The following is a 142,989-nucleotide window of genomic DNA, read 5'->3' as shown; positions in this document are numbered from 1 at the left end:
TGGCCCAGCTAAACTCCTTGGAAAGTTTAGGAGTGGTATTATTATTTTTTTAATATTGCATCATTCTACCAGAAACCCATTTGCGAGGTAAGATGTGGTATTAGAAGGTTTGGCTTGCAGTCTCTGGTCTGTTTCATCCCAAAGCTGCTCTGTTGGGTTGAGGTCAGGAAACTTTGCAGATTTTTCACACCATACTCGCTCTCCCGTGTCTTTGAGAACTTTGCTGTGTGTGCTGATGTGTAGTCATATTATAACATGACTAGAAACTGCAGTTGTGGGACATTTTTACTCTTATGTGAAGGCTCCATGACTAAAAAAAACTATAAAACATGTTTACTTTTGTTTTCAGTAATCAAAACAATAACAAAGAGTGTTGTTTTTTTTTCTCAGATTTACTTTAATGGGATGTTCATACAGTCTTCAGTAACATTCAAGCATCAAGCCACGTAGAATGCTTCCTTCCATAAAATAAACCTGGTTTCAACATCATTTGAGGTCAAAGGCAACGGGCGGAAAAACTGAATGAGAGTTTGAACAAGACAAAAAGGAGCAAGTCAATAACCAATCAGCTCACAGGTTTCAAATGTAAACATGTTCATTCACTAAATGTTTCAAATTTCATATTTTTCCGGTGTTCAGGTTTGGTCGGTGACTTGCTCCAATTTAGCATCAAGCAGATCAGGCACACAGATCGCAAAAGCGTCATAGTTCAGATGTTCAAACTATCTCTCTTTTACTCCTCCACATTAGCCTTTGTTTTTCTTTTTTTGTTTTTATAAGATGTCAGTGCAGAAAGAAAAAGAAAACATTGTAATGTTAACTGACCTGAGCCTTCAGAAACTTCTGTTATATGTTGTTGAACAGGACAGACAAATGTTACCAGTTTTAAGAGTTGCTGATTATTTTTGGGATGCTCAGATAGTTTCTTGAACACATGTGACAGCATTGCTTAGCACCATGAGAGGGCGTTGATTTAGTACAGATTTAAAAAAGTTTCTGAAGTGCAAGGGAGTGGCTCTCCTTTTAAAAGGCTTCAATAGTATCTTTTGGAACTGCTTTGCTGTGTGACAGACTTGGTGATGGTACCACCATAACCACCAGACATGCCACCAAAGCCAAACCCAGAGTTGCTGCTGGACAGTCCTGTGGTAGAAAACAAAAAGGAAAGGTTAACCTTTCTTTAACTTTGCTATTACACTGGTTTACTTGTGATAATAATAAATTACGCTGGACACCTACCACCGCTGGAGGTGGTTTGCTGCACATGGATGGTGGCGCTGGATCCTCCACTGGTCAGTCTTTGAGAGAAACAACGGCATGTTAGTGCTTAAAGTGGTGGCTAAGCTTACAATTCTGCCTTGAAACATAAACATTTAAGTTTTTCCCACCTGCTCTCTTCTCCTTCCAGGAGCTTCCTGTAGGTGGCAATCTCAATGTCCAAGGCGAGCTTGATGTTCAACAGGTCACTGTATTCGCGCACCTGCTTGGCCATCTCTGACTTGGCCTTATTCAGAGCTTCCTCCAGATCCTTGATGCGAGCCCTGGCATCCTTTACTGCCAACTCACCACGTTCCTCAGCCTCGCTGATCTGTGCCTCAAGGCTGTTTTTCTGTGGGAAATGATGTCACAAATGTCTGAACGTCTAAACGAGACTCTAAACAATAATGCTTGACAGACGAGAGGTCACTGAAGTGTACCTGTGCTTTGACGGCCTCAATCTCATTCTGAAGACGTGCGATCATGCGCTTCAGCTCAGCGATGTCAGCCTTTGTTGAGCGCAGGTCTGTTTCACACTGTCCTGCAGAGGACTGCATCTCATCGTACTGTCAGTAAAAAATAAAAACAGAACATCAAAAACCAAAAGGAAGGAAGGTTAAAGGCTCACACTTGCAGCAGAATAAGGGAAAGAACATCAACTTTAATGTTGCTTACCTTCTGCTTGTACCACATCTCTGCTTCGGCCTTGCTGCGGTTTGCAATGTCCTCATACTGAGCACGGACTTCAGCCACAATGGCATCCATATCAAGGTTACGGCTGTTGTCCATCTCCACAATAACTGAGGTGTCCTTAATCTGTCCCTGCAGCTCACGAAGCTCCTACACAAAGAAGTTGCCGAATTAGCTCATTTGTGCAGGAGAATTATGACTAAATTAGTAGTCATAATTCTGTATCAAGTAGCTCGATTTCAACCGTAAAAGTTATACGCACAGCTTCATACACGGCCCTGAGGAAGTTGATCTCATCCTGAAGTGCGTCAACTTTAGCCTCCAGCTCCACCTTGCTCATGTAGGCAGCATCGACATCCTGGAAATACAAGAAACAAACATTCGTGAGACTTTTTCCACACTAGAAATAGTTGACACAATTCAAAGAGCCATTTTCATGTCATCTCACCTTCTTCAAGAGCACAAACTCATTCTCAGCAGCTGCACGCTTGTTGATTTCATCCTCGTACCTGGTGAAACACGAAGCAAATCATGAGCATACCACGCTTTCAACATCTGCAAAGTGAAAGAAACTCTTTGCATATATGCTGTGTTTTTTTTCTAAATACTAACTTATGCTTGAAGTCCTCAACAAGGTTTTGCATGTTCTTCAGCTCTCCCTCCAGCTTCATCTTCTCATTGCCAAGCCCATCAAGCTGTCTGCGCATGTTGGCAATGTAGGCCTCAAACATGCTGTCAATGTTGGAGCGGGTTGTGGTTTGTTCCTGCAGGAGGCTCCATTTGGTTTCCAGCATCTTGTTCTGCTGTTCCAGGAAACGGACCTATGGAAAAAAAAGAAAAAGAAACCCCATTATGTTTTTATTTTTTGAGTTAGTGCTCTTCATATATTTGAAATGATATAGAACGATGTTTGGTAGTTCAAAATATTTTAAGCTGAAAGATAAAAGCAAAAGGAATTAAAACTGAGAGGACTTGTGCAAAACAAAGATTTAAAGGGTGTGTCACTTCAGGGATAATGCTTAAGAATGTCTACACTGTGCGACTGATTACACGCACACCTACCTAAACTGCCACACCTTTGCTGAAACAGTTGCAACTCATCGTCGCCTCAGTTTGAGTGCATACTCTTTAAGAATTTGTTTTACGTTGACATAAATAGCTTTAATTTGGCACAACATGATGCCGATGACACCAAAAAGTTCATAAAACCAGGAGCGTCTGAGAAAATGTTTCTATTGTTGGGCTGTGACTCAACCTCCAGCCTTTATTGAGTTATCATAACCACAATGTTTCTCTAGCCATAAAAAAACTAGGTGTGGCACTTTAGGCATAGAAGACAAAGCAGTAGTGTGTCATGAAATGGTTATTTTCTGAAGTGTTTGCAGGAAACTGCAGAGCACCAAAAAGACATCTCTAACTTCAAGGTGAAATTTGTGGTTTTAAGATAGAATCAGGTGAAAGTGGATTTACAGCCATGTAGTTAACATTCATGTTGCCCCTAACAACCAGGTGATAGGTGTGCAATGTGCAAATGGCAGACTTTGGACTCCGTGGAAGCAGTGCATATATGTCCCTGTTCTTTATTCCGGTTGACCAGCTGAGAAGTGAGCATCGATATCACTGATGCTATGTTTACTTAGTGGGCAGAGTTAGCTGCCATGGACTCAGACAGGCCATCCAAGCAAACGCAGTCTTTTTTTTTTTCGGAATAAAAGGATGAAGAGGCAAACTGTCGCATGACAGTCTGACTTAATATTTTTATGGGCTCCTCTGGTTCTAGACACCACAGGTCAGAGCTGACTGTGCTACAAGGATAAGATCCACAGCTTCCCTGCTCTGCAGTTTCTTTATCTCTCAGCCTACATAAATCCTAAACACTGAATTTGAGTTCAACTTTCTCCTCATTTACTTTCACGTACCGGTTAAAGATGGCAGAATTAGCTGCAATTATCTAAGGCAAATCAAGCTTACAGTAAATGAACTGGGGCAGAGAGGTAGACACCAACCTTGTCGATGAAGGAGGCAAAGCGATTGTTGAGGGTCTTGATCTGCTCCTTCTCCTGGGTACGGATAACCTCGACAGATTTGTCGAAGGTGTTAGGAATTGGTGCCAGCAGACTCTCGTTGACCTGGACAGCTGTGATATGTGGCACGAAACCCTGCTGGCCAAAACTCTGCTGGCCAAAGCTCTGCTGGCCAAAGCCACCATAGCCTCCTGACCTTGTCAAAGACATGCTGCTGAAACCACCAGAGTAGCTGGGTGCAGCGCCATAACTGGAACCGTAGCTGGTCTTGGAGACACTGCTGACTGGTGTGGCGTAGGATCTTCGGACGCTGGTGGAGCTTGTGGTTGACATTGCCTTCCTCATCTTGGCAGAGTTAAAGGTTGTCCGCTGGCTGAGCAAAGGAAAGCTGGAGATGTGCAAGCTTCAAAAGGAGAGCCAAGTCCCTCTGAGTGTCTAACTGCTGATGCTTTCTCCTTTTATGCTCCGAGGAAGGGGCGGGAAGCCTCTTTTTCAGCCACCTGAACCTGTTCTCTCACTTTTTGCTGTAAAGCCGCCGCTCTCCACACCTATGCTGAATAACAGGAGTGGCTAATCCTGTTGAGCAGGTAGGAAGGGATCGCCAAGAGATAAGCCGTGACACACCCTGTCATGGGATAGACTCCAGCGAGAAAAAAGGAGACAAGGGTAGGAGTAAAGTACTACAGGGAACCTCCTTTATGTGCTGTTACTTGGTTTATCTTGGATCAGTTTTACTATGTTTTGTGAATTTACATGGGCAACAGGGAAAATAATAGTGAAAATAAACAGTTGAATGAAATACATTGCTCAACTAAAAGATAATGTATGTACAATTACACATGTCAGCCAAGACATAGTTTGCTGAAGATGCACAAATAGATTTCTGAGCAAGACAGAGAACTTTATAGCAGGACATTATATTCTAATTGTGTGCATTAGGTAGTTTTGCAAAGTGATGTAGTCTATGAAGGGCTTGCTCCTTTTACAATCTCAGTTGTCAGATTTACTTTTAAAGGATCAATTTATGTCAAAAGACAAAGTGTATAAGATTTTCTTTCTGCCGAATCTCTTCCCAAAAAGCAAACAATAGGATAAACATGGGAACTCAACTCCAAATCTAAAACTTTATTACAGTTTATCTTTCTGCCTGAGTTATCTAATGAAATTCTTGCAACAATACAAGTTTTTGCCAAGAAGCCTGTAAAAAGAAAAAGACCCTTAAGGGCAGGGGTGTCGAACTCCAGTCCTCAGTCCTGCAACTTTTAGATGTGCCTCTGCTGCACCACACCTGAATAGAATAATTAGGTCATTAGCAAGGCTCTGGAGAACTGATCTACACAAGGAGGAGGTAATTAAGCCGTTTCATTCCAGTGTTTTGTACCTGTGGCACATCTTAACACTGCAGGATGGCGGCCCTTGAGGACTGGAGTTTGACACCTGTGCTTTAGGGTCTTTCAGTCTTATCATGCTTTTTCTTGAAATTATCCCCTGAGGTTGATCAGTGATGTGTATTGAACAATTGGAAGTTGTTTTTCTAGCTGATGCAGTTCGCTAAGCCCACTCACTGCATTCTCAAACACATTCACTGCGTCGTTTCTCTCGCTGCAACTTTTTTTTTTTTTGGAAGAGAGGCCTGCATTTCTTTTCATCCTTCTCCATCTTTTCACATGCACATGCCTTTAGTTTCTAACAAACGTGTCAAATATTAAGCTAAAGCTCAAATAAATTCTTGCTCTGCACTTTCTCTTGTGAGAAAATAATTTTTTCCCATGATATTTTATCTATCGACAACCATAAAAATCATGCATATATTTGCATTTGTCCTCTCCGTCTTTTAAGCTGTGCTGCACATTTTGACAGCATTAGTCAGAGTACATTCTTGTCCAATACAGCTGCCAATAAATCAGACCAGCGATTGAAGCTGGGTGAAGAAACAGCTCTTAGCCAAACCCACAACAAAGGCAGAGCTCTTGACCAAGTCTGGTTACAGATTTAAGAATAAAGCCCTTTTTGCACTGCAGGGTCCGGCCTGGTCCAGCCAGGCTCTGTTCGACCTGGTGTTCTATCAGTGCTACCTCATCAGATTTCCTACCGTAGTACGGATAGATAGCTAAGGCTATCTGTCAGTGCTACTCGTCCAAAACTGCTACCGTCATGTTTACAAACAGAAAACTATGGCGGGTTGTGTTCATGTTAAATGCATTGGATAACATTATTTGAGTGGCGGGACTGAAGTGGAAGCTTAGGAGATATGCTTAGCTTAGCATTGGAACAATTAATATACACGACGAAACCACAAGAAGATCACTTCCTTCATCTGAATATCCTACCTGTTTAAAATGAAAAGCTATAGATGTATGCGCACTAATCCGTTTACTAGAATATGCTACCTGTTAAAAAAATATTTTAAATACAAAGGTGTTTGTAAGAATAAAACAGTATCAGACAGGGGAAACACGTTTTTATTGGAATTAAAGACAGACAACAGATCACAGCAACTCTTTTTTTGCGCATTAATACCTTGTATGTCTGTAATGAGATGCAGCGCATCCACAACGTGTCCACCGAACTGCGCATGTCACTGAACTGATAGGATATGCAAACGCTAATATTACGCCGCTATTGCACAGCTTCAATCTCACATAGTATGGCTACCAACATCTATTTAGCAAAGTTTAATAATAAAAAAAACCTGTAATTAAAGTAAAATATTTTAAAATATAGGGACAAAATAGCCAACAAAACAACGTATTTTGTCCTGATTAACCGCCAAACAATTACTTGTTTACAGTAGTAACGACTTTGCAGACGGCAAAACTAAAGCCATTTATAAATATATTTGCAAGCTGCCTGTCATGTAAACTAAAAACATTAATCTATACAGCAGCTTCATGAAGGCCAGATATAAAATAAATTAAATAAATCTTCGATAAAATAAAACCCATGAAAGACACTTCCACAGGTGGGACGTATTTATAAGAAATCTGCTGAGTAAGCAGTATGTGACGTAGCATCGATGCGCGCATGCGCATTACCACAAGGTAGGACGGATTTACGGGTAGCACAGATAAATAGAACGCCTTTCCTATTGGTCCTATAGCCCTGGTCGTTTTGCATTAACCCTCGTGTGACCTTAACATTTTGTTTACCCTCCTTGTCCTACGGGTCAAAAATAACCCGCCCTAACAAAAGCCCCCAAATTAAGCAGCTTACTTGAATTTGTAATCCAAAATCTATTTTGCATGATGAAATAATCTGTTATTTATCAATTCAATTCAATTTAATTCATTTTTATTGTGTTTTTTTTGTTACACAATACAAAAAGACGATCAACAGTATTACACTTTTCTTTTTACGACAAACCAACTGTCATAAGTTTTCTTTTTTACACAGTAAAGGTTTATTATTATAATTATATACATGTGAAGTAATTACTGCTGAATTAACTATACTGAAAGGGAAAAAAGTCAACAATCGGTAACTTTTTTGTCAACAGTTCATTCTTTTATACTGTTTAGGACGTCAATTATGAAAATATTGCTCTCATACAACAACATCCTTCAACATGAAATGTTGACCATGAGATGTTCAAAATCTTGTTTAGCATCCTGCAAAATTATATAAGATGTTCAACGTCTTGTGTCGGACAGTATGTGTGAACATACAACCTATGACCTGTTGGACAGTGAAACATCCACTAACAACTTCAGCAAGGAATCAACTAAGTGTATTTTGATTTAGAGCACCTTTATATCCTCTATACTAACTTTGTTTTTATTATGTCTGAGATTCTTTTTTGTTGTGTTTGGGAGCTTGTGTGATGTGAGGGGTTAACTGCAGGTGCAGGTCAAATACAAGTTCAATTCATACATCAATCCAGTTTATTTGATGTGTGTGTGAGGGTGCACATACAGGTGCACAAGTGTGTGTGTGTGTGTGTGTGTGTGTGTGTGCGTGCGTGTGTGTGTGTGTGTGTGTGTGTGTGCGTGTGTGGGTGTGTGTGTGTGTGTGTGTGTATTAGAGAAAGTTTGAACTGACAACTCCTCTGAAGGTCGGACTTCTTAATGCGCATGCGCAGGCATGCGTACTCACTGCATGTATGCTATTCTGACAGCGTATGATGATCTGATAGAACATCGGCCCGATTGGAACCGCAGCTCTCTGGGTTTCAGGGAGCCGAGTGATACCGGGCTGGAAGTGCTAATGCAAAAACTGTCAGCCCTGCTTTTTTTTTGCAGTGCAAAAGGGGCTTAAGGGAAAAAAAATATTGGAGCCTTTTCTGTTTTTGTTAAAATTGCCATTACTGATTATGACTGTAAGTTATTAAAGTTGGTCAAGTCAGGGTAACATGGAGCACTTACGCATGTTCGACCTCAAAGAAATTTGCTAAAGATGTCTGAGATAGCACAACATATAATTTTACAGAGAATGCACCTTGTGTCAGTCGTTAGAGTTGGTTAAACGTTTTTACTTCAGGCAGTGTGTGGCAGCGCTGCTTGCAATATGTTGCTGCATATGTCACTGCGCTTGAAGAAAAGGGAGAGCAAGTAGAAAATAAATCAGTGAAACTATAAGGAAGTGAAACTGTTGATGTTAAGTCATAAAAATCAATCCATGTTGCTTTCATGTTACAATCTCTCTTTCTTGTAATTTCATTGTGAATAAACAAAAGCAAAGAGGCAACATAGTTTAGGTTCCACAAAATCTCATTTCTTTTATCTCAGCTCATAGTAAAGGAGTAGGGAAGAGTTAGCTCTTCGTTTGTACCTAAGAGATTTTATAGTTTTTGATGTCACAAGGCCTATCCACTTTAACTTCCTCGTTGCTGTCTTGCATGTGCAATTAAATAACAAATAAAATCTTAAACTACGATTTTTGATTCATGGGTATACTTGCCTTGTAGATCAATTTAAACTGAGACACATAATGAAACTTTATAGAATTTGCTTTGTACCGTAGTATGTGTAAACTGGGTGTGGACACCTAACAATGTCTGAGGTGTGGTTTGACAGGCTGTCCTTCTTTACACCACACACTTTAATAAGTGGACATGTACAAAAGTGGACTGTTTAATCCATTCACAACATTTGCAATAATGAATCAATCTGTGTGAGGTGTAAAATCCACGTGAGGTGTTGAATACCCGCAGAGCAGGGCCTCACACTTTTGGTTATGTGTGATGCTAAGGATCGCACTGGTGGTATTCCTTTGTGAGTTACAGCATAGAAACCAAAGTTTCATTCAGCTTTGCAAGGTTTAACGTAGAAAGTCGGGTCAGGTCATGGAGGAGTGGCAGTTACTCCTGACTCACAAAATGTCCATTTCTGTGAAATAAACGGTTGCTTTTTTGGCTTAATCTTGAGTACAGCGTTTTGAAAAAGGAATTCATTCATCGCAAGGCTTTTCCACATTAAAACTTAAAACTTTTACATATTTTTTTCAGAATGTTTCATGATTTATCAACAAAAACTAGATTAGAATTATTAAAAGGAAGGATACTTTAATTTATTTTCTTTTTTATAAATCGGAACCCGAAAAGCATGGTATGTGTATGTTTGCAGGGCATCTGAGTCGATGCTTTGGAGAAATAACTTTCACTCCTATTACACCTGGAAAAACACTCTACCTGCTTCAATCGTGTATGTTTGTCTACGGTTGCTTCCGGCAGGAAGGGGATCCTCACTGCTTAAGTAAAAGCATTTTGGTTCTTTGCCATAGAAACAAGCTTCCACAATAAAGCCATCACAATCTTTATTTTTAAAACTCAAATTAAATAACACAGCAGAAATGACAAAACTGCAATTATGTTTGACAGGCGCTCCGCCCCGGTGTTTCGAAGCAAACCTGGCAGTAAAAGTGGGGAAAGGAAGTATTCTGCTTTAAAGCTGGCAGCGTCTTCACAGCCCGAGGCAAATGGAGGACTAAACTTGAATTCCACCTGTCAACAACTAAATTCCTGAGTCTGTTTGTTTCTGCGGCTCTGATTCCTTTTTTAAATCTTTCCCTTGGTAGCAGAAACCTGTTGGACAGCTTCTGCCTCCAAATGTTGTTGGCGATGGGCTTTGTTTCTTATGTTTCTCAGCGCAACTTATTTCTTATGTACTTAACACGGTTATCCTGCTCAGATCACAGGATCTCAGATTAAATTGTTAATGTTATAAATGCAGCTGTCTGGCTACAAGAGATTGGCCAGTGATGATAGCCCACTTTCCTCACCAACAAATACTTCTCTTTTTCTGTTCAGTGAAACGTCACTCAGGTGCAAAATGTACGTAAAACAATACACATAATCACACATGCCCTTGAAACAGCAAGAATTAACCAAATTAATGGGAAACATCGGACTTTGAATATTGTTGGCTTTTAATCATTGGACACATTGTGTGCAGGGGAAACATGTTTAGGCAAAAATAAATAATTCCTAACGTTGGTCTCTGATTGAAATGGGAAAGTCAGTGCTTTATTTCGTTAGGCGTGGAATGACCCAAATCACGCTTGAGTCAGCAGCTTGACAGTTTATCATATGTTGCATTCTTCAATGTGACACTTTTGCAAATACAAGTTTCCAGAGAAAGAAGATTTTGCTAATCTCGGATCACTGAGGTTTATATCTGATTTAAATGATTTTTGGGTGTAGCACTACGACAAAGCAAAGAAACTATGAAAATCGGTTATGTCAGAAACCTACAAACATTTTGAGTCAGTCGGTTTTGTTCCTGTGATTGTCTTTCTCGCTGACAACAAGACTGGACCAAAGCCTCTGAGGCAATGGGGCCACATATAGACCAAAGTTAAACTCAGTTGCAGGGTAATAGTGGTGGCAGAACTCATAAGTGGTAGGTCAATTGTTTTAGGGTTTATCATGAAGCTACACCTGAGCAGAAGAACTGTCTATGTTTCAGATTTTTAGTTTGCAAAAGGTTCTGAAAACCAATCTCCTTTTCTTTTCATTTCACAATTATTCACTAGTCTATATTGGTCTATCACACACAATTCCAATAAAATATGTAGAATTTGAATGTTGCTGTAACATAAGAAATCTGGAGAAGCAATGAATACATTTGCAAAGCATTGCATATCACTGACTATGAAAAATAAAAATAAGAAAGAAACCATATAGTTAAAGTCAACAATAGCATGATGGTACCACATAGCAAATAAAATGTAGTTCTCCTCCTGATTTCCCATCCAGATCTACTGGTTTGAAGGATTTTGTTGCAATTAATTGATGCATGGTGAAGGCTTATGACGCCAAAGATTTAATGCACCAATAAATCAAATATTTTTATAACCACACCTTAACCATAACTCAGCAGGGCAAAAGATTATTAGATTAGTTTATTTCCTGATTTGTAAATTGCAGTGTGGTTAGAGATGTCTGCTTCTTTTTAAGCATACATGGGAATTTTCTATCAAAGAAAAGAACAAAACCAAAGACAGTCAAATGCATTTAGGTATTTTAAGTAGTAAGAAGGCGGTTTCAAGTATGACCAGCGTGGTTAAAAAACTTAGGTACTCATTATCTTTTCAGAGGTGACTTGATGATTTTGATAATTGTCCTGTTGTGTGACCCAAATACACTTGAATTGTGCACTAATTAGTCGTGCTAAGAACACTACATTATTATTGAACCTCGGCAGAGTGGACTGAAAAACCAGTGAATGCAGAAACAAGAGCAATCAACAAGAATATTCCCTATGATTTACATTAAAAACAAGACAAAAATGCAAACAACACAGGACTTATTGATGCTCCAAAGGATTAGAAGTTAACTAAACTAGATAAAGACACTGTTCTTTATTTTATGCAAATCTGCTTCGTTTCAATAGCAAAGATAAATGTTTAACAACGTTTCTTAAATTTGTAAGAGGATAACCAAGCTGTTCACTAATGATAAAAGGAATTATTAATAACCCACACAATCTTGGACTTGTGGATGTGTGAACACACCCTACTACACGTCCCTCGCCTTTCTTCAAGGCTCTGGGTGTGTTCACCATGATGGAGTGGTGTCTAATGGTGTTTGAACATGGACCTCCTAATTTCATCACCTGCAAAAAGGAACACGCCCTTACAACACAGTGAGCACAGCCCAAGCACAGAAATGTCTGGTGAAGGCCAGCACAACAGAATGCGGTTAATCTGCAGTGGCGAATATGTAAAAGTTAGTTGGCTGAACAATGAGCTCCCTATCTGACGAAACCCTCCCAGTGACTAACACGTTTAGCTGCATTGCAGAGTCACTGTCGCAAGCTAATTTCACACGGTAGCAGGACTATTTGCATGCAGACTGTTGGCAGGTTAGAAACTTCTCAAATGACTACGCATTTATTAATAAACCATAATTACCATGCAGTAATGGACTTTACCATCTTGTTTATCGCCCAAGCACTAACGCATACACACTCAAACTTGTAGAGCTATTTTCCCAAATTTGGACCTTTCATTGGCTTCCACTGAATATGGATGATCTAAGTCTCATTTTAGGCTGACTTTAGTTCATAGACTGAAAAACAGCAAACAGATCACATCAAAATTCTCCACACACCTCAGCACAGTTACTGTCTAAGCATGGGAACCCCGGCAATGCTGCAATCTGACATGATGACTCACTCTTTGTCAGACAAGCAAGATCAGGAAAGTTGTCTGGCCAAATAAAAACCTAGCAACCGGCCTATTTGTGTGTGTGTGTGCATGTGGGGGCGTGTGCGTGTGTGTGTGTGTGTGTGTGTGTGTGTGTGTGTGTGTGTGTGATGCTTTACAGTATTTGCTTATGTATGATGTCACATATCTTACCTGTCTCACACATTGTTTTTCTGTTACTGGTTCTGTTTTAACAGTTATGCTACAGTGCTCATCAACTCCGTCTGCAATAAGTGACTAAGGATTAATAAATATCAAATAGTCTAAGAGTGAGTCTGAGAAAAGCTTCACTCTACCCTGAAAAGAATGGCTTTGGAAATTGTCTGTGTGTCTCACAGGTACTGATGTGTAAGCCATAAAGCAACCTCATTTTGCATTTCATACAATACCTCTGGCAATCCTATGTTAAGGCTAGCATGCTTGAAAGTTAATCTTGTGACATAATACCTTTAATCTTAAGTTTTGTTACTGCTGCAAGGTAGTATAAATACATTAAATCAGTACACAATATTAAAAAAATGTTAGTGTGCTTAAATGGATAATCTGGAAAGTGACTGTTCAGTTTATCATCATTGTTTGTCTTTGCAACAAACCCAATAACCATATACCTTAGGTACGTTGATGAAAGGTAGTAAAAAGAAAACCAAGCTGTAAAAAATGACTTTTCTGGAAGCATTATATGATTTTCAATATTTAACAATGTCTAGAAAATGAGACAAGTAAGTGGGCTTTGTGAAGTTAAAGGAATCTTCAGGAAACAAAGGTCAGCTGTAACCACTAAAGCTGCAGTCACACTATGTCCTGTGTTGTCTTCCATCCATCCATCCATTTTCTAACACCCTTGTCCTTAATGGGGTCAGGAGGGGTGCTGGTTCCTATCTCCAGCTAATGATCCTGGCGAGAGGCGGGGTTCACCCTGGACAGGTCGCCAGTCTGTCGCAGGGCAACACAGAAACAGACAGGACAAATAACCATGCACACTCACACTCACTCCTAGGGAGAATTTAATTAACCTGACAGTCATGTTTTTGGACTGTGGGAGGAAACCGGAGTACCCGGAGAGAACCCACGCATGCACAGGGAGAACATGCAAACACAAGGGACTGCATTATCATTGACTTCCAATGAGTAGATACTGTTTGTATAACCCATGACCTTATATCAACCTGCACATCCGTCACTTTCAGAGGTTTACAAACTTTACTACTACTACTACTACTACTTCACATTGACTGCAACAGACAATGTTTTACAATCAAACAAATGGAAAAGAAAAGTCACAAAGGGTGTGGTTATGTAGTAGCTGGTTAGTCAACACAGTGGCTGATGTTGAAACTGAACTTTTTAATCCTGAGGTCTCAAAAACGTCAGTACTTACTGTCTATCACAGAATCTGAGTGAAACTTACTTGTAAGCATTCAGCTGTATCATTTAAAACTCTACCCACATTCTGAAGTCATAAAGTAAATAACACCTGACTGTGTGTACTGTTACTACAAAATAGTTCACACTGACACAGGGAACATCCCTTTCACACATTTGTTGGTGTTGTTGCGATGCCTAGCAACCACCAGTATGTCTGCGGAGTCATAATCTCCGTAATTCCTTTATTGTGGTTTATGGTGGGTTTGTGTGTGTGAATGTGTGCTTTTGTACATCTACAACAAGAGTGGACACTAATTTATTGGGGCATTTCTTTTTACAGTTGCAGCCAAATTGTGGAACCTGTAAATGTTTGACTTAACTTACATACAGTATGTTTAGGTTTGAGTAAGAGTAAAAGATAATCATTTGATTGTGAAAGTTTAAGAAATTGGAGAGCATTTTTGTCAACTTGTTAAATAGAGTTAGATGTCTACGTGTGCTTTGAAAACATGTGAAAAGAATGGTCTAAGATTTATTCTTTATCAAGTGAAAACATCAGAAAAGGATTAAAAAGAAACAGAAGTGTTGCAGCTAAAAGCACACTATTTGGCACATGCCTACTACCTTGCTGTTTGAACAGGTAGAAGGAAAGTTAGAATGTGTCATGGAGCCACACCACCACTCTAAGCCTCATACTTTCAAGATGCTAGCTTTGATAGTAGGAAATTATTAACCTTACCTCCTACTCTTCAGACTGCCAACAGGATGCTAGAGGTTTGCTGCTTATCAGCATTCATTTTGCCATTTTGCTAAAACCTACCCTCACTCTCACAACTCAAACAGGGAACACTTCTCTGGGCATTTAAGCTAAGATCATTTAAACCTTTTGCAAAAGTTGCAAAATTTCAACAACAGCGTAAGTTCTGATGTAGGTTAACAGTTTCTTCTGCTAACAGGGCAGGACAGATGAAGTGTGATAATGTTAGCAGTTATTGACATCTCATGCTTTTCTGTGAAGGTAACTCACCCACTAGGTAGGTCTTTCACTGCCTTCACTTTGATGAAACATAGATTAGTTGTCCAGCTAATGCATAGTGAGACTGGGGGCAAGCAAAAAAATGGACTTCTGCAAGATGAAAACAATCTTTTTTTTATTTTTTATGTCTTGGCAGCAAAATTCTCTCCAATCTCCAGATTGAAGGCTAGATTTGTGGAGTGTACAACTCAAAGTTGTCATGATGACCTGAGCTGTGGGTCTTTGCTGCTCCTCCAGAGTTATGATGGACCTTTTGATTGCTTCTCTTATTAATTCTCTCCTCTCTTGTCCTTTTTATTTAGTTGAATGACCACGCAGAGATAGGCCTGCAATTATGCAATGCTTTTTATATTTTGCCTTTACTACTAAAGGCAAAATCAGCCGATCGCTTTCAATTGCCCCATATGGTTTAGGACTAACGTCCTGCAGCGGTGAACAGGTGCACAACTCATCAAACCCTGCCAATCACACGTTTCTTGGCATTGATATCAAGTGGCATAATCTAATAGCTCCATAGCACCCAATTCTCAAACTGTAAAAATTAAATATATCCTCCAGGTTCGAATGAGTGGCAGTGATGAATAGAAAAAGGAAGCTCAGGAACATGTTGGTTCATGATGTTTCTCCTGTGGTTATATGATTTAGTCTCGTAAGCTGTCAGGTTTAATGGTTTAGATGCACCAAACCTTCACCAGAGGCAATACAGTAAATCCCTACACCAATTTGTCTCACTTAGAAATTGTTTTTTTTTTTTTTTTTGGATTTGAGGTGATCCCTGCAAGATTGGCAAATGTTTTCACACCAACATTAGTGAAGAAAAAGTAGTAAAAGAAAAAAAAAAGGTTCTGTCACTCATCTTGAATAATGGATTGGGATTCCTCTGCAGGTTCAAGTTGGAGACAACTGAGACATGGAAGATTAGAGTCTGAACAACGACGGGCTATTCAGTTTTTGCACATGCTTGGTGCAGGTGTGTCACTTTTCCTCCAAATGCATGCGATGAAAAAAATGCATTGCATTTGTTGAACTCTTGAAGTTGCACTTTGGGGAACAGCATTTTTATTGCACTTAAAAGTTCACAGTGTACCAACTTGAAAACAGGTTGCACAAGTGAATTAAATGTAGCTCAAATTTAAAACATTTTGAGACAATAATCACACCTAAAGCAAAACTAAAGAAAGCTGTGATGCATATGTACATAAAGCAAGTTAAAATGTGAGCCAAGTAGGTCATTAATTGAAAAAATTGTTTGCACATTTTCAGCTAAGATCATTTTTACTCGACTGAAATTAATTATTTTTTGTCTTTGCAAACCATTTTGAAGGGGCGTCAAGATGTCGTCTTAGCAATAGTTTAGCTTAAGCCTCGATGTACTGCATGTTATAAGTAAAACATCTTCACTGATTAATTATTTGAGAGTGAAAATATTTTTGCATTCTCTCAGAGTTTTTGCAAAACAAGCAAAACTTTGAAAAGTCCAGAAATGAAATCCAAGGCGATATTTGTGGATTTCACAGATGCATTCAATGTCCAGGCTAGTGTAAGTTCTGCTCAATCACCATCCTGCATGTGATAATGTCCAAATAAAAACAGGGAAATAATCAGTCCAGAACAGACTGATACATGACAGGTACATGGTGAGAAGTGAACATGAATAGACACAATGAAAGTTCAATAGCCAGAATGCCACATTTTATTACTTACACCTGGTTGCACCTCTTTAAACCATTCAAATTATTTGGTCTTTGGTTTCTGACAAACATGAAATGCTCGCTTGTTTAGCAATGCTGACAGAACACAACAAAGCTCTGGTTGTTATCAGTCACTTTCCACCTGCGCTGAATGACAAGTTGTTTGCCCTCTGCAGGCAGGAGGGGGAGGTCCTGCCAGTCAAACCTCATCTGACAGCTGGACCAACATGCCAACTGGATTATTGAAGTTTGTTATCTTTTCTATAATCTAACAGGGTGTGCCTCTAAATAGTAGATGTTCACAGACCTTTACGCTACAGATGAAATACGGTGATAAGTTTGTTCAAAAGTTTTAAAAAGTACCAAGCTATCTTTTGTAGCAGTACAATCCCCTGCTGACAACAAGATTTAAACCTCAGCTGACAACAATGTGTGTTTGCATTTTTGCTTTTCAGTTTTAGGATTTGGAAATAGATCAGTTGAGATACAAGCTCCTTATTAGGATCAGCTCATCCGTGGGCACGGGTCCAGGTTGTGTTCTTGTTTGTTGATCCGATCCCTGAGACGCTGAGCCAACTTCTATCATAAACTTCAAGCTCTCGCAGGAATGCATGCAGTATCACTGGACATCTACTTTTCTCATGCATAACTTTTCACCGCAACAATGAGGTGTGTCAAGATAAAATTCTCCAGTCCTTGCATGACCTAATATATAAGGAAAGGTAAGACGGATGTAGTGTTGTTATTCTATTCCTTTTCAGCCCGAGCCTATCCGTGGGTCATTCTGTTGATCCGGGGTTTTGGCTATGTGAACACACTTAAAAACCCTCTCCTCCACATCTTGTTTTCACCTCGATATCATCTGATTTCAGCAATAAACCAAGTGGATTAATGAAAGAAAGTATTTAATCCCAAAGCTCTGAATGATTTTGAAACCATGCTTAATAAACTATACCCGAAAGCCATTAAAACACAGGTTTTTAATCACTCAATTCAACATTTTTCTCTGTTTTCTTTCATTTTTAATTGAATCAGAATTGGTTAATTGACTGACAGTTGTGAACTGGCGCAACATGAATAAACTGGATTGAATTAAGACAGAATGGCTCTCAGCTTTGTTCAGTCACTCAAATCTAAATACAGTAAGTCTTCAACTGGCGGAAACAGTGGGTTTCTGTGAAGATGCTGTGTTTGTGCTCGGTTTTCTGAGCTGCCAATTTTAATCAGCTTTCACACAAAACATTCAGATTGAAATGTGATCTGGGAAGCCTTAATGACTCAGTGCAGTGTTACAACTCTCCAACCTTTCTGACCTCTAAGCAAAACAGACAGAAAGGCGTTCACTTTTCCTTCCCATTCATGTGTGAACATATTTACTCTGCTGAGGATTCCAGCTGACACCACAGCTCCACAGAGGCATACCGTGCAGACTGCACACCCTGGCAGTAAAACTGATAACTTCAAGGCTTGAAGACATTCAGAATGACCCCACCTATCCATTAATAAAACTACTGAGCTCAGAATTCGTTCATATTTTCCTGTGTACTTTACCTGCTTTACCCATTTTGTCTTCATATTCTCACCTGCCAAATATTTTTCTTTAAAAACTCCTGTCTCTCAACTCGAACAGTCCACAATTGTGATCATAGTAAGGAGAGCAACTGTCGCTGACCGTTTTCAATGACTAAGACCAATACTGCTAAGTTCAGCATTGTTGCGGCAAGGTGGAGCATGCACAGTGTTAGTTTAGCATGTCATCTGCTGAGTTTGTGTAAAGTAGACCCATTCCTCCCATTGGCTAAACACACAAGAGATAAATGAGCTGTTGAGTGAATACATGTGTTTATATGTCAGAGAATAAAAGGTGTGATTCAGTGTTTAGAAGGTGACCAAGACTCTGAATGTAGAACTTGATTTATCAATGGGCGTATGAAGCCACTTGTGTAGCTAGCAGGTAAGCTGTGTCTGAGTGTCACTCAACTCAGACACATTTGGATGGCAGATTCTAAATAAACTTGGAAAAGTTCAATACATGTTCATATTGAGAACATTAATCGCGCCAAACATCCAAAATACAAAGAGAAAATACACATTTGTGCTTTTCCAGACATGTTCTGTACATTTTGCTTTCCATGTTTGTATGCCTCAGTTCACTTCAACTCTTGCTTGAATGCTTTAATTCACTTTCTGATTGTCTGACCGACAGCACAACTTTTTTTTATTTTCTCAGCAATTCCAGGAAATCTGTTGATGTGCATGTCTATGTTTGTTTTTCATGGCAGATTTTGATTTATTTCTGAAACTTAGTTACTTACTACTAAGTTTTCTTAACTGATTTTGACTTCAGTTTGTTCCTCCTTATTGCTTTACAACATGATATATTGATACATTACTATTATTTAACAGCAGGGCGCTATCATCTGCATATTTGCATATCAGGTCATTCTAGCATGGGTATATTTCTCTCATGAAAGGAGCAGAAAAGGTCATGCTCTGGCGCAACAACAGATAGATAAGTCGGTTGCCAGAACTACATATTCATGTTAGCAGCAAAAGTGAGGCAAAGCCTTTGAGTTGGACACAGGATAGGTGCTACCTCATGCATGATTTTTCACGCACAGTATATATCAAGCATACCTTAGCAAGTTGAAAGGTCTATTTAAGGTGCTAAGAATCCTGTTTCACTTTTCTTTTCATGTGCTGCAGGCTCCTGCCTGCTGCTGCTTGCAGCTACTACTGGGCTCTCTTCAGCTTCTGCAACACACCAACAACTTCCTCCGAGTTAAGAGACCCTCTGTACTTAATGGATAGAGCCCATCACCACAAGAAATTTTGACCAGTGTACCTACAGAATAATGAGATAGGGGCCTAGAAGACAAACGTCTAATATTGCAAAATATTACGTCGTAATATTGCATTTTGTTCCACTGACACATTTTCCATTGCAGTTTTAATTTTCTGAAGTCCCCTAAAACAGATGGTGTACATTTGAATAGCTTATTAGCTCACAACATTCAAAAGATTTATCTACTTTTGAGCAATCTAACTATGAAATGGCATCTACAACACATAAGGCTACTACAGGAGTGCCAACAAAATCTTTACAGAGAATAACTTAAAAAATTAAAACTACCCCTTTACCTTCATGTTATTCTTTTTGGATGTATCAATAGAAAATCGACACATACTTGCATTAATATAAACCCGTCATGCCCATGTAGTCTATATTTACAACAAAAAAATTAATAAATGACAGCATACAACAAAATAACAAATACTACATAACCAACAAATAATCAGGCTTTCAAACAATAGACATCTTACTGTGTATTTTATTTTCATTATCTCTTTACATTCATGGCTCTTTTCCCACTTGTTCTCTGCTGTTCATCCTAATGAAAAGCAGTATTCATCAGAGAGTGTGGGTGTCTGTTTCTTTCTCTTCATGTTAGTAATTTGATCGACCGGTGACCCACGGGTGTGCCCCGCTCTATTCTAAGTGAAGTACATGTGTAAAAATGGCTTTCAGAGATTTTTTTTTGTACTGTCATTTTTCCCACCTGAGATGAACTGTTAGTGTCATTTCAGGTCAGATATAAATACTCCTGCAAACCCAATCTGTTTACAAACTGTGGGTCCTCTTTGGGGTGGCATTTTTACTCGGTTGGGTCATTATTTTTTCATGTCTGTACCAGTGTCTGTCAGCTCCACATTAACAAAAGCCAAACATTGGGTGGGATTTGGGCATTTGGCAAGTTTCCTGTTTCTGACTTCATGAGAGGTGGAGCACCTCCATCCATTATCCTTGTTCAAACCTGTTCCTCGATGGACTTGGATAGCTTCCCTTTTTTACTGAAAAAGAGAAAAGATTCTGCTACTGAATTATTCTTGGTCACATTTGGCCACATTTGCACAATCGCTGTCCCCCCAATTACCCCAGTTTTACTTGTATTTACCTGAATTTTTGATTACATTGCTTTATGAGAACTCTGGTTGGATATGTAACTGTGAAAAGGGTCTGACATCATTTAACAAGAAGCCATGATCAGCCATTGATTTGGTCAAATAGAAATTTCTTAAGCTGATGTGAGTCAGGACCCAGGCAGGCTGGTACTGGTCTGGTGTTTCTGAGAAAGAAACGATTGCATCCCTCGTATCCATTAGGTTTCTCTTTCTAACTCTGTTAATAGGTAAACTTGTCTGTGCATGTGCGTGTGTGTGATATGTACACGTATCACACACACACAAACCGTAATATGATCATACAAAAATACCACCATGATGCTTCAAATGTTTTCCTACTGCTGCTGAGTGAAGTGCAACGAACCTTTTATCAATGTTTTTAATGCAGTGACTCAGATCAGAACTGAATGCGTTTTATTATTTTTCCAGTTTAAACTGACTTTGTTGCCAACATATAGATATGACATCATGTATATTATGAAATATGTTAAATTTGCGTTTTCTTCCTTATCCTTGTGTTTTTTTTTTTAAATGATCACAGAAAGAATTGAATGTCCACATTACAGCTGTGCTTTATAGCACCGCCATCTGCTGGGTGAAAAGTGCCAGTGCGATTATCCCTGATAACTGTCAAAAACTGAATTTAAGATATAATACACTCTTTTTATTTTTTTCAACAAAGTTGCAGAAACAACACAAAAATCAAAAACAAAAAAACACAGAAAGGTAGAAAAATATATAGCTTTTTGCTCTGTGAGACAAGCTCGGCTGGAGTCTGCAGCTCCAAGGAAGAGCTTTGTGGAATTAGGTGACACTTTGTATGAGCAGGAGTTAAGGCCTCCCCACCCAGATATGGAAGATCTCCATACCAAAATGGCTGCCACAGGAGATTCAAGGGTTTCTCAAACATGCGGGAATGAGTGAAAGCAACACTCCAGGTTTGTGCTTAATGACGGAATAACATTATTACGTGACATAAAGCAAAACAAAACCAAAAAAAGATTTTGCATAATATGCCCCCTTTAAAAACTTCAGGGTTTGGAAATCAAGCTGCCTCATCCAGCAGTACTTTATTGGAGAGAAAATGTTTGTTTATAGCTCTTGCGTCAGAACATACTTTTAATCATTGAGTTTTAAACAAGTGATCAATAGGTTGGGAAGATCTGCTTTATTTTTAGTCACCAAGATCAAAATCAGGAACAAATCAAGACACCACTATTCAGCTTCATCCTCCACCTTCTCCTCCTCCTTCTTCTCTTCTTCCTCAGTTACTCCTTGAGTCTCCTCCTCCTTCTTCTCCTCAGTCTTGGTCACCACGGTTTCGGTCGTGGTCACCGTGGTGGTCTTCACAGCCCCGTCTTCGAGGGCAGAGGCCAAACCACTGCTTGACTTAATTGAATCAAGGGAAGAACTGGCGTAGGATGGGATACGGGAGGTCTCCAGGTTATAGGCGGCATTGTAGTTGAAGGCTATGTGGTAAGAAGAGAGAAAAGATTAAAAACCAAAGTGATGCTGTTTGTGTCAATGTGTAAGACACTGTTTATTTCCATGAAACCACAGCATAGACTTACAAGTCTGCTTAGAAATACTGGTCTTGATTCCTGTTGCTAGCCTGCAGAAGGAATAGAAACCAACTTTATTTTTCAAGTGGACGTAGTTCTCCTTATCACCGCCAGGTGGCGCATTAGCTACAAAGCAGCAACAGTTTACCTGATCTCCTCTCCTTCCAGTAGCTTTTTATAAGTGGCTATTTCAATATCCAGAGCCAGCTTCACATTCATCAGTTCTTGGTACTGGCGGACCTGCAGGGCCATGTCCTGTTTAGCTCTCTGGAGAGCTTCCTCCAGGTCTCTGATCCGTAGCTTGGCGTCCTTCACTGCCAGCTCACCCCGCTCCTCAGCCTCGGCTATCTGAGCCTCCAAGTTGTTTCTCTAAGATTGGGAGGACATAAACAGAGAGCATTGCAGAAAAAAAGAAAACTTATAGCCTTGATAAATTGAAACAAAGTAGTCTCTGAATCGTAGGCGTATAATACGAATTGATGAGTATTCAAAAATGTGAATCCAAAGTTATAATAAAGTAAAGAAAGCAGACCGTATAACGTTTAGGCTTGATTTCTCACCTGAGCTTTAACCATGTCAATTTCAGACTGGAGCCTCATTATTCTGCGGTTCATGTCTGCGATTTCAGCCCTGGTTGACTTTAGATCGTTATCATATTTCCCAGCTGAGTGTTGCATCTCTGCATACTGGAACACAAAAAATGTTTCATTAATTTCTCATTCTTTTCATTTTTACATCTGAAGTTTATTATGTTTTTCAGCTGCTTCTTCTGACTCTGTTTGCCTCTTAGAAGTACTGTACACAAATAGTAATTTCTTATGTTAATGGTCTGACCAGAGAGAGCAGAGCTTGCTGGAGGCAGATAACAACATGAAACCTGAAAGAACAACAAGCTCTCCGCCATCAGACTCACATCCTGCCTGGTTCCTCAGACTCCCCAGCATTTTCAGAATTGGTGCCTTGAATGCATACGTGCTCCTTGCTCCACACCAGAACCCGACTTGCCCCTCTAATACCTGCCTCAAGTCACAATAAACCACCAGTCTCCCTCCTTACCTACCTCAGTCTCATGAACCCCAACTAACCTACTCTCCCCTTCAAATGATACCAAATCCAGCCTTGTCCTGAGGGGGCTTGACTTTTGCACAATTATTATTGTTTGTAGATAAAAAGTCTTACCTTACACCTTGATAGTATGATTTTGCACATAGATCAGAAAATTGCTATTCAACATGACACTACCATTGCATTCATAAATGGCAATCAGCTTTGTTAATGTTGTGAAACTACCTAAAATACATGGAACTCATCACAACTTGTCCTTTTGCAACAACCATCCTACGAAAATTACTCTTAATGTACCAAATTCCTACAATTACCCCAATGAAATATCTGCACCCAGATATTGTCCTCACATCAGTATCTACCAGGGTAGCAGACATGGTAGAACTGATCCAACGGGAAGAACAGATGGAGGCCACATATGACCACCAGAGGGATAAGTATGTATATGTAACCTAGTATGTTTCCAAGCCAGAGATTTCACTTTCCAATGTGGAAGTTCAATGTGGAGAAGTAAGAGGGTAACAAGGTAAATTCAGCTGGTTAAAATTCTTGGAGCCTGTAGAGATAGGATTTGTGTCAGTGTCACATGAAACACTTCTGTTAGCTGGTGTTTGTAATAAACCATGTGGCACATGATGCATGTTTGAAAAACATATGTGAATTGTTCCTATTCTAGCCAGTTTCTGAAGATCATAAGACTAGTATTAAAAAAAAACAACCCAAGATTTTTCAATCGAGCTATACAATAATTATAAAAAATAAATAAACAAAACAATGCAGCTGCTCATCAGTTGGGTTTCATGTTAAGTCATCAGAAATTTTGTACCACCTTGTTCTGGTACCAGGATTCAGCCTCCGCTCTGCTCCTGTTGGCAATGTCCTCATATTGAGCTCGAACCTCAGCAATAATAGCGTCCATGTCAAGATCGCGGCTGTTGTCCATCTCCACTACAACAGATGTGTCCTTGATCTGACTTTGCAATTCATTAATTTCCTACAGAAAATGATAAGATATTGAAATAAGCTGTAAAAAACAGAACTTTTACTTTAGGGAGCCATTAATGTGGAATTGTGTGATTATAAAAGGTTTTTACTGCATCGAAGAGCTGTCTCAAGAACTCAATCTCATCTGAGAGCCCATCCAGCTTTGCCTCCAGCTCCACTTTGATCATGTAGGTTGCATCTGTGTCCTTCAGATGACGGAGTAATCATAGCATTTAATGGTGAATACCAGACAGTTTATAGTAATGACCCAATACATTATTTTTGTAGGTAAATTTGCTCAAACCTTCTTCATGAGGACAAAGTTATTCTCACACTCATTGCGCTTGTTGATCTCCTCTTCATACCTTAGAAAGCAGAAACAATGAGAACTTATGCTAACTTAATGTGTCATGTTACCAACACTGTCCTCAAACAAGAGTGATTGAGATCCAAATTAACAAGAGATATAAAAACAAAGAGTAAACATACTGTCTTTAGCATACTGCTTCAGTAAACTGCTCCACATGTGAGTTAAGGTGGGGTTGAGTTTAGTGAAGTATCAGACTTACATTCTGTATTGGCAGATACCTAATCTTAAATGACATGAACTGTCAATTGAGACAATTTCTTAATCATTTTTCCCCCCTGGTTTTAAAACTTCAGAGTGATTACTACAGGCCAATTAAAGCTGCACCAAAAGACCTTTGGGAAAGCTGGACTTTCCAGGACGTGAGTTTGAAAAAGAATCAAACCAGTTTTAGTGTTTTAGCCGCAGCTCCACATACTTGATTTTGTAGTCCTCCACCAGGCTAGTCGTCTGGTGCAGGTCGGATTCCAGTTTGAGTTTTTCATGACCCAGGTTGTCCAGCTGCTGACGAAGGTTGGCTATGTACGCCTCGAACATGGTGTCGATGTTGGACCGAGACGTGGTCTGCTCCTGCAGAAGCTTCCACTTCGTCTCAAGCATTTTATTTTGCTGTTCAAGGAAGCGTACCTGAAGACAAAGAGAGTCATTAATTAAATTTATGTTTATTCTCTCTCGTGTGGCTTTCTTCCCAGTGCAGCACAACCAGACTCAAAGTTATCTGTCCTTTCGACCTGAACAAGTCGTTCCTGAGTTATGAACATGTCCACTCAGCGCCCCACTGGCTGATGATGCAGAAATGGGAGTCTGCATTAAAGCTTCTGATTTGAAGCTAAACTTAATGGCTATTATAATGTTATAAAAGAGTGAGATTTTGCAACCTATATTCATTTGTAAAAACACATACATTCTTTTTCTTTCAATTGTCAAAGAACAAATGGATAATTAATTAATGTAAAGTCCAAGGATGACTCAAAAAACAATAAGTTTGACTGCTCAGAGACACTAAATGTTAGCTTAAAAATAATAAATTTTTCATAGAATGCTACAGTTAAGCACAATGTGGTGTTGTGTCCCAGGTTCCAACTGTGCAATGATTCTTTCTGCCATCCTGTCTTTAGGTGGAGTCAACATGATGACAAACGCACAGTTCTGTGTGTACTTTGCTGTCACACTGGTCCGGGAAGCAAAGGGAGAGTGAACTTTGGTTTGTGATCCAAGGAATTACTGCAGGCTTTATTTAAAACTCCCTTTCATTATTGAGTGCCTCCTTGAATAAAGAAAACTATTATACAGTGCTGAAAAATTGCAACTCACTGAAGAATCTAACAAGTCCGTTGCAGAAAACAAGCATTGCTCTGTAAAAAGAATTGTCATGTTTAATTTAGGAGGTACAACAATGATCCATTCTTCTTTCAGCATAAAAGCTTTCTTGGCCTCATAAAACAGGCATTGTTCAAGTTTCTTCTGCAAAGATTTACTGAACATCAACAAGAGGCTTGTCTCTTGCAGCTATTTCTCAGATTACTTCCACTCCTTTCCGTTTATGGTTGTACAACCTGTAAGTGCACTTTAAAAAAAAAAAAAAACACAGGGAATTTGTTTACTCTTAACCAGTAAGTAAAACAGACCCCTGAAACTTTCTCTTCTGTAAGTGATTCGGCATGGTATTTCTCAAAAACACTGCTGGATTGAGAGTGACTTTTCATCCTGAGCTCTTTGAGTGAACTTATTTAGGCTCTATGCAGAACAACTAATTTCCCCCAGATTTGTTCCACAAATATAATTTTAAAGAATGTTGTTCTGTAAGACAATGTCCCAAGGCTGATCACCTGCTTTGGTGTGCAGAGCACTCATTTCCTTTGCATTTCCTGAGTTTTTTATTATCTATCCCAAAAGTCAGTTCAACACAATGTGCGTTATTTCTTTTCTATTTCTGCTGTGGATATAAACTTTTACCCTCTCTAATGTGTCCTGTCCTGACAGCTTAGGCAGATTAATGGATCTAATTGCCTTACCATATTGTTGTAGATTAGCTCTATAACAGAGTGATAGATGGTTGCCCCCCCTGTTATATAGACACAAAGGTTTCTCCCTGAGGTTGTGCTGGTCCCTAAGATTTTGCTATATTAACCGCTTGAGTGACTGACCTTGTCAATGAATGAAGCAAAGCGATTGTTGAGGGTCTTGATCTGCTCCTTCTCCTGGATGCGGACGGCCTGGATGGTGGGGTCGATCTCCAGGTTAAGGGGAGCCAGCAGACTCTTGTTCACTGTCACGGCGGTGATGGGGGCCACCACTTCATTGGCAATACCCCCACCAAAGCCCACATGGCTGAAATCCCCTCCACCTCCTCTCAGTCCAAATCCCCCAGCAGCACCAACAGAAGCACCACTGCTGCCAACTCCTCCATAGGAGGAGCGGACGGCGTAGCTCTGCCTGGCACTCCCCACACCGCAGCCCCCATAGCCGGAGAATGAGCGGCTGCTGTAGCCCTGGGTGGGACCCCTGGAGGATGACACCGTGGAGAGGGTGGTGGTCTTTACAGCTCTGACAGACATGGTCACAGTGGGAGTCTGTAGCACCGAGGTGGTGAGAGAGGAGAAGAGTCGGGGCAGATGGAGCCTCTCTTGTCCTCCGTGGTATTTATCAGAGCAGGGGAGGGACCCCGCCGGGTTGCGATTGGCTGTAGTGAAGAGGAGAGAGTGAGAAGGGTAGAAGTGAGGCAATGTCAAGAAAGAAAATTACGTCATGTTACACATTTGTAGCAAATTAGAGACTCAAGTCACAAGAACAGTCAGAGCATTCTTTGTTTTACGGTTGTAATACAGAAAAATAGTCAAATTTGTTCCGATATTTGAAAAGGTGAATTTTCCATACTTTAAAAATAATTCAACTTCTAGCAGGTTTACGGTTGTTGACCAATGCTTGTCATGTTTTTTTTTATCTATAAAAATTCATACCTTGGAAATAATTAAGAATCTAATTTTACCACCATTTTATCCACTTCACAGCCTCTTATCATAGATGTGTCAGTGAAACTCGGCTGCTCAGTGTGATGTTGGTGCTGAGAAGTGACCATATGTCTCATAGTTGTGGAAGCAGCAGATCTACCTATTTACTAGGTTTTATTCAAGGATCATTGTCCAAAACAGTCACTAACCAAAAATATGAACCCATGTATAAAATAGCTAAGTGGGATTATGGATGCATTTACTATTGGCCCAAGGAAAAGACCTTATGGTTCAGCCATTTTTCTGAGCACTTTTATTATCCGTCTGGATTGATGTGTTTATGTACTCACCCACCAAGTGAATTCCTCCTACATCTGTGAGGTCAAAAACAAATGCGGTCAATCCTTCTTCCTATCACCAGACCCCACCTTAGTTTCAATACAACCCACCCACAGAGCAAATTATAAAAAGACTGAGAAAACATTTTCTCTCGCTCTCAATTTCAACTTAATGCTAAATGTCACCAAGACAAAAGATTTCTGCATGGATTTTAGAAATAAGCTGAGTTCAACACCTTACGTTCTCATGAAAGGGGAACCATGTAGAGCAGGGGTGTCAAGCTCCAGGCCTGCAAGGCCACAGTCCTGCAACTTTTAGATGTGCCTTTGCTGCACCACACCTGAATGAAATAATTAGGTCATTAGCAAGGCTCTGGAGAACTGATCTACACAAGAAGGAGGTAATAAAGTCATTTGATTCCAGTGTTTTGTGCATGCGGCACATCTAAAAACTGCAGGACATTGGCCATGAGGACTGAAGTTTGACACCTGTGATGTAGAGTCTGATCAGTTTTATAAGTACCTGCATGTTATTTTGGCACTGATGCTAATCATTTGATTTACTAAGATAGAGGAGCAAACAATTCTGTCTGGTGTTCCATAACACTTCACACATTTAATTCATATGTTTTTTTTAAACTGGAACACTTCAATTAAAACTCTATAATTACTTACAAAACCCCAATTTTCCTGTCAAAACATCCAACGCGCTATACAATCTGGTCTGATTCTGTTGGATTCAGGCAAGCATTCCTGTGTTCATCCTAAAACACTTATTGCATTTACACAGAGAAAGTATACAAATAAATTCGCCAACATTACATGAGATTGGTTGGGCAGACCAATAAAATTCCGATTATTAATTTCTTTATTTCTCTTCATGTCCCAACTTTTTATAATTAACTAAGTCCAGAAAAGAAAAAGAAAGATCACACTAGTCATGATCCACTTCTTTTTCCCATCTGGGTTTGACAACGTGGGAAAAAAATCTTCTGGAGTGACAAAGTGACAAATCCATACCTGTAGTTTATTTTTTCTCCTATCAAATTGGTGTATTTATTTCAAAGTTTTTGTTTTAACCACAGAAGGAAGCTACATTATGATCTATTTCAGTGTTAAAGGCACAAAAGTTTAGTCAATGTTTTGGAAATCATTGTGTGTAGGATTTTGCAAAGAGTGTGAAGATGTTAATGTGATTTTAGTTGTACAAATCTGGACTTTGCTAGTGCTTCGCTCCTTAACTGTTTGGTTTTGCTAATTGTGAGATAGTATCAATTTCATGTGTCAGCATAAAAAAAACTGTAATAATGGTTTGACAGGGGCGTGCTGTGTTGGAGTAGGGGATAGCGCAACCCACGTTTGGAGGCCTTGAGTCCTCGACGCGGCCGTCGCGGATACGATTCCCGGACCCGGCGATATTTGCCGCATGTCTTCCTCCTTCTCTCTTTCCTGTCAGCCTACTTTCATATAAGGGACACTAAAGCCCACAAAAGACCCCCTGGAGGGGAGGGAAAAATAATAATAATGGTTTGATGACTTGAAATATTTAAGAATGACAAACAAGTAGAAACAGAAAACTGAATGGATGGATGAAGGGGTGTGCGTGTGCATGTTGGTCCTGGGTGTGCATGTGTGTTTGTGTGCTTTTGTTGCCATGGCGCTGCATATCTCAAATCTAAACAGCTTTCTGGGAAGACCTCACCATTTTTTAAAAAAAGTTTCAAATCTTATTGTGTGGAAATCATGATGCATGTGTAGCTTGGCAGGATTGTGATTCATGTTGCTGCTGCCAACTTTAACCAGAGTGGTCTCCTTGCCACCCTAACTACCATTTTAACACTTTGAATTGTTAAAACATATCAGGAGGAGGCACATTTTAAAAATGTACAACAATTGAAGCTGTCCTGTTAAAAATACATGTTTTGCTTGGCTATTCTCAAGGAGTGACGTAATTCTTCACGAAGGAGTTCTTGTGCTGAACTTGGAGACGACCATATATGTACAAGTCAACCAACTTTTGTTTTCTCCCTTACACAAAGCTACAGCTCATTGGGTTGAATCTGAATAAGGTCGCTTTTCTTATCCTTGATACAATTCCTTATTTGATCAGGAAATCTGGGAACCCAGAGGGCAATTTGCAAACTTTATTCTCAAATCTCAGAAAAAGCCAAAGACGTTCTCTTGTGCAGAGCTGCTAAATGACACACCAAGGCAGGAATGTGCCGAGAGACACACGTATGTGCGACAAGTCAGACGGGAGCAAGGGTGAGAAGAGGAGCCGGTGGGGTATATGAGAAGACAATTAGCAAAGATAAGAAAGAAATCTGTTTCACAACCACTGGCTGACTCATGGGGATTGGCGGGGGAACTGGGTGGGATGCATGAAACTGCAAAGAAATGTCAACACATAAAATGGTTCTTGGCCTTAATGCTTTATTGCTCCTGTCATTTAATGCTCTCTTAAACATATATTTTACATACTATAGCTCTGAGCAACTTTGAACTTAAATGTGTAGATAGTATTGGGCAAACTACAAGGACAATAGAGTAAGTTCAATGTTTGATCAAAGTCTGCAAGAAGACTTTGTTTGATTTTTCTGTTTTATCTCAAGTTTGACTGTGCATTATGTGCTGTTAGAAGCATATGTTGCAAGAGTTTCTGCCTGCTTCACCCTAGACAAATAAAACACTCTGTCCCAAGTCAGGACAGAAATCTACACAATTTAATGCCATTACATTGAGTAAAACAAATAAAAAAAACCCACTGTTGGCTTTGTATCTGTTCAGCCCTTTGCCAGTTCCTCGATCTATCTCTTACCCACATGTTACTGCTTCATCCCTGCTTTATTCAAACTTATATCTGCAAACAGAATCAGTTTGCATCCAAGTGCTGAAATGCACAAATTCAGCTCCAGTTAGTGTTAGTATGGATCCCTGTTTGACCTCACCCATATAAATTATTTATTGGAGTCATATAACCAAATAACTTTAAAGCAGGTGATGAGTAGGTTATTAAGAAATATGCTAAATCCTTTGTTGTCAAAGCTCGGATGAAACAACCACTAAAATCCAAGTTTGGAAGGTGACTCTCAAAAGTTTACACATCCCTGTTAAAATCCCAGGTTTTGGTGATCAAAAGAAAAAAGATTTGTGATCATCTTTAAAAACCTATTTCAGTTTTACTGATATGTATCTCATGTAGAGGTATATCTCATCAAATTGGAATATATGTTCTGATGAAGCTCATTTACCATATTAAAAATTTAATTTTGAAAGTATTTACCTTTAAGCAGGTACTAAACATACTTTTAATTGATCCCACATGTCTGTATTACAAATATTTGTATCGACTTTAAAGTCAATCCTTTAAAGTCTTCCTGTGAAATGTCTTTGAGCTCAAAATGGACATGACAACCAACAGAGAAAATGTAATATTTTATAATATTTTATAATATTCTAAAATATTACAAAATATTACATATAAATATTACATCGAATTGTTTTCACAAACTCACACATTTTAATCAAATACAGTGAATTAGGTTGACCTGAAATAAAGTTTTGCTCATTTCTATTTTTTTAGCTGAAGTAACAATGTCAAAGAGATCAAAAGAAACTTGTTGCATAAAAGATATCCACACAATCTGGTCATTTTTGAGGGTTTAAGCATCACCAAATCTGTCTGGGGCCATGCTGAATGACTAAAAGAATACCGAATGAAAAAACTATTTAAAACATTTCAATAGAGCTTCAGCAAAAATTAGTTAAGAGTATACACACTTGTCCAATCAGATTATTGCATTTTTTAAATTTATTTTATTCTTGATTCTTCAATTTAGTTGTTTTTTAGTTGAATTATACAGATTTTATGTCACTTAGAAGTTGGAAGTGCTTCTAAATTATTTATTTTGGTGCTACTTTTTATTGCACTGAATCTGGTATTTTTACACAGACGTACGCAGTTTTTAGAGGCAATTAAAGACACTCTAGTGATAGACTGGGCCTCTATTTAAAAAGCGTAAAAATATCAACCCATTTAAAAGAGGAAATTGTTTAGTTGTTACTTACTGATTATGATCTATAGATTGTTGGCATAGCAGAACTTTTTTAGCTTTTTCTTACTTTAGCCCCAGCCTTTCCTTTTCATGTATTTTTGTCCATTCTAAAAATAATAATATTGACTGTATACTTTTTTGAGACCCAGTAAATGTGGAGATCCTTTTATCCTTCAACTACACCACCGTTTAAGTTGAGACTTTTGCCCTCTAGTGTTCAAATTGGTTGTTATCAACAGAGCAAACCCTCCTGGAGCTTGCACAGTGTTTCCACGTCAGCAGGAGAAATTATAACGTGATGCCGCCACCTGTGGGCCACTGCTATAACTTAACAGTTAAAATTATTTAACGTGAACAGATCCTTAACATGACTCGATTTTCCTCAAGAGAACATTTTTGTGTTTCAGTTTCCATTGTTCAGATAGACTGTTTTAAAACTCCATTACTTAAAATAACCTGATTAACAAAAAAAATAGCAAAATAGCAATAAAAATGGTTTCACTCTGTAGTGCTATGTTGAATTAAAATTTTTTATTCAACTACATTTGTTCAGTGGGAGGGAATATATTACTAAATGATCCTTTTTAAGAAAATCACAAGTGCCACACGTGGAAACTGTCTGACAATTTCTGTAAAATAAAAATCAGTTTCACATTTTTATATATCTTTAGACTCTTGAACAAAGGAGGCAGAACCATTCACTCACTGTGCATTTTCTTTGACATTTTTTCCACCATATTAAAAAAAATCCAAGTGTTCTTTAAAGAGTTTACGATCATAGCATGAATAACCAAACAAACATGTACTGTTTAGTTTGAGAAATTAATTTGGCTCTTTAGAATTTACACATAATGAACAGTCAATCCTTTAAAGTCTTCCTGTGAAATGTCTTTGAGCTCAAAATGGACATGACAACCAACAGAGAAAATGTTTCGGAGACGACACATTTCATTGAGCTGCGGTGTGATGTGTACCCCTTCACATTTTTTGTCAGTTGTCCTCCCCATAAAACTGGAAAAAGAATAAATAAATGTATCTGAATTTGTTCAATTTTTTTTGTCCTTTTTTTTTCCACTGGGTGGATTTTAATACTGTATCTTTAGTCAGCCAGGAAGAGAGGAGGATAAGGAGAAATGAGTAGAGAGGGGGAATGTCAGGAACTCTCTGAGTAAGAATGAGTCACCTTCACACATTTAGAAGCGGCCTCTCTTGCATCTATTATGCATCAAGATATGTGAAAACATGCATTTGTGTCTTAAATCTTTTTTATTTGACTGCATATATATATAGTCTGGCAATGCTTTCATATCTTTTGAGCTTTTCCACATTTTTCCATAAACAAAACCATGAACTGGATGGTTTTGATGAAATTCTATCTTATTAGAATTTCATGTTACAGACTCAATGTTGAGCACTGATAAGGGCAAGTTTATACCTCTCAGTTTTATATGATCAGTCATGTTTTGTATTGGATTGTCTGCTTTATATGACCAATGTAAAACCATAATATTTCCGATGCGAGATGATGAACTAAACAGTTCTCAGTGAAACAGTAACCACTTTTGTTTTATAACCTAATCCTGGTTTAAAGTTTTCCACAAAGTTTCTGCTGTATTGCTTGGTCTTCATGAGACTGTTTATTGATGCTAATAAATCCCTCCTTCACAGAATGGTTGGATTTATACTCAGATTAAACTACCAGTGTTGGGTAGGTTACTATTATGGCAACAGATCAAATCTCTGTGTCATTTGATAAGCACTCTTGTAAAGGATGCTTGCAAACCGTGAATAATACCTAGAAAGGTGCAAATACAAATAATGTTGATCCAAATTCAGTTATTAAAATTCTTTTTCTTTCTTTCCAAAAAATATGCAGTATACACTGTCAAAAGATGAATTGTTACACGCCTATGCAATCCTTCTGCCGTCTATATCATTTCGAATTTAACATAGGGCTCAACAGGATGTAAGCTTTTCAAATAAAACAAAATTTTACAATAAAGCTGACCTTCACCTTACTTACTAAAAATGACAAAAATTACAGATAAAAAGCATTGCACAAATCAAAATGATCATAAAATCTGAATATTTCTAATTTACGCCTCTAACAACTACTTTGAAAATGCAACTAGTTTCAATTAAAAGTTACTATTTGAAATAGAGTAACTTTTTAAATATTTGATCAATATTTATTCTGATCAAGTAGTGTGTCTAATTACATTGATTCACGTTTTAGTTACTTTTAGGCACCTTAGATATATCATAGCACTGCTAGTCTGTATGTCACCAGTAGAGGTAGGGATTAAGGCTTTTTGAAAAGAATCAGCTCTTCTCTATTTGTTCATGTCAAAAAGCTGTTCAAAAGACTAACTGATTTCTATTTCTTTATTTTTATGTACTCAGGATGATGCAAATTATTTGTTTATCTCGACATAAAAAAAGAAATACTTTTCAAGGAAAAAACCCACTTTGCCTTAATGAAGATATTCTTTTACACTACTTTGTGCTGGTTTATCACATAAAATCTCAGTAAAATACATGGACAGTTATTGCTGTAATGTGACAAAATATAAATGGGGCATTAGTACTTTCTGAGGCTTTTGTAAGTGTGAGAGAGCACTCAGTCTGCACTAACGCTGGATAAAGCAAAACAGGAAGGGAAGTGAGATTTATTCAAGGCCAGACCAGATGAGAACAGCAACATGAAGGCTGCGGTCCAACATTTGTGAAACACATAAACCCCTCCTAGTAGTTTCCAGATTTCTGCAGTCATTTGACTCACACACTAAAACTTGTTCCAGTTTTCCTATTCTTCATCCTTTCTGCCCTGTCTTTTAAAAACATTGTGCAGTTCTAGTTCTCAGACTGAAGCAGGGAACAACACTCCACAATTGAAGCCTATTTGTGTTTTTGTATTACAAGAAAGATACAAAAACAGATATTTTAATTACATTGTGGATAAAATCGCTGGTCAAGTAACATTTTGTGTTTGCCAGTTGCTAGTTTGGTTTCCCTGGGAGAATCAAACGTTGCCAACACACATTCAGACAGTCATGAGGTTCGAGTCACGCTACTTTCATTCATCCTTCCTGTAATTTGCAGTTAGATTATTGCAGTTCTCTGCAGTTTGAGCCTTTTTTTTGTTTGTTTGTTTGTTTTAAAAAGTTAGTCAGTATAATGTGAAGGGTGATATACAATGAAATATGATCAAAGATTTGTTAAGTTTGGAAAGAAAAGGGCATGAATGCAGTGGGATCTCGGGAGGGTGTGGTGTGTGTTTGGACTTTCCTCCCCTGAGAGGATAGTTTTGGTTTTATTCACTCTTAAGCCGCTACTTCAGAGTTTCCACAGGTTTTCCAATAGGTTTTTGGAACATGCTAAAGGATCATTGTCAAGTAACTTTTTCATTCTTATCTACATGAAGGTTATTTTTATGCTTTAGCATGTTAAAAACATGTTAATTTGGGAAACTGAAATGGATCTCTAATAAAAAAATAAAAAAAAAGAAAGAGAACGAGGCCGACCTGTAGTTCTCATGAAATCAACATAAATAAAGATCACTTTTCACACTCTTGTACTTAAAACTGGTTCTCATGTCCTATGGTTAAAGCTCTAATAATACTTGTTCAACATCCTCAGAGACAGTAATGAATGCCTACAGCATGACTGGTAAATGGGGACATCCATTCTTTCCTTTTGACTGTAGTCTTAGCGAGGTATCATCTAACTTTTGCTTCTCAGGCTTCTCATCTCCTACAGAGCTGGTGAAAACATCTTAAGCTTAGATATCATTTTGTTTGCATTAAAACACGCCTCGTCTCATAAAGCGACTTTTCCTTTTTTGTGACATTATACAGTTGTAAACTTCAGTGTGTTTTATTGGGATTTTAGTGACAGACCAACACAAAGTAGAGCATAGTTGTGGGGTAGAGGAAAAAATTGTGGTTTGCATAATGTTTTACAAAGAAAATCTGGAAAAAGTGGCAAAAGTGCTGTGAAAAGTGTTTCTCATTGCAGATGTCTTCAGTTTTTTGCTTTTTTGTCACACTTGTGACATTTTTATATAGGATAAAGATAACTTTAGTGAATACAAAATCATGTTTGCAAATGGTGGTTTTCAAAAGCTATCCAAACTAGCTTGGCACTATGTGGATTAGTAATTGCAAAAAAAACAACATTACCTTTGGGATCAATAAAATATTTAATTGAAATTGAATTGAACTGGCAAGGTGTCTTCAACATCACAACTGAATAATTTTGACAAACTCTCCTTTGCAGAGATATTTAAATTCATCTACTTTGGGGCGTTTGGGTTGAACAGTGAGTTTAAGATCATACAACAGTATCTTAATTGGATTAAAGTACAGACTTTGGATAGGTCACTCCAAAATTAAATTTTGAGTCATTCAGAAGTGGCTTTGCCACTGTGCTTCGGATTATTGTCCTTCTGCACAACTAAAGTGTGATTGGCTTAACGTCCTGTACTGGTGGCTGGAAATTCATTCATTATTCCATCAAGTATGGCAAGTCACCCAGGTCATTACAAAGCAAAGCAGCCCCAACCCTGACACAAGAATGCTTAATGGTCAATATGATGGTCTGTTTCTGAAACACTGTATAGTTGTGACGAATTGCCTTCAGAAGTTACTTAATCTGATGACAGAGTTCATCTGTATGCAATTTAATCTTAGAAAAAGTTGCAGAGAAATTTAAGACAGGATTAGATTATAAACAATGTAATATCACACAGATGTTTTGTCCACTATTTGAAAATGAAGAGGCAATAGCAGACCTACCGAGACATGGCCATCCACCAAAACTGAGAGGTCAGGCAAAAAACGGCCATTAATCAGAAACCCATGATATAACTAGGGAAGCTAAAGAGATTAAAGACTCTGGGTTCAGGATTATCTCTTGCTTGTTGAGAGATTCCCCTTGAAGAGAATAATTGATGTACTATTCATCTAACAGTTCATCCTTTAGCTATAGGATGAACACTCCATGAATCTGATCTTTATGAAATAGTGTATTCTGTTGTTGAAATAGTCAAAAGCCATGTAGGGTTACAACACAGCAAACATGTGGAAGAAGGTGTTTTGGTCAGATGAGTCCAAAAATCATGTGATTGTGATCATGTTGCGGCAAGCGCTTTTTTTTTTTTTTAGCAGGCACAGGGACAGTGGTCAGTCTTGATGGTATAATCAATGGAGATAAATAAGGAAAAATAGGAACAAAACTTGTTAGAAGTTGACAAAGATTACATACTAGAGCGCAGATTTTCTTTTAGGGCAAAACCCCTGAACATAGAGTTAGAGCTACGATGTAATGGTTTAGATCCAGTCATATGCATGTGTTAGAAAGGTCTGGTCTAATTCAAGAATTGATTCTACTTGAGAATCTGTTCACAAAAACAATCTGTTCAATATGAGTGAGCTTAAGATTCCTTTGCAAATTAGAATGAAAAACATTTTAATCTCTATATGTGCAAAGCTGATAGAGACATACCCCCAAAAGACTTGCAGGTGTCGCTGCAATGAGAGTTTGATAGTCAGAAACTATGCAGTATCTGATGCAACATCTCACAAATATACTTGTCATGAATGTTGAATGCCATCTATTATTGTACTACTTCTTTGCATTCATTTATCAAACAACCCCCTCAACCCCATGATACCCTCAGGGTCTAGTTGTCAGGTGGTAAAATGTGACGGAGTTCAGGGGGTGTGAATAGTTAGCAAATCAGCTCAGTGTAAAATTTAGTCCTTATTATAAATGTGTTCTTGAGCGTATCACCTCGGTCTTGCTTCCTATTTCTGCAGAGGTGTTATCTTGAGTTTAGCTTGGTGTAGATAAGAAGGCTTGTGACTTCTGATTATTCTAGGACTTGCTGACCACAAACACAGAAACTATGCAGTATCTGATTCCTTCTGCCTTTTATGGACAAACCGCAAGAATTTGTCTTGCATGGTTGGAGTCTAGAAGACATAGTTCAAGGGTTGTGAATAGTTATTAGTTTAGAGCAACTTTCTTATTGACATGCAGAGTCTTTACTGTTTAGGATCAGTTTTCTATTACCTTAAAAACAAAACTTTCTCTGAGCAGGGTGTATGTGTAACTTTGTTTTGTTTGCTTTAATGAATAATTTATGTTTGGGGTCTATTTTTGCTTTAACAACCTTCAAGCCTTTTTGCGGCCAAAAGTGTTTCAAGCATCACCATGGTGACAGAAAACACACTGTGGGCTAAAAAAAAAAAAAAAAAAATGGAACGTGTGAGCAGGCGACAGAAGGAGAGAAGTTGGTGAAGTGGGCAGGCCTAAGAGGCCAGCTGTTATTGGACGAGAGAGGCAGCAGTACAAGTTTCCCACTTCCCTCTGGCAGAGTCACTTTCTAACTCGGCCAGCAGTCAGCCTCGACAGCTCTGATTTCTCTTTGCACCTCTTCTTGCAATTCTTCAAAATGAGTTACAGAAGTTCCAACATGCAGATCCCTTCCTCCCGGATCTCCTTCACCCGCTCTGGTCCTCAGTACCGAGCTCACAGTATTTATGGTGGAGCCGGCGGACATGGTGCCCGCATCTCCTCTGCCTCTGCATCCTCCCTGCGCTCCGGTGCTCCCATGTCATCTTCCTCTGGCGGCTTCAAGCTCAGCAGCGCCCTGGGCGGCGGAGCAGGAGCGGGCGCAGGCTTTGGCGGGGCTGGTGCTGCTGCTGCATCTGGTGGCGGGGCCGGTGCCGGCATCCTCGGCAATGAGAAGGGGGCAATGCAGAACCTGAACGACCGTCTGGCCAACTACCTGGAGACGGTGAGGAACCTGGAGCAGGCCAACAAGAAGCTGGAGATTAACATCAGGGAGGCCCTGGAGAGGGGCGGTCAGGATGTGAGAGATTACAGCAAGTATGAACCCATCATAGAAGACCTGCGCAACCAGGTGAGAAGAAAACTTTGCAGTGCTTCAAAGTGGAAATCTGTGACTCTCTCGTTGTTTACGTCTTTAAACTATTGTTTAAACTATTGTTTAAAGACGTAAACAATGACAAAAAGTAGATTTTAAGTGTTAAAATGGCTCCCTAACGGTGTGCTCCAAACTGACAAGATAGTAAGTTTGGAGCACTAACTATCTTGTTAGTTGGGATTTTAAAAATAAGTTGCATTATCTTCAAAAGTTATCAGATTTCATTTATGAAAATGAAGGGTGTGGTTGCTAAGCTACAACCCTCCCTTTGCAGAGCTTCCTTTAGTGCTTCAAACGGGCCAGAACTTCCTGCAGTGAATCACTAACACGAGGTTTGAATCACAAGAGGCTCACTCAGAAGACCAGGGGAAAAAAAAGAAACCCTAAAGAATCTGCTTGTTAGATGGTGATTCTACAAGCACGCTCTGGTGTGGGAGAGCCTCAATGGGAAACAGATGTGTAGTAACCACATCCACACACACACTGAAAGATGTCTGCAGTGCAGTGGTTGTATAACAATCAGCTCCAGTCCCAGAGAGTCAAATGTCACATTCCTTTCCAGGGTCCAGTGCTTCAATATCATATAATGGCAATCTATGGTGACTATCTTGGCATAAAGGGGGCAAGAATTTAGGCTGTTTATTGTGGCAGGATGTACGACCACAGAAAAAAAAATGCTGAGAGTCAGTCAGAAAGAATTTCCAAGATCTGTGCACGCATACAACACCAGAGTGATACAAGCGACTGACAGCAACATGCAGCTGAAAGCTGGAGAGAAGAAACAGTTATTTGTGTGACTTCTTCAAACAGGAAACCGTTTATATAGCAACACTAAAACAAACTAGTTTTTGTTTTGCCACAGGAACATCCCCCTCTTCCTGTTCTGCAATTTATGGTTCCTTTTTTATTATGAGCAAATGTTGCTATGAATCAAACAATCCTACGCTCTTGATTCTTGGGTTTCTGCCGTTAAATATGGGGAAGTAAATGTGCCAAATCAGACTTTTACATCTATGGAGGAGCCCTCTCAAAAAGTAACTATATTTTGAGAGCACTATGTCCTTATTTTATATTTTGTTTGCATACACGTATGTATGTATTACACAAAAATAACTTTTTCTCATACAGATCTTTGACAAAATAGCCGAGAACGCTCGATTTGTGCTCCAGATTGACAACGCCCGTCTTGCTGCAGATGACTTCAAAGTGAAGTATGTGCTTTTTATGGTTCTCCACATCAATTCCTTTAACTCCATCATCCTATGGAATTTAACGTGTCATGGTGTTTGCATGTCTGACCTGCAACAGGTTTGAGAATGAGATGGCAATCCGGCAGTCTGTGGAGGGCGACATCGCTGGCCTGAAGAAAGTCATCGACGAAACCAACATGAGCAGGCTGAACATCGAAAGTGAGATGGACGCTGTGAAAGAAGAACTCCATTTCCTGAAAAAGAACCATGAAAATGTGAGTTTGCAGTGTCTCTTTATTTTTAGCACTTTACCCTTGGGGTAAAATTTATTTTGTTCTTAAATAGAATATGTCATATTCTTGCAGAACAAAATCCAACACAGTTGCAAAGTGGTTCTTGAAACCCAAAGGGATTGCTTGAAAATAGTTTACCATTTCAGTTTAAACACAGAGTAAAAAGGAGAAAAAAATATGTCCATTCTTTTTTACTATGGAAATAAATCTGTGTAGCAAAAATATGTTAGCGGGAGAGGGCAGGGAGGAGTTTTCTTTTATTTGTTGAGTTCCTAGGTATTTGAGAATGCTTTCAAGTTTCCCTGGATTTATCTGTGACCTTGCAGCTTTTAACACACATTAGTAACAGAGTCACAAGTTTCTTTTCACTGCTAAGATGAAGCGTCATCAACAAGCTGTGGATATCAGCTTTAACAGCTGTCTGTTCTTAATATGAAACAGGGTATCAAGACTCACTAACATTTTGCGTCTAAATAGAAACACTCGGTCAGTGTTTCCAGAGTGTTCTTAAAAACAATGCATTTTTTTCGCATGAAGTTATGGTTTCATGAAACCCAACTTTAATTTTAAATTCTAATCCAGGTTCAGTCAATCTATATATTTTGTTTCTCAAATGGTCTATTGTGGTTTAATGTCATTCACACAGTGAAAATGTTTCTTTATTCAGAAATAAAACCTGTAAACTATGTTTGCTGTACAATTATTTAGTAAAGGCCTAAGTATTTAAGATTTTAGACTATGGATGATTAAATTCAATAAAAACTCCCTAAAAACAGAAAAATTAACCTCTAACTTAAGATGAATTATGCAAATTACATACCGCTGAATTTCACATTTCATAGATATTTCTTAAAACGCTTAAAGCCACACGCTCCACAGGGAGGCGCCAATTCTCCCTTAATGTACATGTATTTATGTAAAAGCCAAAACTTTTTTTACATATTTCCTTTTAGCACCATATGAAAAATCCTATAGGCTTCACAACCATTCAGCAATTCAAATTCAACTCTCTTTAACTAAAAAAAAACAACATGTTTTTACATCCCTTTTTTGTCTCCCTAACCTTTTTACGTTCCTACAGGAGGTAATGGAGATAAGGAATCAGATTTCTCAGTCCGGCGTGCAAGTGGATGTTGACGCTCCCAAAGGTCAGGACCTCTCTCAGATTATGGAGGATATGAGAGCCAACTATGAGAAGATTGCCATGAAGAATGCAGAGGACCTTAAACGCTGGCATGAAAATCAGGTCAGGAATGCCAGAAAAACGAGGGAAATGAAAAGATAAAGTGGTAGGTTATCTTTTGTCAGGTCAACATGTCGTGTTTTTATTTTCCCCCTGTCAGATTGCAGATGTGCAAGTCCAGGTGTCACAGAATACAGAAGCACTCCAGGGGGCTCAGGCGGAAAAAAGCGATTCAAGCAGACAAATACAGACGCTCGAAATTGAACTCGCGTCTCAACAGAGCTTAGTAAGCCCTCAAAACACTTTCTACACATTTTTGCTTTATTCACAGATTGAAATGATCAAATCTGTAAAACTAGAGCTGCATATTATTTATTCAAGCATGTCTTTTTGTGGAACGGTTTTCACACGTTTTCTAACTTCTTCAACAGAAAGCCTCTTTAGAAGACACTTTACATAACACAGATTTACGCTACAACATGGAAATGGAAAAATACAACAACATCCTTGTACGCCTAGAAGAAGAACTCACCAACTTGCGGGCGAATATTAACCAGCAGACACAGGACTACGAGGCACTGCTCAACATGAAGATGAAGCTAGAGGCCGAGATCAGCACTTACAAGAGTCTGCTGGATGGTGGAGACTTTAAGTAAGAACTATGAGGGTGAAAATAAATATGTATATGGTTTCATCTCCTCCTTCATTTCAAAGTTTCAATTGGGCATCATAAAGACAAACAAAATCTATGCTGTGTTTTGCACAGGCTTCTGGATGCACTGGAGGAGTTCGATGACACAAGTTAATTCAATACAGAGATCCAGAAGAAGAACAATGAAAGCTTGCACAAACAACCAACAGCCAAGGGAAAACTGCATCTTGCTGGGTTTGCTTAGCCAAAGAAAGAAAATCTATATACAGCCAGCCAGCAACACAATGAAACCTAATTGCTTCAGAAACACACACTCCCTGCTGCGACCAATAAAAGAAGTTGTTTCCATGCTGCAGTGCTTTTGGCTATTTATTATTTTTGTAGAACTGTGTAATGTATTCTGCAGTTTATAGCTGTTCAATGTATAAAACGGGCATCAAACGTTTTTAGAAATTTTAAGGGCCAGTGATTGGGTCAAAGTTTGAAGATAAAGAAGAAAATGCAGTCTTAAGTTTGATCAAGCAGTTACGGCAGTCTAACTGCATGCACTTTCATGAGTAGAAAATGCATTCATATATGGATTTTAGGTAGATGTTCTGCATTTTAAATAAATGTGCATGTGATCAATAATTTTATGAATTTGAAACAGAATATTAGAGGCCTATACTCTATACCTTTTCACACACTGAGCACCAGGTTTTTATTGACTACATTGTTTTGTATTTTTAATCACAAATCCTGAGCACCATATAACCTTATGTTGTGTCAAAGCAGGCTACCCTGACAAATCTACCAAGTATAGTAATGCGTTATCTTCACAAACTTGAGCAGCCAGTGAGTATTCTCCAGCTTAAATCTGCCACACCCAGAAAGACAGTTATAAACCATGTAATTGATGACTGCAGAAAAAATGTATTCTTTCATCAAAATGAACAAAAGATGCTGGAGAAACATATGTAACTAGTTCTACTAATTATACTGCAACTACCTTAGAGTAGTGAAGCTCTCTCATACAAAAACGTCCATGTAGCCTCAAAGTGAAACCAACAGAAAAAGATTATGCAGAAGTGGAAGCATGTAGCTTCTACTTCTACATGCAGAAGTAGAAGCTGAACCATCTACTTCTGCATGTTGCCCCTGTGGCATACGTCAGAAATGATTCTAATAGAATTAAGATTAATCAGATTAACCATAAGCCTTAAGAACTGATAACAAGATGTCTGCTAAATTACTAAAATCATCGCATCATAAATTTTACACACACTGAAATAGGAAACACAACTTAATCTACAAGTCCAGATCTTGTTGAACTGAACTTTATTAAATACATTATATGATTTTTTTTTTTTTTTTATTAACACAAATATGTACAACAAATTACAAAAACAAACAGTGAGTGAAAAAAAACTACGAGGCTTAAGGACAAAGAACAAAAAGCAGGGAAACGTTAAATACAGCAAATTTGGGCAGATTACATGTGAAATTCTTAACAAATTGAAGAAGTCTTTAAAGCTTTAGTATTGGTACAGTACTTCAGAGAATACAACTAGAAACAAATGCATAAAAGGCATTAAATTTGGGCTTTATCTTTAAAAATCTGCAGCTGTGGATATTACATTTTGCTAAAATTAATATTAAGTTTATAACAAAGACTTCCTTTTTTGGAATGTTTAAACAGAAAAAACCACATAATGTAATTTTAAAGTTAAACGGTACGTCTATTTTCAATTTTCTTTTTAGGAATAAAAAAATATATTTCCACAATATTTGAATATATTAGCAGTCCCAGAGAAAGAGAGTGGTTTAATAAAACAACATAGTGATCAACTTGTGTATTAACATGCAAGAAAACAGCTCAGTGTGGCTACACCCCATCAGAACTTTCTGTCAGCTGTCGGCTGTTAACCTGAATTATGTCACAGCGTAATGGCGGCACAGTGCTTCCCATACATGGAGAGAAAAAAATCATAGCAGTCTCTCAGTTCATTGAACAATACAGAATAAAAGCAAGCAAATAGCTTATTTATTATAGTTTTATACCATCATCATAAGCCACAAATAGTGTTAAAATGTACATTTTCTATGTGTAACTAATGTAACATATTTTCTACATTACACTAAAGCAATAACTATGGTTGGGTTTAATTCTCTATCATGCTCAATCTTTAGTGTAAAACAGTTCAGGGTGCCCCCTTGTGGATTTAAATAATCCATTCACTCCTATCAGAGCCTGAGATTTATTGCTGGTGTGTTTTTCAGAGAAGAAAACATTTAAAACCCCGTACTTTAGAGCAGTAAACTGTCATGTAACAGAAGCATGTTTTCTGATTGCTGTACAAACACAAGTTTCAGACAAAATGGGAAGATTTCTGAATTAAAAGCTCCCGCTCCACCAGTTTTCCACAGGTAAATAACCATCAAAAGCCACGTAACAAACTCATTTTAAAACTCAAAATGCACATTTCACTTTACGCTGACCCAGAAGAAGAGCTGTTGAATATAGTCATTTCCGACTATGAGCTCTTATTCGTTGTGCAACAAAACATTTTTAACAAAAATTGGCATACCTTGAATTTACTTTATGACTAGTCATAATTTAATTGTAGATATCTGAAATGTGTATTTCAGATAGTCAGTAATTCATTGTAGATATCTTGAACTGGAGTCTCCATACAAGTCAGTGGTAAATCTGACGTAATTTCGACTAGTCAGAATGTAATTAGAGATATCTGAAATAGGTATTTTGTCTAGTCAAAATATAATTAGAGATATCTTAAATTACTAAAACGTCTAGTCATAAAACAATTTGAGATATCTGGAATGTAAGGTCAGTAAAACCGAATTTATGTTAAAACGGCCTGCCATACAACCAAAGTCTTCATACAACTCAGTGGTAAATCTGATGTCATTTCGAATAGTCAGAATGCAATTACAGATATCTCGAATAGATGTTTTGTCTAGTCAAAATATAATTAAAGATATCTTAAATTAGTTATACGTCTAGTCATAAAGCAGTTTCAGATATCTGGGATGTAAGGGCGGTAAAACCGAATTTATGTTAAAATGGCCTGCCATACCAGAATAGCCGACGTGCCACGCGTAGTGGTGACGTACTTCCGTTTAAATGTAGTCCACATAGATCGTTTCCTGTAGCCTGTTTTCTGTACAGTTTTTATCAGTTGCGACAATGAAGAGGATGCAGAAAATAAAATATCTCAGAGCAACTGGCACAACAACCGAGTTTTGTTGCGTGCCATTGTGTCCAGTGAGTAGCAGGTGCAACAAATTCCTCAGCTTTTTCAGCTTCCCTGCTGATGAGGAGTTAAGGAAACAATGGATAGTGGCTATCCGGAGAGCTGACTTAGCCATCAAAGCTCACACTAGAGTTTGTAGCCGGCATTTCAAACCTGAGGACATAAAAGAGCCTGAGACAGAAATGGGCAGACGGAGGTTAAAAAAGGGAGCTGTACCTGCTCTCTTTGAGTGGAATAATTTCTCCCTTCCACTCCCACCACTAGGGGTTTGTGAGAAGAGGAAAAGATCACCACCAGAGGACGGTGAGGAGGAGGCTAACCCACCAGCCAATGTCTGTACTAAGGAACATGATTATGCCTCGGCTCCAGACCCTGCAGTTGTGGATTTGGTGTTGGAGGAAAATTATGCTCTCTGGGAGGAAATCTGCCAGCTACGGGAACAGGCCGAGAGCCTTACTCTGAGGCAGCGATTCGGCATTCACCGTTTCGCGTCATCGGACAGGGACATTAGATTCTTCACAAGGTGAGACTTTGTGTTTTGGTATAAGTCTTCATACCTGTGAAGTCTCCCGTTTTGGCCAGGAACCTACCATATTTTACCCCTCTTTTATGCTGTGCTCCCGTAATAGTATTTTCCCGTAAATTTCCCATATAATACCATAATGTTGTGATTTACTCTGCAGTCATATAGTTTATTTGTAGATTAACATATTTGCATGTGCATGCTTTTTATTTATTTGCATTCATTGCAAATAAATATATATATATACAGTAGTTTTAGTTAAAACTATATAAAACTAAACAAAATGTTTAGTTTTCTAAAAATGTTTAGAGAAACATTTTTACTGTTTCTCTAAATTTTTCTAAAACTGTATTAGTTCTTAGATAACTTTACATATTGAAATTTCGAAAACTTAAAAAAAAATCTTGAGTCCTACATTATAAAAAAATAAATATTAAATTTAGCTGTTTCTCTAAATTTTTCTAAAAATATATTAGGCATAGATTATGAATAACACATATAGTACTATTAACAGGAGTTTTATTAGAGGTTTAGATTCGTACTGTTTTTTGCAGGAAACAAAGAAACATATATATATATATATATATATATATATATATATATATATATATATATATATATATATATATATATATATATAATAAATCTTAAAATTTTCAGTTTTTGTATTATGTTGTGTTGGTAAATGTCTTATGAAATACTTATTGGTATTAAAATAAATTTGTATTTGTTTTTCAGGTTTGCATCATATGACCTACTGATGCGTTTCTGGTCCATGATTGAGCCCTCTCTGCCATCCATGGTCAGTATTCGCCAAGGACAGAGAGGAACTGCAATCGATTCCTCAACCCAAACCCTGCAGCCCATTGATGAATTTTTCCTGTTCCTAAATTACCTGGCCCTTGGATCCAAGCAATGGGATCTTGCTGACCGTTATGGTGTCCATCTGTCCACGGTCAGCTGGATCATTACTGCATGGACCAACTTTCTATTCACAATGCTTGGCTCCATTAGGATCTGGATACCTGAGGACCAGATCCACAGCAGTCTACCTGCCGACTTCAAGGACTACCCAGACACAACAGTCATCCTTGACTGTATTGAGCTGAGGTGCCAGTGCCCATCTTCCCCTATCCTCTTTTGTAAGATGTTTTCATCTTACAAATCACACTGCACTCTAAAGGGGCTGATAGGGATTGCACCACATGGGGCAGTGACCTTCATCTCAGGACTGTATGCAGGGTCCATCAGTGACAAGCAGATCACACGTGAATCTGGTCTCCTCTCCCTCTTAAAACCAGGGATGGCTGTCATGGTATACAGAGGCTTAATTATTGACGACATTGTACCCTGCAAGGTTTACAGGCCAGCATTTTTCTTTGGCAGGTCTCAGATGTCTGCAGGGGAAGTTAGGGAGACCCCGGCCACAGCACGCCTTGGGGTGCATGTGGAGACCCTCATTCACAGAGTCAAAGAGCACAAGTTATTTGACTCTGAAATTCCCCTGTGTGTTCTTGGGATTATCAACCAGCTGTACACTGTTGCTTGTCTGCTGACAAATTATGAAAATGGGTCACTGACAAAAGGCTCGGGCAAAGATGCCTGATGCCTGAGTAACTGCAAAAAATGTATTCTGTATTTACTGTTCATTTTTAATGTTTTATTTGTACATAAAATAAAACTGAATCTCTTTCGTAACTCTGCATTTCACAGATCTTATTTCCCTTATCTCAGTGTTTACATTACATGAAGTATCACATAGATGAGGCCTTCAAGTGACATTAAAATGCAACACTTTCATTTATTACTACCAAAGTAATATGAATATTTCAATAAGTTAATCAAATAATTTGATATACTAAGGTCAGGTGGCTTAAAAATAAAAGATTTTTTTCATACCAGATCAAATTTTATTTCTCTTTCTTTTATAGAAAAGAAATTACAAAAATACTTTCAATAAGCAATATTATGGCTTTAACAAACATTTTTAGCCTGCCCTTAATATTCCGCCAGAGTTCACCTGATGTCAAAGTCAAAATAACAAGCTGTCAAACACACTTGTCAATCAAGATGGCTGGCTTTGTGAGTGCAGACATTCTGAATTATGGAATCACAAAGGTTAAAAGAAACATATTCAAACTCCAAAAATACTTGGTAAAATTAGATTTATCAACAAGCAATATTACTAACATTTGCTCTTGTAAAAAATGTTTTACAGTGATCTCACTTATATAAAAGGTATGCAATATAAACTAATCCTGTACCGTGCTCAAAAAACACTTCTCCTACAGTGAATACAAAATACAGAGAAGCACAGACTGCATTCTGCCAGAAAATGACCTTCTTTTTGTCACTCTGCAATATGAGTGGTACGCATGACTGTTGATCTATCAAAATATCTCACCAGAGCCGTGGATCTCTGCAGATCCTCCAGGGTTACCATAGGCCTATTGGTTAGTGAAAAAAAAGAAGTTATCCACAGCACTTTCAGTAAATTTGCCCAGCAGTTTGCTAGAACTTACTTATAAGTACTGTTATTTAAAACATTCAAGAGTTATCCTTGACGTTTTTTGTAAACGATTAAGACACAGAGGTGTGGATGATGAAAATTCACATTAGATGAAAATAAAAAGCCAACAATTAGGATTTACAGATGTTTCTAGGCATAAAACTGAATAGAAAGCCATAACGGAGCAGACGTGGGTCAGGGAGTAAACATGGGAGGAGGCACGGGCCCGTGATCTGCGATGCGCGCCCCCGATAATAAACCTCTGACGCTTTCATCCGGGAACTACAACGAATTGCTTCTCCAACATGGCGGCGTCAGGTGAGGTTTATGTGGGTGAACGATACGAGTCGTTTAGAGGGAATTCCAAGGGCTTATATCTCCGGACAGTCTAAGAAATAAAGTAAAATTATTGTTATTTGTCTCTTTAGCGGTTCGTCTCGTTGTCCTGTGCCTATGAACTCGTTTATGGGCTGTTTCAGCACGCTAAAGGCGAAGCTGGCAGGGGAAGCCGAATGAACGAAGCAACGACTTGTAATCTGAAATGCCTCGGCCTACAAGTAAAAACGCTCTTTATTTAGGGAGCGTAACCTCGGTGTTTTGGTGCTTTAGTTTATTTACTGTAACGTTTACAGGCGATGCGTTGGTAAATGTTGCTAACTGTGTTCGGAGCTGGCACATTGTAAGTCAGCGGCGGAGCTCGCCTTGGCGCTACGGGCAAACAAGCGTCGGGCGCAGGCGCGTTTTGTGGAGGAGGGGTTGGGCCGAGGAGTCCGGGCCGCCTGGAGAGTCTCTCCCACGTGTGCGGCGCCGCTCCCTGGTACTTCGTTTCTGATGAAACGAGGCAGCTGGACCTGTTGGGTCGCGTCCTGTACGAACCACAGGTCATCTCCCCCAACTTTGGGCTGTCTTCTCCCAGTCGGCCGAGTCTGGAACCGCTGATGGCGCACTTGGATCCTGACGCTGCGACGTTGCACTAGGCCCTAAAACCTAGCCAGCTAAGCAGGGATACTTCCCCCCCCCCTCCGCACCCTCCGTCAGCAGCACTTTGCTGACTAAGCCCGCAAAGACATCGAGACAAAAGCGATAATGAAGGCAACAACTGGTGTGCTTATACTTTCCAGTAACTACACACTTAAAACATTTTTTAGTAACGCAAAAAGAAAACGTCATGCCAAATAAAGTATTAGGTCATGACAAAAATGTTGCTGCTAGTATATTACACGTGGACAGACAACTAGAGCTACTTAGTTAGGCATGTTTATCTGTAATTAAATTGGAAAGAGTTTTAAATACTTTTTTTTCTTCCTCTGATGTTAAGGTGTGTTTCTAACACCCGAGTTTCAGAGTTCTTCTCTCTTCTCAAAGCAAAACAAATCAAGCCTGCTTTATGAGCTGTGTGAAGCTCCCCTCAGCATCTCCTGGCCCCTGGTTGGCATTCAGACTGGAGTCCTTCCCTGTGGGCAAAACGAACATCTAATTTCATTACTTTAACATATGCTTTAAAATGTACTGTTCTTTGCTTGTGCTTAAAGATTAGTAATACGTTTTTGCAACTTAAACGGAGAACTTATTATGGGAGTTTTTTTTCAGTTGCACTAATGTTTGGCTTTGCAACAAACCCTGTAATGCATGAACCAATAGAGGTAAATATTAGAAGTCAAGCACCTTGAGGTTAGTTTGTGTTTGTACATCGTTCAACTCAACGGGATCAGGTTAATCTGGTTGATACTGATTCCATTTTACTTCTAGGCCTGACATGGTGTTACAATTAATTTTCCCCTCTAATGATTATAACACACTAAAGTTAATATGCTACTAGTTTTTAATAGAGGTAGTTTTGAATGCTGCAGAAAACCTACTAGGCTGAATGACATGTTTGGGAATATATCCTTAATCTGGTCAGATTTGTATTAAACTCTGAAATGTGTAGTAATTACTTGCTATTGGTTGTTGTACATGAGTCCCTTAATCTGACTTTTTAGCTGTAAGCATTTATTGAATGTGAAACAAATCTTCAAATCTAACAGAAGTTTTTCATATAGTAATTTGGAAAAATTTGACAGATGTCAATCTTTATTTGATTAGTTTATCTCTGGATTAAATCATAGCAGATGATTTTGAGACGATGTTGCAAATAAAAATTCAACCAATTTGTGTAATACAGCAGTACCAATGCAAGTCAATCAAAATACACTTAAAGTACGATAGTTTAATGAAGCACAGCTAAGTCATAATTGAGTTTATTCTTTTAGTTAACCAAATGCTTTGTTAGTCATGTCACAATAAATCAATTCATTAATCCATAAATTAAAACAAGTTCAACTTTCATTTGCATGATTTTTTGTTTGTTTTTTTCTCTTTCTTTCTGGTAAAGTTTTCAGTCTGGTGCTTTGGTCTCAACTATGTCTTTTTTTGGTGACATAGACTTCATAATTCATTTTACTTGTTGTTTCTGTTAACTTGTTTACTTTGGATATTTTAAATGTCTTCCACTTCCCTTGTAAAATGTTCATCAGAATTTAAAGTTTATTGATCTTTGCGAATGTGTTCTTTCAATATTATGCCATTACAATTATATTACTTGAAAATTGTCTCATCGTTTAACTTCTGGGGCAATTTACCGTCCAGCAACATTTGTTATCGTGACAGGCCTATGCTTTGTACACCTTTCCTCCAGCTAAGAAGAAGAATAAGAAGGGAAAGACCCTCACTCTGAATGACTTCCTGGCAGAAGACGGTGGAGGCGGTACTCCTGCTCCTAGCTACCCATCCAAGTCCACGAGCTGGGCTGATGAGACCGACGACCTGGACGGAGATGGTGAGCCAATAATTTATGTATTTAAAATACATCAGTAGATGTAGTGCAGGGTACCTCTGCTTAAATGTACATGTACTAAATGTAAACATTTCAGGGTTTCCTCCAGAAAACTTGCTAAGCCCTCTGGTAGGGGCACAAAGTATTTCTGTTCTTAGCTAAATATTGTTGGGGTACAAATTTGAAGCATTTATTGTATTAGGTTTTCTTGTGTTTTTCTAAATTGTTTTGTTTTCTTTAATAATTTCTGCTTTGCTTGTTATTTGTCAAAGCGAATGCAGTATTTGGAGCGAATACTCTGACTGGATGAAAGGGACATGTTTCCTCTCATGCCCACTTCAATGCGTCAACTAGACACTTAGCTTTAGCCTGGTGGGGGGGGCAAGTAAAGCCTGGTGGGCTGTCAGACTTATAATCCTCTGAGGGAATACCTGTATTTGAAATCAAGCAGCAATGCTAGTTTTGCTAGGTCTTAGCTCTGTTGACAATGTTATGAATAATTAAAAATAAGATTCTATATATAGAGAATTCCACTTCATTCTTGACCATTTTTATACTTTGCACTAGTTGTGCGTGATATGTTTGAGCATTCATTTTTGCACTTTTCCCATGAATATGAACTACAACAGGAAACATGTGACTGCAGGATCAATATACTGTGTATATAACAATTCTGGCAGGATGACTTTTATATTGAGGAAATAATTAACTTGGTATTAATTTAATTCACTAATAGATTTGATTTTTTCCACAACAAATGGGAACATTGTTTAAAAGTGGTATTTCTGTTATGTTATCTCATGTAAAACATGTCTGGATTGAAAGGCCTTTTCTTCTGGGTCTCAAACACACAACAGGATGGGGGGGGAAACTTGTCAGCATTTTAGTTGTGTTTCTTTTACCCCCAGCTTGTGAATTTGAATGCATCTGCTAAAATGATTTTTTTTCTTTCTGGTTAATGTTTGCTCACCTGTCGGCTGATGATGTAATTACCTCTGACAGCCATATACAGAATGAAGATGGGCGACGATTGAATGATATTCAAATCTTTTGTTTTCAACCATGGCTAACTTCTAGTAGAGGAAATCCAGAAGAGAATATGAATACTTTATATGAATACTTTATGTGATGCAATAAAATATTTTAATTGTTAAGCTGTACCTGTTTTTGTAGTATTTGCAGAAGTGCTAAAATTAAAAGGTTGGGTTAAACTCTGAGTAAAGATGATTGTCAATATTTTTCACTGATGGCTTTTGTTTGGCTTTAGTTGTCATGCAGTTGTATCTGGGCATTTCCTGTGTTCTAATAATAAACTTATAAGTGATAGTTTGAGTCAGATTTAATAAACATTTTGCTGCTCAAGACTAGAATATTTTTTTTTTACAAAGTGGTGAATTAAAGTCATGTGAGAGGCTTAAATTAGCAGCACATAAAACTGTTTTCACTTTAAATTGTGAATCTTAGAGATACTCACTAAGCATGATTTAGGTTTGTCTTGGCATGTTATTAATACTTAATAAAAAAAAAAATTTTAATTGCATTGCTATACATTTTTTTTCTCTTAAGCTCAATTTTATTTACTCTGGGAGTATTTGACACAAGGAATGCAAGTAGAAAAAATTAGCAATGGTTAGAAATATATTTTTTAATCTTTTTGCAAAATGTATCCCAATTGAATCACTTTAGTTGCCACATCTTGGCACACTGAGGAGGATACGTACCGGGCCCCACCCATTGACCGGTCCATCCTGCCCACGGCTCCTCGCTCGGCACGTGAGCCCAACATCGACCGCGCCAGGCTGCCTCGCAGCCCACCGTACACCGCCTTCCTGGGAAACCTGCCCTACGACGTCACAGAGGACTCGATAAAAGACTTCTTTCGCGGCTTGGCGGTAGGTATAGCTTACACGGCGGACCAACATGCAGTTAACACGATTTATTTCCATAAGAGGTGTTGTGTTTGATATGGCAAAGTATGTGATGATTGTTGCAAGATAATCACGATTTCTGCTCCTAAAACCGTGGTTCTTGATTTTAAAAAAAGGTGTATAACACTTTTTATACACCTTAATTACTGAATTAATTCAGTAATTAATTCTCTTACTGAAGAGATTAATTTGTGCAAGCATATGTTGTAACGAGCACAACAAGCATATAATGCATTGTTTTGGTTGTTTTGATTATTGTGGCTTATTGCTTGTATAAAACCCCCCCACAAAATTTAATATGTCTGAAAAGTATATTAGACCAGTAAAAGCAATTTGTAAAAACTTTTTGTGTTATTCTTTGGTTACCTTAAGTTTGTGAAGTTTTGGCTCCGTTGAATGGTTTTTATTTTCTTCTTTGTTTCCAGATCAGCGCAGTACGTCTGCCTCGAGAGCCCAGTAACCCAGAGAGGCTGAAAGGTTTTGGATATGCTGAATTTGATGACCTGGAGTCCCTCCTGCAGGCCCTCAGTCTGAATGAAGAGGTGAGATGAACAGCTTCAGAAACCGTTTTATTAGTTTGATTAATATTTTATTTTTATTTTTTTATGTATTTCCTACCATTTTTCTTTTGTTATGCGAGATCACTCAGCCACAAAACTAAATCTTGTGTGTTGTGCTTCTTTGTTCACCATTCATGTTTCCAGAACTTGGGGAACCGGAGGATTCGCGTCGACATTGCAGACCAGTCAAATGATAAAGGTTCGTTTGTCGATTCTTTTTGGATGGTGGACATTTTTTCTGTTTACCAAAGCGTTATTTCTCCCCCTCCCCATAATTTAAAATTATTTTTACTTACAATTCATTGCGCAATATTTATACTCCTCTCATCCATGTGATACTAGCATTCATATTTAAAACTTTCCCACATTTGAAATAGCTGCCATAAATTGGCTTTGTTTTTTTTTTGGTTTTTTTTCTTGCCTTATTCCAGATTGTATTAAATTAATCTCTTTCCTCAAAATCATACACACATACCCCATTATGACGATTTGGTATAAGGCTGTGATATAATGCAGTGTGGGAAAAGTGTAGCGATGTGAATACTTTCAGGATGCACTGTATCTAGTAAGAAAACAGATGGATAAGCTTGATGTTCTTACTCCTAGTGAACTGAAGTGTGCACCATTCAAATCCAATGCAAATGTAAACTGCCAGCTGATCCGAGCGTCTTTTTTTTTTCTTCTTTTTTTTGAGTTTTAATCATGTTACACACTGATACAAGAGATTAAGCTTAGCAGATATATTATTACAAGAACTTGACATGGTAAATGTCAATCTTAAGACAAGATACTTTCTTTACTTTCCAGAACGAGACAGTGGATCCATGGGAGGCAGAGACAGGGGTGGACGAATGGCAGACATGGGTCCCGACAAGACAGACAGCGACTGGAGAGCTAGGCCAAGTGCCGACAACGATGATGGACCTCCACGGAGGGATGATGCTTTTGGCGAAAGTAAGTCAAAGTTTCCAGTTATCCCTCTTTTAGATGTTCCCTGCAAATAATTTTGTGGATATGTGATATTGGTATAAAGCTTTTTATATGATGCATCACATATGTGACTGGATTTCATAAATTATTAAATCAGTTTGTTCATTTCAGCTGCATAGGAGCCTAAAGCAGCTTTTCTGCAGTAAATGCTCATTTGTTGTTTTTATTGGGAGCAGAGGTGATGTCACACTATGCCATTTGAAAAACATTACAGGGTTTAAACATTTCAGTCATTACAGTAATTGGATGTTTGTTGCAGCAGACTACAATTTTTGAGAAAGTTAGAGACCACCATAATCACACAGTGTAAACCCAACATGGGTGAGAGGACTTGAGGTGGTGCAGGTCTGTGGTAAAACTTTAACATCTCAACACCTAAATAGTGTCGTTCCATAATTTAGGTGGTGTGGGACAATAAACACCTAAATAGTGTGTACTCTTTAAGCTAGTGTGTACTCATTGTCTGGGAAAAATTATATTTTTGAGTTTCTGGCCGGTGAAATACTCGTTAAGCGGGAAATGATCAGTTTTCAGTCCTCATCCGGTCTTATTGTGCATCTGCATCAAAAAACATTTTTCTCTTCATCGCAGGATCACGGGACCGGTATGAGTCAGACCGTTACAGAGAGGGGTCACGACGGGACGATCGCTATGATGGAGGAAGAGACCGCTATCGTGATCGCTATGACGACAGAGACCGCAGGGACCGCTATGACGACAGGGACCGCAGAGACTATGATAGAGGAGGTGAGTTTTTCAGAGTTGGGTGGGTTTTTGTTTTGGTGTTGGTATTTTGAATCGCTCTTTCCTCTCTACAGCAGGATGCTCTAACTTCTGCCTCTGTCTTTATGTCATCTTTTTAGGCTTCGACTCCCGTGGTGGTGGAGGAGGTCGTCGTGCCTTTGGAAGCAGCTTCCGTCGAGATTATGAAGATGGTCGAGGTAGCAATGATCGTTACGGCGACAGGGATCGTTATGGCGACCGGGATGACCGGTACGATAGACGAGATGACAGGCGCGAGGAGAGAGGTGAGGTTACCTCAACAAATCTTGAGTTCAGTTTTCTACAAAAAAAAAAATGTTCTGAGCCGTACTGACTTCATTTTCACCCCCCAGCTCCTCAGCAAAGACCTAAGTTGAACCTGAAGCCCCGCAGCGTACCGAAAGAGGAGGAGGGTAACAGCAGCGGAGGCACATCCCCGGCTGCCCCTCCGAGCTCTGGAGGCAGGTCCTCATCCATATTCGGTGGGGCAAAACCAGTTGACACGGCAGCCAAGGAGAGGGAGGTGGAAGAGAGGCTGAAAAAAGAAGAGGAGAGGCTGCAAAGACAACTAGAGGTGGACAAAAGCCGAGTACCTGAAAGGAAGATGAGAGACAGGTAACACTTGCGTGTTTGCAGTTCAAATATAAGCAACCATTGAAGGAAAAAGCAATCCGGATGTATTGCGTTTAGTTCAGTTTCAGTTCAAATCAGTTTTTTTTCTTACGCATTACACAACAAGTATCACATTGAAGGTCAATTTTATACATTTCAATGCAGTTTATTGTTACTTTATAGAAATCTGGCATGCATTAGATGAAAATGGAACCAAACTCTCTCCTTTTATGAGGAAGAAACCTTCAGCAGAACCAGGCTCAGTGCAAGCAACTATCTGCCATGGCCGATGGAGGGTTGGGAGTACAAAACATGCACACACAAAAAACCCAGAGGCACTGCTCCCGGAGTACTTTCTACGTTGAAGAAAAAGTGTTGATGGCAGCAGAAACTCTTCATCAAGAACAAAAGCAATGTTAAATAGATCAGCTTTGAGGCAGATGTAAAATCCATGGGATGAATCTGTATAAAACTCTAAGCAACAGCTCCTTCGATTGCTGTGTTTACGACAGAGACGGGGTTAAACTTCTAGAAATAAAACAGGACGCAACAGCTCAGTTTGTTGATGCGATTGTGTTTACATAATTTTTTATAAGCTTGAATTTAAAGCCCAAGTAGAAGTACAGCCATGTGCTTTTTATTGTTTGTTTGGTAACAGAAATGAAGGAATTGTTTTCTTGTTTTCAGGGACCCCAGCTGGCGCAACGAGGAAACTCAATCTGAGCGATCTCGCACAGAAAGTGAGTCTTCGCAGCCAGGAAGCACCTCTGGGAGAGGTGAGATATTTCTGCTCTACATCTCGACGGCAGAGCCTGCTGCTAAAAATACAGCTGGAAGAGTACATTGTCTTTCCTTTTATACAGTGCCTTAAAAAAACATGTAAAGCTCCATAGCCCCTGACCTCAATGTGTTTTAGTGGGATTTCATTTGATCAGTACAGGGTAGTGCGTTTTGATTTTCATGTATTGTTTCTTCACAATGTGCTCTGCTTTGTGTGTCTGTCAGATTAAATTCCAGTAAAATAAGTTCAAATTTGTGGTTTTATTGTTACAAAGCATGAAATAATGCATTTTCCAGGGGTATGTCTACTTTTTCAAGGCGTTATAAGTTAAATTTGTTGCTCAGTTTTCAACGGAGAGAGCATTACATGCTCTCTCCTTCCTGGTATAAAAAGCTCTACTTTGTGCCATTTAGAAACATTTTTCAGAGTTCTTCTCACAGAACTTTCATCTGGCAGGGTCGAGGTGTCTAGATGGCGAGCGCTCTGGGGAGAATGAGGTTTTCTCTGGGAGAGAAGGAAACTCCTCCCCCGGCTCCTCGCCGCGGCCGACCTCCACCGGCTCCTCAAAGGAGCCGCTGAAAGTGATGCCGGCCCCTCCTCCCAAGGAGAACGCTTGGGCCAAAAGAAGTGCTGTGAGCACAGGCTCCAACGAGGGAGAAGGTCGGCCCCCGGTCTCTCCCGTCTCTCCGAGCGGTTCGGCTCCCCCAAAGTTCAGGTGATCACTGTTAAACGGCCACAGCTAATATTGAGATGCCCAGGAAAAAGAATGGATTTTAAGTCGCTTGTCTAAAGTTTTTTTTTTTTAAAGGTATCTCTTGTTGCTCTTTATTTTACTGCAGCTCGCCAAGTTCTGGAGATGAAAGAGGGCCTGGAAAAGGTGAGGTTTGCCAGTGAGTGCTGAACACAAACTCCACGTGCAAGAATATCAGTCTACAGGTGGCTGTGTAGCAGAAACCCATTAACAGCCATGGTAATTCAGCCATGTTCATGGAGCCACTGAATCGCTCTAATTACTGCTACATTTTAGAGGATTTTGAGGTTTGTTACCCATTGAGTTTTAAGGCAAACTTTGCATCAAGGTAACAGGGATAAAGAATTATTCCTATTTACTGAAGGTTACAAACAATTTGCAAAAGTCAGATTTGAAGCACTTTTCTGTTCAGCATTTATTTATTACTACAAAGTTCCTTCATTGACAGTATTGGGCTGAAGGCATCATCACACCATGTGGAGAGACAGCCGTCTGTAAAAAAGGGTTTTCAGGATTTCTTTTATTTTAGATAAATACAAATGGTAAATATATTAGCCATATCTGTACCTTAACGTACTCATAATTACAAAACTGCAACTTGGCAAATCAGTTCTTTACAGTACGTTGACATTGATTCTATTAAACACAGCGATATCACAGTATTACATAAAGATTTAATTGCTTTTATGTAAGCAGTAGTATAACAGTTATTCTGGCCACTACAAAATAATACATTGATCAGTACAGATATGTTAATGTTGCCTGCAGGGCTGTGCAACAAATATCATCAAAACACCGGCCTTGGAGGCAAGCAAACCAGACCTGTTGAACAGTTGATTCTGTGCATCTCTAGGCCAGTGGTTCTCAAATGGGGGTACGTGGAGGTACTGCAGGGGGTACGTGAAGCTTTTCAAAATATCTTTAAAAAATCAGTAGGCTCCTCATAATAAGTCTTGGGAAAAATTATTTTGTAAAAAGTTCGATAAAATATAAATGTGTGTTCATGCACTGAATTTTATATTCAGTATTTAGTTTCAATATCCTTTAAAATAAAACGGTTTGACTGGTTTTATACCTTCCTGGTGGTCACCATCTTCTGTTTTTCTTTTTTGTTTAACCATGCAATGTTTGCAATATGGATGTATTTGTCAGGTTCACTGATATAAGTTGTTTGGCTTTAATAAATCAGACAGTGATTTTACAGCACTGTACCTCTTTTTAATTCCAAAAATGTTTTGCCCGTGTCAGGGGGTACTTGACTAAAAATATATTTTTAAAGGGGTACATCACTGAAAAAAGTTTGAGAACCACTGCTCTAGAAAAACCTGGTCTTCGGTAAAAGCAGGAAACTGTTTGGTGCTATTTGGATTTCGACTGTTGTAGTCTGGTATTTAAGTTATTCATGATGAGCAGAGAAATGACAAAAACAGCATTGCTAAAATTGTGACCGTTCTCCATACAAGTTCATTGCTTCATAACTCGTTCACTTCTATACTCAATCCTTTTTACATTTTGTCGCCTTTATATTTTTTGAGGCATTTAAAACGACTTGTTTGGTTTTCTGTCTATTTCTTTGAAGAAAATGGTTTGTCTCTGTGCTTTCAGAGTTTTTGCTGCCACTCATTAAGGTAGAACTGTTGTAGCTACAGAAAGGGCTGATGAATAAAAATGAAAAGTAAATGCTACTGCAGTGTCAACAACCAACACATTTTCCAGATAACACATTTATTGCCTTTTTTTTCAAAAACTTTTTATTTGCTATTGTATCGATATAGAAACAGTTTTTATGTTGCTCAAATTTAGTTCTCATTTGGTGCATATAGGTTCCATTTGTAACAGAGCTTTTTAATTTTTTTTTTTTTGTATTTTTGTTGTTGTGTTGTCCAATGTACAAACACTACAATCAGGCCCTCACTCAGTGTCTGTCATCTTTTTAAAGATGAGAACAAGGCTGATGGTGTGCGTCGGGACCGAGGGGCCCCACGGACACGAGGGGGGCCTGCAGGGTCTGGAGCTGGGCGGGGCCGAGGAGAGGTGCCCAACAAAGACAGAAAAAAGGAGGCAGACAGGTCAGCTACAAAATAAGAATAAATAGTTTTCCAAAGCTCCTAATGAGACTGAGAACAGTTCCTAGGCATCTGTAAAGACTGGCCTTCTCTGTTACTGTTTCTATCAGATCTTTCCCCGTCATGTTGCACAACATGCAAATGCCATGATGTCCAGCTTCCACACAAAACTCATTGGCTGCACCAAATCATTTAGGTCAAAGTTGACATCAGAGCTAAAGAAGAACTCGGCGTAATTCAGAATTGGCTTTTTTATTTCAGTATTCTGACCTGTTTTATGTATAGCTAAGCAGTAGAGTAGTTGATCAACTTCAGTTTTTAAATATGTAGCATACATTATTATGATCTAGGCATTCTAACATGGTGGATTAAGCAAAGTGAAAATCAGTTTGCTGGTTTTCAGAGATTGTACCTGTGTGGGTTTTTAAACTGTCTTATCGACCGACACCCAGCATTAACTCACTGGTGTTTGTTTTAAACGGTTCTGCTTCATTCCGATTGTAGAAAGGACAACAAAAGAGACTCCAGACCTCCTCCAGAGCCAAAGAAATACGAGGAAACCCCAACCCCCGTAAGTCGCTACCATTTGCTAATGCATACATTTTTATAACGTGTGTGCATGTTATGCATACATGTTTGGCATGTTGTAAAATGCCACATATCACTACATTTAAACAAAGACCAAAATTAAAATATATAACATGATCTAGATACATTTATTTAAAATGAAATAACAATATTCCAATGTGTGCTATATTACAATTTTAATAATGTTTGACATTTAATACGGGTTATTTAGGTAAAGAATTAATATTTAGGATCGACTTGGTAAATTAAATAGATTGGACATGCTTTTTTTCACAGAACAGTACACTTCTTTTTGTTCATGTTCTTTATAAAATAGCACGTTTAACAAATACCAGATGGATAATTTAACTACAGGAACAATATTGTAAAAATGTAGCAGCCTAGAAACGGTAATGTCTGCAAAGATGTGGCATGAATTTATAATAACTGGCCATTTCTCATTCCTTAAGCCTAGTTCAAACGGCAAGATTTTTTTGTCCCGGTTTCCCCCGTCCGACAATCTTAGGACGCTCTGATTATCGGGACAACTCTTTAAGATAACCTTAGCCGATCATCCTGCCATGTGGTGCATTAAGACTGATCTGGTCCGATTGGAAGAACACCGGGACCGCTCCGATCTACAATCAGGGACATTCAACATGTTGGATTGGGTTGGCCCGATATCGCAGCGTGTGTGGTGTCCCCCGACTTCGAACGAGAACGCAGCCTATTGAATGTGACAGGTAGACAATCAGAAAGTGCGGTCATGTAAGCACAGAAGGGAATCCCAAACAAAGAACAGCTGACATAGCGCAACCCAGAGTCCAGTGAAAATCTGTGATGGAGGACCGAATTGTTATGTGACAAATATGTGAATTTTTGTTCAAGATTTTGTGGAGGCATATCATAACCAAAACAACAAGGAGAGGATTTGGACCAAAATTGCAACCACAATTGATGTACTTTTTGTTTACTTGAGATAGGTTGGCTGTAATACATTTATTTATTCAGGCAGTGCTTGACATCAACCTTAGCCAAATGCATGCAAATATTTTATTACATCAAAACAACAAAAACTTAGTCATATAATTAACCGGTGAAGCTAAATGAAACGGAGCAAAAGAAAATCAGAATAGTGTAACAAGAGTTAACAAAAAAAAACCAAAACCCACCTCCATATCATAATGCCACAAAAAGAGCCGCTCCTCATGCCGTCTCCCCTTCTTTATCAAACGCCTTTTCTTTTTGTAACGATTTTAATGAGAGAACTTCACAAACTTTCGCCATCGCCTCTAAATCGTCTGCCATGTTTGTTCTCTCTAACTTCACAGTTATGGTATTGCAGGATTTTACTGGATTTTTTTTGTCTTGAATCTGAATATTAATGAGTAAAATCTGTGCGTGTGTTGCTCCTGCCGGACCACACGGTGTGATCGAACTGTATGTGTGTGGTCTCAAATGTTTGAAAATTGGTCGACAATTTTAAAATCCTGCCATGTGAACTAGGCATTAGCTAATTTTTCATGTAAAGGTCCATATCAAATCACAATATCAGGATAAACTACAAAAAGGTCAAATCTGATGACTGTTCAGACGGCTGAATGAAAGAGAAAATAACTGAGAAAAAGGTGCAGATAACCACAACTTTTAGAGGAGCCTGAGGCAAAGTCCATTCAAGTGTTTTGGGAGATTGATGAGATGTGGACTGCAGCTGGAGTCTGTGCTTCAGAAACAGCCACACACAGACACACACTCTCATCCAGGACATTTCCTGTGTTAAAACACAACATTACACCTAACCCAGGATCTAGTAACAAAATTAACCACTACAAACTGAGGTAATAGTGAAGTAAGTTTGACCCAGTACAAAACAAAGATGGAGGCTTTCAGCAGCCTGTCTAGAGGAGACTAGATGGTATAAAATTTATCATTCACTGAATCTGAGTTTCACTTTGAGTCGAATTATAGAAATAAACAGTTATAGTTCTAATTTACTGAGATGTAGCTGTACATTTCTTTCTATTTACTGTGAATAAACACATTAGTTATTTCATTCCCTTTAAAGAAATGTATTTTATTTTTCACGTTCTTATAGTTATAGAATTAATTTAATCTCCTCTATTTAGAACAATACGCTGTTCTGTATAACTCTTCTCTCAACCCTTGGCTAGGCCTTTTAAATATTTAAAGCTTGAAACACAAAATGTTGGTAAAACCAGACAAAGCTTAAAGTGGAAAAGAATTTCACATTGAATTGGATATAAAATAATCACTGCAGGAAAAAAAGTAAGAAACTTGACGGTTTTTTTTGTTTGTTTGTTTGCTGTCTTCAGAAGTTCAGCTCAGCCAGCAAATACGCCGCTTTGCTAATGGACGGAGACCAAGGAGACGACACCGAGGACGTCGAGTAGATGACGAAACGAGGCCTGATAGCGCGTCAAGAGGAGAAAGTGACAAACTCCAGAGAAAAAGAAAAAAAAAAAAGAATCTCACATAGTCTATAAAAACAAAATCTTCTCACACGGAAGTGGCTCTCAGGGGAGGGGGCCACTACCTCCCTGCCCCCCCTCCCCTTTTCCTCCCTCTCCCTTGTTTTTCCTGCAACAATCCTGTCCTTCACCTTCAATCCACCCAACCATCCATCCATCCCTTCTCTCCTTGCCCCACCCTCTGGACTTTTCAGGTTCTAGGGGAAAACAGTCACCTACTGGACTTGTTTTAAATGGAAAAGCTGACACATGGAAAAGTGATGGCAAACCTTGAATTAATTGTAATAAATAAATGGAAAAAGTGAGGAAAAAAAAATGAATTTGTACATTTTTGGATTCCAGGCGTGCTGAGGTAGGATTTGATCAAATGAGCCGTAGCTTACTACTAAGTGGAGCTTTTTTTTTAATGAGCAGTATTTAACTTGCATACTTCTTAGAAAAATGCAGTTTTTTGCTCTTTGTATCTCCTGGTAAATGATTCGGTATTGGAAAATGAACTCAGCAAATTTATCAATGAACCCTGTCTTCCACTAATAGCGCTCAAGAATGTCGACTTTGGCTATTAATTTACCCCCTACCCCTCTTCTGTCAATCATGTTCAACAAATTAGGGACTTTTAAATTGTTCTGAATCGCAGTATTAGCAGAGAGGACTAACAGACTGCGGCGCCTGTACATCAAGACCGAAAGAGAAGCGGCCGCCGCTTGATTCTCCTGGAGAATCCATGAAAGTGCCATTACTGTTTTTTCCACCAATCGCTGTACAGATCTTCCTGTGTTTCTACGCTTTTTGATGAAGTATCCGCATCAGTTAAATGCCCATAAAAGTTTGGTTTTCAGTCATGTGAAAGCTTCTCTGCAGCTGTCTGAATCATTTACTCTTCCTGCATATCTCCACACTGATACCACGGGGGATAAGGCTTGGCTTTACCAAAGTAGCGTTTGAGGATTTCCATGAAATGACAAAAGCTTGTCTTCCGGTTTGCAATAAATTGGAGTGATTATGTACTTTCCAATAGTATGTGGTCTTTTGCTTCATGCAGCTGCTGTTGCACTGTTTCCGCTCATTAAAGCTGCTGCAGCAGATCGGGAGCTTTTCCTTTAATGTCAGTCGGGTCCAGCAGATCATCTGTAAGCAGCAGCTTGCTGTGCACAACTCAAACCATAAAACTGGTGTTTGCAGAGTGAAGAGTTGTTTCACATATGGAACAACAAAGTTATTTAAATGTCATTCCGATTATTTAGGTGTTGTTCTAACTGGTCTCCAGGTGTGGTCTGTAACACAATTAGCTTCCTTTGTTTCTTCAGGCTCAGCACCCTGCTGAGATTCGGACTCCTGGTGGCAGCTGCTGGGGCTTTTCACACACACACACACACACACACACACACACACAGAGAGTATGCATTCAAGATGGCCTGTGGTTTTTAGTTCTTTATGCAGCCTTCTGGTACTAATGATTGAAAATGGGTTTTGCCTTGGGAATAAGGATCTGATTTAACTGACTGGCTTTTAAGAACTGTGCTGGAGTTTGGAAAGTAGTAACAATATTACTAGGTTTAAGTCGGAACTTTCAAGTTGAAATTTCAACATGCTGACTGTAAAAAAAAAAAATGTCTCAAGTCCTCCTTCAAGGCAATGAGACCATTGCTGCAATAATATAGTTGTTGCTGCAAATGGTATAAGAAAATCTGTTACAAGGTAACCTATGACCTATAACAGGGCTTCAGACCTTCTCAGTTGCGTGCCACAATCTGTAGACAGATGCATCGATTAAAAAAAAAATAAATGTTAAAGGTTCTACATTATTTGTCATTTCAGAAAGTGAAACTTATTTTGTAAATATCCTACATATTTTAGCATATTTGTGTAATTTTGATTATTAAGGTCCACAGATGTAAACCCCTAAAATTAAACGCCTCAGGACATTTGAATATCGAGTTCTCCCTCAAGTTCCTTGGATCTCCTCAGCCTCTACACATATGGGCACAAATCTAGAGTACTTCAAAAAAAAGTGGTGTACATTTGTATTTGACCCTTTTTACCACCCTTAAATAAAAGCCAGCAGGCAATTTATTTTAAAAGTCACCCAATTAAAATAATCGTGAATCTAAGTCTATTTGCACAAATTCCAATATCGAATGCAGCTGTTCTATGGAGCCCTCGGAGGTTTATTAGAGAACATTAAAGAACAAACGGCTTCATGAGGACTGGCACAGGCAATAGGTCAAGGAAGAAGTTTTGAAATTTAAAGTGGTGCTGGCTTGGAAAACAAAATCCAAAGCTTTGAACACTGTTTCAACTCGCCTGGCAGGTCCAGGAGGGAGAACAATAATGAGAGAAGCAACCAAGAGGCCCATGGTAACTCTGGAGGAGCTCCAAAGATCCACAGCTCAGGTAGGAGAAACTGTTGACTCTACCTCTGTTAGTTGTGCTCAATACAGAGGAGCAGCAAGTAGAAATCAGTGTTGAAAGAAAGCCATAAAAAGTCTTTGCTTGCAGTTTTCTACACGTCTTGTAGGGAACATGGCAAACATAGAGGTGCTTTTGTCAGATGAGTCCAAAATGTGACTTTGTTTTGTCAACATGCCAAATACAAACACATCTTAAGTGACATGATGAACAGAATCGCTTTCCTTTCCTTCAAAATGATGTACCTGAACAGTACTTTGCTGCTCCATCATATAATAAAATAGAAGTTTGTAGTTTGAAGTGTAAAATATTTGAGAGAGAGCATGTAGTGCAATCATTAAATACAGCAAAACACCATCTGCAACTAGTTTATGTTTGACCAAGACAGTCTTCCAAATTCTATACATTTACTGTACATTTGTGATGGTAGGATAAGATGCTTCCCACCCAGCAGCCTGTTGGCATGTAGATGGTGCGCATTGATTTATAGCGCCGTAGCGATGCCAATCTGAGCTTTGGATATTTCTTCTGCTCTTTCCCTGACAATGTTGCTCACTGGGCATAGTGGCAGGATAAACTCAGGTCTTCCATCATTCTTGCTTTTCACGTTTCCAGTTGTTTGAACTTTGACATCCTTTATATTTCCTGTCCTATGAAGATGAAAACACGTCCTAACTAACTGCATGTCTTACTGTCTTTCTCATTTTGAAAAGTGTCCAGTCATGCATTATGAAAAACAGTTTCAGAAGGGATTTGCAGTGGTACCATCGATCATACGACTAGTGGATTAGTATGCATCTTAATTGCAGGTTGGATGGATTTGTCAAATGTTTTAATGTTTCTTGTTTTTGTTTTGCACTTCCCAACCAGGCCAGCCAATAAATGTGTGCGTTCTGACTCCGCTCACATCAGATCAGAAATACAAGAAGCATTCCTCAGCTTAAAACCCTCACAAACACATGTTGATAGTTTCCAGCCCAAAATAGCCCTCAACCATTGGATCTGTCTCAGTTTTCAACCAAAGACCGCTTTGTACGTTCTGACTGGGGGCTAAGAACATGGCTGCAGAAAGAGCTTATTGTTGGAGGGTGTTTTTTTCTTTTTAAACCTCGCAACCCTAAAGCCTCTGACTTACTGCAGTATTTTGTCTGGGGAACCCACTTTGAGGAAATACTGTTCTGTGTGAGTCCCAGAGTTTGGTGGAATTCATCCAGCCAGGGGAACACAGATCTTTGGTTTAAGCACAGAGCCTGCCATTGTTTTCATTTCACAGGAGACAAGCAGAAGGAATAAAAATGCATGAAAGTTGGTGTCATGTGCTCCATCAAGCATAGTGGTCAAGTTAATTACATTTAGAGCATTTGCGGACTATTTAAAAATGGAAAGGTGGAAGGAGAAAGAGAAACATTGCCTCAGAAGAACCTAAGAGGTTCAATCTATGAGCTGAAGCGCCGCAGCGAGAAGGTCTGTCAGATCACTTCCCCGTGAGGAAGAAGAACATGAGGGCCTGATGTGAAGCCAGAAAAAAAGGAAGAAGAGTCTGACATCTACAAGACAACACAGCTGCCGCTTCTCCCCTGTGGAGGGGCAGCAAGATGGAGCGAGATAGGCGAGAACCAAAAGGTCCGGCCGCATGAAGAGAGGGGGGCATTTTAGAGTTTGGACGACCCAAGAAGGAGGTGCCGCTGAGTGGAAAGCAGAGGGGGGGGAGAGAGTTGGTGACGGTGAGCTTTCAGGGTGAGGATAGCTGGAGAATGCAGGAGGAGGAAGCAGAGAGGAGGGTCAACTCTCAGTGACACTTCTGTCAGGGGGAGAGGGGTTGTAAGAGGAGAGTCCGGGAGAGCTGGAAGTCATCTGGGGTTGATTTCAAGGCAGGACAAGCTGTCAGAGCTCAGGGCAGAGGTGTGAAGAGGGAGAGAAGGAAAATGTGGGAGAAGAGGAAAACAAATATGAGGCGGTGAGAGAAGGATAAATCCAGAGCTGCCCGGACCGTGGTGCTGGCGTTAAGGAGTGGATAAGGGTTGAGGGGAAGAGTTGAAAACTGGAAGCATGGGGTGTATGCACAGCAGTAGCAGCAGGATGAAAGAGGACGGCCCGGGTACAGACACAGGAGGAATCCCTGTGAAGGCGGACCCTGAGGTGCATCCTGGGATCATTCAGCTTTCACAGGTACATCATAACCATCAGCTTTTTACTGCAAATATGGAACGTTTGACTCTTCATCATGCAGATTGCCGAGTTCGTTAAATGAAAAAGTGCATGTTGAGCTTGACGGAAATCAGTCGGTGAATACTCTGAAGCTGATGTCGCCTTGGAGAACAAGGCGGTCGCATATGAAATCGTTTGGCTTGAGCGGATTTCAGCTGAAACTTAATTGCTACAAATTTTTCTGGTTGCATTCGCCACTGATCACACATCAGTCACAACCAAAAAAATGCAAACCATTCTCCCCATGTCTCAAAAATAGAGTCGGTGCAGTTCTGCTGCTTGTCGGGAGCATTTCATTATCCAGCTCTGTGGAGCTCCCTCTTCATGAAGTACACTGACGTAGAATCTCATTTGGCAAGGTGCTGCTCATGTTTTCAGCCTCTCCCACTGTTTATTCAATGCACTAATGCCTTTCTATTAAGGAATTATACAGTGATTACAGCTTGATCCTTAACTTGTGTATTGACAACTTATTACTCATTATAATGAGGGGTACAGTGGAGGGTACAAAGACAACCCTTGTCAAGGGAACATGAATTAATGGTTAGTAACTTAAGCAACTAACACTTTGTAAAGTATTAAGGCAGCTATAAACTCTTAAGGCATTTATTAAAGCACCCGTCACTTTTAGCTACTCTAACAACCTTTCAATAATGATCTATTATGTATATAAAATAATATAATGAACTTTAATAAGGGTTTACAAACCCCTTGCAGATTTAGACCTATTAGTTGCTCATAGGTAGAGTTTTCTGTAAAGGCGCCGATGAGGCTGACACTTTAAAATAGCTTTATCCTAAACAATTATTTCATTAATTACGCTGGTAACACTTTATAAACGATTAAAAGGTAAGAGATGTATAATGTAACAACCTGGCAAATAACAGTCTATACCTCTATTAGTAGATTATAAGGTTTACATCTTCATCCGTCACTGGTTTACCAAATATTTGTTGGTGGTTTATATGGGAAGAGTTCATGCAAAATGAATAACACTATCTGATAGGTATTTTCCCTTACAACAGGTTTGTAAGTAATAATTAATTAAGTGGTTAATACTGTATAAACCAATAATGAGTAATTGCCCAGTCAGATAACAGTCTTTTCACACAGTGTGGAAAACACCCTAATTTCTCTTTTTTATTATTATTATTTCTATCTCACCTCTAATATTAATGGTATCTAAAGTGTTAACAGCTTTATTAATAGCTGATTTATTAAATAATTATTAGTTGCTTACAAGGGGATGTGTATTGTAAAGTTATTGTTATATCTAATAAGCCTGCGGCAAAAATTCACACACAGCAGCTGATTCACTTGTTTAATGGTTAATGATGTCTCCCGAGGCTCCAGGATGGAGAGGAAGTAGTATTAATTACTGTCTGGATTTGACTCACCGCCTTCCTGTCTGCTGGATTCTATTTAGGAGCATGCGTGGACTTGGACCGAGCACTTTGAACTTTTATAGAACCGAGAGGAAAGTGTTGCCCGCTGATGCAACCATCAAGGCTACGCGCCAGGATGTGTTTGTCGCCCACAACAAACCAATCGGAGTAAAATCCCGCCGTGGCTCACCGGAGGTCAGCAGCAGCGGCATCTGGTGCTCTCCGTTTAGAAAACACCTTTTAATTTGTTCAAAAGAATGATGTCAGTGTTGGGGAAAACGTGAGATCCAAAAGCACGAAATACAATTCATTCTCGCAAATTAAATTTATAGCGGTACATGTCAAAGCAAGCACCTCGCAGAGGGCTTAAATAAAGCCTGTATTCTGATCAAATCAAGAAAGAGTCAGAATCCCATCCAGCTCAGTACTTGTAAGTTTAATGTGTTGTTAAAAGAAGCCAAAGTATTGCATCAAGCCTTCCTTCCCTCCTTCCTTCCTTCCTTCCTTCCTTCCTTTCTTTCCTCCCCCCCAACATGTGGTTTCAAGTCTCTCAGCTGTCTGGATCACTTGTGTGTATGCATGTGTTTGACCATGCCAAATTATGAACACATATTCCCTGCTGGATGGGTGGACTTGGAGGCAGTGGATAGAAACAAAGTACTTCATATTGGCTGAGGAGGTCTGAGATGGTTTTGAAGTGTCTGTTTCTCTCTGTTGCTCTCACGCACACATTCCTGCACCTATTTTCAGCTTTTTTTTCACGGCTGTTTAGAGGTGGCGGCCCCGACTCATGCAGGTTATAAATACCCACCAAGAACTGGAGCGTACCCCCAGCTTGCCACCTGCTCCTGTCTCTTCCTGAGTGGATAGCCAGTGTACTATGTGTGTGTGTGTGTGTGTGTGTGTACGTAGGGTTGTGACTCCTGGTCTCCAGCGTGTCATCGCTTGTGAGGTGGCACTGAAAAAAAGCATGTTTAGTGGCGGGGGGGGGGGGGTGTTACTGTACACAGCCCATTCACAGAGAGCAATGTCCAGGACAGATTTTAGTTGAGCTGCAGGACAACTGGGTGAAATCTTTTTCACTTTATAACTTTCAAACATAGACGAATTACTGTAAAAGCAACTGTTGCTGTTTTCCTGAAATGAAAAAAAAAAAAAGAGATCATGCAACTGTCACGGTCATAAAGAAATCCAGTATAGTGTTGATTGTTGGCGACTCTCTCTGGATCTGCATGCTGGATGTGGAGGCGCTTCAGGCTATCGTTAGTGGTCAGAGATGGTTGGGGAGTGACATAAACGTTGGCTGCAAAAAAACAGATGGGGTGGGGTTCTTTTATACTGCAATGCAACACTGGAATTCTGCTGATACTCGTGAGATCCTCCGGAGACTCGATGTCCACTCAGCCAGAGATCATTTTGTGCTGCTAGCAAAGAGAAGAGCAGACAAGAACTCAAACATTTCTACTCTGTTTTAGAACAACTTCAGATGGAAACATGCATGAGAGTTTTAGTCTGGTAGTGTCATTAGTTTGCAGCTTTTCAACAGCCTTATTCTCCGTCCGTGATTGCAAAGAAGATGGCGTTTGATTGATTTAGTTTGCTAAAGTATTTCCCCTCTCTTTCCCTGCTCAAGAAAAGCCTCCACAAAGCATGATGCTGCCACCAGCATGTGTCAATATGAGATGGAGTAGAGTGCTTAAGATGATGTGCAGACAGTGTTAGTTTCTACCATGCAAAGCGGTTTTCATGTAGACCACAAAGTTCGGTTCATGTCTTATGTTATGACAACAGCACATTGTTGCAGATCTTTGCCCAGTTTGTCAGATGGCTTGTGGTAAGCAGCATACAGGACTTCTTGTGGCTTTCTTTTAATAAGAACCTTATGAAGGCGCCTTTTCCATAAAGTTCAGATTTGTAGGCTGAATAACCAGATTCTCCAACCGGAGTTACAATGGGTCTCATAAGTTGTTCTTTGATCAGTACTCTCCTTGTCTGAGGGTGGACCTAGATTACTGATTATGTAACTTTTCAAGGCAACTGGCTCAGCCAGATGTTATTTTAGGGGGATTTGATTAGAAGAGTCACTGAAGTTTTTGATTGCAATATGACAGAATCCAAAGTTGTTTTATAGGAGGGTAATCCTTTGTAAGGATTTAGTTATGTCTTAAAATGTGACCTAAGTTATCATCTGTTGATTTTTATTACCAAGTATTTTTTTTATTGTTGACTAGAAAAAGACTTTACTTAAAGCACCCTTAAGCCTATCTTTTAAAAAAAAACTAGATTAATCTGGTCTGACAGATAAATCTCCATCGTGTCAAAAACAAATACCATTAATTGGTATCGGGTGTGCTGAAGCAGGGAAATGTATAAAACATGCAGGGCAGCATGCCTTTAGGACCAGGGTCGAAAAACAATCGAGGATGTAATCGTAATTTTCTTCCTTGAAAGTCAGCTGCACTACAACAATTTGTCCACCAGGAGACGCTCTTGGCTCATCTTCAGCTGTGGCTCACAAATCCTCTATTTGTGCCACAGTAGCTGAGTTAGAAAGTTGTAAAGGAAAGGGCTACTCCAAAAATAAAAGTAAGTGAAGACAATTTTACTTTAAATGTTTTATTTCAAAGAATAATTTGCATCTAATCAAAGTTTGTTGCCTCCGACAATATACTGTACATTATTGCTGAGGCGTAAGGCTCATTTGACTTTTTTTGTGCTTATTTTGTTCTTGTTCAACTGAACTGCTGTCTTTAGCTAAATAATCAGAAAAAGAAATTAATAAATATATGAAAAATACATGTTTGTCGCCTGGTTGAAAGTTATACTCACTGTTCAAAAAGAGTTTTTCTTTGTCTAATTAAATCTGATTACATTTTTCCTGTTTAGGTCAGCCAAGGTTGCCAAAAATAATTTTAATATATGGAATGGCAGAATTAGAAATAAATATTTCATACACTTTTGCACCAGTCCTCCTACACAGGAAAACACACAGAACATGATAATGTCACCCTCATACTTTATGGTGAGATTGGGGTATTAAAGAATCATAGATTCTCCCTTTTTCATCCTAAATGTAACAATCTTTTTATTTCATTTAATCACAAGACGTGTCTCCAAAAGTCTGTTTCACTGTTTTATTTGTTTATTTTGTTGGTAAGTTTATTTTATAGGGACATAGACAAGCTGAGTGAAACATTATGGACAACATTAAAATGCTTCCTAGAATACAGCGGTGTGGTTGAAATTATTGAAAGCTTTCACGGTTTTTGACTCTACACACGGTGCCTGTAGCGGCCTCTAGTGGAGGTTAAGAGTTACCTCAGTTTAGCCTGTTTACAACAGGCTAAACTGCTGTTGTACAGTACAGAGTTTGGGATAGCAAAACCAAAAGGCAATATTCTTGGCATTTTTTATTTTAGCAGTTAAAGAAATAACATATTAAGACAGTATGCTGTACGCACGAGAAAAGCAACTGTTTTACTATTAAATACTGGCAGTAAATTAATTAAGAACTGAGGTAGGTTGTACACATCTGATAGTGCTCAATAGATAGGTTTGTTAGACTGTAGTAAAGTAGTAATTTTACACGCTTCTTTACAGTAGAACAGTGTACAGTGTTTGCTGCTCTGAACCTCTGCCGCACACGCCACCATTTAGCATGGCACAACCCCACCTTCCTCCAGATTTTCCCGGGCCCCTCCTCTGTTCCTGGAAAATTGTAAAGGTTTAATGTGCCTCACATGCTGACAAATGGCTTTACTCTGGTGGTTTAGGACACAACCTTATATAAACACCATCCCACTTCTTTTCACCAGGAAAGGTGGTTATTTAAAGAAAAAAAAAAGCTGAGGGTTATGAATCAGTGCCTTTAACTTTCCAGTTCATATTCTGTGTGTGGATTGATATATTTTTAGGGGGGGGTTTGTTATAATTTGTATCTTAAGCTTAGATAAAGCATAATATCACTCATTTATTTTGATAAAATGTTTCAGACAGTAATATTACTGAACCCTGAGTGTTTATATCTGTTGAGTTTATTCACATTTTGCCACTTTATAACCACAAATTGTAATGTATTAGACCAACACAAAATAATGTATAATTGTGAAGTGGAAAAAAGCCGCGGCTTTCACCAAACAGAAAGCATACCATGGGATTGCATTCAGCACTGTTTTACTGCAATATTCTGAAATTAAAAAAATAAAATTCAGTTCTAACTAATTGCTTCCAAAGTCACTTACATGGTATATAGAGTTTACCAGGGTGTAGTTTATTCCTGGTAAAATGCAGCTGCTCTGTAAGGGTCGGTAGACAACATGAGTAAACACACAAAAGAAAAATAAACTTCAAACCAACCTAGAGATGGTCGTCAGCCCAAATTAGTTGCTTGGACAAGGAGAAACTGCCAGGAAGCCCACGGTATTGGTGCATTCTCCTTGGAGTCAAAGGTCAGCTTCTCTGAGTTTCCAGTCAGCAATATAACAATAATGCTCCTTGAAGTAGTTATTATTCCAACTGTGAACGTTGGATGCTGCCAATCAACCCAGAGTTTGGTGTGCAATATGGCTACATGCAACTCTTTATTAGCATTTCTGGTGGTTTTTATCTAGTTTAATGCCTGGCCTTTATAATACTGTAGAATGTCGGCACACTCCTTTCGAAATTAAATGTATAAAACATGGAGAATGTTGTCCTGCAATCAAGCAGTAGAAAAACCCACTGTCTTCTTGCAACTTTGTCGATCTTGAAATGAATGTGACGACATTCACAGCTCCTAGCTTTGGCTTCCTGGACAGAGACGTCTCTGCTCACAGGAATGCATCATCTTTCACAGCTCAGGTGGCAGAATTTTTTTATTTTTTATTTTTCCCCCCCAGGGGATCTTTTTGTGGGCTCTAGTGTCCCTTATATGATAGTAGGCTGACAGGAAACGGGGAAGGTGAGGGGGGAAGACATGCGGCAAATGTTGTTGGGTCCGGGAGTCGAACCCACGACGGCCGCGTCGAGGACTCAAGGCCTCCAAATACGGGTCGCGCTAACCGCTACGCCACCACGGCACGCCCAGAATTTATTTTTTAGGGTAAGATCTTGCCCTAAGTCAAATGAGATCTAAAACTAATATATTGGCCAACTTGGGAAACAATGAATATAATATCGCTAATTTGAAACTTGGGGGTGGCAGCATCATGCTGTGGGAATGTCGTCCTTTAGCAGGGAGAGGGAAGTTCATCAGGGAAATACAGGGAGGTCATGAAGGCCAACGTGTTAGAAGCTGCAAAAATGGATTAGATCGAAGCCTGCATGCAGTTTATCGGTTTTTAATGAAATAAAGCCGTTTTACATCATTTCATTTGGTTCATCAAGTAAAATACTTTAAAGTCAGTGGCTGTATTATGAGAAAATTGGAAAAAAAAACTTTAAAGTGTGTGAATACTTTTGTAAGTCACTGTATATGAAACTGTATTCCAGAAATAGTTGAGTCTGCTTCTGTCATATTTAGGTTTTCCTTTGCCAACAGAAACTCCACGTTTATATTTACACAGCTGCCAACATTGTCCAGGTTGCTCCCACCTTGTAATGTTGAACAAGGATCTTTGATCAATACTACATCAGAGAAAACGCCACGCAACACGATTAGAAGGTATATCTCAAAAAGGACAAGATAAGAAGAAACTTAATTTATACAATAAATGTGCTCAACAGTATGTCCGGTCACATCCAGCTTGCCTGTACAAATTCAAAACAGGGACATGGAAATGAGCAGCTGAACCTCCAGTGTTTCATCATGCGATCGGCCCACAGACCGAGACAGAATCAGAGCATTTTAAAAGACGGTGTGAGATGACAGGTATTCTTTTGTGGGGGATGCTGAGTTTACAGCAGGCTATCCATGTGCATGCCGGTGTGTCGCTGAAACAGCACACATCCGTACTGACAACAGCGCCGCAGGGGGACAATCTGAACCGAGACGCCCGAGGAAATGACAAGAAAAACGCCGAACCTCAGCTCGTCACGACATCGCACGCTCACAGTGCACGTCGGGAGAGTTTTCATGCTCTTTTCAGTTTGACATCACTGAAATAACGCTTTCCTCTCAGGAGCATCATTTGTGTTTTCATGCATATGCTGCGTATTCTGCATTGGTGATCAGCCTTTGTGTTCCTCCAGCTCACCAAGCCGACGAGTCACGCCTTCACGGCGAAGAGCTTCAAGAAACGACGGGTGTGTGACGTGTGTGAGCAGAACATTGACAACCCAGGAGCTTTCTGCAAGGGTGAGTCCACACACCTCTGTCAGACCAGGTGCAGCAGGTCCAGAGTCAGGCCTGACCAGAGGAGATGCAGGCAGACAAGATCATCCTGGCTGTCTTTTTTCATAGACTTCAAAGCTGATTCCCAGAGTTAAACCAGGTCCTCTTCTTATTGATTGCAGAGTGCAAGATCGTGGTCCACAAGATGTGTGAAGCAAAGGTAAGACGGACATTCAACCGAAACTCACCCAAAAGCACACCTCACCCTTTTTCTGGTCTGAGGCGTTCCCCTTGAACAGTTTTGCGTTTTCTCACATTGCAACTGTAAAATTTAATTTTATTAATTTTTATGTGATAACTGAACCCAAAGCTACACATCATACACCTAGCAGAATTTGACGGCCCTGTGTGTGTTGCTGAAACACAGGGCTATTTTATGACACCCAAACTTACAAAACACATCAAATTCTTACTTACGCATCTACTGCACGCATTACACCTTGTTCCAAATTATTATGCAAATTGGATTTAAGTGTCATAAAGATAACATTTTTTGTTGTGCTATTAAATTTATAGCTGGAATTGTGTATCAGGGCTCTTTGAATCACTATAATTAATTTCAGAGAGCTGGGTTAATTAGTTTGTCTGTTGAGCTCAATTAAAGGAAATCTAGTTAAGAAGGATGTTCCACATTATTAAGCAGGCCACAGGTTTCAAGCAATATGGGAAAGAGAAAGGATCTCTGCTGACGAAAATCATCAAATAGTGTAGTGCCGTATGATAAGATATGAAAACATTTGATATTTAACGAAAACTGAAGCGTTATCGTACTGTGAAGAGATTTGTGGCTGATACAGAACAAAGATGGGTTTGTACAGATAAAGTCATAATGAGGAAGGTTCCTATTAGACAAGTTCATCGGATTAAGAGAGCAGCTGTTAAAATGTCCTTACAAAGCAGCAAACTGTTATTTGAAGCTGCTGGTGCCTCTGGAACCTCAAGGTGGAGGATCCTCCAGAGGTTTAAGGTGCATGAACCTACTATTCAGCCGCCCCTAATCAGAGCTCACAATTAGAACCGGTCGCAGTGGGCCCAGCCGCAGAAGATCTGAGGGTGGAATGCAGTTCATATCAAAACAGCAGCTCTGGGAAGGTATTCTGATATCCTGCAGAGAAATTCAAGCAGAAACTTTCCACAAACTCACAAGTTCAATGGATCAAGAATTGTGCAGGTGATATCAAAGCAGAGCTCCTATGTTAACATGTAACTCGGCCTGTTGAGATGTTTTTGATTGAAACAGCTTTTGATTTTAGTACATGTGACCACTTAATGCTGCACATTCAAAGAATGACCGTTTGCAGTTCTTTATAATCCATAAAATGTTTAGAAAATCTGCTGTGCATAATCATTTGGAACAGTGCATTTTGAGTTTTTTATTTTTGAAAAAAATACTGTTCTCATGGGGAGCTTTGTTCAGTAAAATTTGATTTATACTGTAATAGTTCATGACTTGAAAATTATTTAAGATTTAAGAAAATCTGAGAAAATATCTCTTGCATAATAATTTGGAAAACGGTGTAGTAGGGCACACCCCAACAATTGCTGCTGTTTAAACTCCAGCATCTGTGTGTCCCGAAAGGAAGTGACTTAACCTTCAATCCATGTACTGTAGCTGTGGCTGTATGTTTAGAGCTGTTGTCCTGCTACTAGGTGAACCTCCACCCTGGAAAAATATCCCCACACCATGATGCTGCCGCCACCGAACTAACGTATGGACAATGTGCTAGTTTGCTTGTATGCCAAAAACTTAAGTCTCGTCTGACCAGAGTACCTTAGTTCACGTTTTTGCAGTTATGTAGCAGGTGGAAAAACTTTAAACAGCTTCTTTTCAGGCTTTTGTTTTTGACTTTACTATTTTAATTTATAATTCATGAACTTATGTTTCAGGCTCTTGAATTGTAAAAGCATGTATTTCATATATAGAAGTAGCAGAATTCACTTTATTGTTGAAAAGAGAAAAAATATTTATAGGAAAATATAAAATAGTTGATGGCATCTTTGAAATCTGGTGCTGATGCTAAGACACATATTAGCAAAAACTCTAATTTTGTTTACTTTGTCTAGCAGAGCTGTTGTCCATGTTGATTCCTCTGAATAATATTGATCACGCTTGAATAAGATGGTGAGCAATGAATTAGTCTGGTTTTAAAGCTGAATTGTTGCTTTATGTTGGACCGGTCTATGTTACAGCTGATTTTGGCAAATCCTGAACAATGCGAAGTTGGGTTTTTAACTGTGTATTTCCACAATAAACACAAACCCACTTGTCTTCACATTTCAAATAAATAGGATGTAAAGAACCTATCAATAAAAGTGAAATGACTGAGAGTGGAAAACGTGTTGGAAACCTAGGGCTTTGGACAAAGAGTGGACTGTTTCATTTTAGGATGACATGTTTCCACTCTGTGAGACAAGCACTCCCTCTGTCCACAGCTTATGTCAAAACATTGGCAGCAGTCCCCTTACCCTCATGTGACAACAGCTCAGTATCACTCGCCACTGCGGTCGTGACCCCACCACGAGCAGGTGGCTGTTTGCCACTGTTCATGTTCGGCAGAACAAATCAAAAATACTCTTAGAAAGCTACATTCTTTCTGAGCCCTGACGCACACACACAAAGGTGTGTGTGTGTGTGTGTGTTGTTTTTGTACCCATTTTACAGATTTTCTCCATTAGCCTGAAAACATTAATAATCAACCTTATGGGAACGATGTTTATCTCCATAATCTTGCTGCAACATACCCTCTGTATTAAATGTTGCAATGCTGCATATGTAAGCTCTGTCAGTTCCCGTGCCTTACCGGCAAGCGTTAAAAAAAAAAAAAAGATAGCATCTATTATTTTCATCACACTTATGCCTCCGGTCACCATGGCAATAGGCAAAAACATTTCTCTGAGGCTGCAGCCAGGGAAGCATGGTTCCACGGATGAGGGATGACTTCGTCACACGGGATGGTGATCAGTGTGGACAGGAGAAGTCAGAGTGGATAAATATAGAAAATGACAGGAGTTCCATAGATGCTTGCTAGTGAGTGATTGTGGGGGTGGGAGGCAGCTGTGTGTGTGTGTGTGTGTTTGATCATTCCCATTTTGGGGTATTCATAAATAAAGAGGAACATTAGGTCAAGGGTGGAGACTGATGTCTGCTTCATGTCACGCCAAGTCCCTTTCTGTATATTTCATCTTCTTGTAACTCTTTCAAATGCCACATTTTCATCTTTATGCTTTTTTTATTGCTGTTGTTAAAACTAAAGTGTCTGATTTTTTTTTTTTTTTTATCAATCTGGTAGGATTTCAGAATTTCTCCCCTATTTATCTTTGCCATTCATCCAAATACCAGATTACTCATGCTCGTCCTTCTGTCACTTCAGCTTCTCCTTTGTCATTTCTACTAGCAGACCCTAAGGCTGCTGGAGAGGTCAGCAGACATCAGTGCACCGTGCATGGCAGCTTGCTGTCTGCATGCAGAATACCGAATTAGCCCTGAGTGCACGAGAAAGCAACAGCACTCGCCCCTCTGACGAGCTCGGCCGTCTCTACGTGTATGTCACAGACGCAGTGAGAGGGTTTAATGCTACGCTGCGCGCTCTGCCTGCACACTCATAGTGTGTGTGCGTGTGTGTGTGTGCCTTATTATGAGGGTGGAAGATGAAGTGAGTTGGTGAGAGAGCGAGCAAAGCGTTTGTGTGCGCTAGAGGAGTGAGGCGGGCTGTGTGTCGACACAGTCCACACACAGGACCGCTCAGAGGCGGAGGGAAAGGACAGACGCTCCTCTTGAAGAGGTAAAACACGCTCTGTGTTGTATTTATTTGAGTTTAGCTTCCCATGATGGGCACAGTAGCTGAAACTTCTTTTAGGTAATCTTTTTTTTATTTTTATTTTCTCTGCAGACTTTTCTCTGTTGTGTGTATTTGTTTTTCTTATAAATATGTAGCCATAGAGATCTCATAGTTTGATAAATATATGTATAAAAAAGTGGATTTTGTTTGCTCCAATGAATTAAAAGCACTCCTCCGCTGACCTGTAAAACATACACAGATTTGAATTATTTATTCTCCCGAGTGAATTCATGACAGTTACTTTTTAATGAGACATGTATGAGGAAACTGGTACAGGACTGGGGTGGAACTCAAATTATAGATGCTGGTCTGGATGCTGCGACCCTGAATGAACGTCTTTCATACCTTTCACATTAAAGGTGCACAAAACAGTTTCTGTTGATGTCTGTCTGCGAATAAACATTCAGACGTCCTGGCTTATGCTGATTAATTTTGATATTAACGTGCATGTTTAGTAGCTGCTATTTTAGAGATACATACCTATTCGTCAGTTGACATTGTAATTAGGCACTGTGGGTGTGTGTGTGTGTGTGTGTGTGTGTGCACTTTTTTGTTGTTGTTGGGAGTGGATATATATATATTTTTTAAATCCTGCAAAGCTATATTTTATATCGCTTTTTCTGCTGAGGCCAAAGACATTTTCTTGAAAAACTGTTCAAAAACCATAAGCTTTTTTCCCCCAGATTTTATTATTACTGCTCCCAGTATGATACTGCCACCACCGTGTTTCATCATAGGGATGCTTTTCAGAGTGATTTGCACACAGGTCAAAAGGTAAAGAGTTTTCATCTTACAAGAGTAACTCCACGTGTTTGCCACGGCCCCTATAAGTGCTACACTGAAACAAACCTTTAACAGCTGTCATTATACTGAGATTAAATTAGACACAGGCAGAATCCATTAACTGCCTTCTCAAGTGGATTTTATTTAAGGGCATCAAACTATGTAAGCGTGAATCATTTGCCTTCTACTTTGTCTCGCTCTATAGCGTAAAATTCCAATAGAATGCACTGCAATTTCTAGGTGTAATGCTAGAAATTTGTGATACAGTTCAAGAGGTGTAAATCCTGCAGAAAGGCCAGCTCTCATCCAAACGTTACTTGTTTTACTCCCGTCTTCCGGGAGCCTCATTTTCTAACCTTTGCAGCCTTTCATGTGTCACCGCAGGGAGCCAGGTAGACACGCAGTCCTGTGCCAGCGCAGGGTGTCACTGCACATTAGTGGAAAGCCAAAAACACAGTCGGTAAAGACAGGCCGAAGCGGATGTCGGAAAGAAACAAAAATATCCGTCGCGATGAATATCTCTGTGAAATAATGACAGCGGCGGCTTATCGCAGTCGCTTTATTATTGCTTTTTGTAATAATCACTGGCATCACGAGCCACATGCAGATAATTATCACGCTTAATTTAACTTTACTGCTCTCCCTCACCCTGGCAACGGCTGAGTATCACAGGCCACAAGTGTGGATGCATCCCTCAAATGTTTACACTGACCCTCTGCTTTTCATTTCCTGAGATAAGCCGGTTAATATTCCGGGAATTAGGCTGTTCCCCATTGATGTAGAACATTCAAAACAGGCTAAGTCTTTAAGAATGTCATCTGAAACGCATTTTGTGTGCTTTGTATGGATGTGAGAGTTGTTTCATTTTAATTGTCCAGGTGCTAAACGTTCTTGACCAAAAAGGGCAGCTAGGCCAACTAAGGACAGTGATTTACCACAGCCATAACCTTTTTACATGGCACATGGTACAAATCCACTTAGAAGTGTTGCCATAATTACAACAAAGAAGGTGAGTGGCTTTGTGAGATGACTGACATCCAAATAGTCAAACTAAGCTTTCAAGTCTTTTGAGGTGGATTCTATTTAGTCTAAAATAAGAAGCCTTATTAAAATAGCGCTGCTAAATCTGTGTGAGACTCATGAGGCATGTTCAGCTGTTGACATCTTTCTCCCACTCAGAACTCTCCCTTGTTTTCTCTCTCTCTGTTTTCCCCCCTAACGCCCATTTCCTCTCCCATCTTTTTTCCCGATACCTTCCCCATATCTTTCTATCCCCTTTATGGTTTGGTTTTGCTTTGAGCTCCTACTCCCTCCCTCTACTTGCTTTAGACCCGTTTGTTTGTGACGAGCGCTGGCTCTGTGTGGTGATATTTATCAGGCCGGTGTTTGTCATCTAACGTTGCCTGAATGGGTGATGGGGGGGATAAGAGGACCTGCTTGAAGCACTGTAAGCAGCGGCATAGATGAATGTGATAATTTGGGAATAAACGATGAAAGCAGAAAGATCAAATACAGAGAATGACACGTGCCTTCTAGAAATTATTCCAGCCACTCCCAAAATTTCCCTGAGCTAAACTTGAACTTTCTGTGTTTTTTTTTTTTTTAAAAAAGGGATTTTGTTTTAGCTTTTCATGAGTCTATGGAATTTGGAAGGAGCTGTGGTCATTTTCCCTCATACTGACAGGATGGCTTACTCACTTCTCCCTCTTTCCAGTGAGAGATGTCAGCTCAGAGAGAAACGCCTGATGCCTAAGTCTCCAACATTCACATGTAGATCCCACCTCCACTGGTCTGACAGAGCCATGTGTTGGATTTGCTTTCTCTGAAAACACAAAGCAAGACATGGCAGTCATCAGGCGGACGCATATTATGTCGTTAAGGTCTTGACACTGCAAGTGCTTAACAATCGACTGTAGTCAAGTAGACCATGGCAAAATGTTGGGTTGTTTTGCTTTACTAATCCTGTGAGGAAAATGGACCAATCCATACCTGAGAAAACTGATGCATTATGGGTTTGACGCAACATTGTGGGTTTGGTTTTGAAACCTCAATATTATTGACATTAGGCTGACAAAAATTCAACAATCTACAAGATAAATAATATTCACACACACCTTATAACATTTTGCCTGCTTTTGGAAAGTGGAACACTGAAAGACTACCTGGAATCCACAGAACCTTCTCACTGTGAAGCAAAGGGGCTAAAAATGATCACAAGTGGGGTATGTTTTTATTTTTTTATTTTCTTATTCTAACTGCAGTTAAAATGATAAAATTTAAAGAAAAAACAACCTCCCAATGTTTAAGGAGACTTACATTTAGATTAAAAAAATGAATACGTTTACTTGTGTTGCATTGGTACTCAAAAGTCAGAATTTTAGAAATTCCCAAATTTGAAAGAAATTAGGTCACAGTTGTAAAACTTAAGAGATTACTGAATGTGCAAAATATGGTGAAATATATCAGTAGTTTGGCTCACATTTAATTTTTACACTCATTCAGACTCACATCAGTCCAGATCCGACTTCTGATGGAACTGACATTAATCACTTGGTGGATTTATTATGCAGAGATGAGAACATTTCTTAAAATAAATTAAATGTTTTATTTTAAGTACTTGTCAAGTAGACTAAACTTTTGGAGAAAAAAAATATATCTCATTTCAGAGTAACTCAGAAAATCTGCATTGTTACAGTTTCTACTGAATGAATGAAAAGTTTCTTTCACCAGCCAGTCCACCAACATTTATTCTGCTCCTGATGGAGTGATGTCACTGGCACCTTAGTAAATGCTAACTTATGAACAAAACAAACTGAACCAGATGGCCCCACTCCCGTTGGCTCCAGCATGCATTAATGAAGACCCTGCGGCTGGCAGAGCTACCAAGCACACGCGCATTGCCCTGCATGTTTCTGTGTGTTTGTGGACCTCTGCCGACTAACTCTGACATCCAGTTGCAAATTGCTTCCTGTTGACGTTGGTGTCCTGCTCTTCTGCCTGAATTCTGCTTCTCCGTGGTCTCTGCATCTAAGGTTGACCTTTTTTTTTTTAACTACATGTGTATTTGCGTGTTTACGTTTGGACTTTTACATGGGTACATTTGTTTTGTTTGTCTCCCTGCTGTTCCTTCCTGGACTCAATTTGTTCTGTTAATTACCGTTATTAAACCTGTTAAATTATCCCCCATGACTTGATCACAGTGTTTATTCATTTGGGTTCATGTGGATGATCCGCCCATCTGAGCCTAGAGACATGAAGGTATTAAAGTTGAAGTTTTTGGTTTATGTTGTACAACAATCAGTAAATAAAAAACGAACAAAGAAGTATCACAACTGTTATAAATATTTCTTAAATTTATTGGACAAAATACCACAGATTCCTCCTTCATCCTCACACCACCTCTCATTGCTGTGTACAGTTCTAGTGGCAGTGTGAAGAAATTCCTTGTTTTCAATATTTATGCCACTTGTTCAAATTTTAACAGATGCATGATGGTAGTTTCTTTGCCTTTATGCATTTGGTATTGCTAGAATTTTAACTTTAAGGGGCGCTGCAAAACAATATCTCCTATACTGCTCCCACAAGTAGCCTGAACCATTGACACAAGACAGGATGGATCCACGTGCTCACATCGTTGTTTACACCAAATTCTGACGTGCCATCTGAATGTTGCAGCTAAAATTGAGACTCATGAATCCAGTCCACTAATTTTGCTCACCCTGTGTGAACTCTGGTCTCATTTTTAATGTTTTTTATTGTAGCCTCATTCTGCATCCGACGGCGTATGAGTTTATGCCAGTTAGTCGAGATTTCAGTATGACCAGTTCAGAACAAAAGTAGCAGCACTGTGGAGTTTTTTTGGTGTTGTTATTGTGCCCTTTTCAAAGGGCCTCAGCTTCCCTGTGTGTTTTTGATTGTGTGTTTGCCTTATGTTTTAGTTATTGCTGAGTTATCAGAAGCGTAGAAGTACTGCACAACACATGTACAGACTTTCCGCAGCAGTAAATTCCTATACCATCTTTTTATGGGAGGAATAAAAAGATACAAACATTTCTATTAAACGTTTGATATATTTTCCATTCTCTATCCATGCATTCTTTATGACAAACCTTACAAAGTTAAGAGGAAAGGGTAACTAAAGTCTCTGAAAATGTTTTTAGCTGCTTCTCAGAGAGGATCGACATCTTTATGTATTGATACGTTTATTTCTTAATTGACGGTTTCTCACAATTTTTTTTCTCTCATATGAGATTTCAATATTTATGCCAAAACTTCTTCCAGCCATCTGTTGGAGATGACAGCGGAGGGATGAATTTTACTACCCTTCTCATCAGCTTACGTCTTTCTGTCTCGTTCCACAGTTGTTCTCCATTCCTTCTCGCTGCTGGAGTGGAGCCAGGCGCGTTAAATCAAACAAATGACGAGATAATGAGCTAATTTATTCCCAGTCTGCGGGAGTGGGTGCATTTGTTTACTCCTGCAGAGCCTAACCATATGCTTCCTTTCCTCTCAGGTGCCCACCGCCTGCATCCCCGTGCCAGATCTGGTATGTTTGTTCAAATTTTAATATTTAATTGTGCTTCATTGTGTTTCATTGCAGCAGTGTACTGCTCTTTTCTGTCTTTTTTCTCAGCACAGTTCCACAAAGTCAGTACCACAGAAGAAGAGAGGCTCCTTACCAAGGTAGCAAAAAACTTAAAATCCCCTCGACATGCAGAGGGACCAGTGTGGGTATTTTTGTTTTTATGAAAGCAGATGTGCAGTGGCCCTCAAAAGTATACACACAGCTTTGATAAAGCATGTTCATATTTTTTCTACTTTGACATTATCCAGTGCAATTCCACTTATTTGGATTTGTGAACTCTTTAGCCCAGACAAGTAGAGGATACAGGAGAGTTTTGTCGCTTGAGGAACACAAGCTGTACTTGTTAGAAGTTCTTGCTGCTCCCTCAGCGTTACTCCAGGCCTTTTATTATCTCCCCTTTCCAGTTTCAGCCTTGTCTTTTCCTCAAGTTTAGAAAAATGTCTAGTTTTATCAATGTTAGAACTTAAATGTCATTGATTTGGCGCCGTTGTCTGTTTCTGATGCCCTCAAAGAGTGGATTTTCTATCTTTCCAGGAGGAAAAGCGTTGAACAGGTGATGGAACAGGTGATGGAGGGGCACTACGACTTCGACCTCACTTACATCACAGAGAGAATCATCTCTGTCTTCTTCGTGCCAGACCTGGAGGAGCAGAAGTACCGGCAAAACCTGCAAGAGGTGGCATCCATGCTCAGATCTAAGCACCAGGACAAGTTTCTGGTTAGTTTAATCTACTGATATAAATAAAGAAAGATCAGTTACTGATCAGTTACTGATATTTGAACATGCTTCTGGGTTTATCTAGCTTCTGAATTTATCAGAAAAGAGACATGACATCACCAGACTTAACCCCAAGGTAAGAGTATTTCCTCCTGAATTTGGTGGTAGGTGCTATTTAAGCAATAAAGGTTCAGGTTCACAGAAGTTTACATACTCTCTGAACTTGATCGCATTCTGTTTTGTGAAGACACAAGAAATAGGATCTGGTGTGAAAACAGAGTCGTGGATATTTGTGCAGTGGAAGGAAAATGAATGAATTGTTTCAAGGCAGAGGACACTAATCAGAAAAGTAGAAAAGAGGCCGGTGGCAAATGCACGGGGCACTAACACCGCACATCACCCTGAACACACCATTCTGAGGATGGGATGCTTCTGCTGAGACAGGCGCCAGTCAGAGCTGATGAGAAGATTGAGGGAAAATCTTTTAGAGTCAACAAAAGACTTGGGGCTGGGTTGGAGATGTTCTTTCTAGTAGGAGAACTGCCCTTAAACAAACATCCAGCGCTTTAACAGAATGATCGCAAGACTCAGCAAAAATTTGTCTCGAGACGACATGTACACTAACCTTTTCATAATTTATCCTGTAGAAACTGTGAAACCTTGAAAAATATTTTTTCCAGTTTAAAATCACGCAAAACTGAAATCTAACTAAATAATTTTGAAGCTTTTAACTGCAACCGGACAAACTGTTGAAAAGTTTGAGGGATAACAAAATTTTGTGACATACTTTTTATTTGATTTATGTCACTCTATGAGCTGGTAATACTTGGTTTTGCATCAGTAAAAAGATATATAATAATTCTAAACTTCAATCCTCCTCTGACGCCCAGGTGCAGGATTATGCTTGGCCTGATCTGCACGCCCCCCCGCTGGACAGGATTTGTGCCATTTGCAAGGCCATGGAGATGTGGCTGACCTCTGACCCTCACAACGTAGTGGTTCTCCACTGCAAAGTTGGTGCAGCACAAAGACACTTTGGCTAATATGTTGTGAAAGATGTAAGAGAGTGAATAATCTAATTTGCTGCTCTTTTTGTCTTTGCTCTCACAGGGACACAAAGGAAAGACAGGGGTGATAGTGGCAGCTTACATGCACTACAGCAAGATATCAGCTGGGTAATGTGCAATATTACAAGCTACTGAGACACATAATTAAAGCACTCTCCAGTTTTTGTAAAACTTTGACCTGCTAGCACTGATCTTACCCCGTTCAGATTTTCCAATAATGTAAGAAGATATAAGAGCAGCATTTAAAATATTTCTCTAGATTTCTTTCATGAGTGGTCATAAATATTAATATTAGGACCAGGGGTGACATAACACTGTGTATGTAAGATGTAGTTTACTCTGAAACAGGATTTTAAAAGAAAAAGATAAATTAACTAAAGAGTTTTACATCTTTACTGGTCTTGAGATTTGGACAGTTAGCATGGTGAGCAGAATGTAGATGCTCACCTTCAATCTCCAATCTCTTTGATGTTCTCTTTGTACAAACCCCAATAACTTTAATCGGCACACCTTACCGACACTGTTTTTGCATGTTTGCCTCTCTTTTAACCAGCTGTTTTTCTTGTGCCCTCAGAGCAGACCAGGCTCTCACTACTCTGGCCATGAGGAAGTTCTGTGAAGACAAAGTCTCTTCCTCCTTGCAGCCCTCTCAGAGCAGGTCTGACATTCATGATTCGCCGCAGATTACATCGCCTTCCTAATCTCATTTTTGCTCTCGTCTCACATCATGTCTCTTTAACAGGTACATCTACTATTTCAGCAGCTTGCTGTCGGGTTCCATCAAAATGAACAGCAGTCCTCTGTTCCTTCATCAGATCCTTGTTCCCTCACTACCAAACTTCCAGTCAGGAGGAGGTCAGCTTCTGCTCTGCTGCAGTTTTGTTGTGATTATAAGGGTGGAACAATAAATAAACGGTGTTTTAAGTTTTAAATGTAAAACAAAGTGAAGCCTTTCCAAGCAATTTTTTCCCCCACAACTTTTCTTTCAGGTTTTTATCCTTTTCTGAAAATTTACCAGTCCTTACAACTGGCTTACACCTCTGGTGTCTAGTAAGTATTTTGCAATATCTTAGTGACCTCTCACCTCCTATGGGTGAAAATGTTTTCCTTCCCTGAGTCCCCTTGACAGGTGCTCACTCTGCATGTTACTGTCTGTGTTTAAGTGAAGCCTGGTCTGTGCTTACATTAAAGAAAGTAGTGGTTATCTGTGTTTTATGCCTCTGAAACATGTTGTTTTATGTATGTTTTAACCACATCTACCTTTTTTTGTTCTTTTCACATGCTCACAGTGATCCTCAGAGCTCTAGAGCAAGAAAACTGTGTGTGACTATGGAGCCAGCTCTACTGTTAAAGGGTGACATTATGGTAAGTTTTGTTTGATTAAGAACCATTTTTTACTGATCCCAAAAATTTTGTTTGATTTAAATCCCATTTGTAATCACATGCAGGTATGATCCTTTACAAAAAGTATGAGTACCTCCTGAGCTTTTTCATATTTTGTAATGTTACAGATGCAAGTTTCAGTTTATCCCATTGGGATTTTATGAGACAGAACAACACAAATTAGTGCATGTTAGTGAAGTGGAAAGAAAGTTATAGATTGTTTTCAAATGCTTCAACAATTAAAAATGTGAAAACGTGTTTTGTATTATATTTATATTCTACCCCCATTCACTCAGTAAGCTCTAAATAAAATTCAGTTTGATCTAAGAAAAGTAGTTGGATTACTAAAGAGAGTTTGTCTAAGAAGTTGCTCTGGTTGGATGAGACTAAGATGTTACTTTTTGGCCTTCCTATTCAACACTATGTGTGGTGAACAGTAATATTGCAAATAACAATGCACACCTCCCTGAACACACCCAATCCATGCTGAAACACAGTGGTAGACATGCAGTTCTGTGAGACGTTTTCTTGAGCATTGAGAAGGAAGCTGGTGAAAGCTGACGGGAGGATGGATGGACCTGTACACAGGACACATCTAGAATCCTGCAGCATGTCTCACTGAGTGGGTTAAAACATTACAGCAGCAGGCCCTTAGCCACCTAAAACAATAAGTATACCTAATTTAAACTTACATATTTTAAATTTGAGATTTTCCACCTGAAATTATCCTCAATTTCTGCTCTCCTGCCTCTTTAGGTGAAGTGCTACCACCGACGGAGCCGAGCAGCTGAGAGGGAGGTTGTGTTCAGAGTCCAGTTCCACACCTGCACAGTTCACGGAGCACAGCTGTGGTTTGGAAAGACGGAACTAGACCTGGCCTGCACTGGTATAAGGCATGCTCCCTGGAGCATGCTAAGAATATTCAGCATCTCTGCAACACTAAAATGTTTTGACAAATATTACAAATGAACAAATAGCAGTCCTGTTGTGCAATTGTGTTGCTAACTTGATGACATGAATCAAGAGCCACTTTCTCCTCTGACCATTGTAGTGTTAGAGTGTACTCTAAAGCAAATAGCAAACAATGACGTCAGCTTAGATGACAGAAATGCTTACACATGGAACCTCTTAGTTGCAGTGTCATAGAAGTCCCTCAGTGTTATATGCAGACACATGTATATAGTATGATTTATAGAATGATATTGCCCACAGTGACACTTCAATTTAAAAAACAAAGCTTGTTTCAGATGATAGGTGTCTCTGCTGTGTTTATTAAAACCATTCTCATTCTTTCCGCTCTTTCTGTTTCTATTCTAAAAAGAGTAAAAGCAGCATTTATTTATTTATTAAGTTTGTTTTTTCTGCTTCATAGATCTCACCCTCTGGTTGACATTTTTCTCTCTCTCTGTGGTTATGCTCTGGATATTTTAGTCTCAGTCTTTGTTCTCATCTTTCTGCAGATGACAGATTCCCTCCAGACGCTACGGTGGAGTTCATCTTCGCAAACAGTCCAGAAAAACTCAAAGGTATTTTCATCTTTCTGTCTGTTACTCCACATATTTGTATATTAGATTGTGGTTTGTGATTCACGTTGTTTCAATAAATATGCTTTAAAAGGTCGAGAATATCGCAAAAACGACTCCTATGTTAAAGTAGACTACAAAACCTCAGACCCAGTGGTCAAATGGGATTCATATGAAAACTTAAATCTTCACCATGAAGACAGCATGGAAAGTAAGAACCATTCTAACTGTAACAGACTCAAAACTTGATATTAAAATCAAAGGTAACATAAGTTATGTTTGTCTTTACCATTCCATCAGATATCGCTCACACAAGAGGCCCTTTAGATGGCAGCTTGTATGCACAAGTGAGGAAGCGACGTGGACCAGGTGCAACTTCCTCAGCTGCTTCGCAAAATGGATGCCTTACTAGCAGCCCAACTGTGAAACCCCAGACCCAGTCTGCCTCCAGACCACAACCATTCACATTCAATTGTAGTCCCAGAGGCTCTGCAGTCTCTTCAGATCAACTGAGTGAAACATCTCTGTCGATTAACTGCTCTGAGAGAGAAGATCTTGAGTGCCCATTGAGGAAAGAAGATGTGGAAGATAAGGCAAAGGAGAAGAGGAGACAGAGAGAGAGGGATAGAGAAACAGCAATTTTGGATGATGGAGACCCTTCAAGTCCAGGGGTTATGAGAAAAGAGCACTCCTGCTGTGGTCAAGCAGCTACAAGATGTAGTGATGCAGGATGGGAGAGGGACAGAGATCTCTGTCTTCCTGGTGGTCGATTTGTTGGACATTGTAACAGCATAAAAAAGCATCCAAAAAGCCAAACACTGCCAGCCCTACCCTCCAAATCTTTGTCTCCTCCTCCCCATTCAGCCATTATGGAGCTCTGCCATCGCCATAGCGCTCATCCTGTAGCTGAGTTAACATGGGACCGTCCAATCCATCCTCCATCCCTGCCCTGCCTCAACAGGTCATGCTACCCTTACCCAACCCCAGAACATGCCCTCGCTCACAGTCACACTTTGCCTGCTTCAAACAGATGCTACCCTGGAGAGGAATGTCACCTCTTACACTATCCCGACCATGGATCAGGCTCTCACCCCTCCCTCCAACCACAGCCTGGAGGCCCTTACAGAGAGGTTTTTGTCAGTTCGCCCAAATCTTCCTCCTATTGCCACTGTCAGGACTGCTCCAGCAGGCGAGAACATCCATCAACCTCAGTTAAAGTGTTTCAACAACTGAACTCAGACCAAGCTGAAAACACACACTGGCCTAAAGGAGCTGGGGTACAACGACCGAGAGAGGCACCTCTACTTTGGGAAACAGAAAAGACATGGGAGCTGACAAGAGAAGCAGAACTCTGGCAGTGCAAGTCACCGCTGCCGGCATTTCATCTCTACCACCCTACTTTGGACCAGGTCTCAAACCTAGAGCAGCCTAGATTTGCTGTTGCACAGGATCAAAACTACCCCATTCCTCAGTCTTTGATGGATGTAAGGGATGGAGCCAGCAGTGGGTACCACACCCCTCTACAGCCCCAACACTCATGCCCCTGTGCTCCCTATCAGTCTTCTCCATCTGAAAGCCGTGAAAGCCGGGGTTATACCTCAGGATATCACTCTGGGTCAGCATCACCTATGCCAGCAAGTAGCCCATCTCCAGGAAGGGGAAGGCTGCCTGATATCCCTTTGGGATTCAGAGAGCAGTCACACACTGAGCAGCACAAAGGTGAATATTTAATTGTTAGGAGTTTGATATCTTTCTATTGAATTTAGCCTGCATTGTTGGTTCTAATAGTGTTTTCTATATTTCCTTTGTTTCACAATTTAAAATCTCTCCTGTCAAAGTGGAAAAAGAAAAGACAGTTGCAGACGATGATATACCTCAAGACTCAGAGAGTAAATCTGACTGTCGCTGTCAGTCAAGCACCCCTGGAGGGGACTCTGATCATGACTACACAGTTATTGGCAGCAGCAGCCCAACTCACACAGAAGACAGGTTGGTAAACCTTTTGTTTAGATATTTTCTGACACTGGTAATGAAGTTCCATGTCTTAAGATATGAATAAATGCTCAATTTGTCCCATATTTTGCTTTTTTAATAGTGCAAATGCTGATAGCTCCATTCAAAGCCTAGAGACTGGGACCCATTTGGAGTCTGACACAAATACAAGCAAACCTGTCACACCACTATCAAACGAACAAACCCAGAATTCAACAATATCAGCAAATCCTACAAAAACATCAACAGAACCTTTTCTGAAAGGTGATAATGAGCTTGCAGTTGCTGAGGTCAAAGGGAGTTCGGATGAAAAGACCAAATCAAACATTTCAAACTATGCCACTGTCATCATCCCTCCAGTTCAAGTTCAACTCAATGGGACTGCCCTTCCAGTAAATCTTTCATCTGACTGCAATAAAAGCTTGAACATGAATCCCTCTAACAATCTAAGTTCTAGTCTTTCCTCTCCTACCTCTTATGCTCCCATTGGCTCTCCAGATAAACAGTCTTCTCCTCAGCGCTTCAGCTCTGCTAATGACAAAGCAGGACAAAGACTTATCACAGACCAAGACATCTCAGCAGACGCTAAACCCCCTTCACCTGTGCCAGATGGATACCATACACCCACCTTTCCCCTAGCCTCGTACTATTACTCATTGCTAAATGTTCCTCATGTGCCATACACTGGGTACACTGCCATAACAATCCCCGCCATCCAGCCACCACTTCCCGAGAAAAAACGATTTTCCTCCACAGCCGTATCCCCGAATGGACATATTGCTTTACTCCACACTTCCTCGTGTCCTTCACCAGTGCACCATGTTACTTTTTCTCCTGCTGTGGGAGAGCAAAGAAGGGAATCTGCACAACACAGCTACGTAGAAGAGGCAGAGACAAGGGTCAATTCTAAGTTTGTTCAGGACAGCTCCAAATATTGGTACAAACCAGGCATCTCCAGAGACCAAGGTAAGGGTCACAAAGATCAGAGAAAGTACCATCCATGTTTTGATTTGTTACTTTCAAAGAACCTGTAAATAGTGTGGTAAGGAAAAACTTTACCAGGTCACTTATTTGTCTTTTCTACGACAGCCATAGCTGTGTTGAAGGACAAGGAGCCAGGGGCCTTCCTCATTAGAGACAGTAACTCATTCCAGGGGGCTTATGGCCTCGCTCTTAAGGTGGCCACTCCTCCTCCCAATGCCAACATCACTGGAAACAAAGGTACTCTTTCTACACTTTCTTTGCACATTAAGTATGTATGTATTTCTCTACTTTATATAATTACACACAAAGTCTATTGGTCTGTCTATGCTGCAAATGTCATCTACCCAAAGAACAACGTCCTGATTATAAGCAGCTGGTTTTAGCCTTTGTAGGGTGGCTGGACTCAGATGGGATGGATGACTAGACTAAAACAAGACAGTGAGAGAGAGGGTTGCACATCCTTTTTGACATCTAATTTATTTATGATTACATCATTCTGCATGACCTGTTTTTGTCAGTCCATTTCTTCTTGTCCCTTACAATAGTGTATATCAGACAGATCTGAAGTTGATCTAGCTGGTGAATACCACACACACTCCTGACAGCATGGCAGTCTGTCTTATTTTTTCTCTTTTTCTCCTGTTTCACAGGGGACCCTGTGGAACAGCTGGTAAGACACTTCCTCATTGAGACAGGGCCACGGGGAGTGAAGATCAAGGGCTGTCAGAATGAGTCCTACTTCGGTCAGTTATTTTGTAGATCTAACTGTGTTATGCTTAACATATTCTGTTTTTTTATTAGACATAAAGCTGATTAGTTAAACCTATAAGCCTTTAGGTGTTGTTATTTAATTGGTGCCCCATCGAGCTGCCTGTATTTATTGTTTTAATCTCTTCAAATCTTTCACTGCTGTGAAAGCTGTTTGTTTCTTTTGTTCTTCTCCTTTTGTTTCAGGAAGCCTATCTGCTCTAGTGTACCAACATTCAATAACTCCCATCTCTCTGCCATGTGCCCTCCGCATCCCAGACAAAGGTAGTATTTTCAAGCTCAAATCTAGGTATATTTTATAAATCTGCTATGAATGATGCAACAATTTGTTTTTGATAAAGTAGCTAAAGTCTACCATATTTCAGATTTGGTTGGGGACCTACAGGAGATGCAAAGTGCAACAAATACTAGTACTGCTGCTGACCTCCTTAAACAAGGAGCAGGTACAATATAGACTTATTCATTGCATGTTGCAGTTTGACTTTTTTGTCTTTGAACATCTAAAACTGCTCAAGATGTATGTTTGACCTCATGTATATCATTTGCATTTTTACACTGATTTAGCATGCAATGTGCTCTACCTAAATTCGGTGGAAACAGAGTCGTTAACTGGGCCAGAGGCTGTTTCCAAGGCGATCAAGTGTACAAAGGCTCTAAATCCACGCCCAGTTCCAACAGTGGTCCACTTCAAAGTGTCTTCACAAGGGATCACCCTGACTGACAGTAAAAGAAGGTACTTTTTACATAGTGAACATTTTTCGCACGGTTGCACACATATAGATCAGTTTGATTAAAAAACAGCAAACAAATGTAAGACATGTGTCATGACAAGATGTCCTGATAAAACGTTTTTGCCTCCGAGATTGATACTACAGTCTAATTCTTTGAATACCTATGAAGACGTCCCTAGCAAACATACATAATCCTCATGCAAATGTCAAAAGGAGACTTGTCATGTTTTCTTTGTTGTCTGTGCAGAGTATTCTTTAGGCGGCATTACCCAATCAGCAGTGTCACTTTCAGCAGTCTGGACCCACAAAATCAGAGGTTTGAAAAAGCAAACACACACTGCAGCTGTATTTTGTGAAAACAAAAAAGGTATCAGACTGCATCTCTATATGCAGTTGTTTATGTCTGCTATCTTTAATGAATGGCATAACAAAAGTGCCCTGGCTGCTGATGTAAAGGATGCTTTCTGTATACTTTAAATTTTACTAAAAAAAATGTTTAGCATAAGTTCTATTTTCGAGCGTCTTTTCTGTGGTTTCACTATGACATATACGTACATAAATTCTAATTTCTAACAAGTGCTTTTAGAAACTGCCTTCTTTTTTTGTGTGTGTTTTTCATGTACCTGGATGTTTTGTCTGTGTCTGTGTGTCCTTGCATCAGGTGGACTAATTCTGATAGCACATCAAGCAAGTAAGTGCTTGTGTTATGCTGTGTAGTTTTTTTCGTTGTTGTTTTGTTTTTTGCTGTCGCAGTGTGTGTTTGTAAGTTTTGCATGTCTTTTTGCCTCAATCAATTCTGAAAATAAATGTTACTTTCTATCAGTTAGACAGGCAAAGGAAACAAAATCTGTGTGTGAAAGCATGTATTTGCATTTATAACAGCAAAACTTACTCACACTAGTATGCATTTGTTATTTTACTTTGAAGTAATTTGAAATGCCTCATCAAAGGGGATAGTGTATACAGAATATTCAGATAATTAATGGCTCACTCTCCAAAAACCATTAAATTTAACTGATCTAATTTTCTCAAATGTCATAAGTGCTTAATGTCAAAAAGCATGCAAGCTGCTTCTAAGAAAATAGGGAAAGAATTGGTCGCTCTCAGGAACTAAGTGAATACCAACATGGTACCATAGGATTTCACCAGTGCAACAAATCCAGTCATTTAAATTCCTTACTACTCAGTATTCTGCACTCATCTCCACAAGGATGTGAAAAAATGGATGCGAATCAGAATGACAACAAGAAGTAAAATCACAGAGTCCGGCCAGCAGATGCTGAGGCACATAGTGCACAGAAGTCATCAGCTTTTTGCAGACTCAATAGCTGTAGACCTCCAGACTTCATATGGCCATCAGGTTAGCTCGAGAACAGTGTGTGCAGAGCTTTATAAAACCACCACATATTAGCATACTTCAAAGGCACTGAGGGTAATTTAAGTGTGTGGGACCTTCGAAGACATACATTTCTCTTGATATGCTAAGTAGGAGAGTCAAATGTATATAAGCACTCTTTAAAATTAAGCCACTAAAGTGTGAAAACAGAGAGCTGAAAAATACATATCAGTTGTTTAACAATTTCCCTTTTTGTCAGGACAATATTTATAGGACTATAAATATTATTCTAATTAAAACACACTTTTGAATGTTCTTTTTTTTTACCAATAGATAAAGCAAATCAAGTAAAGTCTCTGTAACAAAATAGAGACAGGAATAGTCAAAACAAAATAACATTAAAAGAAAGTAAAACCGATGATAAATCAATGGTTTATTAAGACCATATACAGCTCTAGAAAAAATTAAGAGACCACTTAAAATTATCGGTTTCTCTGATTTTACTTTTTATAGGTATATATTTGAGTAAAATGAACGTTGTTTTTTTTATTCTATGAATTACTGAAAACATGTCTGAAATTCCAAGCAACAGTGTAGCATTTATTTGTAGAAGATGAGAAATGGTCAAAATAACAAAGAAGATGCAGTGCTTTCAGACTTCACATAATGCGAAGAAAAAAAGTTCATATTTATTTAGAAACAACAATACTAATATTTTAACTCAGGAAGAGTTCAGAAATAAATATTTGGTGGAATAACCATGAGGTTTCCCATGGGGTTCAGTGCAGTGGGCTCCCCATTTTTCCCAGAGCTGTAGAAACTTTGGTGCTCTCACGTTGGAGGTAAAACTGCCCATACAAATGTGCGGCAGAGTGGTTTGTTGACCCCTCTCTTTTGCAGGATGTTCGGCTTTGTGGCGAGACGGACCGGGACAACAACGGAGAATGTGTGTCACCTGTTTGCAGAGATGGATCCTGAGCAGCCAGCTGTGGCAATAGTCAACTTCATCAACAAAGTCATGCTAGGACCACAGCTACGAAGATGAGGAGCAGAGTTATTGGAAATTATGCACTATTTAAGCATCACAAGGTGCTTTTGACACATTTTTAAATAAGTGTTTATTTCAAAAGCTATATGTTTCTTTGCCTTTATGCAGTTAGCACTTTTGTGCAATGTCGTGTGACTGTTTTTGTATCACAATCCAATTTTATAGAATGGTTTTTTTTTTTGCAGGATGTCTTGTTTTGAAGTTAATTTGCAGAGCAGGAAGTCATATAGGAGTTGTTGAAAAAGCCAAAGATTGGCCTAACATTGCCAAACGAGATTGAAACATTTTTCTTTTTTGTTTTTTTAGAGTGTTTGTGTTCATTTTTATTTCTTTTATATCTTCACTGTTTTTCAGGCCTGCATATGGTGTAGAACATACAAAAATCACATCAAAGACAACCTATTTACCACATATATTTACCTAAACATGGAACTTTAAAGCTATACAGAAAGAGGTTTATGAATGTGAACAATGTGGTAGAAAAGTAAGTTTCACTTTCAAAAGGCAAAGTGGTACAATGCAGAGGTTTTCTGAATGTAATGTGAGACAGAGAAGCGTAAGTGATTTAAAGTGAATATTCTGGTTATTTTTAAAGAAAGGACTTTGTAGAAGCATAAGTCTCAGAAAATCATAGAAAACTTAAATTCTTCATACTAAAACATATTTTTGACTACATGCAAATAATTCATCTTTAAACACAGTTATCATACAGAAAAAAGCATGTAATTGAATATTTGAATATAATATTGCAATTGCATTGACAGCTTCTTAACCCTGATCAGATCTAAGATGCATTTTATTTCTAACCTAAACACAATCTGATATAACTTATCTGATATTGATTTATAAATGTATTTAATAAAAGGGTCGCTTCTGTAATACACGCCATTAGTTTTAGGAAATAGATATAAGACATTTAGACCTGAATTAGCTAACTTTGGAAAATCAGCAGCAAACCCCTTCAATAAAACACCAAAAATTAAGGCAACACATTTGTGTGAGATGAAAATAAATAGGATAAAATAGCTGCAGTTAGAGTAAAATAGACAACTTCAACAGACATCTCTTTTGATATTTTATATACATATACATTCGTGAAAGAACCATGTTGAGGAATGCCTTGCTTTGGAGAGAAATGCAACCTAAAGCCAAAGTTCTGCTTTAATCATTTTTTCCTTATTTTCTACATGTATCTCTTTGGTACTTTTATATGACTGATGGTATAATCCTTATTTTCATATGGGATGTGTATGTTAAAAAGTAATATATTTTAGGTATTTGACGTGTTAAAAAAAGAATGAAGGGATGATGTATGTGATATTTGACCAGAATATTAAACCAAGGTCCTAAATACAAATAGAGATGTGTGTTTAATCATTCCTGTGTACTATTTTACTACTTCTCAATTCGCCATCTTGTTTTTCCCTTCTATACTCCATAATGGGACATTTTTCATGGTCCAACCTTTCACATTAATGGTTGGCTGGTTACATTCACCCAGTTACATTTACTTGAGAAACTTTTGGGGAAAAAATGCTCTTCGCAATCGTTTTACTTCACATGCTTTTTGTTTTCACCAGGGGAATATCATTATGATCCTTCACTGCTCTTACTTGAGTAAAATGTCAGGATAATCTATTTTTTGTGGGTAACAAGATTGTTCTTAGTGAAAAACTATCTTGTTTTAACCAAATATGTGAGACACAGACATTTCAGCCTGCTGTGCCCCATGGAGGTCAACTGAAGACACAGTAAACACTGTATATTGTAAGTACTGAAGGTACTTTTTCCCTGTTTTCACATGTGTACATAAGGCCTACCTACAGTAAGTATTGGTTTCATAAATTTTATGTTGAAGAAATATAAACCTTTTTGGAAAAGTGTTTCTTCAACCTCAATGCTATTTATTTGCATTGAATGAGAATAGCTGTTATCTGTAATTTCTTTTTCATTATATTCTTTAAAATACCAGAAATTCCACATACCTTTATATTTTTGTCTGATGACATCCTTTTTAAATATTAAATCAATTATTCAGTACTTGAATTGCATTTTTACATGACTTTTTACTCTTGTGTGCTTACTCCGAAGGCTACTTTCTTACGGAGCCATCTAGGGAACATGGGGAAAATTTTTTCTTTAAGTTTTGCGAGGAAACGCAAAAGGTTTTGCGAGGGAACGCAAATGTATTGCGAGGAAACGCAAAAGAAAAACATTTCCCCATGTCCCCTAGAGAGCTCCGTACTTCCTAGCTTTACTTGAGTAAAAATAAGCTGAAGTAGTAGTGGTCCTCTTTAATGAGTACAATATTGGGGTGCTTTATCCACCTTTGTAGGTCGGACACTCTTTCCGAATGGGGATAAAAAGACGAGGTCCCACCGAGATTTGAACTCGGATCGCTGGATTCAAAGTCCAGAGTGCTAACCATTACACCATGGGACCAACTGCGTGCACTCGCACCTCATATTATCATATAAACCTCTGGTGTTGACGATGGAGTCGTTGTTAACACAGATCCACAGATAACCAAACATTGCATTTGTTGACGATTCGGAAGCTCTTTTTTTTAAATTATCCGTTAGCTAACTAATGCTAGCTCGGCTAGCGCCTCGCTTAAAAATTGCTATCATGTAAAAATGGCTCCCGCCGGGAGTGTGTGACATCCAAATGTCTGCTACACGCATGCAAAAAGAGGTTTAGGACTTTGTATTGACTAATGTAGATATAATCAATGCAATACTAAAGCAATACTAAGGAGTCGCGTTAAATAATTATCAACAATGTCCTTCAGTTACCTTTGATTTTCATTATCTGTACTAGTTTCTGTTCAGTTTACCAGAATAAAAGCGAGGCTTTCAAAATAAAAGTTGACTTATGTGACGTATCAGTGGCGCTTGTATTCAGTCTTTGAACGTCTTCAAATTGTATCACGTTAAAACCAAAAACGTCAATGTGTTTTATGTGATAATTGCGAAACGGAAGGAAAAGGACAAACTGTTTTCAAAAGTTTTTCGTTTTTTTGCTTTTGTTTTTGTTTTTTGTTTTTTTGTTTTTTTTTTACATTTTTTACAGCAAGGCTAGATTATAAAAACTATCCCAAACTTGAGGCATTTTACAGATCATTTTTCATTCCATCAGAGAAACAGCCCATGGCCAGTCTGGTAGGGCAGCAGATGTCCACAGCTCAGATGAGAAGATGTCAACAGGACAAATATTAGATATCCGTGCAATGTGTGTCAACAACAGTGTCAAAAAGAAAGCCATTATTGACAGATACTAAGTGTATTGATTTATTGCTGTCACTTTTAGATCCGCTATTTTAGATTATTACTAAATATAATCTTTAGATTTTTCTGAAAGTCTGATCCCTCTATTTTGTGGTAATGAATCATATTATCATGCCTTTTAAAATTTCCGCACATTCATCTTGTCAAAAGTCCAGACTGTTTTAGACCAATGAACAACATCAGCAGTTCTCAGTTCTTTAAATGTGTCTAGTCCCAACAGTTTCATCCATTTCATTTTCATAAATGTGAAATGCAATAATTGTAAATAGACTGTGCCAGACTGTGTGGGAACCTGGGTGATATACTTTGCAAAGGCCTCTACATTCTCCACAAGACCAGAGAAATTCATTCTCTCACTCCCAGGTGAAAATACAAATTGACATCATTCTGGTCTTGCAGCTTGTTGTTGAGACTGTGTCTGGGCAGAACCTGTTTTATGTGGTGTCAGACAACTATTATGTACGAGTGATATAGAAGAAGGAATGTATGAGGACTTCCAAAAGTTCTGTACTAGAGTTGATGTGAAGTACAAAACGTCCTTGCCAGAAGCAACTTTGTTCATGTTTTATCGCCACAGGTAAAAGAACAAACATCTCTGTTTGTTCCAAACATGTATTGATGTTATGCTTCTTAATCTTCAGTTGCTTGGAAACAACAGTTTAAAATTGTTATTTGTACTTGCTGGAAATGTTTTTTTTTACTGATAGGTAGCCATGAGTTTAAAAAGTCATAAAATTTTATGATGCAGTTTCTTCGCAGGGAGCAGCATTTGTGTGATTATATCTTCCATGCATACATCCACTAGAGGGAGCTGTAAACACTACAGTAGAATGTGTTGTAAGCAGTGACGCTTCCATTTTGAAGAGACGGAAAAGTCATCTGCAAGAATCTGGAGGATTTCTCTGTCTGCGACTTTCCCACCACATTAATAAGCTAGATAACCATATATAGTAACTATTCATATACTTTCCCCCCCAGAGTCTAATAACTAAATTTGTCTTAGTGATGTTATGAGAAAATTAAGGCAGCTAATCTTTGATCTTCCAGGTTTAGTCCAAAAGAATTCCTTTAATGCTAAAGTATGAGAGGAACTTCAACAATCTCTAAGGCCTTTGTCACAAGCGCCTGGATAGATTTTTAGTGGTTTTGAAGACAAGAAAAAGAAATCCATTGGCGCAAACCCCCTGACCTCTTAGTGCTTTAGGCTATGTGACACACAAAAAACAACTACTACAATATTTGTGTAGGCAGGAAAATGCAGGTGTGGAGCACCACTACCGTCCTGAAACTTATAATGTTTTCCAAAGCACTACGGACTGCCAAGCTTGTGGCTGGGATGTGTTGAGAACTGCATGAGTGACTCCCTTGGAAAATGTCCCCCCATGCGTTAGCTGTTCCATGCTGTTTACATCGCCTGCTGTATGGATTCACCAAGCAGGTTTCTGCATCTTGCGCATCACACATTGCAACGCAGCTGCTACAGCCCGAGGTTCCACACATGTGGCGGATTGTGGGCATGTTTATAGCCATAGTGAGCCTCCGTGTTTACATCACCGCGTAATATTGATCCGAAGGGACTTAAAACTGCTGACTCTCTCCACTTCCATCAGATCGATCAGTGTGTTTCCTCCTCGACCTTGTTATTTCCTGTATGCCACTGTCATCCTCTTTTGCTTCATCCTGTCATCAGAGATGTTTTGCGCTGGCTTGAAACTGTTTTTTACATGCTTTTGTGAAAATGTTTATGAAAATTTTATCTCCAGGAGGCCATTCATTCGGTAACATTCTCTAACAAGGCTCTGATTTTTGAAGACAGTTGGTGGAGTTTCATGTAGTGGCACCAAAGTAAAGGCATCTGAATACAAATGCATCGCAGACTTTTCAGATTTTATGCATATAGATATATTGAGAGCCACGTGTCCTTGTCTCCTTTACAATTCCACTCTATTTTTTATTGATGGGTTACATGAAATGAACCAAAAGTATGTGGCAGTTTAGGCGTAACATGACAAAATCTAGACAAGTTGAAGGGTTATTGGATACTGTTGCAATACACTGCATGCTCTGATTTCCTGTCTTCCTAGTATCCTGAATGCTGCAGTGGCATTTTCAGACTAATCAAACTGGCTTTGTGCTGCACAGTGGACTGAGGTGAGATCAGTAAGAACTGACACATGCTTTAGTTTGAAGTGAAATGTTGATAACGAGAGAGCAGAAAGCGCTCATCTTCACCAGCAGTGACCTGCTTGTCGACAAGTCCAGCGTTGAGCTGCAGATAGTGGTGCTAAGATGGTCCCTGATGGTGAAGGGGATTTGTCAATGCTTTGTTGTTGGCCTACAACATTCTCAGCTGGAGAGTAGTTGCTCCTTTTGCCAAAGACAGATAGAAAGAGACATACAGAGAGTGAGAGAGAGATGCCTCACCGAGCTAAGATGATAGCGATTTAACACTCAATACAAAGTGCAGATTGCCCAGGGGAAGTGAGTCTGTGTGGGTCTTGGCCAGTGGCCTGAGGCATCTCATGATGACAGATATAAGTAGAACAGGGTGGCAGTCCCTCAAGCAGGATATCCTGAGTTTCATAGGCATACCATACATTCATGTTACATCACCAAACAGAAAAGGCAAAAAGTCCTTTAAGAGGTTTCCCAGCCAATCATCACATTCCCTCCAAGTCTTAACAAAGATGCCTTTGGGTGCGTTCAGAATCGGATGCTCTTTGAAGCACTGGGTCCTGAAGAAAGAGTTGAAATCCTTTTTTTTTTTTTAAAGCAGATACATGTGACATGCAGCTGTACTAACTGAGGTGGTTAATTGTCTTCAGGCCACCACAAAGCTGTCCATCTCAGGTTTTATTACCTTCCTGTTTAGCTGGAGCAACACTTTTTTCACAGCATTATCCAGACAAAAGAGCCCTTGTACTTGTCCACATTTTGAAAACATTACAAATCACAAACAATAATTGAGACATTAAAATTTCATGTGGCAGACTAACACAAAGGAGAGCTTAGCTGGAAAGTGGAATGAAAATGCAAGTTTTGGAGTACGTCTCTGTCAGCTTTTCACATCTAGAGCTTTCTGAAGCTCAGTCACGTTGGATGGAGAGCATTTGTGGACAGAAACTTTGCTCTAGATTCTAGTTGGATTCAGAGCTGGCCTTTAACTTGCCCATTTTAATAAATGAATATGGTTTGATTAAAAAAATTCCATTATACATCTGGCTTTCTTCTTTGTGATCAACCTCCTACTGGAAATTGAACCTCTGCCTAGTCTTGATACTGCCTAGTCGCTGTCTAAAATATTTTATTCCTGGTTTACTCTGCATTTAGCTTTGTATTCCCATTAACTCAGTCTAGATTCCTTGTCTCCCACTGTATGATGATTCCACATCCATGTGTCTTTTCCACATATAGCCAAACAACTTTAAAGGTGGTGTTATCTAAAAAAAAACAAAAACAACAACAAATAATCTATGTCTAATTGCAAGCTCCAAACAGGGCTTCATGTGGCTTCTTGCCACTTTTCCATTAAGGCTGGATTTAAGGTGCACATGACTCAGGAGGTAAAATCAAACAGGAGCTGTGATTATTTGCAGCTCCTTCAGAGTTTCTACGGGCCTATTTTCTGCTTCTTTAAAAGGATTAATTCTTATATGGCATGTTCTCCTGGTCTTGTACTTGTGCCACTCTCCTCACTTTTCAGATGCTTGGATAATTCAGTAATATGTAGTGTTGCAATATATAGTTTTTGTGACTTTATATGGCTTTTAGCTTCTGTTTAGTTTTCTCTGCTGGTCTTCGTGATGTTATTTGTTCACAAATTTTCTCTAAGAAATCTAGTTTACATCCTGCTCATTTTCCATTCACTTGATAATTATGCATCACTTTGCATGGGTCTATCTCTGGACTTTGTGGTTGTAATATGAGAAAACGTGGAGAGGAGTGAATATTTTAGCAAAGCGATTTTTCCTACGGTAACATCTTATTTATCTTGTTTGTTCATTTATATCTGAAATTCCTTAGTTTGTATGGTACAAGTATGATACTTTAAATACAAATCTTCTAATGGGTAGTTTTAACATGAAAACCAACATATTTTAGTTGATGTTTCTGTTGTTTTACACCACAGTAAAAACATGCAGTTAAATCCGCCTGTCAGTAGATTGTATTTTCACTGGGAGCTTCGTTACTGTGTCGGTTATTTATGTCTTTGCGCCATTGCCACAAATACTGACTCCCATACTTTTAGTGGGTCAGTCGTTTCTGATTTATGATTTCCACTCTCTTGGTTTCCAAAGAGCAGGCCAGCACACTGTGAAAGACTGGAGCATCCGAGGACACAAAATGGCTGGGCCAGGATGCATGTCTGACATGCGTGCTGTGGAGCCAAAATAATTCTCCCACTTCCACTCCCCCTTTTAGGAGAGCGGCTTGATCCAGAGTTGGTGCCAGACTTGGACAAAGGCCAACCCACAGGACAAGAATCGACTCCCCACAAACATGAGCATTACACTCACACAGTTCGCTATTAGCTTTTTGCACATGAATGAACAGTTCAAAAATGCATTTTGAGACTTGTTGAAGGTGCTGGCAGCCTCAGAACATGCTACGTCTGAGGTGCAGATAGAATGTAAAGCTGGCGTAAACAAGTCTGTAGCTGACAGTGAACTTTGCACATGTGTCCTTGGGGTTTATGGTGTGAGGCTAATTGTTGAGTAGTCTGTACTCTTTGTCCAAACCAGCGGGTACAAAACGCATAACTGTCTAATGTAGAATCGACTACAATAGTGAGGGAATGTTAGTTGTAAAAATTCTTGCCATTTTGGAGGAAAAGCTCTGCTGGAAGGGGATTTGGAGAGCAGAACAGAAGAGCTGATTGCGCTGCGGCTCTTGAAGCTTTCAGTGCAAAGACAAATAGAAAGATACTGCACATTTCATGAGTTAAGGTGGCTTGTCTGTAAATTTTAATTCAGTTTATTGCCAATTAATTGACTGCAACTCGTGTTTTATTGCATCTAAACTCCCTGAGGTGCTAAATTTGTAATTTGTATAAGAGTATACAGCAGCAAAACAATTGTTTGTATAAAATTGTATTTTTCTTTTAAAACACAAAGCGGTAAAGACATACAGCATGTCTCAAAGTTGCGTCCGTGTTCTATTCAGCTCTTGTTTTTGTGCTCTTTTGGGCGTGCACAGTTTAGACTGGCCTCCCTCACATGTCCCCCTTCCCTCCTTATCTGGGGTCTTTATGGTGTTTACACTTTAGATGCACATCTGACCTTCACCTTCTCAGGCCCCCTTCAATGACCTTACTGCCACACACATGGAAGCCCTGTTATATTGTAAAAGGGGGGAGAAAATGTTGCAGAGACCCATAGTGGGTGAAGCTTGCTTTGCTTTTTACACCACCTCGACTCCTAGTTCAGGTAAACAAAATGCTGCATTCTAGGTATGCATACTGTGTTATAAAATGCATGCATATTTGTAGGTGGGCAGAAGGAAATGGAATGGATTTTCTTTGATTAAAAAAAATCATCTTAATTTAGTGTGTAGACTTAGAAGCTTTGTGCTCATAAAGCATCTTATTAAGAAAGTTCCTTTACATGAAACAACAATATAGATTTGATAATTATGCCAAAAAAAAAAAAACACAGTTAAGGGATGTTTCAAGTTTCAGTTTTCTCATGCTCATTAATACTTATTAAAAATTCAGAAATCTCAAAGGAAGGACTCTGTGCTCAGTTACCAAATTGCACAGAATGAAGATGCTCCCTGCCAGGTTACGGAGAAATCGTCTGGTTTGCATCAAGAATGCAGTGCCATCTCCATTGTGTGAGAGATCCCATATTGTTTTAGGTATGCACAAACCTGATGAGATCATGATGGCGCATTATCAAGAGTCCTGAATGCAAAATGGAGGAGCCCTGTGGATACAGTGGTAGTTCATTCATGGCGAGTGATCAAGTCACACTGTGGATGGGTCATTCATGAGTCTGAAGGAGCTTTGGCCAAGCTTGCCCAAAAACCACACCCAATTACATCCACACCAAGCAGCCAGCACTTAAGGTAATTATGCTTTTGGCTTCTGATGCCATCACTTTCTGCCTGCAGTAAAAAAAAAAAATCTAAAGTAGCTGAAAATAAAAATACACACAAACCAAATGACCAAAACCTGCAATATTTTCAGACACAATGTGCATATATGCTCAGTATGCTCTGGGTTTCATGAGAAATAAAGTTCTCTCTCAAAAATAATAGTGCACACACCTCCAAATTGTACATATATAGCCAGATGCTGAAGGACTGGACGATGGTGTGGGTTTTTCTAAGCAGGGGCCTAAATCCTAAGTCTATTTGTCATGAGGTCAGAGAAAATCTGGCTTGGTACTCAGTGTTGAGGAAAGAGGATGACAAAAAGAAGGAGGAAGAAAAGGGAAAGCACAAGTTGTGCTATTTTCTTTTCAAAGTACAAGAGAAGGAAAAGCACAAGCTTGAAAGGTTTTACTATGCAATTATGCAGTATTTGCTTTATTGCGACCCATTAAAACCAACTTGAGACTTTAGAGCCTTGGTGTGATCAGCGCAGATTTGGGATTTTTGTTGCATTATTCACTCTGGGTGCACTCACTGAGATATGAGCTCAGAGCATAGAACTGTGTTAAAATGATTATGAATGCTCAGTGGTCAGCAGTTCTCTGTCGAGAAAACCAACTAATACGCATTCCCTCACATGCCGGATGAATTGATGAAAGTGGTATTTGTGTTTTCTCTTCACCAGAAAGACTGAAACTAGTGGTGAAGATGTAGAAACCTCTCCTCTAAACTGGCAATATCCCCAGATTTTATAACTATTTTGACAACGCTGGTTGAATGAGGAAGCAGTTGAAAAGGACACTATTTGGAAAGTCAAACAGGTCCTTCACAATAAAACTAGGTTTTCCTACTAATTTTCCATCTTTGTGAAAACCTTTAATGGCAACTCATTTTAGGTGTTTTACTTTTAGTTTTACTTTCAGCTTCATTTCTTTTCAGTTTGTAACCAAAGAGCTAATGATTTGTGAACTTGCTTGGAGGGCCAGACCAGGGCATGCTGGGAAAGTGGACTGATTTTAGGTTCTTTTGAGACCTCTATAAATTTGCAGACATATATGCTCTACAACCCTCTTCCTGAAGGCCTCAGACAGATGTATAAATCTTAGCATAGTTAAACTCTCGTGTTAGCAGCAAGGAGCAGCAAATCTTAGACATCAAACTAAATGTCTAAGATTCAAACAGGGCCCCCTTTTTCTGAATTTTAATCCTTTGATCTTTCTCTAATATGCCTATTTGTCATTTTAAGCATTCCTCTCTCAATTACTGAAAAACTGGAGAAAATATTATTTAGCTTTGTTCTGCTGCTTATATCACTTGATTCATATTGCTTAAACCATGTGCCAAAATATGTAATAGAATGTATTCAATTATGTAAGAAAGAGTCCAGGCTGTCAGTTCTCTAATACCACTGAATTTTAAACAGTAAAACTCTAATTAATTTACAAACCATGTTTTTAGCTGTACTTCCAACACACATAAAGACTCAACAGTGGATCACTGGCACCCCCACTGAATCTTGATCGCTTCATTTGCACCATGATCAAGCGCCTATGCGCACCCCCCCCCCCTCCCCCCACCCACTCCACCCCACACACACGCACGCAAACACACACACAAACTTACACCGTCATTTTAGCCATATATCCGAGATGCGAATAAAAACAATGTGTAACCAAACCCCATAGGGTGGCGAGAAAACGCTTTTTATCTCATTTAAATGTCAGCTACACAGCCCTTCCTCATGCTAAGCAAATGCATACCAGCATCGCCATGCGACTGAATCGCCTGGATCCAGCCTACCACCGTACTGCGGAGAAGACACACCCCTACAATATGCACGCCTAGCTGCACACATCTAAAACTGTCACAAAAAATACAATAAAATAAAATAAAATAAAGGAGAAAGAAAGATATTTATAAAGCATTAAATAAAAATTGTGGACTTCGGTATCTCTGGTGCTTAAAGTTTCAACTGCGTGATGTCAATTGCTGTTGCAATAGGGTTTTCTGAATTTCCAAAGCGGATGCAAATGGAAACAAAGACACTCCGCTCTGCTGCATATGAAAGCACAAAGACTGATTGAAACTGTTCATTTCGACTTACAAAAGCAGCAGTACAGCTGGCAGCGTGAGCACGGTAATCCGCGCTTTAGATCTGTCACCGATTCAGAGATCAGCGGTGTACCCATGTTGCTTTAAACCTCACGCGGTCAAAGTTGTTTACCTCTTCGTTACCTCTGACGTAAAGACACACCCCTGTTTGACGGGGCGGCGATTTTGTTACGAGCACCTGATCCGACCAATCAGATGGGAACTTGACAACAAACTCCACCAACCAAAACACAGGACTCACACCAAGCCGGGCTATGATTGGCTATCGTAGACGCTGAGGGGGGAAATCCCTTTTTCCCCAGAAGAGAGCGAAAGGAGGAGGGGCGGTGCATAACAAAAAGTAATGGCCATCTATTTGGGTCCAGTAGAAGGAGGATTAGCCTATTTCTTGTCGGACTGCTGCAGGTGCGCTCAGGTTTTCTGTGTATTTGCCTGGTAGCTACCTGTTAGCTGTGCTTTTTCGGTTGGGAGTTTAGCGACTCGCGCGCAGAGAGCGGCTAATTATCCGGCCGAAGTCTCAGCCGCGTTGAGGGTTAAAGCAGGCAGCTAGCCACGCTAATGCTAGCTACTACAACCCACCCCGTGTGTGTGTGTGTGTGTGTGCCAGCGTCTGGAAGGGCGTACTAGTTAGACGTATTCTGCCCGAAGTCTTTTCTACATTCCTTGAAGTATACCGTACGTAGCGTGGACGTGGTTTTTCCTTTTCGTGAGTGGCACAACATGAAGGGGCGCACGCATTGCAAAAGCACAAAGACGACGAACCACAACTAAAGAGGATTAAAAAGCTGCACGGTCTTCATGGGGAAAAGTTGAGCTGAGGTATGAAACTCGCAGGCACTGAAGGAATGCTCAAGTCGTGGTTTGAATTATTGTGATTTTTTTTTTTTTTTACTCGCCCCCATAGCTTACGAGGAACATGTGTCCAAGGGTTGTTTTTTTTTTTTTTTAAATCAGTGTGTTTACCTACGCAGTTGCCTGATCGCCGTAAGATCACTTCAGAGTGTGTATGTTACTGTTGAAAATAGTTCAGTGTTACATAAACAGAGCGACTGCAGGTCAGGTCCGAGGGTAAAGGCACACTCCGTGACTTGCGACATACCATTTTTGCTTTTTACCAAACAGGATTAACAACCTGGGAAAAGCGAAGAAAGGCTTTGAGACTTGCAAACAGCGCGAGGACATGCTAAAACCCCAGGTGAGACATTTTCTTTCTCCTTTTGCTTTCTTCAAGTCTTGCTAAAATGGACATGCGGGTTGTAATACTGTGAGAACGTCTTAAGTGTGTATTTGACGTGTTATTGCCAGTCTTAGTTATGCTGAACTTTTCATACCTAATCACGGCAATAATAATAAAAAAAAAACTTAACTAGAATTAGATTAAAAACACAAAACAGGAGGCATTTGATAACAAATGACGACGCACTAAAAAAACAACCCTAATGAGCTAAATAAGGTGAAGACGTTCCTTAATTGAAACCTCGATTTTTTACCAACGCATTGCCATTTCTATCCTTTCGTATTTGTAAACGAGCCCATTTCGTAGCTATGTACTTAATTCATTATATATTAGTAAATTTCTTGTTGTGGGAGCCTGATGTTATGGTAATGATTGTGGTATGTTCAAATCTAATGTATTATTGAGTTTAATTGTACATCATATGACAACTTACTTCTATTTTCATTTGTTTTGGTTCTGATCCCTGTGTTGGACAGTTGTCTCATGACAGATTATGACTTGAAGAAACCCAAATAACTCCACGTGGCCTTCTACTGGTTGGTTTTATTTATTGGGATCTTATGAACACATTTTCTAACAATCAATTTGAGGTAAAAGTCTGCTTTCATTTTCAAATTGTAAGGCAAGTACAATTTGGTTAATTGCTACAAAATTGTCCCATGGTACAGAACTTAAATTCTGAGCCCTAAAAGTATGGTGTGTAATGGCCTAATTTGTGAAAATATGAAATGGTTAAGGAGGTAAATGAAAAGCAACTAAAAACGCACTGTTACTCTATAAAAAAGACAACGCTGGCTTGAAAGGCCAAGGGAACACTAGAGTAGTTGGTATATTAGCAAAACCTCTAAAAGAATTGCATATGAAAAGAAGAAAGAGCAACATGGTTGTTGGTTCTTTTTGAGCTCTGCATGAGGATTAATTTGTTCATATTTACTTTGAAATGTCTTATATCTACTAAGTACCACACAGGAAGCTGAAATTCTAGTAATATTTGCACCACAATTTTAGCACCAAGGCTTTAGAGGTGCACTGAAGCTATAGATGGAACATACTATAAGAAAAGGAAAAATGGAGATTGTTTTTGTTGCAAAATTTCCAAAAACCTAAAAGATGGGTTATGTCACTCCCTGAAGATAAAGGACAAAGGCATTATTGTCTTGTAATTTCCAGGCTTAACTAAAGATTTGCTAATCAAATCCATCTAAGTAAGAAGCTTATTTGCAGCTCGAATCAAAACAAACATTTTTGATTTGATTTTACACATACACTCTGTAAAGTTTTTTTTTCTTTCTGGTGCCACTTTTTGTACCAATATGTTCTATAAAATGATTTCCTTGCAATTCTCACTGGCCTCTCTAGGGTTGATTGAGAAGAAAGTGATATCTAGGCCACAGTTACAAACCAAACGTACTTTGCTGTTTGCAATCACTTTTATCAGTCATGGAGAATCCTGCCACTGTTGATAATGATGAATAATCAATATCTGCTGCAAGCCTTTTGTTCTTTTTATTTGAGATACAGACAACTCCACAGTCCACTCTGAGCTGCTCACCAGTTAGGAAGTAAATGTGGAGGGATTAAATATAATTAATGGCAGCAAGAGAATTTTTCTTTGCTCATTTCAAGCTGGTTAGTTTGTTTTGTTGATACATTTAAAGAAGGCAGTTCATCAGCTGATCCCCTGATTTAAGGAATGTTTTCTCACAGCAAACTATTTAGCCACTGTTGGACAACTTGGTATGTTATGAACATATTATAACATATTCTAAGGTTGTGATCTGAATGTGACTCTTAAGTCACATAAATTAAGTGTAAACTTGAACTGCCTTGTTGCTGAAATGTGCTATGCAAATAAACTAGCCTTGATTTAAACAAAGTTTAAACTAGTAGGTATAAACTAGGGTAACCATTAAAACTGAATTCAGCACCAAGCGGTCGCTGGAGTACAGATCATTTTCTTTTATCAGACTGAGGTAAACCTTTACTCAGATGTGATAACAGGGGGACCGTGTACTTTTGAATCAAGTTGTAACAGATTGTTTACAGATCAGTGTGCCGCTGGAGATGGTACAGCCTATAGAAACCCCTAAACACTCCTCCCACTGCCTACTCTTGTTTTCTTTTTTTTTTCTTTTTACTGTAGTCGGTTGCTTCATTCTACATGTGACTGTATAGAGTATGACGCTACTTAACTTAACTGTAAAGACCCTGTGTAATCTGCTTACGTGCATGTTTGTAGCTTTCCACATTTGTTCAGTTCCTTTGAAACTAACGACGTGTTAAGTTCCTCCTAATGTCTTTATGTTTTCAATTACCTTCTGTGGTTAAATGCTTCTGGCTAGAATAAATCAAACCGGTCGCATATGTTTTCACCGAAGTTCAAGTTATGCCGAAAATATTCTCAGAGAGCAAACAGGGCAGTGCATTTATGTTATGGAATTATTTAATGTCTTTCCAATTTTGTGTAATCAAACATGTGAAGTACAGATAAACCCACAACAATTTATTCCCCTGACAGGGAGGGTAATGACAAGATGTGGACATCATAATAACAAGTAATTAAAAATAGATACATAAAAATACTCCTTTTTCTTTTTAGCGATGCCTTTGTTATTACCTAACAATAAACAAACGTATTGGATCAAACACAAAATCATTTTAAATCTACCTCTTGCAGGGGTGTAAAAAATTTGTGTCCTAAATGTATATTTATATATAGTTTGTTTTTATGAAAAGTATGTTCTGAATAAGAGACAGTGTTTTATGGAGGGTTACATAACTTTTGGACTAAGTGCTTTTGCACCCACCTGCCACATGTCCACGTCTGTCTCTCCGGGTCTGTGTGCTGAACTCGGCGTGTTATAAAATGTGCGTTCCTTGTCATATTCGGCACTGACATAAAAGGGACTTTTTGGTGTGTGTGTTTGAGCGGGCCTCTCCCTGCCTTGTCTCTTTCCCCTCTCCAGAGTCCAGCAAGGGGCCCAGCACAAAGGGGGCAGCCTGCCGTTACTGCCTCCCCTCTCCCTTTGCTGGCCAGCAGTGGAGCCTGGGTGTTTGAACGTTGTGGGGGGTGGGGAGGGGGCTGCAGAGACCATAGGGCTGGACACGGGACATGATGAGCCCCCCAAGCCCCTCCCCACCACCTCTTCCACCCCAGTTTAGCCCATCCTGTGTGGGGCACAGGTCACCTTGTCATGTGCTATTACTGCTGCTGTAACATGCTCCCTGTGATCGTAGAAAAAGAGCATAAGATAGAACTGTGGAGGCTGCAGGAGGGAGAATGAGAGGCAAGTGAGGAGACAGGACTGGACTAGTCTGCTCAGCCAGTTGTTTAGCTGCATTACAGACTCGTTTTGTGTACGTTGTTGTTCGATTCACATAGTCTCTTTTTGTCTGTCGTTCTCAGACAACTGTCCCTTGTGCATTTTTTTAAGGACATTGGTACAGCACAGAATTCTATCAAATGTATTTGTATCTGTTCCTCATCTTGTTTTGAAATGTATATATATTTTTCTTTTCTGTTTTTTTCCTATTTCTATTATTGTGGTCTTATGTGTGGTACTGTGTGTGAATCAAAAGGCCATGCGTTTCCATTGTTGGCCAGTTCTCTCCATAACCTGGACCGTTCCAGATCAGATGTGTTTCAGGTCTCTGCTGTACTCGTAGCGACCCAGTTTGAGGTATGCAGTAAAACACATCGCCTTATGTTTCTCCCTCTGATTCTCTTGTTTTCTTTTTTTCCCTCCATTTCCACATTTATGTTTTTCTCTGTTTTTTTTTATGTGTGGTTTTTTTCCCTTTAGATGAGAAAATGTTTGACTGCACGCAACAATTTCAAAACAATTTGTGGGATTGCATCATGTGATGTAGATTAAAGATGCTTATTGGATTGTCATTTTGGGCCCCCTTCTTTCATTCAGTTGTCCATTTATTCCCCTCTGTTGCTATAGGTCTGGATGCGATTCTGAATTTGACTCTAAAGTGTTGGGATGTGGTCTGTAGGCTCATTGCTGACATTCTTAGGATGTGATGCCAGAGGTTTTTTTTTATTTTATTTCCCTCTTTCCCCTTTCTCTTCTGTGTCTTTTTACTCTATGCTGATTTGTTCCCTCTGCTCACTTTTTTGATATCCTTTTCTCTCAATGTTCATGTTTCATTTTAGCGATAGGCTGTAATTAGGTTAGTTTGATGGTGGGTGTGGATTCCCATAGGGTTTTTTAATCCTTTAGTATTGATTTTGATTGAAACTTATCTATCCTATTAGCTGCTCTGTCTTTTTTGAAGCTTAAATATCCATATTTCTTTTGTGACTGACTTATGAAGATCCAAATTCTTTTGGCTCCAGTCTCTTGCCGCATTGGCACTAACGTGTACTTTAAAATGTTAGTTTTTGCCATTATTGCAGCAGGAGATCACAGATTTGCTTTTTACTAGCTGGAGAACATGGTAATTTTTATGATTACTGCTTGCTTTATTTGAATAAGTCTCTCTTGTGGTTTCTTAGGCTTTATATCACCTGTGGTTGCAAAATTATTTGTATCCTGTAAACTTTATTGCATTTCTGTCAGTTTACAACAAATAAATTCTCTCTGTTTAATTGGGATTTGACATGATAGGCTGACAAAAACTAGGACACTGAAGGAAAATTATGCATGGTTTTAAAAGTTTTTTCTTTTTTTTTTTTTTTTTACAAAAACAAGTGCCTTGTTTATTAATATATCTAGGGTTATTGTTCTCCTGAAAGGTTAGGTTTCTCATCAGGTTCTAAAGTATTTTGAAGCCTGGTAACATGTTTTTTTCATTAGATGCTTTCTATCAAATTTTACCACCTTCTGTTTCTTAACCGATGAAACAGAAACCCACAGCACGATGCTGCTACCACCGACTTTCACCATGGGAATTTGGAGTGATGTGTGGATTCCTTTAAGACACTTTGCATAGCGGCCATAAATGACAACATTTCTAGTTGTAAATCTTAATCATGCTTAATTCAGCTATGGCAGTCGAATACCTTGCATTCTATTCAATAGAATTCATGAAACACATCAGGACTTTATTTGCCAAAAAGATAAAGAGAAACAAGTTCTCTGTTCAATATATTAAAGTTCATTGCCATAATGTGGACAAAATGTGAAAAAGTTCAAGTGGTTTGAATACTTTTCACAAAGCATGTTACAAAACAGAGCTAAAAATGCCATAAAATTAGAGGCAGCACAATTAGCTAATCTCACAGGACTCCAGATGGCATCAGAACTTCACACTTAATGAAGTTACATGGGAGTGTGGTCACTTTCTGTGAGTGTGATGCAGATTTTGGTGGGACACCCCCTGAACACGGTAGATTTCTATCATTTATTATTATTGGGCCGTTATGTCGTGCAACACATGATACATTCCAGTGTTGAGCAGAATGTTGTCTTGGAGTGCCATTTCTTCAGCTTAGACCTGTGAGGCTTTATTATATTGTGTAATTTCAGATGTGCCAGCATGAAATAAAATGAGGAAAAGATGAGTCAGCATGCAAAGCTGCACTTGTTCTTCTAGAGTTAATCTGTTGGGGTAGCAGAAGAGGAAACTCCCTATCCTTTCCTTCAAGGACTTGGCCAGAATTGGGGTTGCGTCTTTACTTTACAGCTTTCACCACCCAGTTAAAATGATATGCTGCAGTTAGTTTGTGGTGCGTTGCATACTTACAGCAGGCCTCTCTGCTCACTCATCGGCCACTGCTGCTGATGTTCTCAGACCTTGAAACACGTCTTTTTCTTTATAGCTTTCTAGATTGTTTCTTTGAATAACTTTTAAATTGGTGATATTTATTCCATACAGGCTATTGGTGCAAAAGCCTCTTTCTTCACAATCACTTCTTGACTTTCACATGGACCAAATGTTACTATTGAAAATTTATTTTTTAATATTAGATTTAGCATGTCGAGATATATCAGTGGACAAGAAATATATGTTTGAAGAACATCCATGAGTTCAATGAAAATGTTCACTTAATGCATTTATTTCAAATAACATTAAATATATTCACTTTCAAGCAATTTTTGGAATTTTTTTAGTTTTTTGATTATGCTTTTTTGGCAAAAAGTTTTTTAATTAAGATGGACTCAACCTTTGAATCACAAGTTAATTTATTTACCCTCTAACTTTATATAGCTGACGTTTTCAGTTCTGAGTTTGACCTTTCAAAGAAAATCCAAAGAAGACCGTCTCCGTTCTTTTCTTAACTCTATTTTTATTTTTTGAGTTGAAAAGAAGCACCCATATAAAAATATTTTAAGGCAACAGCTCAGACACGTGTCTGTCTGAAATCATGAGCAAATCAAAAGAAATCAGCCAAAGTATCAGGAAGAGAACAGTGAAACTCGACAAGCTTTGGTTTATATTCTGGGTACAATTTTCTGATGCCTGAAGGTGTTACTTCCTTCTGTTCAAACATGTTCCAGTTTAAGCACCATGAGAATGTCCAACCATTATTCTGTACCTCAAAGATGAGTGTTATTTTGAAATATATCAGTTTAAGTCCCAGCACTAAAGCAAAAGACCTTGCAAAATCCTGATACGGTTGTTATTATCCATTATGAGACGAGTCATGTACCAAAATGGGCTAAAAGGGCAATCAGAACAAGCTATTAAGTCAAAAACGACATCAAAAGCCAGATCTCCGTTTGCAAATTCAGTCAGCGACATCTTCATTTTTAGAGAAGTGTGCTGTGATCTGGTGAAGCTAGAATTGAAGTGTGTCGCCATACAGTAACGACCGTCAGTATATTAGGAGGAAAAAGATGGAAGCTTAAAAGCCAGAGAGCACCATCTATGAAGTGCAGGGTTTGGCACCTTCATTTTATGGGGGTGTTTTTCTTGCAACATCCTGACTGGTGCACAAGATGATGGCATCATGAAGAAAAAACACAATGTCTATTATCATGTGAAGGGCTTCAGAAAACCCTCATCGCAGTCCCACTGAAATCTTGTAGGAAAAGCTGAAAAAGTGTGTCCAAGCAAGACAGTTCTCAAAGCTGAGACAGTTACACCAGTTCTGTTAAAGGTCTGTTGAAAGAAGCTTATTGGTGGATATCTAAACCATTAGACCCGTGCTGTTTAAGCTGTTAGGTCTGCTGTAAATGAACTACCCCCTCCCTCGGATAGCTTGCTTCATTTGGGCAGGTGTGAAAGCGTATCTGGCTCTGGTGGGGACCAATAAACCAGACTTTGGGCTGCTGAAAACGTGGGCCTCTTTTTGCTTGTAAATGAACCCTGATGTGGTTTGCTTTCAGTGGGAATGCAACTGGACCTTTGAGCAAATCAAAAACAGGAGGGAACTTCACTTATACCTGGGACTTACAGACATATGTGACCTGAAAATCTTTAAATTCTTGCTCAGAGGATCTGTAAGAAAAAAAGTAGGACTTTGGCACTTTGGAGTTTTCAATTCCCAACTTTTACTTTCTGCATTTGCCGTATCTATACAAAGCAACATGCTTGAAAGCTCCCTACCTCACCTGCTGCTCTCAAAAGCCAGCCTCTTGTGCTAGCGCCCCAAATGAGCAGCCTTTGTAACTGCATGACATTACCCAGGTGATTTGTCCCATTTTCACTGTGAAAGTGAAAATGTTCTACATTTCCACAACCAATCAGCGTGCCTGGAGTGTCCCGGTGTGAAAGCATCCTTAAAGACAATTCGACCAAATCATTAGGATGTATCTAAACCTCTGAATTTGGAGAAGGGAGTAAAAAAAATCATCTCATTATTCTAGCATTTACCAAATGAAAATAACTGCTAATGATAACTGACTTAAAAATGTGAAACTTTAGTTCTATTTAATGTCAGATAATGTATGTTTCTATATGTTACATATAAACTGTTGATTTCAACTTGTAAAGTAACTTACAAAAAAATCTTGTTATAGAGCAGAGTAACAGAGGGGCCTACTATGTTAAAATAACCAAATTAATTAAAACTGTTGGTACTCACTGCAGTTTTTCATAAGGAGCTACAATAATTATGTATGTAGGCACCATGTTTTGTCCATATGTTGGATACTCGAATAGTGACAGCCCCTCCTGTACACCTATCTGTGTGAAGTAGCAAGGGCCTGTGATGACTGTTTGCTGTGGTTTTGTCAAACTGTCAAACCAACTTGGCAACTTGAATGTGTGGAATGGAGAGGAGCATTTTATCTTTTTCATTGGTTTTACAACTACTTGTGGCGTAATGGTGTGTAATCCTGTATACTGTATCAGTGCAACACTATCAGTGTCTCCCTGAGTAGATTATCTCTCACTGGGTGAGCCGAATGATTAAAGGTGTGCAGGTCATAATTATTTACCTCTAACATATTGGTCCCACAAATGTTATGAAAGAGCTGCATTTACATCAAAATATACAGAGAACAGGAGGCTAGTTACACTGATCAGTCCACATAAACAGCATGTGACTACCAAATCTGCTGTTTGATTTTTAATTGTGACAGAAGAGAACCAGCAGAGGTAAATCATATTATAAATGCAATTCCCACATGAACATCAAATTGCTTTCTTTCCCCTCCTGATCCTTCTTAAGATGATGAGCTGTCAGAGATCGGACTATTTATATTTAGCCAGTAACTGAAGCAGCTTATGATGGTGTATTTTTAGCCTGCTTTTGAAATGATCAGAAACATACCGTTTGTGTTGATTGTCATCGTTTGGTCGCTACTCCTCGTTAAATTTTCCACAAATGGCAGAAGGGTGCAGTGGGTTGTAGCGACACGGGAGGTCAGTCCGACAGAGGTCACTCCTCTACTACATTAACAAATACTTATCCATCTGATTTTATCCCATTTATGTAATTGTGTCGTTAATATGACTTCCCTTGTGCGGCTCGCTCTGCTCCTACACTAATCACTACAGTCCTGGACAACATCTCTGTGAATGAAAGTACCCAGTCATGCCAAAATAGCTGAACTACTATGGAAAGTCTGTGAAGCTAACATAAAAACACTTTAATTGTTCATTAATTAAAGTAATAAAGTTTCAATTGAAAATGTTATTATGATTAAACACAACATGTCATACAAAAGTATGAGTTTGGAACCACACTTCAAAATGTACAGTTGCATAAATTGTTAATTTGACCAAAACAAAGATGTGACCTAGATGTGTATCCAAAACCCCATTTACTAGGAAATTTCCTAGGGCTAGGCTTACCCGTCTACTTTTAAGGCTGTGGTTGAAATATTCCACTGAGACATGTGACCCTCCTCAGCTTGTACACGACCAGTTGTTGCTGATTCCTTGCAAGTAAACATAAGTGGCCTCTAAGAGTTCAGTTTGTTGTCGGCATGCATCGTTTTTATGCATCTTGTGGAAGACAGAAAGTAAAACATCCAAATATGTTAAACCAGGTATTACAGGGTGGTGGATCTAGTGACGTTTGTCAAGGAGGGACATATTTTAGCTCTTTATTCTGGGATTCAGTTTCAAATTTAATCTATTTAAAACTGGCATAGTGGGATACTGCATTTTATTGAACCAAATCAGAGGATTTGTGAAAACCCCAGATTGCTGCCCAGGGCTAATTTCCATCTGTGTTAAACATGTTAACTGTGTTGTTTTTCAAGGTTTGTTATTGATGATTTACAGTCTCTCCAATTGTGATGAATTAAAAAAAACAAAAAAAACAAATCAGACTAGAAAGTAAAGTGGTTTTCATTCCAGTTTGAATTTAACCAAGATGTTATTTACTTTTGTGCAGGGATTAGCAAATGGTTCATACCCCCTTTTTTCCAGGTGTCCCCCCATGAAAAGTTTTAAAAAGCTAGAAGGCCAGGCCTCTTGGCCCTCATCCTACTCCACAAAAACATGTGGATTAAAAGTCAGTGTTAATTAACTTTTACGATTTTTTTTTCAAAGCACTCTCTATGCACATGCTCACTGGAGTTACGTGAAGGATTTTTTTTCAATGCCACACCTTAGGTGTTGCAGGGGTGCACACTTCCACAGAGAGCAGGCATTAAAGCAGATATAATTTATTTGATCCATTTGGTGGATGCTATGCACTGGGCCTTACCTTTCATCTGGTTACTTTACAACTTGTAGCAAAATTACTTTCTATCTCTACAAGCAGGCTTGTGCACAGGAGGATGAATCAAAATGAAACTAAAACTCAAAATGCTGGTCTGGAAATCATTTCCCTGTAGAGGATCCAATTTACTGCAAGTTTAACAGTGTGCTGACATTATTGTTCTCCCAGTTACTTGCCCAGTTGAATTTGGACAATTGTGTTGTCTTTGGATTCAGTAGCACACAATTTTGACAATAATTTTGCAAGTGTACTGTTATGTTTCTTGCCTTCTTTGATTTAAAATATGCAGATACTCTTTAGTTGCTTTATTCATAACCACGTTTTTAAAGCAGACAGAGTGGCAAGTTATAAAAACACTCATCTGTACTGTAACCACTGTAGAGACAAGAGGACCTTCCTCAAAACCCTTGTGCATCATGACAGAAATTAAAATGGCAGACCCGTCTTTAAAATGAGTGTTCACTTGGTTAAGATTTTTACATATTTCTTTTAATACAAGTCAGGTGTGTGAGATAAGCTACCTTCAGAGTGTCATTCTGTGAATGTGAACGCACCCATCACATCCTGTTTGGGCTGATTGGATGTCGTGATGAGGATCATGACAAAAACCACGTGTGTTGATCTTAATCTCTGCTCTGGTTCTTGGCTGAACAGTAAAGACTCAGAGGTTTGTCAGGAGACTAAAAGTACCTTGTATTATTGTCCCTCTTATTTAAAAACAAAAAACAAAAACTGAACCTTTATTAATTTAGAAGATTTTGCACAAAAGCAAAATAAAAAAATTCTGCAAATGCTGTAGTTTCCTAATTACCAGTATATGCACAACTCACTCTATTGCTATTCTTAATTGTCAAGTAATATGATATCACATATACAATAATATGAAAGGAATATTTGGAAATATTACCAGTCAGTTATTTGACTGTGCTTAATAGCGTTTCAATAATATGTGAATCAGTCAAGAGAGAGAGCCTGTTTCGAAGCTGGGAAAAAAAAAGTTTTATTCTGCTTTCCCTTTGGAAGACCGCAATGAGTATACATTTAGTCTAATAAGCTGTTGCATTATTTAGAGCGCTCTCAATTCTTCTGCACATTTACTGTAATGACCTGTCAAGGCTGAATGCAGTCAGAAAGGACTGACTTCAGCCGTCATTCAATAATAGACTAGAGTAAATAGGTTTTTTGGTTTACAGTGACTGATGTGTGCTGTGAATGGATTGCTTTAGGGCAGTCGAACTGTTACAGGATACTTTATTATTAAGGTTTATTCCATTTATACCAGTCAGGTATTACAACATTACTTGATAGTGAATATTGATTTGTGTCTGTTATGGTAAATGTGGTAATTTGATACTCAACCAACCACATACAGCTTTCTGTTGTAGAAATATAAGACAAAGTAGCAATTTATTACCTCTCCAGACACCACAATAACTCCCAAACACTTAACATCAGGAAATACCAAACAACACTGATGTTGTATCCATAATAATAGTGTATCCATAACATTCTAACGCTTCAAGATATTAAACATTGGCTCTTATCTAAACTATTCTCTTTCACAGTGAAATGAAAGGTACTTCATATGCCACCCAGAGGGACATTTGGAGGAATATTTCACTGATGACAGTTTCGATGCACCGATTCACATCATGAGGCCAATACCAACTTTCATTTGTCACTGAGGTCTGATTCCAGCTTTGACAGAGTTTCACAGAGAGAAACTAGGGTTCAGATTTGTTATTTGAATACAGCAGAATTACTTATGTAATCCCAAAAATCCCCACCTTTAACATAATTGTTGTTTAGTATGTAAAAGGGCATCAAGTGTTTTATAGACTGAAAATGGTGAGAGTTTTAGTTTTGAATACGGGGGGGAAAAACTGCTTCTCAACTATATGAACTGCCAATCATGGAAATTCATCCTTCACCCCTAAGAGCTCACCAAAAAGGAATTTCACCCAGGAATTTTCTGTTTCAAAAAAAGAGAAGTAGATTTAAAAATGTTGAAGTTGAAATTAGTCACTACAATTAAACAAACCTGGTGGTTTCACAAATACTCTTCCTGTAATAAAACTGACCAAAAAAATTATTATATCTTGAAATTATATCTTGATATTTCTAAAAATAGTGAAACAATCTCAACAATTTCATGAAGATGCAGAGTTAAATTTATGATAAATCAAAATTCTTAAAGACTTTTTTTCCCCCCCATTGACCATAAACTGTAGGACATTAGACACTTAACCAGAACAACTGTCTGACTAAATATCCACAGGAAGAAATGGGAACAGAACTCATTTAGAAAATATTCTAGCTTATTCAGTAATTAATTTTAGTTGATATCCGAAATGCTGAGTTTCTTCAGCCCTCATAGTTGCCTTTCCAATTTTTGTATTTGTTTGAATCTCCTGGACTTCTCTGGCTCAGTAGCAAAACCAAACAGTCTGAGAATTACTCTGTGGTTTGTTGTTTATCAAAGCTCTGTTCGATCCATCAGATGAAATCCCTGGACAAGTATTTGCAGACATGTAGCAGTGTACTGCAACACACGTATCCGACATTCTTTGTTGAAACATGTGGTGTGCATTTCAGCTACTGTACAAGCTTGACCCACTACGAATAATGACGTCTGTGTTTAAAAATGTAGTAACTAGACTCTTAAAAGTTTTAATTAAAAAATGTGTGTCCAGTTCATAGAATTTACAAGACTTGCTCAGATTTAGCTGTAAAGCCTTACCACTCAGTTTTATAATAATCTAAGCTGCAAAACGACAACAGAATATGCTGAAACATTCACCTTGATCCCTACTTACTCTTCTTGTGAGCATTATTATTGGACGTGAGTGATGAAAAGCTGTGTCAAATTATCTTGAATTATTCAGCTGGCTCCTTGCAGCATTGGCCTTTGATTTATTTGCAAGTTTGTTGAGTGTTGCTTTAGTTACCATAGCCCTCCACATCCCCCTCCTCCTTCCATCATTTGCTCGACTTTCACTGCAGTGAAAGGGACCAAAGAAAGAAATGAGAGAAGCTTTGTGAAGGACAGTGATTGTTTGTTTATGAGGATGTTAGCCTTGTGGTGACATGTTTTTTTTTTCTTCTTCCCATCACGTGGCCAAGTTTAAAAGGTAATCGGAGTACTGTGTAATCAAATAGAACCCAAATCCTGTTTTTTTTTTCGTTGGGGGGTATGCAAAGGAGAGTTTTTTTTCCGTTTGATTCATATGGCGTCAGTTCTGCACCCTTGGACAAAACCACTGAATTTGCGTTTGCTTCCAAAGGGTAAATTGGGAAGTTGAGTCACACACAGCTTGGTTGGCAAGGGAAAGCAATGTTTCTCTGTGCATGTAGGAGTTTGTAGATAACCTTGATCAAGTTGAAATTGATTTTTCTCTGTATTGCAATGAGGGAGCGTTGACTAGGATGCGATTTCTTTATTTCCAATTAAGATACAGCGTATAACATTTTTTGTTAACACTCTCCTGCTTTTCCCTGCTTTCTGTTTAGTGATGGAGCCTACCGTTGTGAGTACATCCACCGTGGCCCCTGATGAGTTTGACAGGAATGTGCCACGGATCTGCGGAGTGTGTGGTGACAAGGCCACAGGCTTCCACTTCAATGCCATGACCTGTGAAGGATGCAAGGGCTTTTTCAGGTATACTAAAATTCAGTCAAAATCTGGCTTAATCTCCAGTGGGTCCTGGGAATAGCATGTAAGCTCTAGGGAAAAGGAGTGGATTTTTACTAACCTCACACAAAGCAATTCAATTTTAAGAGGGGAAATAAAGTACAATGAAAAATAAATTATTAAAAGATGCACAATACAATTAAGTCAGTACAGACATACTGTTGTGTGGACATCTGAAGAAGCCTCTGTTTTTTCGGAAAAAGCTAAACTGCTGGTAAAACAACCTCACCACTGCTTTTATTTTTGCTGCCGTTGGTGAGTGAAGACTTGGAATTGCAAGTGTGACGAGCATTGATCCATATCGTTTTGGATCTTTGCATTGTGCACACGGATGGGAATGGGTCTCCTTCCTGCTCTGACTGCTGGCGACGTTATGCTGCAGGATAACTGTGTAAGACTGACTGCAGTGCTGAAGAAGCTGGAGTTGCTCACCGCAGCACTCACTTCGGGCAGAGCTCCACTGTTGTTGCCCATAAAAGTCTCCAACAACACAGAAAAAGTTTTTTTTGGGAGATAAAGAAGTCGCTAGAGAATTTGAAAGTTGCCACACATAGTGACGAGGTGAATAGGTTTTGCGATGGTGTTTTCCCTCGTCCTGACCGCAGCCCGGCTCAACCCCCTCTGTTCACCACTCTTGGCCTTTCCCCTCAGTGTCAACGCACACTGCCCACTTTTAGAGTTTTGCTTTCACAGTGTAGTTAGTTTCACTTTAATGGCAATTTAAAGTTGCCAACTAATCTGTCATGCGTTTTTTGGGCAATCTTAGAAAAGCTTAAGGCCTGGAGAAAACTCTCATGCACAGCAAAGACCTGCAGACTCCCCCTGGAAACGAACCCAAAGCCTTGTTGCTGTGCGGCAACTGTTGTAACAACCTATCCACTGTACTGACCCCTTCTCTCTGCCCCCTTACTTGGAAAAGTTTAAAATTTGAAGCAAATACAAAACTGAAACAATTTGTTTTCCTACGTTTTGTTTTGAAGTATGTGCGTCTGTTCTGTACATTTGCGTCTGTTCCTCCCAACAGTGTCGGTATTCAAAAGGAAAACAGAAAAAAAACGGATGTTTAATAATCTCCTTCCTCGTCTCTCACATGGCCTTCGTTTGAACTCATAAAGCACGTTCATCTGTGTTTCAGCTCACATAAGTTTATAGATGCTCATACGTTCGTGTGACTAAATCATTACTCTGCGTCACTATTTTGCTCAACTTCTCTATTACCCTCAGATTCCTTGGCATGTCCATATTTTTGCTTTTTTCTTTTTAATCCTAGACCTGAAGGAAAAAATATCTATTTCTGCCTTGATTATATTTGTGCAAAACACTGCAAATGTGTGTCCCTTTTAATAAAGAAAAAACTAAATTGTAAAATAAAGTATATTTTCTGTTTACCCAGAAAACAACTTTATACTATTCTTCACAACATTTCTACAATATTCTGTCACAATAACTTTTGACTTGAGACTTTTGAATCTTGAACAGCTACATCTTACTCTCTGAAGAAGTAGCTGTAATCTGAATACAAATGCACGCCTCACGTTTCATTTTTATTTGAGACAAGTTGAAAAACGGAATGTTTTTCTCCCACTCAACAATTATGTGCTACTTTGGGTTGCACTATTAGTACACACACCACACTTTGTTATAACGTGACAAAAGGTGGAAAAAAGTTCAAGGGTTATGAAAACTTTTGCAAGGAACCGTAGACATATTTTAATAACCTTTGAAATGTATGTCATTTATTTAGGCGCAGCATGAAACGCAAGGCCTCCTTCACATGTCCCTTTAACGGCAGTTGCACCATCACCAAGGACAACAGGCGTCACTGCCAGGCATGCCGCCTCAAACGCTGTGTGGACATTGGCATGATGAAAGAGTGTAAGTGGGGAAAAAAAACCCGGTGACCCATATTTTCAGTGCTTGATTCTAACCCTTGTAGCTGGAATTTGTTTAAGCTGATATTTGCCAACAAGAAGTTTTCAAGTATCTTTCAGTTTAGTCCTCAATAGTTCCAAACAGCCATAAAAACACTTTAACTCTTAAAGTAGGGGTCTTTTTAAAATTTAGTTGCTAGGTTATAATTTGCTCTTTTGATTATTGTGTGGCTTTGTTAATAGATTATCTGGTTGGAAACTTGAGCTTTTGTGTTGTAATTTACCCAACATGCTGTGTATAAATAAAGTTAATACCAGGGTTTGATCCAAGAGCAGCTTCCCACCAAAAGAATGTAAAGAAATATGTTTCCTTACTGTACTTCCATTACATCAGATCCGATTTCTCCAGAGGAGGGGAAAAAGGCAAAGAAAACAAACACCCTTTTTTTTTTAAGTTGTACAACTGGTATATGCATTCATCAGGACTGGTGGGTGGGGGGACTTTTGTCTGTTATGTAATCTTTCGACTCAGGTTAAGTATCTCTGGGCCTTTGCCCCTTTTTAGAGTGTTTACATGCTTTGTTTAAACAAGTGGAGCCTCTCGGCATTGTGTAAAGTATACCACATCTGAAGTTTAAACACCTTATGTGCAATCTATCCTGGCATCTTCTCGCTACAGTTTTATGTTTGTTTTTATAGTCTGCATATGGCAGGCACATCTCGTCTTGTTTTCTGCTAATATCCGGATATTGTCCAAAGTTCTCTTTTATGCAAATGGTCTCAGCCTGCCAGGTGAATGTTTTTTTTGTTTTTTCACCCTCCACCTTTTTCTTTTTCTTTTTTTTTTTTGTTGGCAACAGACCTTACAGTAAGCTTTATGTGAACAGGAGCCAGTGATGTGGCTGTTACTGTTGCAAAAACAGCAGCATGTTGTCAAGAGCCGGCTCTCTCTCTGTTTCTGTGAGCTAATTCAGCGGCTAGAACAACAAGGAGCAAACGGAACAAAGACAATGTGTTCGGTTGTTCAGTGCAGCAGGGGTCTCCATATAGACCCATCCCCTCCCATTCTCTTCCTCCAGAGAATAACAACCTCCTTTCACCCAATGCAACATAAACATGCCTGTCATCACAGTGTTGAGCCCAAGTATTGTACCTTTGAACAATTTTTGATATTTGGATGGATTCTGTTTGTGTGGTTATTTATAATTTGTCATCCATTGGTTTTCCTGACCTGTTTGGTTTTTCTTCTGTTTTATTTGTGCTATTTTTACCCAAAGAAAGCATTTCTTTTCTTTTTTTTTCATCTGGAAGTTGAGTTTGCTCTGGGTGTAGATTTCAAACGTTCTCTTCGTCTTGGCCTTGCAGTCATTCTGACGGATGAGGAAGTGCAGAGAAAGAAGGACCTGATTCAGCGGAGGAAGGACGAGGAGGCACAACGTGAAGCAGAAAAGGAAGCACGAAGACCGAGACTCTCAGATGAACAGAGTCACGTCATTGCCACGTTGGTGGAGGCACACCACAAAACATACGACGACTCCTACTCTGATTTCTGCCGCTTTAGGGTTGGTGTCTCAGTTAATTTTGCTCGACATCATATCAGCACAATGCAGGGCTAAAATGTGTAAATGACAAAGACTGACTTTAGTCATTTGCCATCTTGGCTTTCTTTTATCTTATAGTAATAACACATTGACTTTTCACTAATACAATAATGTGAATGATCACTTGAATGATTTCTCTTCCTAAATACTATCCACATAACCCAGAAACAGGCCTTTCATTTCTGTCCCATTTTCTCATCCATTAAACTTCCTCTCATGTACATTCTTGTGACTTTTTTTCTGTGTAAATACAAGTGCATCTGACTAAATTAGAATATCACTGAGAAGATCATTATTTCTGTACTTCATCAACATCAATTCAGAGTGCTGTATGCGAGCATATTGCTGCAATGAAAATACGATAGAAATAATAATCACAGCCTGAAGAGTATTGTGAAGCAAAACCCATTTAAGAGTTTGGAGGAGATTCACAAGTTTTCGACCGCAACTAAATTCAGTGGCTCCTTACAAATGATTCATTCGTTCATTGATTCATAGTTATTCTTTCACCAAGCAGAAAAAAAGTTGTAGCTTTAATGGTTAGGGTGTCGTTTAACAACTTAGCTTGTGTTTGAAGCATGTAATGTATTTGGACAACCTGTCTGAAGACAGCTACACATACAGGAAATTTTCCAAGAATACCAATAGAAAGCATTGAGTTGGTTCCACAATCTCATTTAGATAATCTGAAAGCGCACATATCCCACAATCAACTTTCATGATGTGAAAAGACAACGGAATCCCTAATAAGGGATTAATGATTGCATTTTCAATCCAGCACTATTATGTTGGGCTTGATAAGTCACCATACACAGATGTATCCAGGACATATTTATATTTTTAATGCTAAGAGATTCTTGAACCTGAAACTTGTCAGAAGTGTCCTACTTATACTAATCAGAATATGGCTGCACAGTTTCTCAAGGTTCCCATGTCCTCTGCTGGAAAACTTTATGGAGATTATGTTTTCATTTTCTATCAGGACGTGGCAATGCCTGCTTTACTGACTATTGCAGTACTGTGTTTGATTGGACTGCAGACTTGCCAGACATAAATCCAATAGAGTATTAGTGTCCAAATTCACTCCTTAAGGGCTTCTGTCCTTCATGTTTTAAATTGTTCTTTGGTTCATCCCATCTGACTTAATAGTCGGTCATTAACACATCTCTGCACAACTTGACCACTAAGAATGTAATCCTACCAATTGATTAAAACATGTTAGAGCAGGAACACTTCTAGAATATGCAGTTCTCGAGGATTGGAGGTGGACACCTCTGCCATATAGAATCTCTGGATATTGACAAAACAAAATTGAGGGAAGTCCAAAATAGGCAAACGAACTGAAGACTGGTGTTAAAGCAGCCTGTGGGCGATCAGACCCACCGGCTGATCACCTCCATGACATGCTACATAGTAAGCCCAATGTAACATTGTAGTTTTCTGTGAAAAATGTCAGATTTTTATTTGTTTCAAACTGTAATAATTAAGTTTATGGAAATCCACTCTTGAAAAACATCATTAGTGTGTCACAGTCTGTTACTTGTTTCACTTTTTAATTTCAGTAATTTGAAATTTCAGTTTCAAATTACTGAAATAAATATTTTCTTGATGATATTCTACTTTTTTGAGACACACCTGTATAAATTAATCTTAGGCAAAATGGCAAGGGAAGGCCGTTTTTGTGGTTGAGCTTTCATAAAATCCCTCCCTCTCCTGTGCAGCCTCCTGTGCGCGAGGGCCCAGTGACGCGAAGCGCGAGCAGAGCTGCCTCCCTCCACTCCTTCTCTGATGCCTCCTCTGACTCCTTCAGTCACTCTCCAGGTAAAAAGCTTCACAAATAAAAACACTAGTTTATCCAGCAATGTGACCCTTTTTATTTGAATATTCTAAAAAGTTATATCATGATATCTAAGGCAAGTTTGAGAAACATATTTTCATTTTCCGGTTTGCTTTTTTTTAACTACATGGTGGATTATGGCATTAAATTAGCTTACAGTGCTGAGAATCCAGGCAAACCCCTTCGAATAATAAGTACCATGCAGACACCTGACTCCCACTTGTAAACAGCCATTCATTAATGCATCCATCACTAATGAAGTGAAGACGGCTCAAGACATGGTCTGAGCTTGTACAAACACACAGCAAGCAGGGACAAATTATGGAAAACAACCGTTGCTAGCTGTAAATGCTCCATATGTTTTCCAAGCTGCTCTCCACAGCTCATCAAACCTCTGCTTATTTATTTCCTAATCATCTATGTGTCATTGTGTGTCTCATTATTTTAATATGGTGTTAAACATGAACTAATTTGTCGCTGCAGAGTCTGTTGACACTAAAATGAACTTCAACAACCTGCTGATGATGTATCAGGAACACGGCAACAGCCCGGACTCCAGCGAGGAGGAAGGTTCCAGCTACTCAATGCTTCCCCACCTGGCTGACCTGGTCTCTTACAGTATACAGAAAGTGATTGGGTTTGCCAAGATGATTCCTGGTTTCAGGTACGTCAGTGTGTGCATGAAGAATATCTTTAAGCTCAACTAAGAAACAGCTTTCAACTTGCATTACCATTCACAGCACTTTTGAAAAATATTCACACCCTTTGAGATTTATTCATATTTTGACTCAAAACAACTGTAAATTTGAATGTTTATCGTTAAAGGTGACACAATGATACAAAAAATTATAAATGATATGTTTTTATAGAAACCAAAAAAGTGTGGTGTACATTTCTATTCAACAAATACAGTTGTGTAAAAGCCATCACTGTGCATTTTTAGCATCGACACGCATGCTAGAGTTGATGGGAAGATGGATGGATGGAGCTCATTACACAAAACAGTCTACAATCCTACAAACAATACATCAGGAGCTGCAAAAGACTTGAAACTCTGCCAAAATCCACCTTCCAACAAGACAGGAATGACTTAGATTTAGGTGTACACATTTTGAAATGACCTAGTCAAAGTCTGGCTCTTAATCCAATTGAGAATCCACAGCAAGACATCAAAATAGATGTCAAAAATGTTGATATCACAGATGCTTCACAACCAGACTGACAGTGAGCTTTAGTGAAATCACATTAAACAAACAAAATATATGAAGGTTTATGCTTATCGTGTGACAAAGTTCAAACAGTATAAATACTTTCAAGTTGTAAGGAATATAGCAATAAAAGCGAACGACTACATTGTATAACAGAAGAATTATTGACTGTTTTGTTTTTGATTCCCACCTGTGAACTTTAACCCATGAACAGTGCAAGAAGAGATAAACTGGAAGGAGGAATTTTACTGTCTATAATCTATTTTTTCTTGATTTCATTTTTGTTCATGTGTTGTTTTTGTTTGTTTTATTCTGATATACTTAGGAAAACAAAACCTTTGCTTCCCTAAACCTTTGGAATTGCTCCTCATGTTAATTTATTTGTAAAGTTCATGAATTCTTATCTAAAAGTGACATTTGGCACACTTTTGAAGACTTTGCTCACATATCTTTTCTGCCAAATGAATTGATTTTATGCCATTGTGTGGCATGTAGCCATGGTTTAAAGGCCATGTCAGCCAGATTAATGATGTATTGTAGAATGCCTCACAAAATGCTTTATTTCATAAAACAGTAGGCATTTCCTAAAACCGTGCTACAAGTGTGTCTTGTAGGTAGCTCTCCAAACTTCAAGAGCCAAAGTTTCCTCCTACAGTCACTCACACACCCAAGTTGTGAATCTGATAAGAATGTATTTCAGTAACATCAGGAAATACAAGAAATACTGACTCGTTCAGATCTTTACGTGGCACCTTAAGATTCAAAGATATAAAGAAAAAAAGATGAACTAACAAAATAATATACAAAATGTAATGCAGTGATTCCCAGGTAAAGTATTAAATTTGTTTCAATACTAAAACGTCCTTCCTTTAGATGTAAAAATGCATCACGTTCTTTGACATTTCTTTTTTTATGTTTAATAAAACTCATTTATTTGTCAAAGCACAAATAAATGGGGATAATCTTATAATTCCTCCATTTTATCTGGTATTACAAACTACAGTCTCTTACATGAAACTTAATGTATATGTTAATGTTTATTTGATTTTATAGTTACTCTTTGTTCCACGTTATTGTTTTTAAGAAAGCCAAAATTAGAATCTGTAAATCGCTGATCGGAGCATTGACACTCTTTATTTATTTTGTGCAGCAAAGATTATTTTCCAGAGGCCGTTTCTGTTATCCTCATGGAAACCGTTTCTTCTGGAGTGTGTGTGTCAGTGTGTTGACGGGGACAAACGCAATGTGTGTCGAAGGGTCAATTCAAAGTCAAGGCAGAAACAAGCCAGAGCCTGTATTTTCCTAAAGGTTTCATAATAGGTAATGGACGTGAAAAATTACCTTAGACCCTGTTTGCCCTCTTTGAATCTGCTTTCTAATTCCCTTTAACAACACCCTGGGTCCTCCCCTTGACGTCTCCGGGCCTCAGCTCATAACTCCCGTCAGTTCATTAGCTATGTTTAGAAATATTTTTGAAAGAATTGTTGTTACCAGAAGAAATGTTTTAACTAAGCTTAACCCTAGACGTAGTAACCTGTCCATGTGTCAGCTTGCAAACAAAACAAACAGTTGCACATTATCTTTTAGAGTCCTGAGTAGCCTTGAACTTCAACTGCATTTCAAAAATTAAACTACGAAAGAGCCATGATTTTTCTACACCAAACTGATAAAGTTTGATATAATTAGTAGTAGGTTTTGCGGTTTTATTAGCTAACCCTGTTTGAAATGAACCATGCGTCTTTTATTCCAGGGAGCTAACTGCAGAGGACCAGATTGCTCTGCTCAAGTCCAGTGCTATTGAGGTGATCATGCTGCGGTCGAATCAAAGTTTCAACCTGGAAGACATGTCCTGGAGCTGCGGTGGGCCTGACTTTAAATACCAGATCAGTGATGTCACCAAAGGTCAGTCTGAAAGCTGCTATATTTGATTTGTCAGTTTGACTGCTCTGAAGACAAGCCACTGTTCAGGGTTATTTACAAACTGAACGCATTTTAACAGCTAGAAGTTATAGAAAATACATACATATATACTGTATATGTGTGTGTGTGTATGTTAAGAATGTTGTTGCAGGTATCTGTATCAGAGGTTATAAACAATACACACAGTAACCAGAAATGCCCAGTGTTTACTCTTTTGGGACAAAGGTGCTAATTTAATTGTCACTGCATAACCAGTCTTGCATATCTGTAGCCCTTTGGGCATAGCTTTCCTTTACCGCTCAAGCAAGATCTCTTTCTGCGATCATGTAAGGAATGTCACTCCTGACCTGCTCCTTGTGCAAAACAACAAGTGTGTGAACCAGCAGGAGAAGCGCTGTTATGCTCTTATCTGTCGCTGAGGACTTTCGGTCACTGAGTGTTTGTCAGAAACATGAGAGAACAGACGTGTTTTCTCATGCACTAATCAATAGCGTGTGCATTCTGTACTCTTCACGCTTTTGTGAAACATTCACTATGGTGGACTTGCAGAACAACCTCTTTCAACAAAGTTTGAGAAAAACAATACATGCTTGCAGGGTGTTGTGTGCATTATGAGCGTTTTTCTGGATGCTTGTAATGTAAGAAAATTAAAGGTGTTTTTTTTTTTTAGATTGCTTAATGTAAAGTGGCGGTAGTCTCAGAAAGGCAGGGAACTTGATCTGTTCAATTCTGTAGCATTAAATAACAATATACAGCATTTTGGTTCATAATGTTAAACTTGGCACAGAGGCGGACGTCACAAACATGATGCTCTTTTGTCTCCATTACTTGGACCATTTTACACTGACCTATCTGTACTGAGTTAAAAGCTGAGCTCTGTGTGTATTTATGTCTACTGGGCAGGTAAGATGACCTTTGCAAGGTATTTTTTTATTATGTCTTTGTATTTACATAAAAATATGTTTTACATGGCATAGCCACTCATTTAAAACTGAAAAGCAACATATATTCCTGCTGCTGCTAAAATATTGTAATGCACTCCATATTTCTGTCATAAAACTTGACCTTTATTTTTTTTTTTTATTTTAATACATAAACTAAAGCAGGAATATAAAATAAAGACATTCTGAAAGTAGTTGTGGTTTTCAAAAGCTTATTTTCCAGGATATTTGACCTTTCCACTGCTCAGCTCCTTAGAGTTTCATAACGGCCTCACATTAGCAGATTGATTGTAGCTTGCCAACTGCGATGGGTGGCACTGCTTTACTTTACAACCCTTGGCTCTTCATGTTTTTAGTGAGTGGATGTATTTCCACAGAGACAAATTTGTCTTATTTGTAAGTGAGGAAAAAGTTGGGAGTGATATTTTATTTTATTTTTTTATTTTTTAGCTGGCTGACCAGAAATGGGCAGAAACATGCAGGGGAGGGGCAACGTTGCATGTAATGGCGCAACGTCAAATGTTTACGAGATTTATTGGCGTCAGTAACAAGCCCATGCTTGATAAAATTATACTACACATACAGTTGTGTGAAACAGTAATTGCCCCATCACATATTTTCCTTTATGCCACATTGAAAAGTTTTTATGTCAAACATAACCTGAGTAGATTAAAAATGTATTTTTTAAATAGTAAGAGTGAAGACTATCAATACCCCATTGTTAAAAATGATTAATGGAGATTATTCACATCTTCTATGTTAATTTTGTACAGCCAGAACCAATTAGTGCAAAACTTGCAAAATCAACAAATCACTTAAATAGACCCTATTTGAAAAGTAGGCTGAAAGATCTTAAAAAGCAACACATCATGTCCCGATTAAACGAATAGGTGAGATACAAAGTCACTGACATCTTATCAGTCTGGATTACGAAACCATTTCTGAGGTTTGGTAATCTAGCAAAGCACAGCGAGCGCCGCTGTCTACAAACGGAGTAAACATGGAGCAGCGGTAAACCTCCCCGCAGCGGTCAGTCGACTAAAATTACTTCACAATGACGACCCCATCTAGGAGGTCACGAAACGATGCAGAGCAGCATTGAAAGCACCGCAGGCCGGTGTGAGTCTCGTTACACCTGGCATAAAACCAACGCAGCATTTCAGGGAAAGGACATCTTACCGATCGGCACAACTTGCTGTAATGGATGGAGCCACGAATGCTGGTGTCCGACAGACAGTCTTGCAGAAGAGTGCCATTAGTTTGTGATCGTAAACTTCACCAGAATGTATCATATGCTCGTCTCTCATAGCGGGCCACACCCTGGAGCTGCTGGAGCCTCTGGTGAAGTTCCAGGTGGGCCTGAAGAAGCTGAACCTCCATGAAGAGGAACATGTGCTGCTGATGGCCATCTGTTTGCTCTCTCCAGGTACTGTGAGGAGGGAGAAAGGCGTGTTCTGTAAGCTCTGCACAGAACATAGAGATATTATTTGCTTCATCCTCGTTTCTGTTTATTTTCTATTCCTGCTTAGTCACCTCTGGAACAACCGTAAATATATATACGTTTTTTTCCCTGTCACCCGACGCAGACCGTCCAGGTGTGCAGGACCACTCGAGAATCGAAGCTCTCCAAGACAAGCTGTCAGAGACCCTGCAGGCCTACATCCGGCTCCACCACCCGGGTGGACAGCTGCTGTATGCCAAGATGATCCAGAAGCTGGCCGACCTGCGCAGCCTCAACGAAGAGCACTCCAAACAGTACCGCTCACTGTCCTTCCAGCCGGAACACAGCATGCAGCTCACTCCGCTGGTGCTGGAAGTGTTCGGCAGCGAAGTCTCTTAGAATCCGCCGCCGAACATCAGCAGCGGCGGGGTGAAAACGGACAGAGAGAGCTGAGAAGGTGCTGGATGGACTTTAAGCTGACGTGGGTTACGGAGCAAGTGGAGCAGAGAAAGTATAGTGCGTGTGTGTGCGTGTGTGTTGGTGTGTGTCTTCATCTCTGTAACGTCTGAAGAAGTGTGTCTTGCTTCAAAGGCCAAGCTTGTGCAGAGAGCAAGCAGATGTTAAATAATACAGTAAACAAGGGAATGTCATGTACTACAAACTAAGCTATCCACAGGACATTTGCCTATATATCTATATACATGTTTTTCTACTTATTTAATTCAAACAGCTGCTTTAAGATGCCTGGACATTTTGTGCGTGCACGTGTTGTGTACACACAACTTTTCACAACAAGCATCCTCAGTTATACATTTAGCCATTCAGTTCAGCTACCTCTTCATTTTACTGGGTTGTTTTATAACTACATCACCTCGGTGAAAGAGTCACTTTCACACAAACAGTTTGGATACCGCACATTTCTAGTTTACCAGTGCAAAAGCAGTGCCTGCACACAACTTTGAATCTTTGGTCATCTTGAAATTGTCTTTTTTGTTTGTTTATTTTTGATTCTTTCCAAGGCAACATATGAAAATGACTGTGCACACATGCCTTTCAAAGTTTCACCAAAGGTATGGTCAAATAATCTAGAAACTGCTTCCATTACTGCTGCTCCATGGTTAGCTTTCCTCATGCAGCCACTCTGCAAGTTGACTATAATGAAGGAAACTATCATCATACGGATTTATACTACAGAATCCAGAGCATTTTCTGTGATTCAGTGAGGTTTTTGCTAGGACTTTAGGACTTTAATAAGGTGGCTGGGTTTGAGGTGAGAATTAGCCACTAGTATTAGCTATTTTTACACTGCTAATTATTGATCAAACCAGGACCTCTTAATGGCTTGTAACTCCTCAAAGTATCTTTGATTAATCTATGGTTTGATTGTTTATTTCTATGTTTATAAATACTGCTATCTCATATATTCTAAGCACTGTTAAGCCACCCCTCTGCATCCAGTATATTATCACAGATGTTTAAAGGGCTAACATGCCAAACCTAACTGGAACAGTAAGCGGAGGCCAAAGCTGGGGGCCTATCTTCTTGTTTATATATAGCTGCATACTTTACTTGGACTTGGCATAAATATGGAAATAATTGCAATAGTTGTTTTTGCGCGTTTCGTGTCATTTCGCCTATAAAAACCAATTCCATGAATTGTTCCTATCCAGTATACCGTGAGCTCAGAGGGCGGAGAGCTTGGGAAGCTGCTTCGGACCTCCACAAATATCACACCCCTTTCGTTTCTGACTGGGAAGTGGATTTTCTAGAATGTCCGAGGGCCGGGTAGTTGCAGAGGTGCTGTGCACCTCCACAGCCTGGCCCTCCTGTTTGATGTTGTATGCTGCGCAGCCCTCTAGTGGCTGCATCCTGTAAATACCAGGTATATATATATTTACATATATTAAAACTATATAATGTCTACCGCTGTACATAGGGCTACAAGGATCCTGAAGACTTTTTTTTTTTTTCCCCACCCCAGAAAGAAATATGCAAACACAATTTGATTCGGATTTATTAACACTTTGTTTTGAAGCACTCTGTTCTGTGTTTTTTGTTTGGGTACATCCTTCAGTAGGAAAGATCAAGAAATGGCTAAAACGGGGATTGCTTGTGTGTTGGACTGATTATCATCTGTATAGTGTGATTTCACTTTGCAATGTAAATTTTTAGTAAGAGGATAAGCTGCTCTCACATATAAGCCATATAAATTGCCAAGTTACACCTGCTATATTAAAATACATCGAACTGATGACTCTGGAGACCTGGGAATCATCATGTCCTTAGCTAAAATGGTATTTATGAATGACTTTAGGAACATAAGCTTGTATATTTATAGGAACCTGCCTCCTCTCTGCTGTAAGTCACCTTTGGCTAAAGCTTCGCCAAACAGCATCTATCGACATATAAACTAAACTACCAAGAAAGCATTTAAGAGCATTTAAGAACTGAGGCCAGTGTTGTGAGGCTACATGTGGGGTTTAGGTTTGACCTTGAAAGATGACATGTCCTTTGTGTTGAAGCAATTCTCCCACAGAAATCATTTTCACACTTCTCTACAATAGCAGTCGATTTAACCACAGACAAATTTGCAGACAAAATAAGTCAAAGGAAAAGAAAAATGTATTTTTGTCTATTTAAGCTAAGAGTAAACCACCACCCCATGTCTAACATACAGGACCTTAGAAAAGTCTCCACACTTTTTGAACCTTCAGATTTTGTCAAGTTACGGACACAAACTTCCACTCATTTGATTTGATGAGAGAGACCAACGCAAAGTAGAATATATTTGTGAAGTGAAAGAATTTTTTTCGATGGGAAAGAAGTTGGTATTGAGTTTCCCAAAATCCAGTGCGCCTATATTTAGCTTGATCCATCAAGCCATCATGTCATCCTCAGCCTGCCTGTCAAAAGCGAAGAAAGACATTACCACAGCATGATGCTGCCACCACCATTTTTCACCTACAAGACGCTGTGTTCCGAATGTAAGTTGTTCGCCACACATGGCGCTTTTGGAAGTAGGTGTAAAAGTAGCTTTTTGATCACAAGTGACAGTCGCACCTTCTACCACATTGTTTACTGTGCAATTTCTTTCCACTTCTCAATTGTGGGCTATTTTGTGTTGGATAAATCCAAGTTTGAGATTGTAACCTGACAAATGTCAAAAAAGAAAAAAGAGTGAGAGATACAGTGGGTGTTTTCTTCACCTTGGTAGGTAAATGTAACTACATAAGGAAGATGGCGAAGGAAGAGAGCGCCCAGTTTTGTGGAGATGTCTCCATATAAAAAGTTGTTGCTTTGATCGGTTGAGCCCAGTTTTTTTTTTTTTTTTAAATCCTCCACACTGATGAAGACCGTTCTAAGTCACTGTGACTTTGTTTCAACACTTCAGTCACTGTGTCGCTCTGTGAGCTGATAGTTGGGGCTCAACTTTCAACCAGCTTTCCTAGCACAAATTAAAGCCGCCCTTCAATATAAAAAAAAAAATCGTGTTTTACTTTTATTTTTTATTTGATTTGATGTGCCCTACAAACGACCCTGCTGTGATTGAACTTGTTAGGAGTTAAAGCTCGATTGTGTTTAGGTAGTACCACTCGTGTGTGTTTAGTGTCAGTTTAATGAAGGGTGATGGGGGGGAGGTTTATGATGTGCTTGGTTACTGAACACTGGCTTCTGTAGATTTGAAAGTCTCCATGTTAATTTTTTTCCCCGTTTTGTATGACAATGTGGGTTTGATTTTGCTCTGTTTCGTCTTCTTCTTCTTCTTTTTTATTTGAGATGCTGCGTTGATTTGTGCATGTCTGGTAGCGTGGGAGGATCAGTGAATGTGTAAGTGCCACAGGGAGAGTTCCCTCCACACAAGAACAGGGTAACAGAGGAGTTGCACTTGTGGATTTGACAACCGAACAGGAAAGCTCGCAAGAATGTATTACAGCCACTAATTAAACACTAAATAATTTTTGTGCTCAGTATCACACGGCGTCGGGGGGAGAAATCCTCTTTTGTGCCATTAAATATCTGATTACATGTTATTTTTCTTTTACTTTGTCTTTTTCTCTTATTTAATTTCCCCCAAATCACACCAATACAGTAAATGTGAATATGGTGCATTGTCAGAGATTCCTGTTTGTTTTTTTTATTCTTTTTTTTTTCTCTTTTTTTGTTGTCGTGGTGATTAGGCTGCTCAGACTCTGTATAGATTTATTTTTTAAGAACAGCATCATAACACAGTAACAATGCCTGCAAAATACATACATTAAGGTACACTATCACCAGCAAGCTTTACAGTTTCCTCTCTTGTTCTTAAGATGTTTCATAATTTTTTTTTTCTTGTACAACTGTGGCCATTACAAATCCTGTCTGGAATACAAATGTATATTCACGCCGAACTGTCAGCCATCTTCCACACGAAGGATTTAAAGTATTTTTGTTCCCCTTCAGAACAGGCATTGTAATGGAATTGACATAAATGTAGTTCTTACTAAAAGGACTGTCCACAATGGATGTATATTATAATCTACCTAAAAAAAAGAGAAAAAAAAAAAAGAAAACCTACCTCTTTTTAGCTCATAAGTTGCTTTAGCATTAAGAATTTAAGAATTTGCCTCTGTTTTTACTTTTTTAAATATTTGTATTCATGTGGATATTTATTGCTGTCTAATGAGTCATACTTCAATGATTACCTCAGAGATGTCTCACACATTTGGGAGAGTCCAGCTAATGAAGTCATTCATGGTTTTTGTTTGTCATTTTGCAATTTTTATTTCCTCTGAATTAGCAATGCCTCCCCCTGCTCCCCTTTCTTCACGCACAAAATACAAGGAGTGTTTTTTATTTGTTTTGTTTAGTTTTTTTTTTGGGGGGGTTTTTTTAACCAGTGCCTGTACTCTGACCATCTCCACTCTGGCTAGGATGAGGCTGCATTCGCTCAGGTTGCAGCATTCTTATCTGCATCGTCGCTTCTTTTAACTGTTTTTATAACGATAGTCGCCGGCAGGATGCAGTTAATCTTGCTGCCATGATGCTGATATCTGCAGCGTCTTCCCGTTGTTTTTAAAGGGGAAACTAAAGAGAAATGACCGGAGTGAATGCAGCTTTGAGAAAACAACAACAACAACCACCTGACGGACTTTGCAACAGAAGAAGGGAGAGGTTTTTTTGGCATAGCTTGAGCTCTGTAATGCATGTCTGGTTTTCTAGTCTTCTCCTTCAACCTTTTCCAGTATTCTGTTGCAAAGTCTTTTTTTTTTTTTTTACAATTCCCCACCAATGGGAAGTTGAAGATCCTCAATATCCATGTAATGCCGCTTCTTTTTTTATTTTATTTATTATTATTATTTTTTTTAATTTTGGGCGCCAAAATGTTGCGTGCAGTTGACACCATACATAACATCATCCAAAGTACGAGTTGGCAGTGGAAGGGGCAAGCCTCCTCGGATTATTGTGTCTTTTAGAACATGTGCAACTTACTGGTGCTTCCTGGGAAAATCTATTCCATTCAGATCCTCACATCATAACAACAACGTTCACTTTGGTGAGCCTTTCTTGTCTCCATGTCAAACTGCTTCAGGTAAACACTGAATGAAATTGGGAGTGTTTTATTTTTGTTAATTTTTATTCATTGGTGAATAAAGAGGAACAGAGTTGCCGTAGTTACATCCGCCCTGAGCTGTGTGCCATAACATGAGCCCTTTCACCGCACAGGGGGAGGGTATTAGCCGGGCTCGCTGGCTTCACACGTTCCTCCCGGAAATTTCAGCAGAAAGGTCATCCGGCCGCATGGTTGACTTATTGTTTAGCTTTCTGTCAATCAATTGTGTAACCCCATTTTGCAATTAACAATATGGAATCTGGCATGAAATTCTCACCTTGCATTTTGACTCCAAATCCTACCCGAACCAACAAAACCACTTACTATAGCGTATGTGACATGTAGACTGATTCAAACTGCTAGCCGTAAACTGCCTGCGTCGGTCAGCATGGTATGGCTCTGTTTATCAGGACTGTCGAGTCTCCTAAATTCTAATGTAATTTCAAGATCTCTTTTTCTTTCTTTTTTCTATTATAAATTGGTGTAAATGTAATGTTTATTTTGTCTTGTTTTGCAAATCAGAAATAAACAATTGTATATAGCAAATTGCGTCTTTACAATTTGAATGATCCACGGCCTGTGAAGATTAATACACAATATTAATTTAGCTTTTTTCCTACAATATAGTCAACATATGCAGTACCTTGCAGAAGTGTTCAGTTGTCGTTCTTTTCACATTTTGTCACCATTAAGTCAAACATTTAAGTGTTTATTTATAGATTTCTATGTAATAGAACACAAATTGGTTCATTATAATGTGTAATTAAGTAAGGAAAATTATGAATGTTACTATAAAGACTAGGCTTCGAACTTTCCATTTTGATGAAAGGGTATCCTTTTTTTTTTTTTACCCCTCCAGGGGGTATGTTTGTGGGCTCTAGTGTCCCTTATGTGGTAGTAGGGTGACAGGAAACGGGGAAGGAGAGGGGGCAAATGTCGTCGGGTCCGGGAGTCAAACCCGCAACGGCCGCGTCGAGGATTCAAGGCCTCCAAATACTGGTCGTGCCAACCACTATGCCACCACGGCATGCCCGATGAAAGGGTATCATGAGTGGAATTTGTAGTTATGTTAATGACTGCTGTTATTACAACGTGGTGATTTTAGTTGGTTGAAGTGTCGCACTGTAGGGATAATATTCTTCAAAAGTGAAAGGGAAGATGGTTGGAGCTAAATAAAACCTCCTAGAGGCTCCAAAATACTTGAGCCATGGGCAGAAATTCACCTTTCAGCAGGACGAATACATAAACATCCAGTTGAAATTACATTGGAATGGTTCAGGTCAAAACATGTTTAAGGATTGAAGTGTCCTAAATAAAGTCCAGACAAAAATCTAATCTGTGCCAAAAATTGGTGTTCTCAGATGCTCTTCATCTAATTTGACTAAATTTGAGCAGTGGTGAGTTGGAAGAATAGTCATAGATTTCTGTCATAATTAACTAAAAAGAATTTTAGACATTACCCAAAGTCACCACACAGTTAGCTTCTCAGTTTTCACGATGGACGGTTCAATGTACCTGAGGCTTTTTAAACTTGAACTGTCTCTTCATGGTCTTTGTCTCATGCTGTCAATTAGCCACTAGAGGGCAGTGTCTTTCATTACATGTCTCAACGTCCCCTCTCTGGCCTAATGACCTCTCAAGATTTTACCACTGGAATCAGCCAGATAAAAATCTAATTAATCTGTGCCAAAAATGGGCACAAACAGTTAACTACAAACAGCTTTAAAAAAGTCACTTAGTCCGTACTGGGCAGCAGCATGGCAAAAAATCGTGGTGTGATTACTGAAGCGCACCAGTACAGATTAACACCCACACTAGACTTATGTCAAGGTACATCCAACGTACCAGCAATATGTCGGAAGAGATTGGAGTTCACCTCAGATCCTATCTTTGGGGCTGGACACGTATGGAGGGAGATTGCAAGAGTGTGGATGCACTGGAGGAACAAATAAAAGGTTATCAGAGCGATCCAGTCGTTGGGCGACAGTTAATTGTCAGCTCTGCTATGAAGCGAAGGCACTTATTTTGCCTGCTGATAAGGTTGGGCTCATGCGGCCCTGCTGAGCCGTTGCATCTGTGCACGAGGTTACATGAAGGAAAGAGGGACTCGGGTTGCAACAGCATCCATAAGATCGGGGCTCTTTGGCTGCACTGTACAGCAGAGTAACAACTGATGTGTGTAATCTGCATATTACACAGTTAGCATACATTCTCTTTATGCTTAGGTCACTACTTTGGAAATAATTTATAGCGCTTTAATTTTCTTCTTTCTGGAATAATTTGTTCCCTAAATTGGCCAATACTGTAAAATCCCTACAATAAAGTAAACAAATGAAGTAAACCCACAACAAAAAATAAATTGCTGAATGAAAATGACTTAAGATGTCTTGGTCCCTATTTACATAATTCCTTGTGATTCTACTCAGTCAGTAAAAAAAAAATCATTAAATGGGACTAAAAATGTGTCTGGGATTTGTCTCTATTTTAGCAGAATGTCAATAATTCTGACTGATCGGCATCAACTAGTTGTCTCATTATGAAAATGCTGAGATGCTTCAAAGGCTCAGAGCTAGGAGGAAACTCTAAGTAAGGCTGTGGCTTTTTCTGTGAATCGTGTCAAGATACTTTTTGAAGCATCGAAAGTCGTTCAGGCCCTTCATGCAGGTTTCAGCCGTACATCAAACCGAAGCCAACAGGATAAAACACAGAGCGCTAAAAAAAAGTTGCTAAATTAGCGCAGAATAAATTAAATAAATGCCCCACAACAGTAAAGCACGGCTGAGGTCGTGTTATGCTGTGGGGGTGGCCTGGCTGTCTGTGATTAAAATAGATTTCAAAACAAACGTATTTTTGATTCGGAATACGGAGTCTGATCTTGAGGTTTTGATTAAATAACAGGCATCTCTGATCGAAACCACCAGCAGATTCACTTTGCCTTAACGGTTTACAACTTGTTTTTTTTTTCACTGAATTTATTTGTTGTCCTGCATTAATCAACAGATTAATCATAAGGTACATGCAATTGTTTTTATCTAGTAAAATCATTTTTTGACTAAAAATAAAAAGTTCAACATATAATGTGTGTAAAAAAACAAAAAGGAGATTAAAGGAAAATTAGTAATAACACAAATGAAGAAGACAAGGTTGAATTAATGCTAAATGTCCAGCTGAAAGGAACCACAACCAAAACACTGCGATTCTTTTGGTTTTCTGACATTTTTCAAATAGAAATGCTAGAAACACCACTAGGCTCCTTCACCTGCGACGGCTACGCTAGCTCATCAGTTGGGTCGCATTACACGGAGCAGCATTTTGTCCCCCGTCAGCATCAATAATTCTTTGTTCATCACTTTTCCTTCCTTTGACCTCTTTTGATGGATACTGACCGCTGCGGTGTGGGAGCAGCCCACAAGGGCAGCAGCTTTAGAGATGCTCTGGTAGTCGTCTGACCATCGCCATCTGTCTCTTGTCAAACTCTCTCAAATCCTTGTGACATTTCTTCCAACATTAGCTCTTAAGAAAATGATCACTTACTGCCCAATATACCAGTAACTAGAACCATGGTAGAAATATATGATTTTTTTTTTTTTTTGGTTTTAGTGTTCGCAATGTTATGCCAGATGAGTGTGTGTTGGAGTGTACTGTATATTCCCACAGGCCTGTTCAGTAACACAGAACGGGCCTGTGGGAAATACATGAAAGGTTCATGTTTGTCAGGAGTAACTCAAAGACATTATATATATTAATTACACACAGATAGATGCTTGAAAGCCTTTGTGTATGTTAATTATGAGGATTTTCTGCTTACAATTAATGAAGACATGACATTAAAAATTAAAATATTTTATCAGACCAATAAAATTGATGAAAGGTAGGTTTTCTCCCTGATTAAAGCTTGTCAGTTTTCAGAGGGTACTTTTAATCTGACAAGTGAGCCTCATCAGAATGCATATTATCATGTATTGAATACAATTTTATAGTATGCGCTCTGTGTTCCCACTTTCTAATGATGCCCTGGGCAACTGCCCATTCTGCCTGTAAGAACAAAAGAACAAGCAACTGGCAAAACAGGTAAAAAAAAAAACAAACATCACCTGTACTTTGATTGCAACTCATCTAACTACAGCTTTGTAATAGTTGATCATATTCAATTT

General features: G+C 39.1%; 7 protein-coding genes and 1 non-coding gene across 14 annotated transcripts; 5 read left to right on the top strand and 3 right to left on the bottom strand.

The window, feature by feature from the left end:
- Positions 1-376: 376 nt before the first annotated feature.
- On the bottom strand, positions 377-4,450 carry LOC102226048 (keratin, type II cytoskeletal 8-like). Its single transcript, XM_005797961.3, has 9 exons — positions 3,954-4,450; positions 2,560-2,768; positions 2,396-2,456; positions 2,210-2,305; positions 1,933-2,097; positions 1,698-1,823; positions 1,389-1,609; positions 1,240-1,298; positions 377-1,143 (listed from the first exon to the last, which is right to left on the bottom strand). The coding sequence occupies exons 1-9, from the start codon at positions 4,314-4,316 to the stop codon at positions 1,034-1,036; spliced, it is 1,410 nt and encodes a 469-aa protein (XP_005798018.2). The 5' UTR covers positions 4,317-4,450; the 3' UTR covers positions 377-1,033.
- Positions 4,451-21,814: 17,364 nt separating this feature from the next.
- On the bottom strand, positions 21,815-27,287 carry LOC102226303 (keratin, type II cytoskeletal 8-like). Its single transcript, XM_005797962.3, has 9 exons — positions 26,795-27,287; positions 25,066-25,274; positions 24,585-24,645; positions 24,391-24,486; positions 24,126-24,290; positions 22,792-22,917; positions 22,380-22,600; positions 22,241-22,281; positions 21,815-22,138 (listed from the first exon to the last, which is right to left on the bottom strand). Exons 1-9 carry the CDS (start codon positions 27,203-27,205, stop codon positions 21,885-21,887), a joined length of 1,584 nt encoding a protein of 527 aa, XP_005798019.1. The 5' UTR covers positions 27,206-27,287; the 3' UTR covers positions 21,815-21,884.
- Positions 27,288-38,366: 11,079 nt separating this feature from the next.
- On the top strand, positions 38,367-42,612 carry LOC102226557 (keratin, type I cytoskeletal 18-like). Its single transcript, XM_005797963.3, has 7 exons — positions 38,367-38,919; positions 40,072-40,154; positions 40,252-40,408; positions 41,508-41,672; positions 41,770-41,895; positions 42,041-42,261; positions 42,376-42,612. Exons 1-7 carry the CDS (start codon positions 38,449-38,451, stop codon positions 42,413-42,415), a joined length of 1,263 nt encoding a protein of 420 aa, XP_005798020.2. The 5' UTR covers positions 38,367-38,448; the 3' UTR covers positions 42,416-42,612.
- Positions 42,613-45,435: 2,823 nt separating this feature from the next.
- On the top strand, positions 45,436-47,644 carry LOC111605903. Its single transcript, XM_023325592.1, has 2 exons — positions 45,436-46,038; positions 46,777-47,644. The coding sequence occupies exons 1-2, from the start codon at positions 45,449-45,451 to the stop codon at positions 47,642-47,644; spliced, it is 1,458 nt and encodes a 485-aa protein (XP_023181360.1). The 5' UTR covers positions 45,436-45,448.
- A 1,170-nt stretch (positions 47,645-48,814) lies between these two features.
- On the top strand, positions 48,815-63,875 carry eif4b (eukaryotic translation initiation factor 4B). 3 transcript variants are annotated; one of them, XM_005797964.3, is made up of 15 exons: positions 48,815-48,865; positions 51,225-51,365; positions 53,049-53,254; positions 53,716-53,832; positions 53,995-54,049; positions 54,658-54,804; positions 55,432-55,587; positions 55,704-55,868; positions 55,956-56,217; positions 56,902-56,990; positions 57,452-57,710; positions 57,835-57,872; positions 59,686-59,815; positions 60,317-60,383; positions 62,713-63,875. In XM_005797964.3, exons 1-15 carry the CDS (start codon positions 48,853-48,855, stop codon positions 62,788-62,790), a joined length of 1,923 nt encoding a protein of 640 aa, XP_005798021.1. In that variant the 5' UTR covers positions 48,815-48,852; the 3' UTR covers positions 62,791-63,875. The 3 variants fall into 3 exon arrangements, with proteins under 3 accessions (XP_005798021.1, XP_023180944.1, XP_023180946.1); XM_023325176.1 differs by lacking the exon at positions 48,815-48,865 and adding an exon at positions 49,619-49,649; XM_023325178.1 differs by lacking the exons at positions 48,815-48,865; positions 59,686-59,815 and adding an exon at positions 49,619-49,649.
- Positions 63,876-67,008: 3,133 nt separating this feature from the next.
- LOC102227245 (tensin-2) lies at positions 67,009-97,298 on the top strand. 4 transcript variants are annotated; one of them, XM_014468386.2, is made up of 27 exons: positions 67,009-67,446; positions 75,039-75,144; positions 75,303-75,340; positions 84,316-84,348; positions 84,436-84,485; positions 84,922-85,105; positions 85,191-85,241; positions 85,996-86,118; positions 86,216-86,280; positions 86,747-86,830; positions 86,915-87,027; positions 87,162-87,222; positions 87,462-87,537; positions 88,312-88,441; positions 89,016-89,081; positions 89,173-89,289; positions 89,379-90,797; positions 90,917-91,067; positions 91,174-92,036; positions 92,160-92,291; positions 92,705-92,797; positions 93,009-93,086; positions 93,188-93,265; positions 93,387-93,555; positions 93,801-93,869; positions 94,215-94,244; positions 95,790-97,298. In XM_014468386.2, the coding sequence occupies exons 1-27, from the start codon at positions 67,327-67,329 to the stop codon at positions 95,932-95,934; spliced, it is 4,644 nt and encodes a 1,547-aa protein (XP_014323872.1). In that variant the 5' UTR covers positions 67,009-67,326; the 3' UTR covers positions 95,935-97,298. The 4 variants fall into 4 exon arrangements, with proteins under 4 accessions (XP_014323872.1, XP_023180793.1, XP_023180794.1 ...); XM_023325025.1 differs by lacking the exon at positions 94,215-94,244; XM_023325026.1 differs by lacking the exon at positions 67,009-67,446 and having other exon boundaries at positions 75,042-75,144; positions 84,441-84,485.
- A 1,009-nt stretch (positions 97,299-98,307) lies between these two features.
- Positions 98,308-98,379, bottom strand: trnaq-uug. The gene has a single exon. It is a non-coding gene; the product is annotated as a tRNA-Gln (tRNA).
- Positions 98,380-107,749: 9,370 nt separating this feature from the next.
- On the top strand, positions 107,750-139,381 carry LOC102227505 (vitamin D3 receptor B). Of its 2 annotated transcripts, none has more exons than XM_005797967.3 (10): positions 107,750-108,248; positions 108,552-108,624; positions 122,246-122,393; positions 124,171-124,301; positions 125,663-125,859; positions 127,620-127,719; positions 128,219-128,399; positions 130,694-130,845; positions 133,114-133,230; positions 133,391-139,381. In XM_005797967.3, exons 3-10 carry the CDS (start codon positions 122,248-122,250, stop codon positions 133,642-133,644), a joined length of 1,278 nt encoding a protein of 425 aa, XP_005798024.1. In that variant the 5' UTR covers positions 107,750-108,248; positions 108,552-108,624; positions 122,246-122,247; the 3' UTR covers positions 133,645-139,381. The 2 variants fall into 2 exon arrangements, with proteins under 2 accessions (XP_005798024.1, XP_023180547.1); XM_023324779.1 differs by having other exon boundaries at positions 107,759-107,834.
- The last annotated feature ends 3,608 nt before the right edge of the window (positions 139,382-142,989 follow it).

Source organism: Xiphophorus maculatus, chromosome 20 (assembly GCF_002775205.1).
Source record: "Xiphophorus maculatus strain JP 163 A chromosome 20, X_maculatus-5.0-male, whole genome shotgun sequence".
Taxonomy (NCBI): Eukaryota; Metazoa; Chordata; class Actinopteri; order Cyprinodontiformes; family Poeciliidae; genus Xiphophorus; species Xiphophorus maculatus.
This window is presented reverse-complemented; position numbering and strand designations above follow the sequence as displayed.

Excerpts from the sequence above, each read along its gene's own strand:
- LOC102226048 (XM_005797961.3), bottom strand. The coding sequence starts at position 4,316 with ATGAGGAAGGCAATGTCAACCACAAGCTCCACCAGCGTCCGAAGATCC. Across the intron at positions 2,457-2,559 it reads GTTGAGGACTTCAAGCATAA|GTACGAGGATGAAATCAACA; the intron begins GTTAGTATTTAG and ends GTGTTTCACCAG. Across the intron at positions 1,299-1,388 it reads CTGGAAGGAGAAGAGAGCAG|ACTGACCAGTGGAGGATCCA; the intron begins GTGGGAAAAACT and ends TTTCTCTCAAAG.
- LOC102226303 (XM_005797962.3), bottom strand. The coding sequence starts at position 27,205 with ATGTCTGTCAGAGCTGTAAAGACCACCACCCTCTCCACGGTGTCATCC. Across the intron at positions 22,918-24,125 it reads AATCCTGGTACCAGAACAAG|TATGCAGAGATGCAACACTC; the intron begins GTGGTACAAAAT and ends TTTGTGTTCCAG. Across the intron at positions 22,282-22,379 it reads CTGGAAGGAGAGGAGATCAG|GCTAGCAACAGGAATCAAGA; the intron begins GTAAACTGTTGC and ends TTCCTTCTGCAG.
- LOC102226557 (XM_005797963.3), top strand. The coding sequence starts at position 38,449 with ATGAGTTACAGAAGTTCCAACATGCAGATCCCTTCCTCCCGGATCTCC. Across the intron at positions 38,920-40,071 it reads TAGAAGACCTGCGCAACCAG|ATCTTTGACAAAATAGCCGA; the intron begins GTGAGAAGAAAA and ends TTTCTCATACAG. Across the intron at positions 40,409-41,507 it reads TGAAAAAGAACCATGAAAAT|GAGGTAATGGAGATAAGGAA; the intron begins GTGAGTTTGCAG and ends ACGTTCCTACAG.
- LOC111605903 (XM_023325592.1), top strand. The coding sequence starts at position 45,449 with ATGAAGAGGATGCAGAAAATAAAATATCTCAGAGCAACTGGCACAACA. Across the intron at positions 46,039-46,776 it reads GACATTAGATTCTTCACAAG|GTTTGCATCATATGACCTAC; the intron begins GTGAGACTTTGT and ends TTTGTTTTTCAG.
- eif4b (XM_023325176.1), top strand. Across the intron at positions 55,869-55,955 it reads TGACAGGCGCGAGGAGAGAG|CTCCTCAGCAAAGACCTAAG; the intron begins GTGAGGTTACCT and ends TTCACCCCCCAG. Across the intron at positions 60,384-62,712 it reads ACGAGGAAACCCCAACCCCC|AAGTTCAGCTCAGCCAGCAA; the intron begins GTAAGTCGCTAC and ends TGCTGTCTTCAG.
- LOC102227245 (XM_014468386.2), top strand. The coding sequence starts at position 67,327 with ATGGGGTGTATGCACAGCAGTAGCAGCAGGATGAAAGAGGACGGCCCG. Across the intron at positions 75,145-75,302 it reads CCCAGGAGCTTTCTGCAAGG|AGTGCAAGATCGTGGTCCAC; the intron begins GTGAGTCCACAC and ends TATTGATTGCAG. Across the intron at positions 92,037-92,159 it reads AGGCATCTCCAGAGACCAAG|CCATAGCTGTGTTGAAGGAC; the intron begins GTAAGGGTCACA and ends TTTCTACGACAG.
- LOC102227505 (XM_005797967.3), top strand. The coding sequence starts at position 122,248 with ATGGAGCCTACCGTTGTGAGTACATCCACCGTGGCCCCTGATGAGTTT. Across the intron at positions 124,302-125,662 it reads CATTGGCATGATGAAAGAGT|TCATTCTGACGGATGAGGAA; the intron begins GTAAGTGGGGAA and ends TTGGCCTTGCAG. Across the intron at positions 125,860-127,619 it reads CTGATTTCTGCCGCTTTAGG|CCTCCTGTGCGCGAGGGCCC; the intron begins GTTGGTGTCTCA and ends TCTCCTGTGCAG.